The 138995-nt window shown below is 50.9% G+C and overlaps 3 protein-coding genes across 7 annotated transcripts; 2 read left to right on the top strand and 1 right to left on the bottom strand.

Moving 5' to 3' along the window:
* The first annotated feature begins 20583 nt into the window (after positions 1-20583).
* Positions 20584-114831, top strand: COL11A2 (collagen type XI alpha 2 chain). Of its 2 annotated transcripts, XM_061621505.1 has the most exons (66): positions 20584-20707; positions 27097-27307; positions 31900-32062; positions 32165-32302; positions 36726-37031; positions 37880-38026; positions 38539-38715; positions 41419-41478; positions 45141-45182; positions 45330-45392; positions 46294-46368; positions 47829-47915; positions 50401-50457; positions 51125-51178; positions 51409-51462; positions 51829-51882; positions 52182-52235; positions 53154-53207; positions 53468-53512; positions 62226-62279; positions 62381-62425; positions 63854-63907; positions 65686-65730; positions 65848-65901; positions 67426-67470; positions 72567-72620; positions 73513-73557; positions 76036-76089; positions 76186-76293; positions 76449-76502; positions 77485-77538; positions 78972-79016; positions 80627-80680; positions 81733-81777; positions 82721-82774; positions 82864-82917; positions 84400-84453; positions 84769-84876; positions 85922-86011; positions 87030-87083; positions 87653-87760; positions 88092-88199; positions 88294-88347; positions 88455-88508; positions 89007-89114; positions 89212-89265; positions 90854-90907; positions 91025-91078; positions 91741-91794; positions 92644-92751; positions 93472-93525; positions 93644-93697; positions 93976-94029; positions 95293-95346; positions 99628-99735; positions 101017-101070; positions 101204-101257; positions 101711-101818; positions 102634-102687; positions 102787-102822; positions 102914-102967; positions 104878-105160; positions 106416-106528; positions 108019-108087; positions 109522-109761; positions 112913-114831. In XM_061621505.1, exons 1-66 carry the CDS (start codon positions 20647-20649, stop codon positions 113057-113059), a joined length of 5418 nt encoding a protein of 1805 aa, XP_061477489.1. In that variant the 5' UTR covers positions 20584-20646; the 3' UTR covers positions 113060-114831. The 2 variants fall into 2 exon arrangements, with proteins under 2 accessions (XP_061477489.1, XP_061477490.1); XM_061621506.1 differs by lacking the exons at positions 89212-89265; positions 90854-90907.
* Positions 114832-117058: 2227 nt separating this feature from the next.
* VPS52 (VPS52 subunit of GARP complex) lies at positions 117059-132826 on the bottom strand. Of its 4 annotated transcripts, XM_061621517.1 has the most exons (20): positions 132555-132811; positions 131492-131573; positions 130617-130669; positions 130362-130437; positions 130089-130156; positions 129180-129355; positions 128595-128745; positions 127921-128021; positions 127466-127598; positions 127263-127320; positions 126878-127011; positions 122737-122892; positions 121917-122035; positions 121410-121533; positions 120732-120827; positions 120270-120377; positions 119524-119589; positions 118865-118976; positions 118645-118763; positions 117059-117381 (listed from the first exon to the last, which is right to left on the bottom strand). In XM_061621517.1, the coding sequence occupies exons 1-20, from the start codon at positions 132702-132704 to the stop codon at positions 117235-117237; spliced, it is 2229 nt and encodes a 742-aa protein (XP_061477501.1). In that variant the 5' UTR covers positions 132705-132811; the 3' UTR covers positions 117059-117234. The 4 variants fall into 4 exon arrangements, with proteins under 4 accessions (XP_061477501.1, XP_061477500.1, XP_061477503.1 ...); XM_061621516.1 differs by lacking the exon at positions 118645-118763 and having other exon boundaries at positions 132555-132822; XM_061621519.1 differs by lacking the exons at positions 126878-127011; positions 127263-127320 and having other exon boundaries at positions 132555-132816.
* A 386-nt stretch (positions 132827-133212) lies between these two features.
* On the top strand, positions 133213-137806 carry RPS18 (ribosomal protein S18). The gene is made up of 6 exons (XM_061621580.1): positions 133213-133421; positions 134853-134951; positions 136016-136102; positions 136613-136714; positions 137415-137506; positions 137694-137806. The coding sequence occupies exons 1-6, from the start codon at positions 133236-133238 to the stop codon at positions 137767-137769; spliced, it is 642 nt and encodes a 213-aa protein (XP_061477564.1). The 5' UTR covers positions 133213-133235; the 3' UTR covers positions 137770-137806.
* The last annotated feature ends 1189 nt before the right edge of the window (positions 137807-138995 follow it).

Raw genomic sequence — 138995 nt, 5'->3', positions numbered from 1 at the left:
AACTAACCTGAAGAACATAATCTAGGCCAGTGCTGTCTGTGTCACTGATGAAATGCCAGGAGGGTACCATCAAAGTGTGTATTTGTCCCCAGTATGTGGTAAGACACTGAGGTAAAATGGAAATGGACTGCCTTCAAGTCGATCCCGACTTATGGCGCCCCTACGAAGAGGGTTTTCATGGTAAGCGGCATTCAGAGGGGGTTTGCCATTGCCTCCCTCTGAGGCTGAGAGGCAGTGACTGGCCCAAGGTCACCCAGTGAGCTTCATGGCTGTGTGGGGATTCGAACCCTGGTCCCCCACAGAGTCCAATACTCTAACCACTAGATGACCTTTAAGCATGGAGGTCTCATTACAGCTAATAGACATTAATAAGCCTACCCTCCATATGGTTTTATTTCCTGATCCTTAAAGCCATCTAAGTATTTTTGCATCTTGTGGCAATGAGTTCCAGAGATTAATTGTGCAACATGTTTACTTTGTCCAGCCCCTCCACGCAGCTCTTCCGCCCCCATTACAGTGCAGTTTACTCTGATGTAAGTCCCACTCTCTTCACTTGGGCTTACTCCCTAGCAAGTGTGGATATGGACGGCAGCCTACTTCAGAATCAGTCATCATGACTCTTCCTTGGCTCGTCTAAGCAATTCTTCTTCTAATCTTGGGTGGTTGTTCTTGGTTGTCTTTTTAAAACCTTGTACGATTCTCTAAATGTGGATGCCAGAAAAAGTGTTTACGTGGAGACATGACTGAGATTTATGAAATCCTACGTAAAAAAGGGGGCTCTTAGGACTGATCTCCCCAGCATGGCTGACTAGCGTTTTTGCCAAGGGAATTTGCCCACAACAACCTTTTGTAAGACCTATAAACAGCCCTGGAGGTGGATCAGGGCCAAGGGGGCCCACCTAGTCCAGCATGTCCTGTCCTCACAGGGCCAGCCAGATGCCCCTTCTGCAAGCAGGCCTGAGCACAAGAGCAATCCTTCCCCTTCAATTTCAGGTGCCCCCAATCCTGGAGTCAGAGTGCAGCTTTCATGACCGGTAGCCATGGATGGCCTTATCATAGGGACTTAGGAAGCTGCCCTTGGCCCATGTAGCTCAGTATTGTCTACACTGATTGGCAGCAGCTCTCCAGGGTGCCAGGTCTTCCTTTCCCAGTCCTATGTGAAGATTTGAACCTGGGACCTTCTGCTCCACCACTGAGCTGCAACAGCCCTTCCAGAAGAGACACCTTGGGAGCTGCCTGGTACTTGAGTCAGCCCTAGGGGTCCATGTAGCTCAGTATTGTCCACACCGGCTGGCAGCAGCTCTCTTGGGGTGTCAGGCAGGGAAACATTCCCAGCCCTACCCGGAGATGACATTGGGGCTGAGTCTGAGGCCTCCTGCTACGGCCATCCCCACGGGCCTTTTCCAAACCACCCAGCGGCCTGTCCAGGAATCGGAGCTCCCTTGAGGTTACCGGAGCAGGCAGCTTTGCTGAGAGGACTTACCTGAGGAGTTAGGCGTGCAATTTCCCTCCCGCAGATACCATCGACAGGCGCTGGGCACATCAGCCCTGAGCAGCCAGGTTCTCTTCCTGGCCCTGCTTTTGATGTTGCTTGTAAAAAAGTGGGGTGAGGTGGTGGGGGAAGGAGAAGCGGGCTGAGAGAAGTTTGCCTCCTTCTGATCATATTTGAGCAGGCGGGGGGGGGATCTCCCGAGAACGTTTGGCAGGAGATTCAGGACTGGCTTTGAGAAAAGGACTTCTGCACAGCCTCCATTCTTGATGAGGTGACGGCCACCAACTTGGAGGGCTTTCAAGGGGATTAGGTAACTTCACGGAGGAGGAGGCTATCGATGGCTACGGGCCACAATGGCTACGTTTTCATCCACTGTTGGAGACAGTGTGCCTCTGCATGTCCCTTGCTGGGAATCGCAAGGGGGAAGAGTGTTGCTGCAGTTCTCAGGATAGTTTGTGGGCTTTTGTAGTGTTGGAGGAGAGCTTTGCGCATACCACGGACAGCAAAAAAGACAAATAATTGGGTGTTAGAGCAAATTAAACCAGAACTGTCACTAGAAGCTAAAATGATGAAACTGAAGTTATCATACTTTGGACACATCATGAGAAGACATGATTCACTAGAAAAGACAATAATGCTGGGAAAAACAGCAGGGAGTATAAAAAGAGGAAGGCCAAACAAGAGATGGATTGATTCCATAAAGGAAGCCGCAGACCTGATCTTACAAGATCTGAGCAGGGTGGTTCATGACAGATGCTCTTGGAGGTCACTGATTCATAGGGTCGCCTCTATTGCGTCTGCAGAGTGTTGTCCCAGGGGGTTGTTCCAAGTGGTCCGAAGCCTGGTCGGTCCAGTTGCCCAGGTACCCATGGAGCACTCTAAAGCCTCTTGTGACATATTTGCTAAACACTTTGCTGATAAAATTGAGTGCCTGAAGAACACGATTCCGTACGCCGTGGACACAGGAAGTGAGCCAGAGTCGGCCAGTTGCATTCCGGTCCGGTGGGATCGATTTCAGCCTCTTCCCTCTGAGGAAGTGGACAAGGTGCTCTCTACTGTGAAGCCAACCACCTGTCTATTGGACCCTTGCCCATCATGGCTCATTATGAGCTGTAAAGAGAGGCTGAACGAAAGGATCAAGGCAGTGGTAAATGCATCCTTGGAAGAGGGTGCATTGCCATCAGCCCTCAAGGAGGCAGTACTAAAGCCCATCTTGAAAAAGTCCTCCTTGGATCACCAAGAGTTGAATAACTTTCGCCCAGTCTCTAATTTACCATTCTTGGGCAAGGTGATTGAGCGAGTGGTGGCCAAACAGCTACAGACACACTTGGAGGAAGCAGATTATCTAGACCCATTCCAATCGGGCTTCAGGACTGGACATGGAACTGAAACAGCCTTGGTCGCCCTGGTGGATGATATGAGGAGGGCGTTGGATAGAGGAGAATATACCTTCCTCGTCCTCCTGGATCTCTCATCGGCTTTCGATACCGTCGACCACGGTATCCTTTTAGATTGCCTGGAGGGATTAGGAATAGGGGGCACTGTTTTACAGTGGCGCCCTTTCAGACAGGCATCAACGGGTGGCATTGGGGGACGAGGTTTCAGACCCTTGGCCTCTCAATTGTGGAGTGCCACAGGGTTCTATCCTCTCCCCCATGCTATTCAACATCTATGTGAAACCGCTGGGGGCCATCATCAGGAGATTTGGGCTGCAGTGTCACCAATATGCGGATGACACTCAGCTCTATCTCTCGTTTAAGTCCTCACCAGAGTTGGCTGTGGACACCATGTCCAAGTGCCTGGAGTCCATAAGTGGATGGATGGGAAGGAATAGGCTGAAGCTAAACCCCGACAAGACCGAGGTGTTGCTCGTGGGCAACAAGAGAAGGTTGGGAGATATAGACCTGGTGTTTAATGGGGTAAGATTGCCCCTGAAGGACCAGGTCCGCAGCCTCGGGGTCGTTCTTGACTCCCAGCTGTCCATGGAGGCTCAGGTTTCGGCAGTGAGCCGGGCGGCTTGGTATCAATTACATCTGATACGGAGGCTGCGACCCTACCTTCCTGCCCATCTTCTCCCACGGGTGACACATGCCCTGGTCTCCTCTCGCCTAGACTACTGTAATGCGCGCTACGTTGGGTTGCCCTTGAAAACGGTCCGGAAATTACAGCTGATACAGAATGCGGCGGCACGTTTGATTAAGAACGGCCGTCGCCGGGATCATATCACTCCGGTGTTAGTAGATCTACACTGGTTACCAGTTGTTTACCGGGCCCAATTCAAGGCGCTGGTGTTGACCTTTAAAGCCCTATACGGTTTCGGCCCAGTTTATCTGAAGGAGCGCCTCCAGCATCACCAATTATGCCGCCTGATGAGATCAGCCACACAAGACCTTCTCTCGGTCCCACCAGTTAAGATAGCGAGGCTGGTGCCGACCAGAGAGAGGGCATTTTCGATTGTAGCCCCCACCCTCTGGAATTCCCTTCCTTTTGAGCTTCGCCATGCCCCTTCCTTGATAGGTTTCTGCCAGGCCTTGAAGACCTGGCTGTTCAGGCAGGCCTATGGGATCTCTGGGGTGGGTTGCTTTTAATACTGGTATATTAATTATTGTTGTGTTTTTCATTGGTTTTTACTGTATTTTACCATGTAAGTGTATGTCGCCTAGAGTGGCCGTTAATTCGGCCAGATAGGCGACTCAAAAATAAAATTTTATTATTATTATTATTATAAGTTGTAATCGACTTGAAGGCACATAACAACAAAAATAAGGTTTTGTGGGTGCTCCTTCACTTACGTGGCTTGCTTTGATCTGTACTGGATTCTTGGCCGATGTTATGAGGGAACCGTCACACTGAGTTTTGATTACCAAGAGCCAGGAAGTGGAGAAATCCATTGTCAGGTGTTCTATTGATCAGGCCAAACAATTCTATTTGTCACAGAGGGACCGTAACCACTTCGGAACACCCATTTTCAGAGTTCTCTAGTAACCCGGGTATTTTGTGTTGGAATGTATGAGGTTCAACTCCAACTTGGTGGGTTGAGGCTGCATGGGGTTAATAAGGGTAGCTAGAGAGAGCTAGACCTCTTGCTGGTTGAGGCCATACCTATCCTTTTGATCCTGCCATCTCTTCCCTTCCTGCTAGACTGATAAGCAACAGGATGTTTGATCCCAGTTCCTTCCCGCCTTTCTCAGTGTTCTCTTTCTCTCGAGAGGGGAGCAGACATCTTCTCTTTCTCTCTCCTCTCAACCAGGATGAGGGCGAGTACTGGGACCAGTGCTCATAGCAAGTCTCTGTCTGACGAATTTGCAGGGAAGGTAGAATCTTAGCAAAGATTCAAACACACACACACACACACAGCTCGCTCAATACTCTCCCTTCCGCAGCGCATACACAACTTTGCTACGCATCTCAATAGAGAGCAAATACTGACATTTTGGACTATCCCAGCCATCTGACTGTTGCAGAAGGACCTTAACTGTTGTCGAGGGAAGTATATTTTGAAGACAAATCCACGGAGGAGGAGAAGGCTATCAAAGGCTACTAGCCACCATGGCTATGCAGGGGTGTGTGTGCTTCTGAATACCAGCTGCTGGGAACCACAGGCGGGGGAGAGTGCTCTTTGCGCTCGGTCCTGCTTGCCTTTGGGCTTCCTGTTGGGACATTCAGGGGGCCACTGTGAGCACAGGAGGCTGGCCTACGTGGGCCCCCATGGGCCTGATCCAGCTGTTGAAGGGCTCTCCTTGAGTTCTGATTAAGACATCAGACTGTTCTTACAGTGACCAGCCAAATGCAGAGATGCCCTGTTTGCATATGACCTTCCCTGTTTCAGATTTCTCTCTGGTATGGAAATGCCTTAAGATCTGTGACACACACACACACACCCAATCAGGAAGGCCCAGGAGCCTCTTTCATAGGCTTAGGGTTTCCTATCAGATTCCTGTGAGTAGGGCTTTCAAGTGTGGGTTGCCCTGAAGCCAAGACTGGGAGTCAACAGAAGTGTGTTGATGTAGCCTCTGAGGATCAGGTGACATGTCTGCAGGAGTCACCTGTCGGGGCTTGTTTTAACATGGTTTTCTGCACTGAGCAGGGGGTTGGGCTAGATGGCCTTTTAGACCCCTTCCAACTCTCCCCAACCAAATCATAGAATGGTAGATGACTCCTCTGGGCTCCCCCCTCTAATGGAAAGTGGGGGGGGCAATGTTTGAACAGGACAGGCTGCAGCTTGAGACTGTTGCTGTGTGTGTTTGTGTGCTAAATTTGTTTAAAGCAGCATAACAGCAGCAAAGAGTAACAGCAGATGTTGAAATGCGAGTGTGCCAGCGTGTGTGTGCATTTGCCTAAGAAAGCAGGCTTTTACCCTTCATCAGCATCACTGAGACTTGAGACTTAGTAAAATAAGAAAAGCTACTTTATTTATAGAAATACATAGTAGATTGAAAGGCATCCCTAGTTCTAACAACTGAGCTGGAGGTGCAACGCCCAGGCTTGGAAGTCGCCCTCATGGCTCAAGAGAGAGAGCAGAGACAAAGGGGTCTCCTCTCTCTCCGACAGTCAGAGAAGAGAGGAAAGGGCGGAAGGAGGAGGGGCAGGTAAGCTTCCCTAAAGGCATCACAGTCCAGCGACAGAAGGAAGTCAGTCAGAGCATCCCAGGGAAAAGGTAAACAGGCCTATCCATCTGGAGGACCCTCGCTCTATCTCCCTTCTGCAACATAGACAAAAGAACAAAACAGGAGTTGCCCCACTTCTAACAGAGACGGAGACTGAGGAAATAGACTCAGGGGTTACGTTTTGGGCTCCATAAAATTCTTGGGGTGCTGCTGGCTGACTCCCTGGAGAGCTGGCATGGGGATCACTTGGCGTTGGCCCTGTTAGGGGTGAGTTCAGCCGTCTTCCTCCACCTGTGCTCAACCTGTATGATTGTAAACAAACGCAAATACTACAATCAGCCTCCAGTGACCTCCGGGCAAAGGGCAAAGGCCGGCCCCTTGGAGCTGCTCCGCGCTACACGCCCATGCGCAGGGCAGCAGCAGCTAGCCCAGGATGACATCTTAAGTGTGCCTCAAAGTCTCTCAAGCCAAGCACGCCTGTCCTGTGGATGTGACCTCTTGCCCAGGCTTGCACCTTTGGCAGTGGGAGTGTGTGTGTGTGTGCATGTGAGAGAGACATCTGGCTCCCCACTTTCCTCCTTCCAGGGGTGGCTGCCCCCCTTTGGGGCCGGTGGGGCAGAAGGCAGAGACTGGAGGGGGAAATGGAGCCAGCACCCTCCTCCTCTTGTCCCCCCTTCCTCCTCCTCCTCCTCCTCCTTCCTGTTGCACTCTACAAGGGGGCAACACTGAGGCTGAAGAGGAGGAGGAAGCTGCCAGCCAGAGTCCCCCTTCCCCCCGGTTGGGCATCAGGGTCTGAGGTCTCGGGAGGTTAGACCCCTTACTTTTTGGGAGCAGGGTCCTAATGTCTTCCGCATCCCGCAGGTGCTTATTGGCTCCTAGGGATGTCTGTTGTGGGAGAAGGCATGAATCAGGACCGCATTCTCATCCCAGCAGCCAAAAAAGAGGGAGGGGCGTGGCTGTGACTATCATGAAGGGACCCTGCACTTCTGAATCGGCCACTACACTGCTGAGGGACACCCTTCATTTCCCCAGGATGACCCAGCTCTACGGGTCTGACTCGGGGGTTTGTGCCAAGATTCACTCCCCAGAACGTCTTCCTCCCCCGCCGGCCCCCTCGCTCTTCTGGATATAGAAGCACAACACGCGTTTTGGGTGCGCGTGTGAAAGTGCGAGCGGGGCCGGCGCGTGCATGGCCACGTGTATCCTGCGAGTACGGAGGTCGCGGAGCCGCAGTTCACACGAGCGCGCGCGGCCGGCGTCCCTGCGCTCTCCACGCCCCTCCTCGTGCGGCCTGCTAAACTCATCTTCGGCCGCTGCCTGGAAGAGGCGGCTTGTTTTTGCGATCTCCCCGGCGGGGGGAATCTTGGATGCGCCGTCGCCTCTGGCTGCCGGAGGAGGAGGCTCCTCGGGGCGGAGGGCCAGCGCCTCTCGCGGGCGCCCCCTCCCGCCCAGCCTTGCCCGCGTCTGAAATGCCCCCTCTGCAGGCCTTCCCCCCCGATGTTGCCCTGGACCCGCCCGGGCTCTGCCCCTCCCCGCCGCAAATGCCTCCGCCAGGCCTTGGCGGCGCCCCGAGGAAGGGGGCAGCGAGAGCCACACGGGCGCCCTCCCCCCCGCCAGTCTCCACCCGGCGCAATTGGGAACAGCTGCTCAATGCAGCAGGCGGAGCCCTGCCCCCCAACCCCAGTCCGGCCCCCACCGGCCTGTCAACCTACAGCCAGCCCAGGGGCCGTCTCTGGCCCTCAGCGGCCCCCTCCCCCTCCGGGCACCCCTTGGAGAACTCAACGGGGGGGGGGGGAGGAGGAGGAGGAGGGGGCGCTCTGCCGGCCAAGTCTCTCTGTCTCCATCTCCTGTTGGCCTCTTTGCCTTCTGCCCCAGCTGTCCCAAGGGGGCATCAGCCGCCTCACCAGCCTTGCAGCCTTTGCCAACAGGTGCCCTTCAGGCACTTTGGACTGCTACTCCCATCAGCCCGGAGAGCTGCACCATCATCCCTGGCAGGGATGTGGGTGGACTTGCAGAGCCCCCGGACCCCCCAAGGCCTTCTTGCTGAACAGCTCTTCACCCTTAGGAAGCCTCTCCCACTGTTCAGCCAAAATCTGCGCCCCTGCAGTTTCCATCCCTTTGGGTTGTTATTATTATTATTATTATTATTTATTAAACTTATATACCGCCTGACTAGCAATAGCTCTCTGGGCGGTGAACAACAAAAAATACAATAAAATTACACAGTAATACAACAGAGCATATAAAAAGTACAAAATCTAAAATCAGATTACAACACATTTAAAATTAAAATTAAATTAACTTAAATTAAAATGCCTCAGAGAAGAGGAAGGTTTTAACTTGGCGCCGGAAAGATAATAATGTCGGCGCCAAGCGCACCTCGGGGAGACTATTCCACAGTTCGGGGGCCACCACTGAGAAGGCCGTAGATCTTGTCGCCACCCTCCGGGCCTCCCTATGAGTCGGAACCCGGAGGAGGGCCTTCGTAGTAGACCGTAGTGTACGGGCCGGTTCATATCGGGAGAGGTGATCCAACAGGTATCATGGTCCCGCGCCGTATCTATGTACACCGCCCAGAGAGCCTTTTTGGCTTAGGGCCAAAAATAAATTATTTATTTAGGTATATAAATAAAATAAAATAAATAAATAAGGTTCCAGCCCTGCCTTCTGTGGAGCAACAGGGAGTGACTCTGCTTTATATTCCTGCCCTTCGGGTACACTGCCCTGTCTGCCCTTCATCTTCTCTTCTCCAGGCTAAACACTCCCAACTCTTTCAGCCGCTCCAAAAATGTGGTGCCCAGAATTGGACACAGGACTGCAGCAGAGGCCTGACCCACAAGAGGTTAGACCTACTGTTTCTTATTATTTATTTATTTATTTATTAATTCTATTTCTATGCCGCCGTTTGGCCAAAAGGCCCTCAAGGCGGCTCACAAGGTTGTGGCTCTGCAGGACACTACGGCTACTTGTTTCCCTGGCACTCCTCCAAAAAGCTTCTTAGAAGTGGTGCAAGTTAATTCCCTCCCATTGGAAGGGCAAAACAACAAACAACAAAACAAAAGAGAATAAACTACCAACCCCACCACTTCCTGCCCTGCTTGCCCCAGATCTCTGCCCCATCCCTTCTCCTCCAAGAAAGTGCTCTATGCTTTGCAATCCCCACTCCCTTTTTCTTATATACGCCACAAAATTTCTTCTGATCTGGACACTCTGTTTCTGTTAATGCAGCCAAAGATTGTATTGGCTTTTCTCACAGCTGCGTCACACGCCAGGCTCATCTTGAGCTTGCAGTCTGCTAAGACGTGCGGACCCTTTCTGCTTGTACAGGTGGCAAGCCAGGTCTCTCCCCCCCTCCCCCCTCCCCACTGATCTATCATGCTTCATTGCCTTTCCCTGTGTGACCTGGGAGGTGGCCCTGAGGCTCTTTGTAAAAGCCTGCCACTTAGGTAAACGCACGTGTGTGTTTACCTTGCGTTGAGATCACGGAGACTGGAGACTTAGTAAAATAAAAAAGCTACTTTATTTATAGAAATTCATAGTAGATAGAAAGGCAAACCAAGTTCTAACTATCTTAACTAAGTTGGAGGCATAACTCCCAGGTGCAGGAGTCAGCCCCATGCTCGGAGAGAGAGCAGAGACAAAGGGATGTCTCCTCTTTCCAGGTACTGGAAAGGGCGGAAGGAGGAGGGGCAGGTAAGCTGCCCTAAAGGTGTCACAGTCTAGTGACAGAAGGAAGTCAGTCAGAGCATCACATTTAAAGGTAATCCAGCCTAGCCATCTCGCTCTATCTCCCTTCTGCAACATAGACAAAAGAACTAAACAGTGGTTACTCTTGCTCCACTTCCAACACTTTGGAACCAAAAGGAAATGTCCACAGGGACGGGCTGTTAAGAATATGAGAAGTGCCTGGTTGCTGGGTCAGGTCTCTCTCTCTCTCTCTCTCTCTCTCTCTCTCCCCCCCCCCCCCGCAGCCTGCGAGATACCCCAGTAGAAAGCCCACAAGGACCTGAGTGCAACAGCATTATTCAGAGGGATCCTGCCTCTAATTGTGGAGGCACAACATAGCGATCGTAGCCTAATTATCCTCCATGAATTTGTCTAATCCCCTTTTAAAGCTAAACTCAGTCCAAGTTGGTGGCCCTCATTGCCTCTTGCGGGAGCAAATTCCATAGTTTTAACTATATGCTGTTACTCATTCTGGGGGGGGCTGATTTGTTCTGGGGCTCCGGGGAGAGAGAGGGGGGGGGTGAGCTGAAGTGCCAGAGGAGAGGGGGCCGTCGGGAGGGGGAGCAGGTGTCCCACTTGATACTTCATGGTTTTCCAGGCACTGAGATGGAATCAGCAATGTCCACGTGGGCAACTGCCTGAAAAATATGCCCCTCTGCAAGCCAAGCCACTCCTCTGCTGGCTGCAGGGTCGCCATTCCAGACCCCTCCCCAACATTTCTCAAAATAACACAGTGCGGATCTAGGGAGGTTGGTTGTACGAGTGCTGTGTGCTCCCTGCAGGAATGTGGCCAGCGCTGGGATTCCAGAGTGGAACCTTGGCTGCCAGAATAGGTCATACAATGTCTACTTGGTGTGCACGCTTTCTCTCGCTCCTTTTGCAAACTGGGTTATTAGGTGGGATTTCCCACAACACCCCTGCAAAGTAGGTCACTTAACGTCTCTAGTTTACAAATGGGTAACTGAGGCAGAGAGTGAGTAACTCATACAAAAAATTCCATGGTGTCTTGAGGCTGGCCACTACCTTTAGTTCCAACCCTCCCCCCCAACAAGGCTGATGACGGGGGTGGGTGGGCTCTGCTTTTTCTTATTTTTGTTAAGTGGTTTTTTTATGTTTGCCACCCCAGGTTCCTTCAGGAGGAAGGGCAGGATATACTTTCAATAAATAATCATAATCATAATAAATAATCACCCCATATATATGGTCTGCCTAGTAAACGTTAAGAACATAAGAACATAAGAAGAGCCTGCTGGATCAGGCCAGTGGCCCATCTAGTCCAGCATCCTGTTCTCACAGTGGCCAACCAGGTGCCTGGGGGAAGCCCGCAAGCAGGACCCAAGTGCAAGAACACTCTCCCCTCCTGAGGCTTCCGGCAACTGGTTTTCAGAAGCATGCTGCCTCTGACTAGGGTGGCAGAGCACAGCCATCATGGCTAGTAGCCATTGATAGCCCTGTCCTCCATGAATTTGTCCAATCTTCTTTTAAAGCCATCCAAGCTGGTGGCCATTACTGCACCTTGTGGGAGCAAATTCCATAGTTTAACTGTGCGCTGAGTAAAGAAGTACTTCCTTCTGTCTGTCCTGAATCTTCCAACATTCAGCTTCTTTGAATGTCCACGAGTTCTAGTATTATGAGAGAGGGAGATGAACTTTTCTCTATCCACTTTCTCAATGCCATGCATAATTTTATACACTTCTATCATGTCTCCTCTGACCCGCCTTTTCTCTACACTAAAAAGCCCCAAATGCTGCAACCTTTCCTCGTAAGGGAGTCGCTCCATCCCCTTGATCATTCTGGTTGCCCTCTTCTGAACCTTTTCCAACTCTATAATATCCTTTTTGAGATGAGGCGACCAGAACTGTACACAGTATTCCAAATGCGGCCGCACCATAGATTTATACAACGGCATTATGATATCGGCTGTTTTATTTTCAATACCTTTCCTAATTATCCCTAGCATGGAATTTGCCTTTTTCACAGCTGCCGCACACTGGGTCGACATTTTCATCGTGCTGTCCACTACAACCCCAAGGTCTCTCTCCTGGTCGGTCACCGCCAGTTCAGACCCCATGAGTGTATATGTGAAATTCAGATTTTTTGCTCCAATATGCATAATTTTACACTTGTTTATATTGAATTGCATTTGCCATTTTTCTGCCCATTCACTCAGTTTGGAGAGGTCTTTTTGGAGCTCTTCGCAATCCCTTTTTGTTTTAACAACCCTGAACAATTTAGTGTCGTCAGCAAACTTGGCCACTTCACTGCTCACTCCTAATTCTAGGTCATTAATGAACAAGTTGAAAAGTACAGGTCCCAATACCGATCCTTGAGGGACTCCACTTTCTACAGCCCTCCATTGGGAGAACTGTCCGTTTATTCCTACTCTCTGCTTTCTGCTTCTTAACCAATTCCTTATCCACAAGAGGACCTCTCCTCTTATTCCATGACTGCTAAGCTTCCTCAGAAGTCTTTGGTGAGGCACCTTGTCAAACGCTTTTTGAAAGTCTAAGTACACTATGTCCACTGGATCACCTCTATCTATATGCTTGTTGACACTCTCAAAGAATTCTAATAGGTTACTGAGACAGGACTTTCCCTTGCAGAAGCCATGCTGGCTCTGCTTCAGCAAGGCTTGTTCTTCTATGTGCTTAGTTAATCTAGCTTTAATCATACTTTCTACCAGTTTTCCAGGGACAGAAGTTAAGCTAACTGGCCTGTAATTTCCGGGATCCCCTCTGGATCCCTTTTTGAAGATTGGTGTTACATTTGCCACTTTCCAGTCCTCAGGCACGGAGGAGGACCCGAGGGACAAGTTACATATTTTAGTTAGCAGATCAGCAATTTCACCTTTGAGTTCTTTGAGAACTCTTGGGTGGATGCCATCCGGGCCCGGTGATTTGTCAGTTTTTATATTGTCCATTAAGCTTAGAACTTCCTCTCTCGTTACCACTATTTGTCTCAGTTCCTCAGAATCCCTTCCTGCAAATGTTAGTTCAGGTTCAGGGATCTGCCCTGTATCTTCCACTGTGAAGACAGATGCAAAGAATTCATTTAGCTTCTCTGCAATCTCCTTATCGTTCTTTAGGACACCTTTGACTCCCTTATCATCCAAGGGTCCAATTGTCTCCCTAGATGGTCTCCTGCTTTGAATGTATTTATAGAATTTTTTGTTGTTGGTTTTTATGTTCTTAGCAATGTGCTCCTCAAATTCTTTTTTAGCATCCCTTATTGTCTTCTTGCATTTCTTTTGCCAGAGTTTGTGTTCTTTTTTATTTTCTTCATTCGGACAAGACTTCCATTTTCTGAAGGAAGACTTTTTGCCTCTAAGAGCTTCCTTGACTTTGCTCGTTAACCATGCTGGCATCTTCTTGGCCCTGGCGGTACCTTTTCTGATCTGCAGTATGCACTCCAGTTGAGCTTCTAATATAGTGTTTTTAAACAACTTCCAAGCATTTTCGAGTGATGTGACCCTCTGGACTTTGTTTTTCAGCTTTCTTTTTACCAATCCCCTCATTTTTGTGAAGTTTCCTCTTTTGAAGTCAAATGTGACCGTGTTGGATTTTCTTGGCAATTGGCCAGTTACATGTATGTTTAATTTAATAGCACTGTGGTCACTGCTCCCAATCGGTTCAACAACACTTACATCTCGCACCAGGTCCCGGTCCCCACTGAGGATTAAGTCCAGGGTTGCTGTCCCTCTGGTCGGTTCCATGACCAACTGATCTAGGGAATAGTCATTTAGAATATCTAGAAACTTTGCTTCTTTGTCATGACTGGAACACATATGCAGCCAGTCTATGTCCGGGTAGTTGAAGTCACCCATTACTACCACATTTCCTAGTTTGGATGCTTCCTCAATTTCATATCTCATCTCAAGGTCTCCCTGAGCATTTTGATCAGGGGGACGATAGATCATTCCCAGTATTAAGTCCCTCCTGGGGCATGGTATCACCACCCACAATGATTCTGTGGAGGAGTCTGCCTCTTTTGGGGTTTCGAGCTTGCTGGATTCAATGCCTTCTTTCACCTACACTTCTATCTTTTCGGCGCCAGGTAAAGACCTTTTTATGCTCCCAGGCATTTTAAATTTTCTTAACGATTTTAATCTTTTAATCTGTATTTTTTAATTTTTGTCGTATTGTGTTTTTGTAGTGTTTTTTGTTGTTGTTTGTTTGTATATGTTTTTATGATTTTTATTATGATATATTGTATTTTATCTTGTTTGTTCACCGCCCTGAGAGCTATTTTGCTAAAGGCGGTATATAAATTGAAATAATAAATAAATAAATAAATAAATAAATTTTAAGTGCCAGCAGTCTGGTTCCATTCTGGTTCAAGTGGAGCCCGTCCCTTTTGTACAGGCCCGGCTTGTCCCAAAATGTTCCCCAGTGCCTAACAAATCCGAACCCTTCCACCCGACACCATCATCTCATCCACGCATTGAGACTGCGAAGCTGGGCCTGTCTGGCTGGTCCTGCGTGTGGAACCGGTAGCATTTCAGAGAAAGCCACCTTGGAGGTCCTGGCTTTCAGCATCCTACCTAGCAACCTAAATTTTGCTTCCAGGACCTCACAGTTGCATTTCCCCATGTCGTTGGTGCTAACGTGCACCACGACCACTGACTCCTCCCCAGCACTGTCTACCAAACTATCTAAACGACGGGTGATATCCGCAACCTTCGCACCAGGCAGGCAAAACACCTTGCGGTCTACACGCCCAGCACACACCCCACTGTCTTATGTTCCTAATGATCGAATCACCCACTACAAGGATCCCTCCACCCCCTGGAGATATATCCTCGCCACGAGAAGATAGCTGCTCATCCCCCAAGGAATGGGTCCCTTCTAAGGGATCGTTTCCCTCTTCCTCAGCTGGATGCTCTCCTTTCCCGAGACCATCGTTCTCCATGATTGCAGGAGAGCTATCATCCCTGGAGTGGGACACAGCTATAACGTCCCTGAAGGCCTCCTCCACACACCTCTCTGCCTCTCTCAGCTTTTCCAGGTCCGCCACCTTGGCCTCAAGGAAATGAAGTCGTTCCCGGAGAGCCAGGAGCTCATTGCACCGAGAGCACACCCACGACTGCTGTCCAACAGGCAGATAGTCGTACATGCTGCAGGCTGTGCAAAACACTGGAAAGCCCCCACACGCCTGCTGGCTTCTTACCTGCATAGTTTTGTTTGAGGTTTATTACGTCAATAGGTTGGAGACTGTGGTTTAGTTGAGGTCAGGGAACAGAAGGGCAGAGTGGGGGGCCCTGGCCTCCTTGCCCTGCTGCCAAACTCGCTCTGCTGCTTAACTCGCCTTGACGCTTTGTCAGCTGGGGCTCCCCAGATGCAAGACATCACCCTAAGAGTTGGAAACGACTCGCTGGGCTCGCACTACAAGTGCAGGGACACCTTTACCTTTTTTTACAACACAACCTAACCCTGAAGCCAGTCCTGGGACCGGCCAGCCAGGATCTCCCACTCTGCCACTTGCACCTGTCCCCTCCCCCATGGGGGTGTTTCTATTCGTCCCTCTTTTGGCAGTCAGAAGCAATGTTTTCCAAAAAAATACAGTAGAAATGGGCTTTCCCTGACTGTGTGTCTGTGTCTGTTCGGGAAGGGGTGGGGATTTCTTAATTCCCCCTCCCCAGCAGATTTTTTCCCCTGGGGTTACCCCGAACCTGCCAGGACTTTTCTCCTGTGTGGGGGTGCAGTTTTGGCTGGAATTGGTACTGGCCTGTCTGTGTCAATAAATATCCTAAAATATTAGCAATTCACACCCATTAAGAAAGGGGGGGACTGACAAGCGGGTGGGAGGGGGAAATGGCGCAGGAAAAAAAATCTGTCCCTCCCTCCCTTCTTCTCACTGATTGGTAACTTTCTGGTTCACACTGGGAAGCTCTTTTCTGTTGGAATGTATGAGATTCAGCTCCAACTTGTGGGTTGAGGCTGCATGGGGTTAAGAAGGGTAGCTAGAGAGGAGACCTCTTGGTTGCTAGGCTATACCTGTCCTTTGATCTCCTGCTGTCTCTTCCTTCCTGCTAGACTGATATGGCACCAAAGAACCCTCGGGGCTGCCCACCACTGGGATGTGCTTCTTCCCTGCATCCCAGGATCTGGACCCTCCCCTGCCTGCCAGGGTCACTGTGGTGCTGGGGTGTGGGCCACGCAGGCATGCATGGCAATGTCCATCCATCCTTTTTTTTAAAGAAACGTTTTTAAAGATGTTCTGTTTTGATGTGTTTTGAAGTTTGTTTTTATGATGTTTTAACGTTTTTAGTGCTTTTGTTTGCCGCCCTGGGCTCCTGCCAGGAGGAAGGGCGGGATATAAATCAAATAATAAATAAAATGAATACATAAGTGTGGGAAGAGCAGTTCTATTGCTTGCCAAAGGCCCTGGGCTCATCTCCAGGTGGGGCAGGGAGAGGACCCCGCCTGCAACTTTGGAGAGGCGCTGTCTGTCAGTGTCGACAATATTGAGCTACATGGGACCAATGTTCTTCTGTCTTGGTTTAAGGCAGCTTCACCCAGAATCTAGCTGGCCAGCCTTTGCCAACCGGACGTCCTCTGGATGTTTGGACTACAATTCGCGTCAGTCCCCAGACATCACAGACCTATGATGCTGAGGCTGATGAGAGCTGTAGTCCACCAACACTTGGAGGGCGCCAGGTTGGCATTCCTGGCCTACCAAATCCCTCCAGGGACTTTGTGAGCAAAGTGTGATGCTCTGCCTCCCGGCTGTTTTCCCGGAGCATGTGGTGCTTGGAGACAGACTGCCTTTAAACATGGAGGTTCCACGCAGTAGCCACAATGGCCATTGATGAACTTCTCCTCCTGCCGGAATTGGCCTAACTCTCCCTCTCCACACCCTGCATTTCAAGACATCTCTCCGCCACTGGCCAGGACCACATTTTGTGGCAGGAAACTGCATGCCTGAATTCTGCATTGTGTGGTTTGCACAGCTTGTGATGGGCCGGAAGGAAGAAGCTGTCATATTCTGAGTCAAAACAGTTGGCCCATCTAGCTCGGAATTATTGCCTGCTCTGGCTGGCAGCAGGGGTTCTCCGAGGACTCAGGCAGGCAGCGACGGGGCAATTCCACTGCTGCAGGGTCTGACTCCGTAGGAGGCAGCTCCCTCTCTTCGTGGTTCGTGTGCTGGACTAGAATGCGAGAGACCAGGGTTCAAATCCCCCACTCATCCATGAAGCTCACTGCTGGCCTTGGGCCAATCACTGCCTCTCAGCCAAAGCTACCTTGCAAGGTGGTTGTGATGATAAATTGGGGAGGAGGTGAATCCTGTATGCCACCCTGAGCTCCGTGCAGGAATGATGGGATAGAAAGTTATATTACTACCCCCACCCCCTTTTCTTCCCCAATCATCATCATCATCATCATCATCTCTCTCCTCCCAGTCCTGGAAGTGGCCCCTGGGGTGGGGCTTTTGAAGGCACCAGGAAGCTGCCTTACCGGGTCAGACCAACCTGGCCCATCTGGCATTATCTGCTCTGACTGGCAGCAACTCTCGCCCCTACCTGGAGATGCTCCCGTTGGGATTGAACCCGGAGCTTCTGCAGACAAGCAAGGCTCTGCCCCCGAGCTCCAGCCCCTCCCTCCGTCCCGCCCCCAAGACTCTTGTGCTCAGAGGCGAGAGGCAGGGCGAGGGGGTGCGCCGGTGCGTTTCGCTCGCCCCTGGCGCGGCAGCGGGCGCTCCCCCGACTCCCACCCCGCGCAACGGCGCACATCTCCCCTGCTGCGCCCGCTCGCGCCCAGCGCCCTCCCGCGGCCACTGGGCACCCAGAGGCGGCGGCGGCTCCGATTTCGCTCGCAACAAGAGCAAGTCTGGGGAAGGCATCAGGCCGCAGTGCGGCGGGGCGGGGGGCCAGGAGAGGAGGGGGGCCGGGCGGGGCGTCAGCGGCCTCTGGGCCAGCGCTGGAGCCAGGACCCCCCCATATCGAGTGGGCGATCTCTCGCGCAGCACGCTCCCCTGGACAGCACAGCGCTGGCTTTGTAGCCGAACCCCGCTGGCGGGTGCCCGGTTGGCAAAGGCTGCCCAGAGCAAGCCCTCCCTGTGGCTTTAGGGGGGAAGAGGAAGAGGAGAGTGTGGGCTCCCCACCTCCCTTGGAAAAGCCCTGTGCTCCTCAAGAATGGGCTGTGCCCCCCACATGCCCCCCTCTGGGTGGGATTCCCCATCTCTGCACCGGGTTGGCTGAGCATGTACAGAGTGCTAATCTGCTGCTGTGGGAGGAGCGCGCGAAAAAGCAGTTTTCCCACCTAGGAAGGCAGCAACACCAACCTGTTAAAGCCAACTTGGTTTGCTTGAGAGTAGGTATCATTGATCACAGTGGGGCTTGCTTATGAGTAAGCATGCAAATGATTGGGTTGCGTGACACTATAGCAGATCTATCTTGATAAAACAGGTTTGTTAAATTATTTCATGGGCTGGACTGTGTGACAAGATTAGAGACAAGAAGAACGATGGTTAAAAGAATGATAGTTACATAATTCACGTGAGTTATTCTAGGGTCATAACCTTGGGGTGGATAAGGCAGGGAGGATCTTTCAACAAATGAGCTCCTAAAATCACAATATGCTTTTTAAAAAATTCCTCGATGAAAGTAGGCTATAAATGGGGAAGCTCAGTGGCTGAGAGTCTCCTTTCCATGCAGAAGGTGATCCCAGGTGGAATTCCAGCATCTCCAGGCAGGGCCGGAAGAGACTCTTGCCTGAAATCCAGGGTTGCTGCTGCCAGTCCGTGCAGACACTACTGAGCAAGATGGACTCAGTAGAAGGCACTTTCCTGGCTTCCTCTCGATCTTCCCAGACTTGCTTAACTCCTTTCTTGACCATACTGAGAAAGCGTCGTCTCCCAAAGAAGAAAAATAAAAGTTCCCCGTGGTCGTCTCATCTGACAAGGGCCGGCCTGCCTATGAAGTCTGTGGCCAAAAAAGGCGGTCAGCCACGCAGGGTGGTTTGTCAGAGACTTGCCAAAACTCCGACTTGCTGTCTCTATGACATTCCAAAAATGCAAGTTGCGAAGCGCCTGCGGGCCCCAGTGCTTGGCTGGCGAATGTTGCTTGGGGGCGGGCGGAGGAGATGATGGTCGATCACGGCCGATGGGTAATTCGGGAGCTACGGGAGTGTGCAAGGGGCTGGCTGATCCGTGTGTGCGGGTGGACCCGGTGGGAAGGATCCGGCCACGCGGAGGGAGATGGGAGGGTGAAGCGTCCATAGGACACGATGGAGTTGTTTCTTTTATCGCTGCAGCTTCCCGAGTCAGTTGCGCCGGCTCCAAGCGTGTCAGTGGCACAACCTCAGAGGGTGGCCGTGGGAGCGTGGCATGACTCCCAAAGGGGCCCTGCGCTCCTCGGGTTGCCACCCGCCAGCGCCTGGTGTCGGGGAGCCTCCTGCCTGCGACGGGAGGGCGAGTGTAGCCATCGCGGCTGGTAGCCAGGGACGGCCTTGCCCTGGGCCACGTGTTTGTCTGCTCTGTTTGAAAGCCATCCCAGGACTGCGGCCCAAGCCTCCTGCAGATGGGCATGGGTGCGCCTTCACACTGTGCCAAGCCAGCCCCCCCCATGCTTGGGGGGGAGGGACCCTTTCTGTGACGTCGGGCCCCGGCTGCTGCCCCAAAGGCCTGCCCTGCTGGGGGCGCCGTCCTGCTCTCCTGCGGACGTGCGTCCCCCGCGGGGTGCTGCGCGTGCAGCTCCTGTCCGAGGGGCGCCTCTCTGACCCCCCCGGCCGGGATGTGCGCGCGTGCTTGAGCGCGCAAGCCGCCGCCGTGTGCCTGGGCCGAACAAAGGCGCTTTCATGGCCTCGCCGGAGAGCCGAGATTGGAATGCTGATCTTCGCGGGAGCACCTGAGACGAGGGGAGCCCCCCCAATCCAGGCGCTCCATCGCATCCCACTGAAATCCCAGCCCCCTCCCTCTCCTCTCCCCGGGGCTGCAACCCACTTTCGGGAGCCAGAATTCCTTCCCCAGGCCGGCCAGAGCCCACATTTTGAGGGGGGGCTCCCTGGTGGCCAGCGGGTCGGACGTTTGGAGCCGGGAAGTCCTGGGTTTGGAACGCCGCTGGGTGGGCAACTGCCCCCCCCGCCTCACTTGGCCCAACTGTACAAGGGGCGCAAAGGGTGATCTTCATCTGTTTGCTTCGCCCCCGACGGTGATTGTCGCCTGCTCATTTAACCGGGTTGCGGCTTCAGAAAACCAGCAGCTCCAGCGCTGGAAGTTGGCGACTCCCGGCAACCTTTTCAAACCGGCCCCGCTCCTGTGCAGAAAACGAGCCGACCTGCTTAGCCGCTGCGGAGTCCGTCCGCCATCTCTTAAGCGTTAAAGGCGCAGCAGCAGGGCCGGGGGAAAAGGGGGGCAACTTTAGGGTTCATTTTTGTGAAAAACGCACACCCCCCTCTCCTTCCCTCCTCCCTTGGGGTGTTAATGGGATGACGGGGGAGGGGGTTGCATGCGGCGCGGTTGGAGCGATGGGCCGGCTTGTAAGCCCCTCTCAGCCCCCTTCTTTTTCATCTTTCTCCCCCCAGCCGCTCCAGTGGACGTGCTAAAAGCGCTGCAGCTGCAGAAGCAGCCCGAGGGGGTCCGCAAGACGACGGGCTTCTGCCCCAAGAGGCGCGCGGGATCGGGGCCGGATGTCGCCTACCGGATATCGAGGCAGGCGCAACTCAGCGCCCCCACCAGGCAGCTTTTCCCAGGTAGACCGGGCGGGGGCGCAAGCGGGGGTCGGTGGGGAGAGGCCTTCCATTTCAAGCAGCGGGCAGGGGCTCGATCTAGTATTTCCTCTCCCCAACACTTAGCCCAGGTTGCCGCTTTTCTGGCCACACTCTCATGCTGCTGAAATGGACTGTCAGCTTTTCGTATGTGGCCCTGCCAAGAAAAGACTTTACCAGTTGAGTTTCTGCCTGCTTCTATCTCTTCCAAAATTGGAGGCACCAAGAATAAGGGGCGAGGGGTAGTGGTGTTACGGAATCTAAAGAGTGTGCAGAAAGGAAGGTGCTATTGGCCCAGCATGTTTTTCTCACAGGAGGGGCAGCCACACCAATTTCCCCTCCTTTTCTCTCCCTCTATGGCTGGCGCATGCACCATCCATTTAAAGCGCCTGGCTTCCCCCAAAAGAATCTTGGGAGCTGCAGTTTACCCCACGCAGAGCCACAATTACCAGCACCCTTAGCAAAACTACAGCTCCCAGGATTCTTTGGGGGAGGTCATGCACATTAAACGGTGTGTTTGCAGCCTGTGACTGTGTCCTCCACGTCCCCTGAGCTCCTCTGAGGGGTGCCTCTTTGTGAGGGGGATGTCCATTCTGGGCTGTTAGCAACCAGGCGTAGCCCATTTCATGACTGTGTGCACCACCTGATTTCTCTGTGTCTGTGTTGGAATTGCTTTTTAATATTTTTAAAGCTTTTTTCCTTTTTTTGGATGAATTTATTTAATATATATTATATCTATTATATTATTTAATATAGATAAAATATATTTAATATATATTTAATATAGTTTAAAGTTTGTTTTTATGATGCTTTAAAGTGTTTTTAGTGCTTTTGTTTGCCGCCCTGGACTCCTACTGGGAGGAAGGGCGGGATATAAATCATATAAAGCAAACATAATACATTTGCCTGGTGGGATTTTTGGGAAGGGGCTGTAGCTCACTGGCAGCACACCTGGTCTGCATGCAGAAGGCCCAGCTTCAAGCCACGGCAGAATCTCCAGTGGGGCAAGGAAGGCCTGCCAGTCAGTGCTGAGTGAGATGGAGGAAAGGGCCTGATTCGCTCTAAGGCAGCGTCCTCCGTGCCCATGTTTGTTCGGTCCCTCTCTGCTTCTGGGTGCCATAGGATCTGCTGTGCGATTTGTTCCAGCCACTGAGCAGGCAGTTCAGTGAAGGTCTTCCCTTGTTGAAGGCGAGGGCACGTTTGTGTTATGGAAATATTTATGCAGAGGTCCTCAGCAGTCTGAATTGTGTGTGTGCCAGTGTGTGTATTTACCTAAGTAGCAGGCTCTTACCCTCCATTGAGATCACGGAGACTCAAGACTTAGTAAAATAAGAAAAACTCCTTTATTTGTAGAAGTATATAGTGGATAGGAAAGGCATACCTAGTTCTAATTAACTAAGTTGGAGGCGCAACGCCCAGACTTGGGTCTTGCCCGCATGGCTCAGGAGAGAGCAATTCTTGGACAGTCGAAGAAGACAAAGGAAGGAAGGGCAGGTCAGCTTCCCTAAAGACGTCACAGTCTACAATGGAAGGAAGTCAGCAGAGCATGACAGGTAAAGGTAAACAAGCCTCTCCATCTGAAGGACCCTATTTCCCTTCTGGAGCACAAAAGAACAGACCAGGAGTTGCTCTGGCCCCACTTCCAACACCCCTTCTCAACGAGCATTTGGTTCAGCCCACGAGGTTCATCTTGTCTCGCAGCTTGCAATGTCTGACTTTGCCCAGCGCCTTCGTGAGAGCGTCTGCAGTCATGTCTTCTGTTGGACAATGCTGCATCTTGAGTAGTCCTCTGCAGTAGGTATCTCTAATGAAATGGTGCTTCATGTCTATGAGCTTGGTCTGTGAACTCACCCCTTCTGACTGCATGAGTCTGATGCATCCTTGGTTGTCCTCATGCATCACAACAGGCCCAGGTATAGAGATGCCTAAATCTTTGAAGAGTTCAAGCAGCCACATCAGCTGTCTGCTTGCTTCAGAAGCTGACACATACTCTGCTTCTGTGGGAGAGAGTGCTACAGTCTCGATCTGTAGTGTCTTCAGCCCAATCAGCATCTGCATATCCCTCTAGCCTGGGATCTCGGGTAGCTGTCAACTTTAGTTTCATGGCTGCAGTGCCCTTTAGACATCTCACCACTCTCTTTATTGATTCCCAGGCCTTTCTGGTTGGCGAGCTGGTTTTCCTGCACAAGTATCCCACTGCTGCCGCCACATCTGGCCTGCAGACAGTGCTGATATACAGAAGTTTTCCAATAGCTTGTCTGTAGCTCTCTTGGTCTTCCCATGGTTGTTCTGGTCTGGTCTGTTTCTGGTACCCTACTTCCATTGGAGTAGGTCCTGGATGTGCATCCTTCAGTCCTAGACTCTCGATAAGGTCTTGAATCTTTTGTTTTTGATTCAGCAAGAAGGATCCATCGCCCTCTCTTTCAATTTGCATTCCAAGGTAGTGAGTGACATCACCCAGGCACTTCGCTTCAAACTCCTTGTTGAGATGATTTACTACCTGTTGCTTGTCCATTGGATCTTGATAAGCCAACAGCAGATCATCAACATAAATCAGTAAGTAAGTCCATCTATTGTTCTTGAATCTGCTGTACAGGCATGGCTCTGCTCTGCCTTGTGCAAAGCCTTCCTTCAAGAGCATCTTGCTCAGTTTCTCATTCCAGGCTCTGGCAGCCTGTTTAAGTCCATAGGTGGATTTTTGAAGTTTACACACAAGCGTTTCCTTTCCTGGAACTTTAAAGCCTGGTGGTTGCTGCATGTAGATTTCCTCTTCTATTTCTCCAGGCAAGAATGCTGTTTTTATATCCATGTGCTCCACCTGCATTTTCCTGTTGGCAGCAGCACTCAGAAGAGTTCTGATAGTTGTGTATTTGACTACAGGAGCAAATGTTTCATGGTAGTCTTGTCCATAGTTTTGAGAGTATCCTTTGGCTACTAGTCTTGCCTTGTATCTCTCAATATTTCCTTCAGCATCTGACTTCTTTTTGAATACCCACTTGCAGCCTACAACTTTTCTTCCTTGAGGAAGCTTGGTCAGTGTCCAAGTTTTGTTCTTGTGTAGAGCTTCCAGCTGTTCCTTGGCTGCCTGCCTCCACCTCTCAGCTTCAGCTTTGGGTAAGGCTTCGATATTTTTCCAGGTCTCAGGCTCTGGAAGTTCATCTCTCACGAGGTAAGTCTGTCTGGTGATATACCTTTGCTGGTGCGTTCAGAGCATCTGGGTGCTGGTGCTTTGGCTGCCCTTTCTGGCTCTGATGCCTCTTCTGGCTCAGACTCCTCGTCTTCCTCTGCTGGTGTGTTATTGTGACCCGTTCTGTTGTGGAAGAATAGCTCAGTGTCTTCTTCCATTTTGCTGTCATCTGTGTAGTGTGGTGCCCCTTCTGGTCGGTATGCACACTGTCTTTCACCAAAATTTACAGCTCTGCATACTTCAACTTTGCCAGTTTTGGGATCCATGACTCAGTATCCCTTCTGCATTGAAGAATATCAAATGAATATTCCTTCCTTGGTGGTGGTGTCAAGTTTTGACCTCTTTTGTTTCAGGAATGTGTACAGCCAAATACACAAAGGTGAGACACACTTGGTGGCGATCACGCCATAGCTGAAAAGGTGTCTTGTTAATTGTAGTTGCCAGAAGTTTGTTCTGCAGATAGGTGGCAGTAACTGCTGCTTCTCCCCAGTACTTCTGTAGTAACTATGCATCTTCCAACAAGGAACGAATCATCTGTCCAAGAGTCCGGTTCATGTGCTCCACAACGCCATTTTGTTCTGGAGTATAAACAACAGTAGTCTGGTGCTATATGCCTTCCTCATGTAGGAAGTCTTGCATAGCCCTGGACACAAATTCTCATCCATTGTCAGATCTTATAATTTGTGGCTTTCTGCCAAATTTATTTGCTACAATTCTGACATAGTCCTTCTATTTTTGAAGTACTTGACTTTTCTCTCTCACTAGGTAAATTGTAGTTTCCCTCGAGTAATCATGTGTGAAAATTAGCAAGTATAAATTTTCTGCCCTGTGATGGCGTTCTGATGGGTCCACAAAGGTCTGTGTGAATTAATTCTAAAGGTTTTGTAGTTTTCCTTTCACTTTTCTTAAGAAATGTTGGTTTCACACTTTTTGTCTTTATACAACATTCACATTTTGTGTGAACTTACATTGTCCCATTTTGATGCCTCTAGCCCAATTTTCCTTCTCGAGAGCATTGATTCTGGCTAAGCTGGCATGTCCCATTCCTTGATGCCAAACATGTAAACATCCAGAATCTCAGGCTTCTTTGGCTGTATTTGCATGCATAGTTTCAAAATATTCCAAATGCAAAAGGTCATTTTTCAATCTTGCAAAATTTGTCTCTTATATAAAGTTGATCTCTAAGCTCCATACAGCAATGCCTTTGACTGTGCAGATCATGAAAAACTATGGAATGCTTTAAAAGAAATGGGGGTGCCACAGCATCTGATTGTCCTGATGTGCAACCTATACTCTGCACAAGAGGCTACTGTAAGGACAGAACATGGCGAAACCGATTCGTTCCCAATTGGAAAGGGTGTGAGACAAGGGTGTATTTTATCACCTTATTTGTTTAATCTATATGCAGAACATATCATACGGAAAGCAGGATTGGACCAAGATGAAGGAGGTGTGAAAATTGGAGGGAGAATTATCAAAAATTTTAAGATATGCAGATGATACCATACTACTAGCAGAAACCAGTAATGATTTGAAATGGATGCTTCCGGGCCAGATTCAAAGTGCTGGTATTGACTTATAAAGCCCTGTATGGTGCGGGACCACGATACTTGTCGGAACGCCTCTCCCGCTATGAACCGGCCCGTACACTACGTTCTGCTACGAAGGCCCTCCTCCGGGTTCCAACTCACACTGAGGCCCGGAGGGTTGTGACAAGATCTAGGGTCTTCTCAGTGGTGGCCCCCGAATTGTGGAATAGTCTCCCCGAGGAGGTCCGCTTGGCGCCGACATTGTCATCTTTTTGGCGTCAAGTTAAAACCTTCCTCTTTCCCAAAGCATTTTAATTGTACTTTTTAACTTAATATAACTTAATTGGATTTTTGCACTGTATAGTTTTTTCTTATTGTATTTATTGTATTGTTTTTGCTGTTCACCGCCCAGAGAGCTGTTGCTAGTCGGGCGGGATATAAGCCTAATAAATAAATAAATAATAAAATAAATAAATGCTGATGAAAGTTAAAGAGGAAAGCACAAATGCAGGACTACAGCTGAATGTCAAGATCACGAAAATAATGACAACAGAAGATTTATGTAACTTTAAAGTTGACAATGAGGACGTTGAAGTTGTCAAGGATTATCAACACCTCAGCACAGTCATTAACCAAAATGGAGACGATAGTCAAGAAATCAGAAGGCGGCTAGGACTGGGAAGGGCAGCTGTGAGAGAACTAGAAAAGATCCTCAAAGGCAAAGATGTATCACTGAACACCAAAGTCAGGATCATTCAGACCATGGCATTTCCGATCTCTATGTATGGATGTGAAAGTTGGACAGTGAAAAAAGAAGATAAGAGAAAAACCAACTCATTTGAAATGTGGTGCTGGAGGAGAGTTTTGCGCATACCATGGACTGCGAAAAAGACAAATAATTGGGTGTTAGAACAAATTAAACCACTAGAAGCAAAAATGATGAAACTGAGGTTATCATACTCTGGACACATCATGAGAAGACATGATTCACTAGAAAAGACAATGATGCTGGGAAAATCAGAAGGAAGTAGAAAAAGAGGAAGGCCAAACAAGAGATGGATTGATTCCATAAAGGAAGCCACAGACCTCAACTTGCAAGATCTGAGCAGGGTGGTTCATGACAGATGCTATTGGAGGTCGCTGATTCATAGGGTCGCCATAAGTCGTAGTCGGCTTGAAGTCACATAACAACAACTAAGCTCCATTATCTTAGTGGCACTTATTAAATTATCTTTAAATGGTGGAACAAATAGGCAATTTTTCAGTTCAAGCTCTCTGGCGCCCTCTGACCTTTTGCAAATTAGCTCCACAGTGCATATTCCTTGAGAACAGCAAACATCTCCTTATGCTGTAATTGCATTCTGTGTATGGGGGCTAAAGTTCTTAAACATTTTTTTATTATTTATTAAATGTGTGGTAGTCCCAGCATCGATTAAAAATCTGGTTTTATAATCATCATTCTTTCCATCAGATATATGGTAACTGGAATGCTTCACTTTAGTTTAGCTGTTTGATTTTGTGGAAAGTTGCTAGAGAAGGGATCCTGTTTTGGCGGAGGCTCCCTTTATGTCCAGGGGCTGTGGGAGGAGACACTGGGGCAACTCTCTTTCTCCCCTGACACACACCTGGGCATACCTTCCTGAGCATATGTGCCTTGGGTTCCTTCCTTGTGCCCAGAACGGAACAGTTGAGGTGATGCTTCTCCTGGCTTTGAGGCAGAGAGCTGGGCAGGGGAAGCTGTCCCTGTGGATCTCTGCCCCCTCTTGCCTGCATTGTGACGTGGCCCCCTGGGCCAGGGCCTTTGAGATAATCCCAGCCACCCCCACCCTCTCCCTCTCCCTCCCCCTTCCAGGTAAATTCCCAGAGGACTTCTCCATCATGGCCCTGGTAAAGCCCAAGTCCGGCCTGCAAGCCTTCCTGCTCTCCATCTACAACCACCACGGCATCCAACAGCTGGGCGTGGAGCTGGGCCGCTCCCCCATCTTCCTCTACGAGGACCAGAGCGGTCGCCCCGCCCCCGAGGACTACCCAATCTTCCGAGGGGTCAACCTGACGGACGGCAAGTGAGTGCCCTTCCGGACCTCTCCAGCGTCTTCCGTTGCCTACCCTGTGGAGATTGCTCTCTCGTGCTTTATTTCGTTTATTTATTTATTTATTTATTTATATACAGCGCTTGCTTTCCCCTTAACAGTGGACCCAAGCAGGCCGTGGGAGTCTGGTGAGGGTGTGAGGGAACTAGTTACTTATTACGCTTATATCCCACCCTTCCTCCCAAAGGAGCAAACACGTCAACAAAACAATTTAACAACAAAACAACAACAAAACGTTTTAAAAACAGCTGCAGATAAAAACATTATTTCATCCAGTGATTTCCGGGCTGCCAGGAAGAGTATCTTTCAGCCATGAAATGCCTGAGTGAACTGGAATGTTTTCAAATTCCTCCTGAAAGTCAATAATGAGGGAGACAGACACTCATCACTGGGGAGGGCATTCTATAAACAGGGAGTCACCACTGTAAAGGCCCTGTCATGGGCCAAGATCAGCCAGGTACTGGGCTTTGTATGCTAACACTGTGAGCTTAAATGTAGGCTGGCATCATATTGGCAACCAATTAGCAATTGCTTTACGAAAGGCGAAATGTGTTGGCGATAGGTCGCTCCGCAGAGCAACCCTGCAGCTGCATTTTGCATCACCAGCAGCTTCCAGACTAATCTTAAGGGCAGCCCCACAGAGAGTGCATCACAATAGTATTGCATAGTATTTATTTATTCAATTTACAGCTTTTCTTCCCAAAGGAGTTCAGGGCAGCAGACTTAACTTATCAAGTTAACAATGAGGGAGACAGGTGCACCTCACCCGGGAGGGCATTCCACAAACAGGGGCACCAACCAGGCAGCTCCCAGTGGGACTGCATTCGTACTGTGGATGGTATTTGCTTAGAGCAGAAATGAGTGGGCAGCAGAGGTTTCCTTGGATTAGGATTAAAAGACACTCTGAGGCTGGGGTGGTGATGGGGGCAGAGGGGTGTTGCTGCCGAACAGAGCCAGCAAAATGGAGAGGGAACCCGTGAAGCCCACCCTGACTGCTGTCAAGGACCCTCCACTTGCAGCCCTTCTAGAAAGAACTCAAATGTGAAATTGCTGATCTGCTAACTAAAATATGTAACTTGTCCCTTGGGTCCTCCTCCGTGCCTGAGGACTGGAAAGTGGCCAATGTAACGCCAATCTTCAAAAAGGGATCCAGAGGGGATCCCGGAAATTACAGGCCAGTTAGCTTAACTTCTGTCCCTGGAAAACTGGTAGAAAGTATGATTAAAGCTAGATTAACTAAGCACATAGAAGAACAAGCCTTGCTGAAGCAGAGCCAGCATGGCTTTTGCAAGGGAAAGTCCTGTCTCAGTAACCTATTAGAATTCTTTGAGAGTGTCAACAAGCATATAGATCGAGGTGATCCAGTGGACATAGTGTACTTAGACTTTCAAAAAGCGTTTGACAAGGTACCTCACCAAAGACTTCTGAGGAAGCTTAGCAGTCATGGAATAAGAGGAGAGGTCCTCTTGTGGATAAGAAATTGGTTAAGAAGCAGAAAGCAGAGAGTAGGAATCAACGGACAGTTCTCCCAATGGAGGGCTGTAAAAAGTGGAGTCCCTCAAGGATCGGTATTGGGACCTGTACTTTTCAACTTGTTCATTAATGACCTAGAATTAGGAGTGAGCAGTGAAGTGGCCAAGTTTGCTGACGACACTAAATTGTTCAGGGTTGTTAAAACAAAAAGGGATTGCGAAGAGCTCCAAAAAGACCTCTCCAAACTGAGTGAATGGGCAGAAAAATGGCAAATGCAATTCAATATAAACAAGTGTAAAATTATGCATATTGGAGCAAAAAATCTTAATTTCACATATACGCTCATGGGGTCTGAACTGGCGGTGACCGACCAGGAGAGAGACCTCGGGGTTGTAGTGGACAGCACGATGAAAATGTTGACCCAGTGTGCGGCAGCTGTGAAAAAGGCAAATTCCATGCTAGGGATAATTAGGAAAGGTATTGAAAATAAAACAGCCGCTATCATAATGCCATTGTATAAATCTATGGTGCGGCCGCATTTGGAATACTGTGTACAGTTCTGGTCGCCTCATCTCAAAAAGGATATTATAGAGTTGGAAAAGGTTCAGAAGAGGGCAACCAGAATGATCAAGGGGATGGAGCGACTCCCTTACGAGGAAAGGTTGCAGCATTTGGGGCTTTTTAGTTTAGAGAAAAGGCGGGTCAAAGGAGACATGATAGAAGTGTATAAAATTATGCATGGCATTGAGAAAGTGGATAGAGAAAAGTTCTTCTCCCTCTCTCATAATACTAGAACTCGTGGACATTCAAAGAAGCTGAATGTTGGAAGATTCAGGACAGACAGAAGGAAGTACTTCTTTACTCAGCGCATAGTTAAACTATGGAATTTGCTCCCACAAGATGCAGTAATGGCCACCAGCTTGGATGGCTTTAAAAGAAGATTAGACAAATTCATGGAGGACAGGGCTATCAATGGCTACTAGCCGTGATGGCTGTGCTCTGCCACCCTAGTCAGAGGCAGCATGCTTCTGAAAACCAGTTGCCGGAAGCCTCAGGAGGGGAGAGTGTTCTTGCACTCGGGTCCTGCTTGCGGGCTTCCCCCAGGCACCTGGTTGGCCACTGTGAGAACGGGATGCTGGACTAGATGGGCCACTGGCCTGATCCAGCAGGCTCTTCTTATGTTATTATGTTCTTACGGTGTTAGTGTGACTAAAACCTGGAGTGGATTCCACTGCCCCACCGACATAGAGCCACCAGCCGACTTTTCGGGGCCACCAACTTTTTTTTCAGCCAAGCTCCTGGGCTTTCAGCAATTGTGTGAGAACCCTTAGCCAAATATGGGCTGTGGGCACACCATAGATTTAAAGCACATGGCTTCCCACAAAAGAATCCTGAAGTTGTTTATTAAGGGTGCTGGGTAGCTTGGTGAGGGATAAACGACAGTTCCCAGAATTCTTTGGGGGAATCCATGTGCTTTAAACATGTGGTATATACGTTTCCTCTTTCAAAAAGTTTGTTTTTATGACGATTTAATGTTTTTAGTGCTTTTGTCTGCCACCCTGGGCTCCTGCTGGGAGGAAGGAAGGGAATATAAATCTATTATTATTATTATTATTATTATTATTATTATTATTATTATTATTATTATTATTATTATTATTAGGTGTCATGCGTTGGCACAGGGGGCATTATTTGGGCTTTCCCCCTGTGTACTGCTTGAAGTGCATTGAAGGGCGTTGTAATTTTTATTTATTTAAAATATGTATATCCTATGCGTACACGTCCTTCCCTCCCGGTATTATAAAGTGTTGGTCAGAGTGGCTTATATTACATTAAAGACAATTCAAACAACGTGGCCCTTGGGAAGGTCTCGGAGCCAGAGGAGCATTTGGCCTTGTGGACCTTTTGGGAGGAGTTGCAAATGTCTGTTCCGTAGAAGAGAAATCTTCTGAAATGGATCCATTTGGGCCCTCCTCCTTACAAAAGTCATAGTTGTTTGAGGTGCTGGAGGGATGTTCCTAGTTCTGGAAGGTGCCAAAAATGCCTTTTGGCAACTGTCCCACAGAATCTTTCTGAGCATATCTCCTTTCCTTTTTTAAATCAAACAACAAACAAACCCAAGATTGTAGTCCTTATGGTTGAAAAGATGCGAAGGGGAAAACGCTAAGGCCATTAGAATTCTGCTTTCATTGACTTCAATTTGGGATTTGTTGACTCCTTTAAAAAAAAATTTTTAGCCCAGTCCTAGGGAGTTCTTTCCCAATTAAATCGAGGAAGGCCAGATGCAAAAGAGGATAGCGGGGCTCCTGCACCTTTAGTAGTAGCTTGGAAGAGGGAATTTCAGCCAGTGGAGTTTGCATATAGCTTGCTGCCTATGTGACAATTAAAGGTCCAGGAGCCCCAGTGCCCTCCTTTGTGACCAGCTGCCCTAATTCAATCTGCCTCCCCTCTTGTGAAAGCTGTTCTTCCCTGCCTCTTTCTACGGAAAGCCAAGTCTCCACTACCTCTTGTTCACAGAAGTTTAGTTTCCAAATCCTGTGAAGTATTGCTTCGCCTCCATTTGGCACTGGTTAGGACTCAACTTGAGTACTGCTTCCAGTTCTAGACACCACACTTTAAGAAGGATGCAGACAAACTGGAACAGGTTCAGAGGGGAGAAACAAGGACGATCAGGGGACTGGAAACAAAGCCCTACGAGGAGAGACTGAAAGAACGGGGCATGTTTAGCCTGGAGAAGAGAAGACTGAGGGGAGATATGATAGCACTCTTCAAGTACATGAAAGGTTGTCACATAGAGGAGGGCCAGGATCTCTTCTCGATCGTCCCAGAGTGCAGGACATGGAATAATGGGCACAAGTTGTAGGAAGCCAGATTTCGACTGGACATCAGGAAAAACTTCCTAACTGTTAGAGCCATATGACAATGGAACCAATTACCTAGAGAGGTGGTGGGCTCTCCAACACTGGAGGCCTTCAAGAGGCAGCTGGACGGCCATCTGTCAGGAATGCTTTGATTTGGATTCCTGCATTGAGCAGGGGGTTGGTCTTGATGGCCTTATAGGCCCCTTCCAACTCTACAATTCTATGATCCAGGTGGCATCGGGTGGCGCTCAGTGTCAGCAAGAAGCAGGTGACCCTGATCCTGGACTGCAAGAAGAAAGTGACGCGGCCACTGCCCCGGGGGAACCAGCCAGTCATCGACACGCGTGGCATCACCACCTTTGGAACCCGCATCCTGGACGAGGAAGTCTTTGAGGTGTGTGGCCTCCTCTCTGCCTTCGCCTCTCTTCCACCTGTGCAGGTGCCCAGCTTGGCTCTGAACACCCCCCCAACAGAAACACTTCTTCTCTCCCCGCAGGGCGACATCCAGCAGCTGCTCATCTCCTCCAGCCCCCAAGCGGCCTACAACTTCTGCGAAGAGTTCAGCCCGGACTGTGGAGGAGTTGCTCAGAAGCCTCAAGCCCAGGAGGCCCAGCAGAGGCCCAGCAGGCCTGAGGTGAGACGAGGGGCACAGCAAGGGCAGCGGGGAGAGCCAGAGGGAAGAGGGAGCCTGAGATAGGGTTACCATCATTTTGTCATTTCAAAAAGAGTACATTTGGCTTCGATAAGGGAAAAGTAAGAGTATGCTGTTGCACCATCTCAAAAAGAGTACATGTACTTTTAAAAGAGTATGGTTGGTAACCCTAACCCTGCGAGGTGGTCCCTTGTTTGAAGTGTGTTTTGCTTAATGGCTGTCTTCCCGGGCCGAGGACAGACGGGAGCAGATATAAGAACAGACTTTGTAACTCTGGGCTGCTGCTGGGAGGAAGGGCGGGATATAAATCAAATAATAAATAAATCAAATAATAAATAAATAAACTCCCCAGGCCATAGAAAACCTCAGCCCGCAGTTTTGTAGCTTCAGCTTTCTCTACCAAGAGCCAGCCAAGAAGAGCTTCCCCACATGCTAGGATAGCCTTTGCTGGGGCTGATGGGAGTTGTAGTCCAACAACATCTGGAGGGCACCAGGTTGGCGAACGCTGTGCTAGCAAGAGAGATTATTTTGCAGGCAGCAATGACAAAAATGCCACGCTCGCCCCTTCTCCCTCGCCAGCTTTTAAAATCTAGTTGGAGCAAAAATCCACCTTTCCTTCAGAACCATCTCTGTCCTCCAGTCGTGGCAGTTTGTTGATTTATAGCATTTAATCTTGTAGATTCAAAATGTTTAGGCAATGGGCAGAGCAATCCATATGCTATGTTTTTTGTCAACCTAAAGATACTATTTTTTTTGTTATTGGAGGTCGCTGATTCATAGGGTCGCCATAAGTTGTAATCGACTTGAAGGCACACAAGAAGAACAGATACTTTAGGGTTACTTGCCATACTGTGTGAATCCACCTTGTACTGCTTCCTGAAGACCGGAAGATCTGGGGAGTATAGGGTTATGCCCACATTATGCCTGAATTGGAAGTAGCTTGCTAAACTGAGGCAATTATTAATTCCGCTAGAAAGAACATTTTTACACATTGAGATTTTGTAAACAGGTACTAGCAACGAGAGCCTCTTTCCACTTTTAGGGATGAAGGGGCAAACTCTGTTGCACACGAACTTGAGAACATTGTTGACTTTTGCAGCGTTTTGGCAGGCTTCAGATGTTTTGGGGCGGGAGGTGTTTAAATCCAGTGACTCCTAAGGCAGCCATTTTATTAAAGAAATCTTATTCAATTTAAGTGATTAAATCTTTATATGTATACAACATTCATTAAAAATAATTAACAATTTATTTACAAGTCCACTGTCAAATTAACTAGGTCAGCTTTTTTAATCTATCCAAATGTTTTTAGTAGACCAACCTTACTAATTAATTGATGGGTCATCTTGGGAGCCCCTGGTGCACACCGCTCGGGGGGGGGGGGAACTGGGTTTTCCTGAAACTGGTATGATAGTTTCTTAAATTTGGTGTGCATGTGGTTGCTTGCATGCATCTTTCCTCCCAGAGTTTGCACTGGAGAGGGGGAGGAGAAGAGCAGATCAATGCCACTGAATCTGCAAGAAAATGGGGTCACTTCCCTGCCCCAAATCTCCTGAATCAAAAGGAACTTCTCTCCAAAGGCAGCAACACCGCTATTGGCGTTTAGACAGGCAATGCACAGGAATCTGTTTGCCTAATGTTCCCAGCCCAACATTTTTTGAGTTAAAAGAGAGAGAGAGTTTCTTCAGGGAACTAACAGCTGCCTGCACCCATCATTTCTAGAAGGGCATGAAAGACCCAGCAACCCATTCGCTGGGTCTGTTGTTAATGCTGGCTGGCCTGGTGGCTGGGCCTGGTGAGGCTTTGCAGGAGTTTATAATTTGTTTTAATTCTTTTTAAAAACCCCACTTTTCTTGCTCTTCCTCAGCACAGTGATGAGGGTGTGGAGGAATACGGCACCTCTCCCTACTATCCCGGGCCTAGAAAGGCTGGGCTGGGCTCTCTGTCCTCCTCTGTGCCTCCGGGGGGAGCCAGTGAGCAGATAAAGGGAGGGGCACTCGGTGCTCCGCCCCCAAATATCTTGTCCTTCTGTCCTCGTGCCTGAGAGTCTTGTCTCTGTTATGTGGCTATGGAATCCACCTGTCTGTCCTGCCCGTGTCTGTCCATCCATCAACCCATCCGTGCCTGTCCATCTTAAGTTATCCTTAAGTCAGCGGCAAGGTGGGGGTTGGGGGGCACTGGAGAGTGGCAGAATTAGGACAGTCCTTCGGTGGATAATAGCCGAGCTCTGGGCAGTCCTTGCTTTTTGTTTTTAAATGCCATAAGTTGTGCACTCGTCCCCCTGACCCTAGAAGATGCAGGACACTTGTCCCCTCCTCTAGCAGGTGCCTTTTGGGGCTGATGTCGTGTCGTCCATCGTGCAGAAGTTCCTTGCAGTTGCACTGCAGCATATCCCATGTAGTCAGTTGCAAACTGCAGAACCCATGATGCAGTGTGGATGGGCTCAACCACACAGGAATATGTGAAGGCTGGCTCAGCTTTAATAGAGGTCAGCTGGTGACATGAATGTCAACAGCCAGAATATTATGGGCCAAATAATTTTCTGTGAAAATGTACAGAGCTGGAGAAGGTGAACTGAATTCATGGTGGCCCCTTTCTATAGCAAGTAGAATATAAAAATAAATAAATAAATCCCTTTTGTATTTTCATTAAGCTAATATTTGAGTTCTGTGAATATCGTCTTGCAAGTAAGCTTCACTGGGCTGGCTTGGGTGTAATGCTAAACTATAATTTAATATTATCAGCACGTGCTCTGGGATAGAGTTCAGAAGGTTTTTTTTTCTGGGCTTGATTAACCACACCTTGCTGTGTCATCCAAACCTAGGGAAAAAAGTGTTTTTCTTTACTATGCTTAGTAAAGCCAACTTCAAACCATAGTTTATGGTGTTTTCCCTAACCATAAATTTTGGACAACAGGCTAAAATGTGGTCAATCTAAAACCGAAGCAGAAGCTTCTGATCTCATTGCAGCCAGTCCAGAGGAAGAAGGGGGAGGGGCTAGAATGCAAGCCCAGGGGTCACCTTGCCTTGTTCTCGTAACCCTAAACTATGGTTTAGTGTTATGTCAGAACACAGCTAATATGTTCATTGGAACTTACTGCCGGGTAAGTACCCATAAGTCTGCAGCCTGATTTGCCATCCTTTGGAAGCCAGTGGAGGAGAGGCCACTACGGTGAAGGCCCTGCTCTGCAGCCTCCTCAGGCGCTTCTGGGGATGTGGCCTTGAACCGCAGGGATGCGTCTTGTTTGCCTGGAGAGAGAATGGAGAGGGGGTGCCCAGAGAAACCCCTGACCTCTGCCTGGCTGCAGTGTGGCTTGCCGTAGAACAGCAAGGGCCATATCCGCTGTGCCAGCCACTTTTTGCACCTGGCCCTGCCCACTGCTGGCATCTGGGCCCCAGGGGGGTGAGGACAGACGTATGTGTGTTTCCCCCAGTCCCCCTGGGGGGCAGGAGGTGGGCCTGTGCTTGCTGGTCACCCTCTGTGCACCCTTGGGCACAAAAGGGGACCCTCCGGAAGGGAGGGCATTCGTAGGGCATCCTGTGCTGTTGCTCCAGTGAGGTGGAGTTGCCTATAGTGTGTCAACATTGGCACCTGCTGGGCACAGGGTGAGCAGCTTGTTCAACACCTGTGCTCCACCATGTTGCAGGATGGCCGTTCTGGGGCCAGGGCATTTTTGCTGCTGTTCAGGGCAGGATTCACCAGGTGTCCTGCACTCCTTCTCCCCCCGGCTCTCTATCCCCACAGCTTACCACACTAAAGTGGCTGGGGGGAGGGGGTCTCATTCTTCCTGCACTAAATTAAGCCCCATCCTTTTGCCGCTGGTTGGCGATCTCGGGGTCTCATCCACACACCAGACGTGTGAAGCACTCTTGTAGCACTTTAACACTCATGGAGAATCCTGGGAAGTGCAGGTCTGTGAGGCCAGCACGCTGATTGAACTAGAGTCCTCAGGGTTCTTTGGGGGAAGCCATGACTATTAAAGTGGGATACGAGCGCTTTGGATGTATGGTGTGGCTATGAACCGCAAGCCTGCTCCTTGCAGCTGAGTAAGCTACTCTCTCTCTCTCTCTCTCTGCCCCCCAGCCCCGATTGAAGGCAGAGGCCCAGCATGGCAATTTTCCCAGTCAGCCGATGCATACTGTTGTGGGGAAGAGTGTTCTCTGCCTATGCTCGGGTGCCCCCGTTCCGCCCATGCAGTCTGGCTGCTCCAAGCATTACCTGGGGAGGTAGGAAGGGGCGGGGGGGGGCTTCTTCAAGGCCAAAGTGCCCCCCTGCCCAGGCCTCCTCCTCCTCCTGCTGTCGGATTCATGCTTCTCCTTTGTCTCTGCTCCCCATGCCTTCTCCATTGTCGCCTCTTCTTCTTCTTCATCACCACAACCTCCTTCGTCTTCTTCATCACCACCACTAGAAGCCAGCCAAGGGCAAGCCTCCTGCCAAGCCCAAACCCAAGCCGAAGCAGCAGCCCCAGAAGCGCCAGTTAATGGGCCCAGTGCCCACCAGTGTCAAGACGGGGGCCAAAACCGGAAAGCATCCCGGCAACGGAAAGTCCGCCTCGGCCAGCGGGAAGACCTACGGTGGGGGCAGTGGTGGTACCGGCGGCAAGGCGACGTCGGGGGGCAAATCCTCACCCACGAAAACCTCCCCGGGCAAATCGGGGGGCCAGGCCTATGCCGGCCCCGGTGGAGCCCGGAGGCCGGGAAACAGCTACCAGCAGGTAGAGCCAGAGGGAAGGGTGCAGGCCTGCGAGGCTCTGGCCGGGGACCCGAGGGGGCGGGCAAGGCTCCTGCTCCCCACTCCCAGACAACACCCCAGCCCCTTCCTCTCCCGCCTGTGCCTCTGTGTGTGTCTCTGTGCGTCACTGCGTCACACATCTGTCTTGCACGTTCTTCCATTGGGGAAGCCGTCCCAAGCAGCAAGAGAAACGAGCCCCCAAACTTGGGAAGCCCCTCCTCGGGAGGGGCCAGATTGGATTTGGCGCCCCCTCCCCCAAGGTGGGGAGGGAAAGCCCAATTTGCCAAGTGTTTGGCCCTGCGTTTCTCTTGAGCCTTCCCTTCCCCTGAATGGACCCTGCTCCCTCCCTCCCAAAAATAACTCCCAAGCCGTCCAGCTTGCAGGGAGAGGGTGTGGGCTGAGATTCTGCTCCCCGAGATCGATTTATCCCCCCGGAGGGAAAATGATCCAGGACGAGGAATCCTCCTCCCTCCCTTCGGGCTGCAAGAGGAGACGTTCGCGTTAACTAACAGTCCCTTCTTTTTTTCCTTGTTTCTCTTTGTCTTTCTCTCTTCCCTTTTTCATTTCACCGGCTGGTCTTTCCTGTTTTGAATTCACCCCTCCCTCTCCTCCCTCCCTGGCCCAATTGTGTGCCCATCCCTCCATGCCTCCCTCCTCCCATTTGGGCACCTCCCAATTTTCTCCCCTGCCCCCAAACAAACCCTCCCTCCACTCATTCCACTCTTGGGCACCCCTGTCCCCGGGTGCAACACTTTTACTCCCCTTCTCCTTGGCCCTTGGCCCCCTCCCTCCACTGCCACTTCCACCCCCCCGAATACCCCCTTTCCCAAGGATGTGGGTCTGCTCCCCACAGAAGAGCCCTGGGGGGCTCACGAATATCTTGACTACACCTTGCCTCCTGAGGCGGATGAGACGTACCGGGAAGAGAGCCCCACGGGGGAGGGGTTGCCTCCTGCCCCCTCTTCGCCACAGGGAGAGGTAAATGCGCCTTGCCCACGCCTCCCACATCCCACCATGATGACCTGGCAAGGAAGGGTGCTTGCTTGTCGCTGGTCCCCGGCTAGTTTTTTTTGAGGGGGGATGACACGATGGGGGGTTTGCAAGAGAGGGGAAAACTGGGCAAAGAGAGCCGTGAGCCAGGACTCCTGGGTTCTCTGGAAGAGGAGGGTGACCTGTCAGGCACGGAGAGCCCCTGCTTTGCATGCAGAAGGTCCCAGGCTCAATCCCAAGAGCGGCATCTCCTGTCCTGCCTGAAACTCTGATGAGCTGCTGCCAGTCAGTGCTGGCGGTACTGAGCCAGATGGACCAAGGGTCCAACGAGCTGTTATAAGGCAGCTTCTTCCCCTGTTCCTGCGACTGGGATCCTGAGCTGATTCTCCGGCAGGCAGGTGGTCGGGGTGGGAGTCCTCCAGGAAGGGGTGTGGGGATGGGTCTCAGCACTGCCCCCTCCTCTAATGCGTTGTCGGGTTCCCACCCTGCATGGGAGCCAGGAGGAGGTGCCCAGCCCACATCCTGCTGTTGCTGCAGAGGAGGAGGAGGCATTCACTGAAGAGGAGATCCCTGGCGTGGGGCTGGAGTATGAGTTCGCCTATAAGAACTATGGCGAGGGGTCGGAGCCGTCGGAGCTGGGCCCCGTGCTCTCAGCTGAGACGCCCCACAGTGAAGGCGTAAGTGGGGTGCTGCCCCCTTCCTAGGGGGGGAGCTCTGATGCTCTTGTGTCGTCTCTTCCTGTCCTGAGGACCCACTTCCTGTTGGTTGTGCTTGTCTGTGATGTCACTTCCTCTTGTCTGTGATCCACTTCCTGTTGGTTGTGCTTGTCTGTGATGTCACTTCCTCTTGTCTGTGATCCACTTCCTGTTGGTTGTGCTTGTCTGTGATGTCACTTCCTCTTGTCTGTGATCCGCTTCCTGTTGGTTGTGCTTGTCTGTGATGTCACTTCCTCTTGCCGTTGGTTGGCTTACTGATTGGCTTCTGCCTTGCTTTCCAATGTCGTATTTCAGCAATATGGTGTGTACTTGTTACCGTTTGCTATTTTCTCCTAATACGTTTGTTGCAGTTGGCTGCTGCAATTGTGACGACCTTTCCTTTGCAGTAACCTTTATTTGTGGTGCACGTTCATCTTTCTGTTTGGTGTCACGTGGCTGTTGACTACGGGTGATGTCGTCTCTCTCTGCTTGATATTGTTACTTGGCTGCTGGCTCTGCATCTCTCCCTGTTTTGAAGCTGGCATTTCCTCCTGTCTTGGCCACCGTTCGCCACTGTGTGGCAGTAGTGCTTCCTTTCCCATGTGGAAGCCTCCCATTTCTTATGACCTCACCTCTGTGCATCGTGACTTCATTTCCTGCTGTTGCCAGATGTTTGATGTTTTGTCATGCTGCCTGTTATGGTCGTCATCACCATTTCCCGCCATATTGTTTTATAGAATTCCTATTTTATTATTATTTTAAATTGTTCATCCATGTGGGCCTCCTTCCAGCGCTTCCTCTGATGTCATATCACTCTCTTTCTCTGCGGAGATGTCATTTCCTGGGATGTCATCCCCTGGCCTTCCTTCTTTGCTAAAGTTTCAACATTCACAATGGTTTGCTTAGAAATGGGCTGCCATCCCTTCGGTGTTGCATGGTAATGGCAGCAGGCAAGCCCATTGGATGCTTCCTCCCTGTTCCATGATGTCATCACCTGCCCTATGATGTCATTGTACTACAGGGCCATTTCTGCAGACAAGTCCCTTTCACTGGTATGATGCTAGCGCTGGCCTCAATTACTGATTTTGGGGGAAGGGCTGAAGCCCCCCAAATGGGACACAGCAATTTTTATTCCACGCTGCCATCTTGAAAGGGCATTTTCCTCACCCCCTCCCCAAACACCCTCTCCCTTTCCCCAAACCTCTCTTGACTTTCTCCTCCTCCATTTACAGTTGTTAGTATCACTTTTCAGGGGGATCCATAGCTTTAAATCCTTGGTGTGGAAGAGGAGGGTTTGTTGGTTAATTTGCTGCCCCCCCGAAAAGACTTGCATTCACCTCCATTGTTAGATGTAAATGAGTGACGTTTGTGCTATTATGGGCAGCATTTTCAGGTCTTCTAAAGATAGGATATAGTTTCGTGTGAAGTTTTATTTAAAATTAGAAGGAATCCTAGATGTTCTGTCCTATCTTTGATTCAGAATTGGAAAAGTATCTGAAATTGGACAGTAGCAAACTGATCAGTTAAGCCCTACTTGGAGTAGACCTATTGAAATGAATGTACCTGTTAGTCATGCCCATTAATTTCAGTGGGTCTACTCTGAGTAGGACTGACCTTCGATTCTACCTGCATACCTGAAAATGTTGCCCACAATAGCTCAGCTTTTACTCTTTCCAGTTTTACTCAGGCCCTACTTAGACCTTACTACAGATTTACTTGCTGCTTCCTCTTAGATGCCTTAAGGTGTTTTTGTTTTGATTTTGGCTGCCACAGACTACTTTGGCAACAAATCCCTTCTTGTTTCTTTCACCCAGTTCTATCCTGACGCTGCTCTGATCGTCCTCTAAGAAAACATGATTAAACTTGTCATGCAACACAACCACCCTAAGTGGATTGACTTGGAAACGTCCCACTGAGTTCAGGGGGCCTTACCTCTGAGTAAGGCTGCAAAGCAGTCCAGCCCCAAGCGGCAACCTGATGCGTATGCTCCCTGGGAGTGTGAGTTCCATTGAACTCAGTGGGGCCTGCACAGGGGTTTTACGGCTTATATTATTCCCACCACAATCTTAGGAACCTTTCAGGTTTGCTCCAAGCATTGTCTGCAGGAATGCTGGTTGAATTGTGAGCGGTGGCGATCCTAAGCCTTCGGATTGACTCCCAACTAAATGCAGTCAGGGCTCAGTTCAGCATTATGTCAAGTCTTCCCCCCTCCCCCCAAAAAATCATAGAGACATTACCCCAATCAAAAAAACACCCTAGAAGGAATTAGTTTGGATGCAAGCCTTTTAGCATGTGGTCAGCAACTTCTACTCGACTCAAGTTTGCATAACCAAATGGTGGTGGTTGTGGAGCTGTGCTTGTGGAGGTGAAGGGATCATGTGGCCACAACAACACCTCACACAAGCACTCCACAATGCACAGCCCTTACCTCGTGGACTGTGCCATTTTGTGGTGCCCAGTTGGCTTCCGCATGACGGAGTGATCACACAAACACAGTCCAGCCTCTCCCTGCCCAGACGGAGCCGGTTGCATGAATCGCACAGACACGCCACCACTGCTGTGATGTGCACGGAGGCCCTCCCTCCCTCCTGCATCCTGAACAAGAGGTGGGGAGGGGAGGGGAAGGCCGTGGCTGCACCATATTGACTGGCCCCCTCTGTGCGGCTACATGTGTGTTATCCACAGGCCGTGCGTGGAGCCAGGGGCTTCAAAGGAGAAAAAGGAGAGCCGGCCGTCTTCGAACCTGTAAGTTTCTGGGGTGTCCGGGGTGCAAGGTGGGATTTGGAGGAAGGGGTTTCATTTAAGGCTGGGCCGTGTGTGTGAGGTGGAGAGAGAGAGAGGATCTGCTATCTGGTGGGCTGCACAAGCTAAACGTTGTAAATAAAGCATCAAACATCAAAAAGGAGCTCAAAGGTCACCCAATGTCTGGAAGTTATATAACTTATTTGGATTTCCATAGCCTGTCATTCTGCAATTTTTTTCTTCCTTGCATAATTCTTGTGTTGTCGTATCAGTATCAGTATGACTGGACATATTTATAAGAGCATAAGAAGAGCCTGCTGGATCAGGCCAGTGGCCCATCTAGTCCAGCATCCTGTTCTCACAGTGGCCAACCAGGTGCCTGGGGGAAGCCCGCAAGCAGGACCCGAGTGCAAGAACACTCTCCCCTCCTGAGGCTTCCGGCAACTGGTTTTCAGAAGCATGCTGCCTCTGACTAGGGTGGCACAGCACAGCCATCACGGCTAGTAGCCATTGATAGCCCTGTCCTCCATGAATTGGTCTAATCTTCTTTTAAAGCCATCCAAGCTGGTGGCCATTACTGCATCTTGTGGGAGCAAATTCCATAGTTTAACTATGCGCTGAGTAAAGAAGTACACACACGGGGGCCATGATGGGCTGGTGCCCAAAGGTCCGCCACAGGCTGGTCCCAGCCCTGACTGTTTCCATGCACTGGTAACCTCCAGGCTGGATTACTGTAATGAGCTCTATGTGGGGCTGCCTTTGCGGTTCGTCCTGAAGCTGCAGCTGGTTCAAAATGCAGTGTCGAGACTGCTCACTGGGGCAGGGTATCGCCAGCATGTGACCCCGCTACTGAAAGAACTGCACTGGCTGCCCATTTGCTACCGGGCCAAGTTCAAGGTTTGCTGCCCTTTGGGCTCCTTCTGGGAAGAGGGGCGGGATATGAATTTAGTAATGATAAGTCTCCACGAGGTCTCCACATTGACATCATTTGCTTTGCAGCCACCATCCCATTGTAGAACTAGGAGAACTCTGGTGCACCCCATCACAATTATTAATGTCCCCTTCCCCCCCCCCATTTAGATACCGCCCCATAGCCAAAGCTTTCTGGGCAGTCTACAACAATTAAAAACATTAAAAAGAAATATACAAATTTAAAACCACATTTTAAAAAGCAATTTAAAAACACATGCTAAAATGCCTGGGAGAAGAGGAAAGTCTTGACCTGGCATTGAAAAGATGACAGTGTTGGTGCCAGGCGCACCTCGTCAGCAACATTATTCCATAATTTGGGGGCCACCACTGAGAAGGCCCTCTCCCTTGTTGCCACCCTCCCAGCTTCTCTTGGAGTAGGCACCCGGAGGAGGGCCTTTGATCTTGAACGTAGTGTACCAGTGGGTTCGTATCAGGAGAGGCATTCCATCAGGTATTGTGGTCCCAAGCCATGTAAGGCTTTATAGGTCAAAACCAGCGCCTTGAATTGAGCTCAGAAACATACACGCAGCCAATGCAAGCGGGCCAGAATTGGCTTTATATGTTCAAACCATCTGGTGCCTGTTACCAATCTGGCCGCTGCATTTTGCACAAGCTGCAGTTTCCGAACCGTCTTCAAAGGCAGCCCCACGTAGAGCGCATTGGAGTAATCTAATTTGAAGGTTACCAGAGCATGGACAACTGAAGCCAGGTTTTCCCTGTCCAGATAGGGACGTAGTTGGGCCACCAACCAAAGTTGGTAGAAGGCACTCCGTGCCACCGAGGCTACCTGAGCCTCAAGTGACAGAGATGGTTCTAGGAGAACCTCCAAGCTACAAACCTGTTCCTTCAGGGGGAGTGCAACCCCATCCAGGACAGGTTGGACATCCACCATCTGGTCAGAAGAACCACCCACTAGCAGCATCTCAGTCTTCTCTGGATTGAGCCTCAGTTTATTAGCCCTCATCCAGTCCATTGTTGCAGCCAGGCACCGGTTCAGCACATTGACAGCCTCACCTGAAGAAGATGAAAAGGAGAAATAGAGCTGCGTGTCATCAGCATACTGATGGCAACGCACTCCAAAGCTCTGGATGATTGCACTCAACAGTTTCATGTAGATGTTGAACAGCATGGGGGGCAGAACTGACCCCTGTGGAACCCCATACTGGAGAGTCCAGGGTGCCGAGCAATGTTCCCCAAGCACCACCTTCTGGAGGCGACCCACCAAGTAGGAGCGGAACCACCGCAATGCTGTACCTCCCACTCCCAACTCAGCCAGTCTCCCCAGAAGGATACCATGGTCGGTGGTATCGAAAGCCACTGAGAGATCAAGGAGAATCAACAGAATCACACTCCCCCTGTCTCTCTCCCGACAAAGGTCATCATACAGGGCAACCAAGGCTCTTTCCGTGCCAAAACCAGGCCTGAAACCCGACTGAAATGGATCCAGATAATCCAGATAAATGGATCAAGAGTGTTTGGAGCTGGCCTGCAACCACTCGTTCAAGGACCTTGCCCAGGAATGGAATATTTGCTACCGGCCTATAGTTATTAAGATTTTCTGGGTCCAGGGAGGGTCTCTTCAGGAGTGGTCTCACTACTGCCTCTTTCAGGCAGCCAGGGACCACCCCCTCTCGCAGAGAGGCATTAATCACCTCCCTGGCCCAGCCGGCTATTCCATCCCTGCTAGCTTTTATTAGCCAAGAAGGGCAAGGATCCAGCACAGAAGTGGTTGCACGAACCTGTCCAAGCACCTTGTCAACGTCCTCGAGCTGAACCAACTGAAACTCATCCAAGAAATCGGGACAAGGCTGTGCTCTGGATACCTCGCTTGATTCACCTGCTATAACTCGGGAGTCTAAGTCCTGGCAGATGCTTAAGATTTTATCCTGGAAGTGCAAGGCACTTTGAGGGTAAAGTTGCTCGTCTCCATAGCAGTCTTGGTGCCCCATCCACATCTACTGTGGTCCCCAATGAGGCGTCCAGTGCAACGTCTGCTGCAACTTCTTGGGAACGGTTTCAGTTGATGCGGCCTGATGACGTAGACAAGGTGCTTGCGATGATACGGCCGGCAACGAGTCCTCTCGACCCTTGGCTTATTAAAGCTTGTGGAGGGGGTTGGAATTGCTTTTTAATGTTTCTAAACTTTCCTTTTTTTTGAAGATGTCTTCAAAGCTTTTTTCAAAAATGTTTTTGAAGTTGTTTTAATGTATTTTAAAGCCTGTTTTATGATGTTTCAAAGTGTTTTTAGTGCTTTGCCGCCCTGGGCTCCTGCTGTGAGGAAGGGTGGGATATAAATCAAATAATAAATAAATAAATAAATAAATAAATAATCAATCCTGCCCCGGCTAGATTGCAGGCCCTCAAGGGGGAAATGAGAGTTGCCAGCTGCTGGCAGGATCCTTTGCTGTTTGGAATTCCCTGGAGAAACAGTGACCGGTGAGCGACCCGAAGATGCTCAGTAAACTGGTGGGACTACAACACCCTTGGATGTCTTGTCTTGGCATATCTTTGGAGTGGTTATCTCAAAATAGCCCATGAAATGAGCAGCTCTTCTCTCTTGGAGGTGTAAACAATGACCTCTTTCACGGGAGCGAGAGGGAAGGGAGAGCGGACATTCCTTTGGCAACGCTGCAGGACGGTGCGCCTGTGGCTGCTCTTTGTGTGTGTCCATCTCTTTCTCTCTTTCTCTGCAGGGGATGTTGGTGGAAGGTCCCCTTGGCCCAGAAGGACCTCCGGTAAGAGCCCGGGAGGGGTTCAAAGCCCGGGGTGGGGGGAGGTTGGGGGGCTGGCAAGGTGTAAATCCCATATCTCCTGCCCCCTCACTTGTTTGTGTGCATGGATCATGCCAGTGGAGATCTGCCACAGTTTCTCCTTCCCTGCAGGGCATCAGTGGGCCGCAAGGCACCTCAGGACCTCCCGGACCTCCTGGTGACTCTGGGGAGCGGGTGAGTGTGTGGAGGACTCTCGTGGGGAGAAGCACGATCTCGTCGCTTGAGAAGAACACGGAATTTGCGGGAGAGGGTGGGAAGGGAAGAGAAGTGGGTCGCAGCATTTCCCTCCAGGTGGAGGGTGAATGGGACAAGGAAGGGCGCCCGTAAAGGGGGATGAGTGCCCTTTGGGGAGAGGTTTCTGTGTGTTACAGACCCTCGCTCTATTGTGCGCGCACGCCTGTGTCTGTATGCCAGCAATTGACAAGGCGCAAGTTGCAGGCGTGTTGGATGCCCACCTGAGGCCAGTGGTTTAAGCCACCCTAACTCCTTTAAAAGAGAGTTCTAAGGCGCCAGCCTATGGGAACCACGCTTTTTGACCTGGACTCCCCCCACCCCCTCCATACGCAGGGGCAGGTTGTGGTAGCTCTGTGGCTGCAGGGGAAAGGGGCCCCTGAGCATTTACAAAGGCGCCATTTCCCCCACATCCTACATTCAGAGAATGAGCTTGGAGCAGCTCCTAGCAGGATTTGAAAAAGTACTTTTGCAACTGGGTGCTGTTGTGGCCAAAAATGTGGAGGAAGTTGGGGTGGTGGTAGGTGAGACTATAATTGAGGGTGTGTGTGTGTTGCATGTAGAAGCAGAAGGTCCCAAACCCTCCAGGCAAATGAACTGGGGAGGAAGAGCTTTCTCTGCCAGAGAGCCAGATAGAGAAGGCCTTCCTGGGCGGGATGGAGCCAGGGCATCTTTTCCATGTCCGGATTCCAAGACCGCAGATGCCACCAGCTCCTCAACCACTGAGTGTCTCTCAGATTTCTGTCAGATACTTTTGCGCATGATTCTACGCTGCTCACCAAGCCTTTTATGCATTTGCTTGCTTCATGCTGCTCTAACTCAGCCGTCTCCTTCTTTTCAACAGGGCCCCCCGGGACGCCCTGGTATGCCTGGGTCGGACGGTGCCCCCGGACCTCCGGGCACTTCCATGATGCTTCCGGTGAGTCAGGAGGAGGGGGAGGCAGGATGAGTGAATGTGACTGGCTAATGCCGGGGTCCTAAGCCAGAGAGGTTCACGCGGAGATCACGGCTGGGCCCACCGCTGAGTCTGCCTCCTGTGCTCCAGTTGCAGACGCCCTAAGGCCATCCCTGGGCCCGAAGGGAGAGCCATGGTCAGAGAGATGGGCACGAGGGTGACATCCTGCCCAGGCAGGAGAGAGAGAGAGAGGCCAGCTAGGGAGAAGGGAGGCTCGTGGCAGCAGGGCTTGTGAAGTTCCAGATCAGCTGAGAGGCCAACGGTGGGGTCAATCCAGGAGGAAGGGTGGGATATAAATCCAGTAAATAAATGAACCCTGTGCAGTGGAGGGGAGGGAGCCTGGGCGCTGGAGCCCAATCCTGTTCTGGCAGGCGTGGGGAATCTTTGTGGCTCCACGGACTAGATCCTTATCAGGATGAGCCTCACTGGCCAAATTTGACTAGTGGGCAGGACTTCAAAGCACTTTACACTTTTCAAGTCAAAAGCGAGGGTGCCTCTGCCGAATTTCTGGCAGAAGAATGTTCCATAGCACAGGACTGGTGACACCAAACGCCCAACATCTGGTTGAGGCCAGCTGGTCTCTGTGACACAGGGGACAACCACAGCCTGATTTGTGTCTTGCATGCGCGTGTTACACCCAGCAGGCTAACTAGACAGGGCTGTCAAAAGGTGAAAATGGCACACCCTGTTGTGACTTGTAATAGCCATCAGCCAGTCAGGGGCAGATGCATGCTGTACATAACTACAAGGTCCAGAGGAGGGTCCGACATAGATATTGAGGCCTCTGGTGGTTTCTTACTATGCAAATTAATTGTCCCACTTAAAGTGTTAATATTTTCTTTCTTCCTCTGCCAATTTACCCACTGATTGGGTAGTCATTGGTGCTTTTAACAGTGGAATCATAGAGTTGTGAGGGACCACAAAGGTCATACAATCCAACCCCTTGCAGATTGCAGAAATCTGTTGCCGCAGTGTCGCTAATTGGTGCTCATCCATCCTCTGCTGAAAAGCATCCAATGTGAAGGATAGTCCTCCACCTTCCAAGGCAGCCTCTTCCACGGTTCCATTCCTGTCCCTGCAATTTCTGCTCGTTGGGAACAACAACATCTTAAAATAAAACAAATATGTTCTGTCAGGAAAATTGACCCAAGGGAGATAGGTGGAGTGGTTATATCTCTTGACAGAGGGGACTAGAGAAGCTTGACTGAAGGGTCTGGAACGAATCCTGGAAGTCTTCTAGAATGGGCCATCCGCCTGCTGTCTCCTCTCATACCAAACAGCACCAGATTTGGGACTGAGGGAAATGGCCTCTTTCCAATGGGGGTGGGAGGAGGTGGATGGTGTGTGGATGTGGCGATGGTAAATTACCCCTATCAGGGGCAGGAAAAGGGTGGTATCTCAAATATTTCTCTTTTCTCCTTCAGTTCCGGTTTGGGAGCAGTGGAGGCGGCAAGGGGCCAGTTGTGGCGGCACAGGAAGCCCAGGCCCAGGCCATCTTGGAGCAAGCCCGTGTGAGTCTGGTTTGGGGTGGGACGATGGTGGGAAGACAGAGAGGAAGAAGCCCCCTTCCTTCCTTACTCTCTTTTTTGCTTCCTCAGTCAAAGTCCAGAAAATGTGGTCTTCCCTTCTGGGTGATGGTGGGTTTGGGGGCCCACCCAGGTTTTAAAGAGAGAGGCTCCCTGCGTTCCTGGAGCGCTTCAAGGTTTGCAGTTCCGCTGCTCTTCCAGGACCCTGAGAGAGGTGGAGCTCTTGGGGCAGTTCTGGATCCCTCACAAGGCCCTCAAATCTTATTTCTAGAAGAGCAAGTTCTGGGCTCCATCTGGGCGGAAGGGCTGGATACAAATTTAATAAATTAATTAATAAATAAAGTTCCCTTCTCTGGAGCGCCACTGGGGTCATGGCTCTTTGTTCAAGCATTTTCCAGCGAATCCTCTCAATCACAGTGTGATTCAGGCACAATTGCACCACAAAATTAATCCGGCCTGAAACTCATTTAGCACCCACAGACTATTATTTTATGATAATCTGTTAGGGACTTGTTATTAGCCACCTCATGAAAGGACAGCTCCTGGCCTAGGGAGATTGCAACATTTATCCAGAAATATTTGGAAGTAGTTTGAATTTGTACTACAAATGTGGTGCTTCCATTTACATTAAAAAAACAACCCTCCACAAGATTATTTTTGCAGTTACAGAGCACCAAGTCAGTTGTGTGTGATGCCTTTCCAGAATTCCACTGAGAAGGGAAATTCATAAGAAAGAAAGGCCAGCCTCCTGTCTGAAACAAAATCCCCAGGGCAACTGAACGTCACTCCTGCGAAGCCCTCCAGAAATGGCTTCTGTCTCTCACTGGGTCTAGAGCCACGGCGATATCCTAAGAAGGCTTGCCCCAGATTGCTCTGTACACACATGCCAATTAATTATCAACTCATTGCTGTCCCCTGGAACTCCCTTAATAGGCAGCTTGAGATGGGTGACCACATTGAACCCTTTTCTAAATCCTGGAAACGGATACGATGATACTTTTCTAGAAAAAACAATGTTTTTATTTTATTTCTAGGCCCACACCTGCATTATACATTTAAATAACTTTTATACCACTTGAAACATTCATGGCTTCCCTCTAATAGTCCTGGGAACGGTAGTTCATTAAAGGTGCTGAGAGTTGTTAGGAGACCCCCCATTCCCCCCATGGAGCTATAATTCCTACAGTGGTTTAACAATCCATCCCTCTTCCCAGGGAACTCTAGGAATGGTAATTCTGGGAGGGGAAGAGGGGTCTCCTAACATCTCTTAGCACCCACAACAAACTAAAGTTCCCAGGATTCTTTGGGGGAAGCCGTGACTGTTCAAAGTGGCATGATACTGTTTTAAAGGTACAGTATTGATGGGACCTAGGGCTTTGAAGTAGAAAGCCAATGTGCCCCTAACTCTGGATCATGGGGGCCTTGCCTAGAGCCCCACCCTCAAAAGTCCCCTGCCCTCTTTAAATCCACATTGAAACTCTTGTGTGCTGGGTCTGTTTCCTCAGCTGGATGCTGTCAATTATCTCCATCGTAATCGCTGTCACCAGTGGTCGCTGGGGGAGGCTGCATGCAGTTCAGGGGGTGGCCCCCAGGCTATGAGCTGTGGGGGGCTCACAGGAGAAGGAGGAAAAGGCTGAAGAAGAGGCTGAGGGGAGAAGAGACAGGGCAGGATGTGGGGTGGACGAAAGGCCCTTGCAGAGAATTAGAGGAGGGCCATTGAGAATGTTCCAAGTGAGGAGGAGGGGGAGGAAGAGGAGAGGAAGGACAGCTGATGCGTCTCTGGGGGGGAGAAGTGCACAAGTGGGGTCTTGGGAGGCAGTTCATGGGGGGTTTGAAGGGAGCTCTCAAGAGTGGGAGATAAAAAGGAATTACTGAGTTCAAAGGGGTTCCCTGGAGGCCATCTAGTCGAAGCCATGGCTTAATGCAGGACTCTTGCGACCACAGTATCCCTTCAGTCTCTGGGGTGAAGGAGAGCCCCCACCTGAGGCAGGATTGTCCCACTGACAAACACCTCTTGGCCCTAGGAAGCTCCCCCAATGTTGGTTCGAAATCCGCTTCCTTGCCGTTTTCCACCCGTTCCTTTCCTGTCCTGCCCCCCATTCCAGAGCAGCAGAAAGAGCCTTTTGGATATTCAGGCTGTGGTGGATCCAAGGGGTTAAGAGGCAAAGTGATTTCTTGTGCCCATTTAATCAGATGGATCCCTATGGAGAAGACTTCCCCAGAGAAGGCCACAGGGCTGCCCTCCTGCCCTCTTCCTGGTGCCTTTTTGGGGGAAGCATAGAATCCTAGAATAGGAGAGTTGGAAGGGGCCTCTTAAGGCCATCATGTCCAACCCCCTGCTCGATGCAGGAATCCAACTTAAAACCTTCCTGACAGGTGGCTGTCCAGCTGCCTCCTGGAGGTCTCCAGGGTTGGCAGGGTCTCCACTTTCTTTTGAGAATGCGTTAACCCCCTCCCCATTTCTTTGCAGTTGGCTTTGCGTGGCCCCCCAGGACCGATGGGCTACACGGGGCGTCCTGGGCCCTTGGTGAGTGTTTTGTCTTTGGGGAGCTCTCCAAGGGTGGGAGAGGGTTGGGGCGCTTGTGCCTGTTTTCTGGGGTTCAGAGCAGGAGGACATAGTTCTTCAGTGTGCTGGAAGATTTCACACGTGTGCTTGTGTCTATTTGTGTGGACGTTTGCACACACATTCCTCTTTGCTCTGCTCTGTTAATGAATTCACAAGTGCTTCCAGATGGTAACAAAACAAGTCTTGGCTTCTTAAAAACCAACTTAATGCCTGCCCTGCTCAGAGGCCATTGCAGAGAATGCTGCCCTTCAGAAGGAAGGCAGGAAGCCCCCCCCCCAGACATGCCCCTTGCTGGGTTTTTTTTTAATTAAATTGTGACACGGAGGGTGCTTCCAGAACGTGATTAGTTTTGAGTGGGATTCAATCGTGTACCAACAAATTCAGGTTGTGCAATTATGGCTGATCGGGTTCCAACAAGGAGAGCGACGGGGGAAATGCTCTGGACAGTGTGGGGTGTAACACTTGCTTTGATGCAATGCCACCAAACCACAAATCAGGATGAATGGCCAATTAAACATGCTGTCTGGAAGTGCCCCTCACGGGCCTTTGCCCTCCTCCACGCCGGGTGAAGACTGACAACGCCTCAGAGCCAAGATTACGTTTATTATGTTTTATTTTTCTCTTCCAGGGCCAACCCGGCAGTGCTGGCATGAAGGGGGAGCCTGGAGACTTTGGTCCTCAGGTAATGTGACCTTTGGCCTGAGCTGGGAGGCCACAGCCACCCACCGCCCCTCTCTCTTGAAGCTGAGCACTGGCTTAGAAACTTTTCTTGCAGCCGTCACGCATCCTTGTTCTGCTAATGCCTTCCTCTCTCCTGTCTCCTCTCCTTTCCCTTTCCATGGCAAATGTTGGGGGGGATCAGGGCCCTTACACATTGGGCACCCTAATGAGTCTCTCTCTCTCTCCATGCAGGGTCCGCGGGGGCCACAGGGGCTGACCGGCCCCCCCGGGAAGGCAGGCCGCCGAGTGAGTGTCTTCTTTGCTTCTTTCTCTTTTTGACCCACCTTTTTGTTCAAATGATTCCCTTGCGAAACGCAAGAGGCTCCATCAACATTGGCATCCCGCTGGCTCTTGAAAACATGCCTCTTTAGACGAGCACATTCCCCTGAAGCATTCTCCTGACCTGAAGCCTCCTGGTTTCATTGTAGCTCTGTTACGCTGTTTTAATGGGCTTGTGTATTATACATTTTAAGTAGGGGTGTTTTAATGTTTTGATGCAATTGTTTTCATCACACAGCTAAAATAAAAATTTGTTGAAAGTACGGTAGGAGGGTAAACAGGCCTGGGGTGAAGGGGGTGGGCTTAATCTCACCCTGTCTGTCTCTCCCACAGGGTCGTGCTGGTGCGGACGGGGCACGAGGAATGCCTGGGGAAACAGGAGTCAAGGTAAGGCAGTACCTCTGGGCAAAAGGCCCTTTTTAGTTGGATAACTGACCGCTTATATGTAAACAAATCTCTAAGTGGCTTACCATGTTGGCCGCAGGCTCCTTTGAAGGCTTCGCTTCTGGGAAATACTTGGCTAGGTCTTTGGCTAGCCCCTAGATAGGGGTAGCCATGGGCATGGAGTTTCATCAGGACTAGCACCTTGCGTGACTGCCTTGGGATATGCCATCATGTCCTTGTTGTGGGGCACCATGCCAGCAACCTGCTTCCAGAGCTCAGAGGTTCTCCTTGTCTCTCTGCAGGGTGACCGCGGGTTTGATGGGCTCCCTGGCCTTCCAGGCGACAAAGGACACAGGGTAAGCAAATTGGGCGGAGGGAGGACTAGCAGTGGGGCACAGAGAGGCTCCCACACCTCCAAAGCATCACAACTGTTGGAATATGCTGCGTGCATCTGTTGTGGCATTGCCCAAGGAATCCTGGGAGTCATTTACAGTTCACCAGTTCTTATCCTTCCGGCTTTCTCAGTGGCTCCTAGCCACCTTGGCTATATTCCACCTGCCCACTGTCGGAGGCAGTAAATGCCTCTGAATGCCAAGTGCTGGAATCGCAGGTGGGGAGAGAGTGTTGCTGTTGCAGCCGGGTCCTGCTTGTGAGCGAGTTTCCCATTGGGGCATCTGGCTGGCCACTGTGGGGCAGGCTGGTTCCTGGTGTCTGGGGGCCCTTGGGCACAGGGTATCAGTGGGCCCCCTCCCTTTGCTTCTCAAGCCATACCCTTCCCTCTTGACCCCGCCCATTTAAACGGAAACAAATTGCTATCTTGTCAAAGAACACAAACTCTCTCTCTCTCTCTCTCTCTCTCACACACACACACACACACACACACCCCTCCCTTTCTCTGTCTGTCTCTCACATATATGGTCCGTATACTTACTTATTGAATTTATATCCTGCCTTTCCTCCTAGAAGGAGCCCATCTCCTTTTCTCTCTCTGTCTCACACCCACCCACTTGCACGTACAACAGATGCGCCCCTCTCTCTCTCTCTCTGACAAAGTGGATCTCTTGCACATGCACTCCCCCCCCATGCTGAGGGACATCTCTCCCCCCCTTTAGAGGGTGAGCAAGGGCCTTTCTCCAGCAGCCTTTCAGAACCTCTGCAGCAGGTGGGCGTTTGAACTGGGCTGGCTTTTGCTGTGCAGAGGTGGTTGGGTCTGCCTTGTGTTTCCCTGCTAGGCTGGCCTGATCAGGGTGTTTCTGTCTTCCCTTCCGTCCCAGGGTGACACTGGCTCTCAGGGCGTCCCTGGTCCGCCCGGTGAAGATGGCGAGAGGGTAAGCACTCACGACTGGTGGAAAGAGGGGGGGACTTTGGGGTGTGATATGGTGGAGGCGCATCTAGAGTATTTCATTGGTCTTAAGGACTAGCAACTTGCTTTTTCAAAAAAAGTTGAGATTCTGCCTGCTGAGCAAAGAAATAAAAAAGAGTGCTTTTTGTGTGTGTGAAAAGTGGAGGAAACATCTGCTGAGATGAATCATTCCTCTCCATTCCCTGAGCTTCTGTGTGACGCCATTTCCCCTTCCTCTGCCTGCAGGGAGACGACGGTGAAGTTGGTACACGCGGTCTTCCTGGAGAAACAGTACGTACCCCACCCACGGGTGCTTCTGCAAGGGATTCTGGGAAAATATGGCACCTCTTGCAGTCTGGCAGAGTTTGGGGGCTGGGCGTGGATCCGCCAACATCTGAAAATCCCAAAGACGTGGGGCCAACAGACAAGACAACCAACAGACAAGGGGGAGGTAAAGCTGTGTGTGCCTTCCAAGGGCAGGCATGGTGGATTACTCCTTCTCAGAAAAAGAATTCTTCTGCACAGAGGAACAAAGCATGTGCAGTAGAAAAAGTGAACTTGGATCCTTCCCTCCAACCAGGTGACCCCCCCCAGCCTCCTTTCTTGAGTGGTAGGGTCCTAATGCAGGTCTATCGCCTCATTGGTTGCATGTGAGAATGAGACCTTTTAGGGTCCTCCCTCTTGCTTTGAAGTCCCCGCCCCCTTCTCAGCAGTACTCTGGTATATGATTAATATAAAGCCCTGATGACGTGTGCAAGTTGCTTGCGACAATGCAAGGGTTGTGCTCTGAACCCTTGCCATTCTTGGCTTGCCAAGGGGGTATGACCAAGTGGGTGGTGATCTGATTACTCCTGGAAAAAGCCCATCCTGGATGCATTGGTTTGTGACAACTACTGCCTGGTCGCAAATACCTACTTTTGGGGGAAGGTGATCGAGAGGGTTGTGGTGCAGAACTTGCAAGCACTCTTGGATGAAAAAGATTGTCTTGACCCATTCCAGTCTGGGTTCAGGCCTGGTTATGGGACTGAATCAGCCTTGGTTGCCCTCATGGATGATGACCTTAATCTGGAGAAGGACAGGGGGAGTGCGACCCTGTTACTCTTACATGATCTCTCAGTGATTTGAGGTGATGTGTCAGCAGTACGCTGATGATACCCAGCTCTATTTCTCTGTAACATCTGAATCGGGACAGGCCGTGCAAGCCCTGGACCACTGCCTGGACTCCGTGGTGGGCTGGATGAGGGCCAATAAACTGGGTCTGAATCCTAGCAAGACGGAGGTGCTGTGGGTTGGTGGTTCCTGAGTTCAGATAATTGGTCAGTTGCCTGCTTTGGGTGGGGTTGTACTCCCTCTGAAAGAGCAGGTCCATAGTCTGGGGATGCTCCTAGATCCATAAGAACATAAGAACATAAGAAGAACCTGCTGGATCAGGCCAGAGGCCCATCTAGTCCAGCATCCTGTTCTCACAGTGGCCAACCAGGGGCCTGGGGGAAGCCCGCAAGCAGGACCCCAGTGCAAGAACACTCTCCCCTCCTGAGGCTCCCGGCAACTGGTCTTCAGAAGCATGCTGCCTCTGATTAGGGTGGCAGAGCACAGCCATCATGGCTAGTAGCCATTGATAGCCCTGTCCTCCATGAATTTGTCTAATCTTCTTTTATTTTATTTTATTTATTTATTTAATTAAGCTTATATACTGCCCGACTAGCAACAGCTCTCTGGGCGGTGAACATTAAAAATAAAAATTTTAAAGCCGTCCAAGCTGGTGGCCATTACTGCATCTTGTGGGAGCAAATTCCATAGTTTAACTATGCGCTGAGTAAAGAAGTACTTCCTTTTGTGTGTCCTGAATCTTCCAACATTCAGCTTCTTTGAATGTCCATGAGTTCTAGTATTATGACAGAGGGAGAAGAACTTTTCTGTATCCACTTTCTCAATGCCATGCATAATTTTATACACTTCTATCATGTCTCCTCTGACCCGCCTTTTCTCTAAACTAAAAAGCCCCAAATGCTGCAACCTTTCCTCGTAAGGGAGTCGCTCCATCCCCTTGATCATTCTGGTTGCCCTCCTCTGAACCTTTTCCAACTCTATAATATCCTTTTTGAGATGAGGCGACCAGAACTGTACACAGTATTCCAAATGCGGCCACACCATAGATTTATACAACGGCATTATGATATCGGCTGTTTTATTTTCAGTACCTTTCCTAATTATCCCTGGCATGGAATTTGCCTTTTTCACAGCTGCCGCACACTGGGTCGACATTTTCATTGTGCTGTCCACTACAACCCCGAGGTCTCTCTCCTGGTCGGTCACCGCCAGTTCAGACCCCATGAGCGTATATGTGAAATTCAGATTTTTTGCTCCAATATGCATAATTTTACACTTGTTTATATTGAATTGCATTTGCCATTTTTCCGCCCATTCACTCAGTTTGGAGAGATCTTTTTGGAGCTCTTCACAATCCCTTTTTGTTTTAACAACCCTGAACAATTTAGTGTCGTCAGCAAACTTGGCCACTTCACTGCTCACTCCTAATTCTAGGTCATTAATGAACAAGTTGAAAAGTACAGGTCCCAATACCGATCCTTGAGGGACTCCACTTTCTACAGCCCTCCATTGGGAGAACTGTCCGTTTATTCCTACTCTCTGCTTTCTGCTTCTTAACCAATTCCTTATCCACAAGAGGACCTCTCCTCTTATTCCATGACTGCTAAGCTTCCTCAGAAGCCTTTGGTGAGGTACCTTGTCAAACGCTTTTTCAAACTCTAAGTACACTATGTCCACTGGATCACCTCTATCTATATGCTTGTTGACACTCTCAAAGAATTCTAATAGGTTACTGAGACAGGACTTTCCCTTGCAGAAGCCATGCTGGCTGTGCTTCAGCAAGGCTTGTTCTTCTATGTGCTTAGTTAATCTAGCTTTAATCATACTTTCTACTAGTTTTCCAGGGACAGAAGTTAAGCTAACTGGCCTGTAATTTCCGGGATCCCCTCTGGATCCCTTTTTGAAGATTGGCGTTACATTTGCCACTTTCCAGTCCTCAGGCACGGAGGAGGACCCGAGGGACAAGTCACATATTTTAGTTAGCAGATCAGCAATTTCACCTTTGAGTTCTTTGAGAACTCTCGGGTGGATGCCATCCGGGCCCGGTGATTTGTCAGTTTTTATATTGTCCATTAAGCCTAGAACTTCCTCTCTCGTTACCACTATTTGTCTCAGTTCCTCAGAATCTCTTCCTGCAAATGTTAGTTCAGGTTCAGGGATCTGCCCTATATCTTCCACTGTGAAGACAGATGCAAAGAATTCATTTAGCTTCTCTGCAATCTCCTTATCGTTCTTTAGTACACCTTTGACTCCCTTATCATCCAAGGGTCCAATCGCCTCCCTAGATGGTCTCCTGCTTTGAATGTATTTATAGAATTTTTTGTTGTTGGTTTTTATGTTCTTAGCAATGTGCTCCTCAAATTCTTTTTTAGCATCCCTTATTGTCTTCTTGCATTTCTTTTGCCAGAGTTTGTGTTCTTTTTTATTTTCTTCATTCGCACAAGACTTCCATTTTTTGAAGGAAGACTTTTTGCCTCTAAGAGCTTCCTTGACTTTGCTCGTTAACCATGCTGGCATCTTCTTGGCCCTGGCGGTACCTTTTCTGATCTGCGGTATGCACTCCAGTTGAGCTTCTAATATAGTGTTTTTAAACAACTTCCAAGCATTTTCAAGTGATATGACCCTCTGGACTTTGTTTTTCAGCTTTCTTTTTACCAATCCCCTCATTTTTGTGAAGTTTCCTCTTTTGAAGTCAAATGTGACCGTGTTGGATTTTCTTGGCAATTGGCCAGTTACATGTATGTTTAATTTAATAGCATTGTGGTCACTGCTCCCAATCGGTTCAACAACACTTACATCTCGCACCAGGTCCCGGTCCCCACTGAGGATTAAGTCCAGGGTTGCCGTCCCTCTGGTCGGTTCCATGACCAACTGGTCTAGGGAATAGTCATTTAGAATATTATCTTTGTTGCTAGAGGCCCAGGTGACCTCAGTGGCTAAGAGTGCCTTTTACCAGCTTTGGCTGGTAAGACAGCTGTGGCCGTTTCTGGACTGGGATAGCCTGACCATTGTTGTCCACGCACTGGTAACCTCCAGGCTGGATTACTATAATGCGCTCTATGTGGGGCTGCCCTTGAGGTTGATCCAGAGGCTGCAGCTGGTGCAAAATGTGGTGGTGCAACTGCTCACTGGGGCAGGGTATTGTCAACATGTCACCCGGCTGCTGAAATAATTGCACTGGCTACCTATTAGCTACCAGGCCAAGTTCAAGGTCCTGGTTTTGGTGTACAAAGCCCAATTCAGCTTGGGACCAGGATACCTGAATGACCATCTTACTCCTTTTGTTGTTGTTGTTGTTATGTGCCTCCAAGTTGACTACGACTTACGGCAACCCTATGAGTCAGTGACCTCCAACAGCATCTGTCATGAACCACCCTGATCAGATCTTGTAAGTTCAGGTCTGTGGCTTCCTTGATGGAATCAATCTATCTCTTGTTTGGCATTCCTCTTTTTCTACTCCCTTCTGTTTTTCCCAGCATTATTATATTTTCTAGTGAATCATGTCTTCTCATTATGTGTCCAAAGTATTATAATCTCAGCTTCATCATTTTAGCTTCTAGTGACAGTTCTGGTCTAATTTGTTCTAACACCCAATTATTTGTCTTTTTTGCAGTCCATGGTATCCGTAAAGCTCTTCTCCAGCACCACATTTCAAACGAGTTGATTTTTCTCTTACCAGCTTTTTTCACTGTCCAACTTTCACATCCATACATAGAGATTGGGAATACCATGGTCTGAATGATCCTGACTTTGGTGTTCAGTGATACATCTTTGCATTTGAGGACCTTTTCTAGTTCTCTTATAGCTGCCCTCCCCAGTACTAGCCTTCTTCTGATTTCTTGACTATTGTCTCCATTTTGGTTAATGACTGTGCCAAGATATTGATAATCCTTGACAAGTTCAATGTCCTCATTGTCAACTGTGAGGTTGCATAAATCTTCTGTTGTCATTACTTTAGTCTTTTTGACGTTCAGCTGTAGTCCTGCTTTTGTGCTTTCCTCTTTCACTTTCATCAGCCATCGTTTCAAATCATTACTGGTTTCTGCTAATAGTATGGTATCGTCTGCATGTCTTAATTTTTTGATATTTCTCCTTCCAATTTTCACACCTCCTTCATCTTGGTCCAATCCTGCTTTCCGTATGATATGTTCTGCGTATAGATTAAACAAATAGGGTGATAAAATACACCCCTGTCTCACACCCTTTCCGATGGCGAACCAATTGGTTTCTCCATATTCTGACCCTACAGTAGCCTCTTGTGCAGAGTATAGGTTGTGCATCAGAAAATCAGATGCTGTGGCACCCCCATTGCTTTTAAAGCATTCCATAGTTTTTCATAATCTACAGAGTCAAAGGCTTTGCTATAATCTATGAAGCACAGTGTGATTTCCTTCTGAAATTCCTTGGTCCGTTCCATTATCCAAAGTATGTTTGCGATATGATCTCTGGTGCCTCTTCCCTTTCGAAATCCAGCTTGGACATCTGGCATTTCTCGCTCCATATATGGCAAGAGCCTTTGTTGTAGAATCTTGAGCATTACTTTACTTGCATGGGATATTAAGGCAATCGTTCGATAATTACTGGATTCCCTGGGATCCCCTTTCTTTGGAATTGGGATGTATATGGAAATCTTCCAGTCTGTGGGCCATTGTTTAGTTTTCCATATTTCTTGACAGATTTTACTCAAATTTGGACAGATTCAGTCTCAGTAGCTTGTAGCAACTCTACTGGTATGCCGTCCATTCCTGGTGATTTGTTTCTTCCAAGTATTTTAAGAGCAGCTTTCACCTCACATTCTGAAATTTCTGGTTCTTCATCATATGGTTCCTCCGTGAATGAATCTGTCATCCTGTCATCTTTTTTATAGAGGTCTTCAGTGTATTGCTTCCATCTTCCTTTTATTTCATCTCAGTCAGTCAGTGTGTTCCACTGTTGATTATTCAACATCCCTACTTGTGGTTTAAATTTCCCTTTTGTTTCTCTAATCTTTTGGAATAGGGCTCTTGTTCTTCCCTTTTTGTTGTCCTCTTCTATTTCTATCTCCTTTTGCTTTTGCTTTCCTTCTCTCTTTAACCATTTGAAGAGTTTCTTCAGTCATCCATTGGGGTCTTCCTCTCTTTTTAGCTAGAGGTATAGTCTTTTTGCATTCTTTTCTGATAACGTCTCTGACTTCATTCCATAGTTCTTCTGGTTCTCTGTCAACTAAGTTTAAAGCCTCAAACTGGTTCCTGATTTGATCTTTATATGATTCTGGGATGTTATTTAAATTGTATTTTGGCATTATGAGTGCTTTGTTGGTCTTCTTTAGCTTTACTCTGATTTTCGATACGACCAGTTCATGACCTGTACCGCAATCTGCTCCTGGTCTTGTTTTTGCAGAAAGTATGGAACTTCTCCATCTTCTGCTACCAATTATATAATCCATTTGATTCCTATATTGGCCATTTGGTGATGTCCACGTGTACAGTCGTCTTTTCAGTAGTTCAAAAAATGTGTTTGCAAGGAACAAATCATTGGCTTCCCAGAATTCAATAAGTCTTTCTCCTGCTTCATTTCTGTCTCCTAAGCCCCATTTCCCCACAATTCCCAGTTCTTCTCTGTTCCGTACTTTTGCATCCCATTCCCCCTTGATTATCAACATATCTTGTTTTGGTGAGTGATCAATTTCTTCCTGTACTTCTGCGTAAAATCTCTCCAATTCTTCTTCTTCTGCATTTGACGATGGAGCGTAGATTTGGATGATGGTTACGTTAACAGGTTTCCCATTTAATCTCACTGATATCACTCACTCAGACCTTGCGTTGTAGCTCTTAATTGCTTTTGCTACAACACTTCTCACTATTAAAGCACCCCGTTTCTTCTTAATTTCTCATTTCCTGCATAAAATATTTTGTAGTTGCCTGATTGGAAATGTCCCATTCCCATTCATTTTAGTTCGCTCACACCAAGTATTGTAATGTTGATGTGTTCCATTTCTTGCTTGACAATTTCTAACTTTCCCTGGTTCATGCTTCTCATGTTCCATGTTCCTATTGTGTGCGTCGTACAACTCCAGACTCTCCTTTCGCATCTGTGCGCATCAGCCTCTGGGCTTCCTTTCAGCTTTGACCCAGTTGCGTCATTAATCACAGCGCTACTTGTGCTTGTCCATTATTCTTCCCCAGTAGCTCACTGAGTGTCTTCTGACGTGGGGGTCTCATCTTCCAGCACTATCTCGTGTTGCATTTTGGATACTCTGTTCTTAGGGTTTTCATGGTAAGAGATATTCAGAGGCGGTTTACCGTTGCCTTCCTCTGAGTTTGGATGCATCTTAGTGTGGTGTCTCAGCTTTGACCATTCTGCCTTGGGTGCCCCTGCTAGGAGTCTAGCCTCTTGGTCTAGACTCCTGACGGCATTGCTCTCAGCTTCTTCAACACTCTCAAACCCCCTCACCATGTTAAGGTGTGCATCCGAAGAGGAGGTTACTCCTTATATACCCAGTCAATCACTGCGCCCTGCAGGTGAGGGCCTCCTGCAGATACCATCTTATGGTACAAGGAGGTTCGTTCTGTACAATAAAGGAAACAGACCTTTAGTGTAGTGCCACCTACCCTTTGGAATTCCCTCCCCTTAAATATTAGACAGGCGCCATTTCTGTTATTTTTTCAGCACCTATTGAAGACTTTCCTCTTTCAACAAGCCTTTTAAATTGAGACCTTATCCCAGTCTGCATTTGTTTTGGAAATGCTTTTAAAGATGGTTTTAAATCTTTTTTAAAAAGATGATTTGTTTTAATACATTTTAAAGTCTGTTTTTAAGATGTTCTAGAGTTTTAGTCTTTTGTTTGCCACCCTGGGCTCCTCCTGGGAGGAAGGGTGTGATATAAATTAAAGAAAGAAAGAAACAGATTTCTGGATGTTATGTTAAGATTGTTCATACCTGCCATGTCTTGAGACTCTACGCTAGAGGAGGGGTACCCAAACGCCCTCCCCCGTGGACCACTTGAAAATTGCTGATGGTCTCCCCAACATAGCAGTTGCAATGCGCTGTGCTAAATGGTGCATGGTTTTTAACTGGAAACGTTTTTGCTCCTTTTATTTCTTATATACTGCATTTTAGGGTATTACAATTTGAGTTCAAATTGTAATAGGAAATAAAAGAAACAATTAAAATACAATTACAAATCAATTTGAATATTTAACGTGGACACGCCTCAGGCCACCTGAATGATGCTTGCGGATCCTCGGTACGCCACGGACCACAGTTTGGGATTATGTCATTTTAAAATTATTATTGTGCTTTCTGACTCCAGAACAAGGGTCCCTCCAGACTGTTTTTTTCCTCCTGGATATTTCCTGCAACATGTCACTGACACAATTACAGTGCGTTAGTGGTGGATTTATACTGGACCGTCCACACGTCATTCCACTTCAGGCATTGTTGTGCGATGCTTCTCCAGTGCTGCTGTGCTCTTGCTGCCTGGAGGGGGCGCTCTTGTGCTATAGCGTAACAAAAGCAGGCCAACCCCCTCCCCCGGATGATATGGAAGGTTACAGGATTTCAGCAGGGTACTATGGGACATGCACCGGTTAGAAATGAAGCAGCGTGTCTGCCCCAAAACTTTTGCCAGCACAGACGGTACTGCAAGTGGGAGCATGTTTAACTGTCACTGAAACCGTCATGACCGCAAATCATCCTAAATGCACAACCGAAAGGTGATCTTGATCAGTTTGCAGAGTTCTTCTGATGATCCGTTCGTTGCATCCAGATATGCCCCTGTGGCCTTTCCTGGCAGTTCCCTTGGGGGGCGGTCCAGTGCTGGCCCTCGAGAAGTGCACCCGCCCTCCAGCTTCACTGCCTCCGCTGCTGACCCACCTGTTTTTCTATCTTCCTCCCCCCCTGCCTCTTTCCACAGGGACCTAGAGGTCTGCTTGGCCCCAAAGGGCCCCCAGGGATCCCAGGCCCGCCGGTAAGTGCTGGGGAGGGGCCCCCTGCCACACAAAGATGCGCTTCCAGCCCCCTGTCACTAACCTGGTCTCTCGTCTGTCTGTCTGTCTGTGCTCCTGACAGGGTGTCCGTGGCATGGATGGACCACATGGGCCAAAGGGGAATCTGGTGAGTAGCCGCGGGGGTACCTTGGAGGGTCACAAGCCCCCCCATCATACCAATTGTTTTTAAAAAATATTTTAAATACGTTTACTTTTAATATGTTTTTAAAGATGTTTTAATAGGTTTCAAAGTCTTTTATTTTTAAGATGTTTTCAAGTGCTGTGAGTGTTTTAGCTCCTGTCCTGGGCTCCAAAGGGCGGGATATAAATTTTAATAAATAGATAAATAAACCACAGTTCTGCATTATTAGAAGAAGGTGTAACTGCCTGTCTTTTACCAGGATCACATTTGCTTCTTAGTCTAATTTTTTTTAATAAAGGCCTAGCCTCTTAAAGCAAGAGGGTCTGTATTGCTGCTTCACATTCTAGGGGTGATCTCCCGGCCTTATAAAACTCAGGACCAAAAGAGACCCACCAAAGCCCCTCTCTGGACACATTTATGGATCCACAAGGCCACTGGTTTCAAACGGGGCATTTTGCTGGCCCCTTAAACAACCTGCTTTTAGTCAAGCTTTGTGCATTTTATGTACTTTTTCTGTTTGATGTTTTCAGAATGGTCTTTATTTATGGTTGTGTTGTTTTAGTTAGTCTTTGGCATACAGGGCTAAGCATCTGTGCTTAATGACTGAGGACGTGCAGATTGTCTGCCTGTCTGTCCCCACAAAGAGACGTGCTTGTTTTATGTCTGTCTACTTCCACACATACATCTGTTTATTTATTTAAAAGCATTTCTAATATTAAGTATACAAAAATGCAAACCAAAACAGTAACATGAAAATGCACTTTTATTTTATTTAAAAGCATTTATAAGCAGCTTAATATTTTAAAAATTGCTAAGTGATAAGCAATATTAAAAAAACCCATCAAAACAAAAAATACAATCTAAAACAAATAAGACAGCAGTGTAAAAATATGTAAAAGCAAATGAAACAAAAATCCAGGGGATTCAAGCACATAAAACAAGGTCCAATTTTCCGGGTCAGGGCGAGCTTGAGCAAACCCTACAGATGTATATGTGGCATGTATCATATGCTGTATAAGTGCGTGTGTTTAGCATTTATTTAATTTTGAAGGCATTTCACATACATAATCTTTGTAATCCTACAATTGTCCTGTGAGGTTGGCCAATATTTAAGAGCCCCTTATTGGGAGGGGGGTCTGAGGCTGAGAAAGAGAGGGCGGTTAGTTTGCTTGCCTGAGAAAATCTTGTGTGTCCCCGTGGCTCAGTTGAACCTCATATTTCCAGCTTCTATCACGGCTCAGCCTCCTGGCTACCAGGCTAAAGCTGCCCTCACTTGCCCTCTCTTGTCCATCACTGTTCCCCTTGACTCTCATATGGATTGATGAGTGTCACTTTGGCCTATGGCTGGCCCTGTCCCCATGCCACACGTTAATGTGTTAATGACCTGACTCTTCCTCTTTTGTTTTGAAACAGGGACCTCAAGGGGAGCCGGGCCCCCCAGGTCAGCAGGGGATGCCAGGAACGCAGGTGAGTTAACACATCAGAGGAGCCTGGCTGGATCATCCTTGCCCAGGATCCTCCTTCCCACCACTGTGGCCAAGCAGATGCCTCTGGGCAGAGCGCAATCGTGGCATGAAGCGATTAACCCTATTTGGTTGTTGCTTTGCAGCAGATGGTATTTAGAGATAGACTGCCCCTGGACATGGAAGTCCACTATAGCTATTAGGACTGATAGATTTTATTTATTTATTTATTTGATTTCTTAGTCGCTCATCTGGCTGGCTACCCAGCCACTCTGAGTGACATACAAAGCAAAACATACATAAAACATCAAAGACACCCAAACACTATGCAATGTTGACCAACCTATTCTCTTCAAATTTTAAGTCAGCTTTCCTCAACTTGGTGCCCTCCAGATGTTTTGGACTACAATTCCTTTTAGCCTCAGTGAGCATGGCCATATGGCGCTGGGGCTGATGGGAGTTGTAGTCCGAGACGTTTGGAAGGCACCAGGTTGGGAAAAAACTGATCTAAGGAATAAATGCTACTACACAATTACTAGTAAACCGCCCAGAGAGCTTCGGCTATGGGGCGGTATGCAAATGCAATAAATAAACGAATAAATGCTACTAATAGTAAGTTGGTGCCATTATTACTGTGCTTGGTGTGGAGCCTTGCAGAAATGTTGACCACCTGGGGGAAAGTGTGTGCATATTCCTTAAAATCGTGTGTGTGTAATTAAAACGCTATTGTAGTGTTTTGTTATCAGTGGATGGAATCCTGTGGGAAATTTCCCCACACAAGCTATGTTGGAAATAGGAACTTGCTCGGATGAACATCTGAATGTGCATTGCACGGAAGGAACCCATGGCTTGCTGTGTGGTAAAGCAGAGAGTGGCTGTGCCAGGTCTGAGCGTAGCTGAATGGCCGGGGTTGAACTTGGGACCTTCTCTACGCAAAGCACATCCCCAGTGCCAAGCTACCCCTCCCGACACGAAGGAGAGCCTCCCTTACTTACATCTTGCATTACATCGGTAGATCAGGCCAGTGGCCCATCTAAGCAGTCCAACATTCAGTTTCACTGGATATCCACCAGTTCTCATAGCACTAGAAGCTGAATGCCGGGAGATTCAGGACATGCAAAAGAAAGTCCTTTGCGCAGCGCAGAGTTAAACTATGGAACTCACTCCCACAAGAGGCAGCAATGGCCACCAACGTGGATGGATTTAGAAGAGGATTAGGCCAATACATGATGTCAGTGGCTGCTGGCCATGATGGCTGTGCTCTGCCTTCATAGGCAAGAGGCAGTTGCTGGGATCGGCAGAAGGGGAGAGGGGTCCTCCTGCTGTGCTCAGGTCCTATGTGGGGGCTCTTTGGCCTGATCCAGCGGGCTCTTCTCCTGTTCTTATGTAGCCCAGCCTCCTCTTCTCACAGTGGCCAGCCAGATGCCCCAAAGGGAAGCCCTCAAGTGGGACCTGAGTACAGCAGCAACACTCTCCCCACTTTTGACTCCCAGCAACCGGGTCATCCTGCCTTTGGCAGTGGAGGGAGCACATAGCCATCATCATGGCTAGTAGCCACTGACAGCCTTCTCTCCCTCCTTGAATGTGCCCAATCCCCCTTTAAAGCCGTCCACGTTGGTGGCCATCACAACATCATGCCCTGATACCATCACTTCACACCTGTGCCAAAGGAATGACATTGAGGGGTTAAGAATGCAATGGGCAGTTGGAGATCCTAGGAGGCCGTCTACTGGGATCTGGCAAGGAGGGTCACTTCCACTAATGTTCTCCTCTGTTTTTCAGGGACTGCCAGGACCTCAAGGTGCAATGGGGCCCCCTGGGGAAAAGGTGAGCTAACCCGATTTGCCGCCTGGTGCGGTCAGTGATGCCTCATCCCAAAGCAGGGAGATATGTCTGGGTTGGGTTGACCTGTCACTCCGGGGCTAATGAGATGTTCTCTTTCAGGGCCCCAGAGGGAAGCCCGGACTCCCGGGGATGCCTGGCTCGGATGGCCCGCATGTAAGTACCTGCCCATCGGTCGCCCCCAACATTTGTGGCAGCCACAGTGAACAGGAGGTTGCTGGTCGCCATTTCCTACGTTCTTCCCAGAGTCCCCGTTTGAGAGAGAATCTTACACTGCAGAAGAAAAGTTCAGTGAGAAGAGGAGCCATCATCATAACTGGAATCCTGTTCACTTCTGAGGCCAGCGTGTTATTTCCAAGCCACAATTTCTGGTTCAAGAGGATGTTGGGCATTTGGTGGGCCCAAAAGCCAACAGGCAACACCCTCACCCCCACCCCCAGATGTGGCTGTTTTGACAAGAAGCTGTTAATTTGGTGTCCAGACTGCCCAACAGCACCAACAGCCTTGCAAATAAGAGTCACTTTCTATAGGCCTCTGACATCTGTAGGGCCTAAGGAGGTGGTGGGTTCTCCGACCCTGGAGGCCTTCAAGAGGCAGCTGGACAGCCTCCAATCGGGGATGCTTTAATTCTGGATTCCTGCATTGAGCAGGGGGTTGGACTTGATGGCCTTAGAGGCCCCTCCCAACGCTACCACTCCATGATTCCTGAATTCTGAAGCTGTTGTGTTGCCCTTTTCATAAAGGTCATAGTATGCACGAGCATCATAGATCACTATAAATCAATCGACCACCTGATAATGTGTGAAACATTGACAAGATGGCCCCGTTTGAGGCACCCAGGTGGCTGTTTTAAACAGGAAATGAGCTCTTGTCAAGGCCCCGATAGCCATATTAAACAGGAAGTGAGCCGATGTGGCAGCCACATTGAACAGGAAATGGGCTGTCGTCATGGCTCCGCTAATCATATTAAGCTGGAAGTAAGCTGATGTGGCTGCCATATTAAAGAGGAAATGGGCTGCTATCCTGTACCTGGTAGCCATACTAAACAGGAAATGAGCTGTTGCTGTCAAGGATGTGGCAGCCATATTAAACAGGAAGTGGGTTGCTCTTGTGGCCCTGGTAGCCATATTAAACAGGAAGTGAACTGGTTTGGCAGCCATATTAAATAAGAAGTGGGCTGCTGCCACATCTTTTATGTCTTCTTTGGATATTCTCCAGCTGAATTCCAGAGTCCATTTGTAAGGAACAAGCCAAAATGACTTCATCTTGCCACCCCAAGGGTGAAGTGGTGGCCCAAGTCGAACAGGAATTTGGTAGTTCTTTGGTGTAGTGGTTAGAGTATTGGACTATGACCTGGAAGACCAGGGTTCAAATCCCCACATAGCCATGAAGCTCACTGGGTGACCTTGGGCCAGTCATTGCCTCTCAGCCTCAGAGGAAGGCAATGGTAAACCCCCTCTGAATACCGCTTACCATGAAAACCCTCTTCATGGGGTCGCCATAAGTCGGGATCGACTTCAAGGCAGTCCATTTCCATTTTCCCATTTTGTAAATTGAACTTCACCCCTCATGATATAGCGGTATACAAATGTTGTATTTTTTATAAATAAATAAAGTAAATAAAACTACCTTCCTCTCTTGTTCCCTTTCCTGCCCACACTCTTCTCCCCCTTCTCTTAGGGCCACCCTGGCAAAGAGGGTCACCCAGGCACCAAAGGAAACCAGGTGAGTGGCAAGGGTTGGCGGCTACCATTGGAGGAGCAATGAGCCTTCTGCGTACATGCAGAGTGAAATCCTTACAGCTCCAGACAGGGTTGGCATATTAGGCATACTTAGTAGTGCCATGACTTTCCAGACAGCTCCCTTCCCCCCAAATTCCATGCACACAGGTATTTGGAAAGGCCCTTAGCACCCTATCCTTAAAGTAGGAATTGCAGTGGTCTAGCACAAAGGCTGTTGTAGGAAGGAAGGAAGGAAGGAGGCAAACACTGTGATGAGCAGTGCTGTTCACAGATCTATTAATGATTAAATCATAAAAAAAATAATATAATATTTATTTATTTATTATTTGATTTATATCCCGCCCTTCCTCCCATCAGGAGCCCAGGGCGGCATAATCATCTCTCAAAGTGGTTTAAATAAAAGTAAATATGGACATTCTCTGGTATTTTTGGATTTTTTAAAATTTAAAATGCCTTAATCTATATTGTGAACTGATTAGGTATTTAAATATAAATATGTTTCGTTGTTGTTGTTATGTGTCTTCAAGTCGATTACGACTTATGGCAACCCTATGAATCAGTGACCTCCAAGAGCATCTGTCATGAACCACTCTGTTCAGATCTTGTAAGTTCAAGTCTGTGGCTTCCTTGATGAAATCAATCCATCTCTTGTTTAGCCTTCCTCTTTTTCTACTCCCTTCTGTTTTTCCCAGCATTATTATCTTTTCTAGTGAATTGTGTCTTCTCATTATGTGTCCAAATTCCCATTCTCATTATGTGTCCAAAGTATGATAACCTCAGTTTCATCATTTTAGCTTCTAGTGATAGTTCTGGTTTAATTTGTTCTAACACACTATTATTTGTCTTTTTCGCAGTCTATGGTATGCGCAAAGCTCTCCTTCAACACCACATTTCAAAGGAGTTGATTTTTCTTTTCACTGTCCAACTTTCACATCCATACATAGAGATCGGGAATACCATGGTCTGAATGATCCTGACTTTGGTGTTCAGTGATACATCTTTGCATTTGAGGACCTTTTCTAGTTCTCTCACAGCTGCCCTCCCCAGTCCTAGCCTTCTTCTGATTTCTTGCCTTTTGTCTCCATTTTGGTCAAGGACTGTATTCTTGACAAGTTCAATGTCTTTGTTGTTAGCTTTAAAGTTACATAAATCTTCTGTTTTCATTACTTTAGTCTTTCTGACATTCAGGTGTAGTCCTGCTTTTGTGCTTTCCTCTTTAACTTTCATCAGCATTCATTTCAGATCATTACTGGTTTCTGCTAGTAGTATGGTATCGTCTCCATATCTTAAGGTATTGATATTTCTCCAATGTTCACACCTCCTTCATCTTGGTCCAATCCCGCTTTCCGTATGATATGTTCTGCGTACAGATTAAACAAATAGGGTGATAAAATACACCCCTGTCTCACACCATTTCTGACTGGGAATCAATTGGTTTCTCCATATTCTGTCCTTACAGTAGCCTCTTGAGCAGAGTATAGGTTGCGCATCAGGACAATCAGATGCTGTGGCACCCCCATTGCTTTTAAAGCATTCCACAGTTTTTCATGATCTACACAGTCAAAGGCTTTGCTGTAATCTATAAAGCACAGGGTGATTTTCTTCTGAAATTCCTTGGTCTGTTCCATTATCCAACGTATGTTTGCGATACGATCTGTGGTGCCTCTTCCCTTTCTAAATCCAGCTTGGACGTTTGGTATTTCTCGCTCCATATATGGTAAGAGCCTTTGTTGTAAAATCTTGAGCATTACTTTACTTGCATGGGATATTAAGGCAATCGTTTCAAAATTACTGCATTCCTTGGGATCCCCTTTCTTTGGAGTTGGGATGTATATTGAACAGTTCCAGTCTGTGGGCTATTGTTTAGTTTTCCATATTTGTTGACAGATTTTTGTCAAAATTTGGACAGAGTAGCTTGTAGCAACTCTGTTGGTATGCCATCTGTTCCTGGTGATTTGTTTCTTCGAAGTATTTTAAGAGCAGCTTTCACCACACATTCTAAAAATATGTAATTATGTATCTTAGATGTCTAATTATGTGGTATATAGTCCATATATATATGTATGAGATAAATAGAAAATGCAGCTGTATATCACAAATGAAAATGAGCAGTGTATAAAAAAAATGCAAGAGAGTCCAGGAAAGCGTGGGTAAACATATACATCTTAAAGAGGCATTTAAAGGTCATTACTGTCTCCACATCACTACTTTTCTAAGGGAGGAGGACATTGCAGAGGGTGGGAAGCCCACATGCTGCATTGTCACCAAGAGGCAATCTCCTGGTCATGCAATGATCAGCAGGGTCCCCTTGGGAGATCTTAAAAGATCGCCTTGGTCTGTAGTGGGGGAAGTGGTCTGCTAAAGACCTAGTTGATTAGGTCTCTAAATGTCAACAACAAAACCTTGAGGTTGGGAATAGCTAACAGGCAGCCAGTGCAGATCTTTCAGCACTGGTGGATTACGTGCAAAGTTGAATGTCCCCCTTAACACTGTGACAGCTGCAGCTTCTGAACCAGGCGGAAGGGTAGGCCCACTTACAGCACATTACAGTAGTCTAACCATAGGAATTACCATTGTATGTACCAACCTGGCAAGGCTATCCCTGTCCAGGAATGATCATAGGTGGTGAAGCAACTGGAGTTGGTAAGGGGTACTTGGAGCCACTGATGGATCTAGGAGCACCCCCAAACTGCACGCTAGCTCCTTCAGAGGGAGTACTCCACGCAGAGCTGGTACTGAGCCAGTCTGCAGACCTTGGAACTGCTCATAAGAACATAAGAACATAAGAAGAGCCTGCTGGATCAGGCCAGTGGCCCATCTAGCCCAGCATCCTGTTCTCACAGTGGCCAACCAGGTGCCTGGGGGAAGCCCGCAAGCAGGACCCGAGTGCAAGAACACTCTCCCCTCCTGAGGCTTCCGGCAACTGGTTTTCAGAAGCATGCTGCCTCTGACTAGGGTGGCAGAGCACAGCCATCACGGCTAGTAGCCATTGATAGCCCTGTCCTCCATGAATTTGTCCAATCTTCTTTTAAAGCCATCCAAGCTGGTGGCCATTACTGCATCTTGTGGGAGCAAATTCCATAGTTTAACTGTGCGCTGAGTAAAGAAGTACTTCCTTTTGTCTGTCCTGAATCTTCCAACATTCAGCTTCTTTGAATGTCCACGAGTTCTAGTATTATGAGAGAGGGAGAAGAACTTTTCTCTATCCACTTTCTCAATGCCATGCATAATTTTATACACTTCTATCATGTCTCCTCTGACCCGCCTTTTCTCTAAACTAAAAAGCCCCAAATGCTGCAACCTTTCCTCGTAAGGGAGTCGCTCCATCCCCTTGATCATTCTGGTTGCCCTCCTCTGAACCTTTTCCAACTCTATAATATCCTTTTTGAGATGAGGCGACCAGAACTGTACACAGTATTCCAAATGCGGCCGCACCATAGATTTATACAACGGCATTATGATATCGGCTGTTTTATTTTCAATACCTTTCCTAATTATCCCTAGCATGGAATTTGCCTTTTTCACAGCTGCCGTACACTGGGTCGACATTTTCATCGTGCTGTCCACTACAACCCCGAGGTCTCTCTCCTGGTCGGTCACCGCCAGTTCAGACCCCATGAGCGTATATGTGAAATTCAGATTTTTTGCTCCAATATGCATAATTTTACACTTGTTTATATTGAATTGCATTTGCCATTTTTCCGCCCATTCACTCAGTTTGGAGAGGTCTTTTTGGAGCTCTTCGCAATCCCTTTTTGTTTTAACAACCCTGAACAATTTAGTGTTGTCAGCAAACTTGGCCACTTCACTGCTCACTCCTAATTCTAGGTCATTAATGAACAAGTTGAAAAGTACAGGTCCCAATACCGATCCTTGAGGGACTCCACTTTCTACAGCCCTCCATTGGGAGAACTGTTTATTCCTACTCTCTGCTTTCTGCTTCTTAACCAATTCCTTATCCACAAAAGGACCTCTCCTCTGATTCCATGACTGCTAAGCTTCCTCAGAAGCCTTTGGTGAGGTACCTTGTCAAATGCTTTTTGAAAGTCTAAGTACACTATGTCCACTGGATCACCTCTATCTATATGCTTGTTGACACTCTCAAAGAATTCTAATAGGTTACTGAGACAGGACTTTCCCTTGCAGAAGCCATGCTGGCTCTGCTTCAGCAAGGCTTGTTCTTCTATGTGCTTAGTTAATCTAGCTTTAATGGGTGGGGAAACCTTCAAAGAGGAGCCCCAACAAACCAACTGATTCACCCCTTTTTTGGACATTCTCTCTTACACCTGCTTGCATGCTGTGCCCTTTCCGGACACCAGGTGACAGGAGAAATCAACACTCAAAGCACCTCCTTATTCCATCCACCAGGTGGCAGCACAGTCTCAAACAACACACAGGGAGGCAGGCACATAGTGCAAAACTCTTGCAGTAGGGGACATGCACACACACAATTTTGTTAAGTAGAAGAAATGGATTCAGAGGGTTATATCTCAAGCAGCTTGATATGGTCACCTTGCCTGAAGTCCAGAGATATGTAGGAAAAGTGAGGGAGTTGCAAAATGACCAAGGGGGTGGAGAAAGTGTGTGTGGGATGGTGATGGGGCGGCTGTCACATTTCTTTCCTGTCAAGGGTTCCTTTTGCCTCTTAACAGAAACACGACAGGCAGAAATCCAGCTTTTACTGGCATGGAGGAGAAGTGATGGGGGTGGAATGCTGCAGAAGTTGAATTTGTGCCTGCCATGGAGCTGTTAAAAATCACAGGAGTATTGGGGTGGCAAGGAGGAAAGCTGTCAATAGCCCTTATTGGGGAGAATGTTCCCACAGGCATTTATTATTTATTTATTCATTATTTGATTTATATCCCGCCCTTCCTCCAAGCAGGAGCCCAGGGCAGCAAACAGAAATGTTAAAAACACTTTAAAACATCATAAAAACAGACCTTAAAATACATTAAAACAAAACAATGTTAAAAACATTTTTTTAAAAGCTTTAAAAAAGCATTGAGGCATTCGTCCTTCTGATTCTGAATTCGCCTTCCTCCTCTGATTGGCTGCCTGTTTTTCTGTTCCACCTTCCAGGGCCCATCCGGTCCTCAAGGCCCTGTTGGCTATCCAGGCCCTCGCGGTGCAAAGGTAAGTGCGTGATTGGCTCCCGGGGCTTGCCATGGCTGGATTTGCCACCCTCCCTTGCCTGCGCTGCACAGGCCTTTCCATCTGGGAATATTTGTCTGGGCATGTTTGCAAGGGCAGCGGGAGACGTGTGTTGAAGGGGAGCTCAGGAGGGATGCTTGCGCCTTGGGGGATGGTCTTGGGAGCAGGCATGGGGAGACATTTGATTCAGTTCACACTGAAAGGCCAATCTACCAAATTTGCACTTTCCAAAGCAATTCGCAGACTGAAACACGGCCATCTTTCAAAATATGCACTTCTCTGAAGTTTGCAAAGCAGTTCTCAGGCCAAAAGACATGTACAGAAATGCAAACACTCTGGTAACGTGTGCATAAGTAACATGCAAAAATGCATTATATTAGGGGAAACCGCTTTGCAAAAATATGTATATTGGGCAAAATTGCATACAAAGATGTGTATAAGAAGAAATTTGCTCTAAGCCACGGGGACTGTTTGCTGACCCTGATGCATGCATGATGCTACAAAGTTCACGATACTGTAGAAAATTTAGGGATGTAATTCAATGAAGCAAACATCTTTTTGAAATCCACTGAACACCCAAACACCTTGAGCCTTTTTGCCTTTATAACACTGCACAAGAAGGACATTCAGCAGGTTGAGTTCCTTTCACCCCTGCAACTGCATGTTTGGGGAAACATTTCACCAGTTAAATTGTGGCGTGCTGTGCAGTGGTTTTAAAAGTGCAGGGGCTCTGCTAGCTAAAAAAGGTGGCAACCCTTTGTGCATTTGAGCCCTTTGGGGAAGTAGAGGATTGCACAGCCTTGCAGCGGAGGGAACAGAAGCCTTCCCTATTCCTAGAATGTAGATACTAACCTCTCTTTGTCACACCTCGCAGGGAGTTGATGGCGTCCGAGGCCTGAAGGGGCATAAAGGTGAGAAGGTGAGTGACCTAGAGGCCGTCGCTGGAAAGGAAACTGGTGGATCAAAAAATAAAAGAAAAACAAAACGCAAGACAAATGCTTGTCGGCAAGGGAACGACTTGTTTGCAAGAGACGTTGGCATGACTGCGTGCAGATTTCCCCCTATAATTAGGAGCTGGAGTAGAGGATTCTTATGATGGGAGCCTCCTCTGTCCACAAAATAATTCGCGGCTTGCTGACCCTCCATCAAATTCACTGTGACGTCAGGAGTTTTTCTAGTAAAACTATTTCAGCTTTCCCTAGATTGCAATCCCAGGATCATAAGAGTTGAAAGGGATCTTCACAGTCATCTAGTCTGACCCCATGCTCAGTGCGGGACCCATTGCCACAGTGTCCCCAACAGGCCTCTGCTTAAATATCTCTAGTAAAGCAACAATTTCCTGGCAACGTGTTCCATTGCTGAGCAGCTCTTCCCACTAGGAATTTCCTCCTAACGTTTTACATGACAAACCTTCAGATACGTCACTGTCTTGTATCTTTGTGTGGAAAAGGGAATTGAGCATGTGGAATTCTACACAACTGTTGTAGGTGCTGCCGGGCTTCGGTCCTTTCAGTGCAAAATGGGTCACCTTTTATAATGGCTCTTCTATCTGCTTCGTAAACATCTAATTATATTTGCATACTGCCTTTCAGCCAATGGTTTACAGGGCATTTCCTAACATAAAGCTCAAGTCAAACAGTACAGATGGCTTACCAACAGCTTATGAGAAGCGATTCATAAACTGTCAGATAAAGAACTAAATACATAATGAAACGGGACAATAGTATCGTTTAATAAATTATAAATTATATGAGAGCCAGTGTGGTGTAGTGGTCAGAGTGTTGGACTATGACCTGGGAGACCAGGGTTCAAATCCCCACACAGCCGTGAAGCTCACTGGGTGACCTTGGGTCGGTCACTGCCTCTCAGCCTCAGAGGAAGGCCATCAAGGGGCAAGCAGTTCCACCTGCCTTGCCCCACCCCTCTGCCTGGGCCTTATCAGGAGGAGCTGCCGGCTGAGACGTGCTGCTGCAGGGATGGGACTGTGCTGGGACCATCAAGGGGCACGCTTTTCCACCTGCTTTGCCCCCCACCCCTGTTCTGAGTGACATTTTTCTGGGGACTGCCCTTTACCAGGAAGATGAATGCTTTCGGTTTGCTGCTCCTGGTTTTTTTAGAGATGTGAGGACTTTGTTAGTTTGATTTATTTATTTTTTTGGTAAATTGTTTTGGGTTTTTTTGGTATTTTGTATTTGTATTTTTTTTGTGTGTAAGCTGCCTTGGGGGCCTATTTGGCCGAAAGGCGGCCTAGAAATAAAACGTAACGTAACAATGGGAAACCCCCTCTGAATACCGCTTACCATGAAAACCCTATTCATAGGGCGCCATAAGTTGGAATCAAAGCAGGCCATTTCCATTTTCAATAAATTTTATGAATGTTATAAATAAAAGTGAACCAATACTTAAAAAGCATCAGATTCAAACAAGCAATACTAAACATTTCAAAGTCTGGTGAGGATAAGGCATGCTTTACACGGGAGTAAACACCATTGGCTTTTGCAGGGCTTGCTTCCAAGTAAACGTGCCTAGAATTGCGTGGCACGAAGGCCTTTAAGATCTGGTGCTGGGAGGATCACCGGTCACCCAGTTGGTGGCTGGCAGCTCTCTCTGGAGAGGGAATTCCAGGATACCTGAAAGACCATCTTACCCCTTACGTACCCAGCCGATCACTGCGCTCTGCAGGTGAGGGCCTCCTGCAGATACCATCTTATCAGGAGGTCCGTTCTGCACAATATAGGAAGCGGACCTTTAGTGTGGCAGCACCTACCCTGTGGAATTTCCTCCCCTTAAATATTTGGCAGGCGGCATTTCTGCTATCTTTTTGGTGCCTTTTGAAGGCTTTCCTCTTTCAACAAGCCTTTTAGGTTGAGACCTATCCCAGTCTGTGTCTGTGTCGGAATTGCTTGTTAATATGTTTTTTTAAATAATGTTTTAACCCTTTTTTAAAGATGTTTTTCAAAATGTTTTTAACGTTCTGTTTTAATGAATTTTAAGATCTGTTTTTATGATGTTTTAAAATGTTTTTAGCCTTCTGTTTCCCGCCCTGGGCTCCTGCTGGGAAGAAGGGAGGGATATAAATTAAATAATAAATAAATAAATTCCGTCATGGGATCACCACCATCGAAAAGCAGGAGCCGGCTGCCAGCGTAAGCCTTTGTGTGAAGGAGGGTAGTTGTTGGCCTTGGGTCTTCAATGGGTGTCTCTAGAGGGAGAAGAACCCTCTTCTCTCCGGGGTGTCTCCACCCACTGCTCATCGCTTTGCAAGGCTTTGATCAGGCCCCGTTCCCAAGAGAGCAGTGATTGCTGGGTGATTGCCGGGGTATCCTTTGGGGGGTGAGGCTGGGAGTGCCTCCTCCTGGTTTCCCCCTTAATGCCGCCTTGCTTTTGCTTCCTGTAGGGAGAAGATGGATTTGCTGGCTTCAAGGGCGACATGGGCGTGAAAGGCGACCGGGTGAGCCGCCCCTCCTGCTTTTAAAGGCTCCCTTCCATCATCATTCCTGGAGCCTGTTTTATGCTCTCTCCCTCTCTGCTTCCTCTCCGTGCTCAGGGTGAAATTGGTGTCCCAGGATCCCGAGGTGAAGATGGCCCAGAAGGCTCCAAAGGTCGGAGTGGCCCCCCTGGAGATCCAGGCCCCCTCGGGCTTCTAGGAGAGAAGGTGCGGATTGCGGGGCGGCAGTGAGGGCAGGATGGCCCTTGGTCCCTTTGGGTTGGTTTCCCTTTCCTGAGTTGGCTGCCGTGGGGTTTCCGTAGGTGCTCCCTGGGTGAATGAGGCCCCCTTGCTCATATTTGTTATGTCTCTCTTTCTTGCAGGGAAAACTGGGCGTGCCAGGTCTGCCTGGGTATCCAGGGAGACAGGGACCCAAGGTCTGTAGAACTAGTAGTGGATTTGCTTGAAGGCTGTTTTGGTACTTGCATGTTAGCACCCTTTAGCTCAGCTGAGGCACTGCTTTTCCATAATGAACTGGAAGAGGAATTAAAAGAGAGGATCCACCTGTTTTAACCCTTCCCCCTGGCTAAGATCCCTCTAAAATGTTTTCTCACCAGTAAGGTACTCTGCAATGGTAATTAAAAGCTTCCTCCTTGCTCTGTTTCAAACTGTGTTTGTTGGAGTTAATTTCTGGAAAGCAAATGAGAGTAATTCCTTTCTAACTTTGGTGTGCTATACACACACAATCTGCAGAGGCAAGAAGGAAAGAGGAATGGAAAGGAAGGAAGGAACTCTGATAAGGTGGATGAATGGGGTAGCTTCAGGGATTCCATGCAATGAAGTCAGTTTGGAGGCAAAGTGACCAACAGGAAGCTTTTAATTAAAGGTTCATAAGTCATGTTTTGCAGTCCATACAAGTCAGGGTAGCCCTGCAATTTCATTTCACTGCAAAATAATTGCACAAATCAGCTGGGGGGGTGCAGGGAAAGAGAGAGCAACATGGAAAACACCAGAGTGCCAATGGGGACTCTCAGCAATATTGCCTGGATTCTCTGTGAAAAGTGAGTGAGCAAGGGGTGGCAATTTGAGGAGGGAAAAGGCCAAGCATGGAAGCAATTTTTGTTCATATGCAAAGGAGGAAGGATAAAGTTTACTTCTGTGGGTACATGTTGTGGTGACATTGTGCCTGAAAAGCGACGGGTGTGTGTGGGATCTCCCCATCTCCTTGTAGGGAGAAAAGCCATTTGTGAATCCCATTTATGAGTCCTGCTTGTTGTGCCTCCTGCGGGGCCCATCTGTGTGTGCCCCAGGAGGTCCTCCTGGCCTCTCAGCCCTCCTTCCTCTCCTCCATGTCCAGTCACACCATTTGTGCCGAGACCCCCTCCTGCCTTCCGCTGACGCCTTCCTCTTTCTCCTCAGGGCTCTCAAGGCTTCCCTGGATTCCCCGGGACGAATGGCGAGAAAGGGGGGCGGGTAAGTAGCCCTCTCTTCCAGGAGCTCCCTCTTCACCCCTCCCAAGCACCTTCACTTTCAGTGTGTCTTTTGGGGAAGGAAGTCTCCTACGAGCCTCCAGGAGAGAGGAGAGGGGGTGGGAAGAGTGCTGGGAACAGCAATAGTGTATGTGACCCTCACAGTCTGTGCAAATATGATGCGATGTGATGGGTTGGTCTTTCAGTGTGGTTCTCTTCTGCGGGGGAATTGGAGGTCCAAGCCTCCCTGCACACATCACACGCTCGGACACCTTTACACCGACGCTCTCTCCTGTCGCTCTGACAGAGGGGGAGCTGGCTATAGGGAGTTTTGGTCAAGGGTTGGGCAGGAAAAGTACTCTGTACGTTCTCTGTGTCACTTAAGAATGACTGAATCTGTCCAATTCAGTTTCTCATTTTTCCAGTTTTAAATTGATTTCTGCAGCTTTTCTTAAAAAAAAACTTGTGAAAATGTGTCAGCATTTTTGTGCAAATTTCTCCTGATGTACACATTTTTGCAAGCAGTTGTCCCTAATATAAGGCATTTTTGTCTGATATTTTCTCTAAATAAGCATTTTTCGCACCCTTTCCTCTATTATCCATTTTTATACACGTCGTTTGGTTGGAGGATTGTATTGCCAAATTCGGAGAAGTTTGCATGTAGAAGGATGATTGTTTCCTGGTTTGTGTATCGGATCTAGAAGTGCAAATGAAGGAGTTTCTCATTAAAATGCAAACAGGACGGAATTTCTCCCCATTTCCATGGCCGACTTCTGGGGACACAGAAATGTAGGGACAGAGGGAGAGGCTTTGGGCGGGGCTCTCTCCCAGCGAGGGAGTGGCCTTGGGACCTTCTGCATGCAAGGCAGATCTTCTACCCACCCAGCCGTAGTTCTTCCCCTGAATTTAATCTGAATTAAGTAAACTGGGAGGTGGTTTTTGTTACGTGAATATGCTTCTCTTTTATTCTTTTCACAAATAATTGGGATTCCCTGTGGAACTCCCTCCCCTTGAATATTAGGCAGTCGCCACCTCTGTCATCTTTTCATTGCCTATTGAAGACTTTCCTCGTTCAACAAGCCTTCTAAGTAGAGGCCTTATCCCAGTCTGCATCTGTGTTGGAATTGGTTTTTAATATGCTTTTAAAGCTTTTTTGTAAAACAATGTTTTTAAAGATGTTCTGTTTTAATGTGTTTTTAGTCCTTTTGTTTGCCGCCCTGGGCTCCTGCTGGGAGGAAGGGCGGGATACAAATCAAAGAATAAATCAATCAATCTTGTTCCAGGGCAGAATTGTAGATGCTCCTCTGTCCCCCCATCATCGTGTTTCTACATTTGCTGGCTCCAAAATTGGGGGAGAGGGTCAGGCACAGAGAAGGGGATCTGAGGGGGAGGGGATGTCTCTTGAGCTCATCTCCTTTCTCTCGCCCCCCCTTGCAGGGTGTCTACGGGAAGGCTGGACCCCGAGGCGAGCGGGGCCCCACGGTGAGTCATAGGGAAGGAAGGCTGGGGGGCTCATGCGTGTGTGTGTATGTTGGGGGAGGTACTTTGCCCTTCTTTCGTCCATGCCCATCTCCCTCCCCCCACTTCAAACATGGATTGTTTTATTGTGTGTGTGTGGGGGGCTGCAGTTGCTTCTTCTTTGCATCCCAGAACCCCAAACATTTGAATTCTTCTTAAGCTGCAGAAAAGTCAGGCAAAATTGGTCTTGCTGGGAGGGGTGGCCCCTTCTTTTCCCACACCCCATTTTGCTGGGCCAGTTTTCCCTGCAGGGAGAGACTTGGGGTGTCTTTGTAACCCCCTGTTCACAAACGCACAGGGATTGCTGAGGGCGCAGAAGCAAGCACACAGGCAGGCTGTGCAAGGCCTAGAGCAGCATCAGTCTGTCCCCACCCACCCTCCTACAATCCAAATCCGCTTGCCCCCTGCTCCTAGTTTCAGCCCCCAGCCCTGGCAGAAGGGTGTGACTGTCATCCCAAGGGCTTGGAACAGCCGCCTGGCTATCAATGCCCTTGTCTTCCCCTGTCAGTGATCAGGCCGTGCCGGAGCTTCAGGGTGGAGCAAATTCTCCCCTCTGCTTAATTCGCAACACAAATACTCCCAGAATAACCAGTGGCTGCTGGGCGCAACTGAGGATGTGGCAATGATTCTGACCAGGGCCACCCCCATGCCACGAGGCTTCAAGGGACGATCCCTGCAGATAGGAGGAGCAAGGTGGGTCGGGGGGTCTCTTCTGGTGAACTAGCTCAGGCTGGCGTAAAAGCATGGCGGCCCTGGAGTGTCCCCAAACTCCATCAGATGCATGTGGGCTGCTCGTAGGAGACACCAGCGTAGGAGTCCTGAACCCTCTGCAACTGTGTTTTCTGTGTAAAGTGTGAAGCCACATGTTCAAGCACGTCTTGTCCCCCGTGAGGTCTAGAAGCTTGCTTTTTTAAAACAAATGAAAGAGGACACCCTCTGGATGCTGAATCCTGCACCCAGCGTCAAATTAGACCCTTGTTCCTTCCATGAGAGCCAGTGTGGTGTAGTGGTTAAGGTGTTGGACTATGATCTGGGAGACCAGTGTTTGAATCCCCACACAGCCATGAAGCTCACTGGGTGACCGTGGGCCAATCACTGCCTCTCAGCCTCAGAGGAAGGCAATGGTAAACCTCCTCTGAATACCGCTTACCATGAAAACCCTATTCATGGCGTCGCCCATAAGTTGGAATTGACTTGAAGGCAGTCCATATCATATATATATCCTTACATGCAGCCCTGACCTTGATGGAGTCTGATTTTTAGGGCCACCAGAGAGAGGGAGATTTGCCTCTTCCTTCCGCCCCAATTCCCACATCATCAGAAGTGATCTCCCCTGAATCTGTCTCCTCCCTCCCCATCCCCAGATGCGAAGGCCAGGTGGGGGCACCTGCTTTTCCATGCTTGCAGTTGAGATGGTGGTGGCTCTCACACCACCAGGGATCAATATGGTCTTGCCCCCCCTTACAAACGGCAGAAAGGGGAGTGGGGAGGGGAAGGAGGGAGGCTACTGGGATGAGCTGCCTGTGGACCTCTTACCTATTCTCTCTCTCTCACCCCCCCACTTGTTCCTGTAGGGCCCCCGAGGGCAGCGAGGGCCACGAGGAGCCACAGGGAAGCCAGGAGCAAAGGTTGGTTGTGGGTTCAGGTGGGGGGGAGAAATGTGGGCTGTGCTCTCTCTCTCTCTCTCTCTCTCTCTCTCTCTCTCTCTCTCTCTCTCTGGGGCTTGTGGGTTGCCTTGGGGGCTGGTCTGGGCCTTTCCCTGTTTCCTACAGGCATAAATGTCTGGGGGTGTGAGTGAGCGTGACCGCTGGAGCGTGACCAAAGAGGCAAGTCTCTATCCCTCACAGGCCAGGTTTGACAGGTGGGCAGGGCCACCCACTTGTCACTTGCAGAGTCAGGTGACCAGTTTTTGCTCTGTTCTGGGCAGGGAAGGCCCAACAGTCAGCTGATTGTCAGCTCTTGAGAAGCACCTGCTCACAGGAGTCTGCAGGGTCCCCCAATCAGCTGATTGGCACTGCCTTCAAAACTCCCTTTCTGCAAAGCTCTGCCTTTGCCTGCCCCACAACTGACGTCCTATTTGAAAAACAGTTTGAAAGAAGTCACAGTCACAAGAATAGGGAGGGCCCTGGAAATATATATCTCAAGCGTGAAAGGCCCCAATGAAGACGTGTGTGTTCAGCGTGGAGAGCGGAATTAGGCCTGATTCGGAACTGTTTTGGAACTGGGTGCTTCTCCAAGGGCTGGATCCAGAACTCCTGCCCTTTTGCTTCCCAGCTGCCTCTCTCCCTTTCCCTTTCTTGATCAGGGCAGACTGTTTACATGCGTAGGAGGATGCCACATGTCCATTGGCCCATCTGGCTCAGTATTGATTGCACAAACTGGCAGCAGTGACTCTCCAAGGTTTCAGACGGGGTCTCTCCCAGACCTACCTGGAGATGCCGCCATTGGGGGTCCTCTGCAAGCAAAGCAAGGGCTCTACCCACTGGGCTACAGCCCTTCCCGTTGCTCTGAAGGCATTCGCAGCCTTATGTGTGTGTGTGTGATTCTCTCTGTGTGTATGTGTGTACATCTGTGGGCTAGTGAGTACACAAACCTTTGTATGTGTCCACAAATGATTGAGTGTGTCCCTCAAACACCTCAGTGACTCCCCTCCTCTTTCTTTATGCCCCCCCCCACGCAGGGCACCTCTGGCAGCGAAGGTCCAGCCGGACCCCCCGGGGAACGGGTGAGTGTGTGGACTGGGCTCCCCTCCCCAACCCCCAGCTGAATAAATAATATCTGTTTATTATTCCTTTAGCTTATAAAAATAACCAGATATGCCCCGAGGTTAATGGTGATAAAACGTAAACCTCCCAGGTTACAATCTAAGCAAAGAGATGTCTGAAGACAGAAGGTGGGTGGCAGCGGGGGGGTGTAAGGAAAAATGATTTAGGAGGAAGAGGAAGAGAGAACCCCAAGTTAGAAGCTCAGGGGATTAAAAGCAGGGGACAGATTTTTGAGGTGCTTCTTTGAAAATGGGAGGGGCCAGATTATGTGAATGTCTGGTGGTGGTGAGTTCCAATGGTAAGATGCTCCCAGACAAAAAACAGGCAGAGATGCGAGACCACAGAGGACGCCTTAGGCTAGGGATATGCTAGAATTCCATCCAGTTCGGATTTGGTACCAAATTTTTCATTAATTCATTTATTCTCAGTCGCAGGTGGATCTGATTTTAACATAGTGAATTCTCACAGCTATTTTTGAAAACAAACTTTTTTTAAAAAAAATCTGCCTCTAAAATGATTATAAGAACGATAATTTACCAATATTTCCTTTTGAAATATTGATACTTCCTTTAAAAGTATCAATATTAATATCAATATTTTTTCCAAGCAAAAAATCCCTGGATGGGTAAATGCAGCAGGTGGCAGACAGAGAACGAATTGAATCAATGCAGCTTCTTAGGTCAACGGACTGCTTTCGAACCAGCACCGGTGACAGATCCCATCCCTACCATGGGGCTACCCCAGATTTCACAGAAGCGTGAAGATCAGGGCTGGTGAAAAAGCCTTTATGGGGCACGCAGAAGGGGGCAGTGCCAGGTGGAGGGTCGGTGTGCCCCACAGAGCCACCTGAAGCCTTCCAGTTCTCTATTCAGGGGCTGCTCCTCAATTCTCCTTCCTCTGCAGGGGCTCCCAGGATCACAAGGACCGAATGGATTCCCTGGACCGAAGGGGCCTCCAGTGAGTAGCCAGCTCTCTGCCCCCCGCCTCCCACCCCCTGCCCGCTGCTGTCCCTCCCCACTGACTCTTTTCCCTTTCTCTGTCCACAGGGCCCTCCTGGGAAGGACGGGCTGCCCGGCCACCCTGGACAGCGAGGAGAAGTCGTGAGTCTGCCTCTGCTCCCTCTGCGTGGCCCGTCCTCTTCCCCTGTGGGGATCTCTCCCGCTGGGACTGGGCGGCTGAGGGCTCCTGCCCCCCGGCTACTCCACAGGCTCTGCTCTTGGCTTCTCCTCCCACTTTTTTAATCTTGTGATTTGGCCCCAGGAACTACTGAGGCCTGCTCCTTTTGCGTTTCCCTTTGGCCTTTCTCAAATCCTGACTGCCTGTGCAAAGTCCTCACGGCCACAAAGGCCCTTTGGTTGCTCCTGCGCTGTGTTTCTCCGGCGTTCCTCCCAGATTTACTCCTGGCCTACACGCTAGCTGAGGAGACATCCCCCCCCCCAATTCCCCCTCAGGCTCCTTTCCGTGGCCTTTTAAACTCTGCGTTTAAACGTTGCATGTTGCTTTTCTCCTTACGTGGGCTTCGCCAACTGGGACCTGGGGGTGCACACACAGCATTTTAAAGGGCATTTGGTACCCCCTGGTGTGCTTTTGTGTGTGCGTGCATGTTGTCCACACAACGTTGTCCTTACCCAAAGGGCATCCAGAAAGCTTTTCCCAATTTTAATGTGTTTCTTCTCCTGGTCTCCGATCTCAGAGGCGGCATGGTTTTATGTTACCCTTGTAGTCCCCTTTAGTACCACTCCCTATTTGTATTTTATGTATTTTAATTTATTTTAATGTTTTTGTGATTTTATTGTTTACAATTTTGTTATGTACGTGTTTGATTTTATTTTTGTAAGCCACCCTGAGTGCCCTATTATAGGGTAGAAGGGCGGGATAGACATATTTTAAATAAATAAATAAATAAAAATATCACACCCAATTTATACCTGCTCAGAATTAAACAGGGAATAAGTAAACATTGTTGACTAACACAGGAAGGGCCTGATTTGAGTCTTGTGTGGTCTTTTCCCAGCCCCCCCAAAACACACACACACATTCCCCCCCCCCCGGGTCTAACACTGTCTTAAGAACATCAGAAGAGCCTCCAGCTGGATCAGGCCTTCAAAGGGGGGGCATCTAGTCCACCCTCCTGTTCTCACAGCAGCCAACCAGACGCCCATAATGGGAAGACCTCAAGCAAGCAGGACCCGAGGGCAAGAGCACCGCTCGCCCCACTTGGCATCCCCAGCCAATGGTATTCAGAATCATGCTGCCCCTGGCTGTGGAGGAGAGCATAGCCATTGGGGCTAGTAGCCTTTGATACCCTCTTCTCAATTTGCAAAGCAAGACTTGCATACTCAGGATCTCCAAACGGTTAAGGCACCGCTGGCCTGCCTGAGTCTGCACCCTTGCTTGAGAAGCACCTGCTGGTCTCACAGGAAGCTGTCTCTCTCTCTGCCACCATCACCTTTGGCGCTTCTGAGGCCAGGTGGAATGGCCAGTTTAGGTCAGGCAGGCAGAAGGAATCCCACCCAGAGGGGGGGAAAGAGTTGTAACCTTCCCTTCTCTCCCTCCCCCTTTCTTTCTCCTCCGCCTCACAGGGATTCCAAGGCAAGACAGGGCCCCCTGGAGGTCCGGGGGTTGTGGGGCCTCAGGTAAGGAGATGCCAACCACTTCCCTCCCCCCCACCCCAGTGCCAGCAGCTGACCCTTGTAATTCTGGAACAAGTTAATCCAGAAGACAAGGGTGGGGGGGTATGTATTTGTTTGTGGGTGGGGGTCTGTAGAAGGGGCTCTCCTCATGTGTGGGGCAGTGGCTCCTGCAACTGGACTGGGGGCTTCCTTTGGGAGGGGCAGAGGGGCTGCAGGAAGCTGTGGGGGGAGAGTTTGGTGTTGTCATTCCGCTTGTGCGTCTGTGTGTTTGTGTGTATCTATAGCTTCTGAGAAGGACTTTATCTCTTTCGTTGACAGGGCTCAGCAGGAGAAACGGGCCAGATGGGGGAGAGAGGCCACCCGGGCCCACCTGGACCCCCGGGAGAGCAAGGCCTGCCTGGCCCAGCTGGCAAGGAAGGGACCAAGGTAGCCCGGCGGGGGGGCGGGGGCATCCAGGGTGGCAGCGGGTGCAAGGCGGGGGGCCAGTCGTGGGAGAGGGGCTCCTTGCAAGGGGAGGTGGGGCGCAGGGGGTCCAGCTGTGGGGCAGGTCCGCCTTGCAGCCTCAAAACCCTTTAAGGGCTCCCAGTCAGTCAAGGATTCCACCAATGGGTCCGGAAGCACGCAGTGGAGGGGGCCAGGAAATGCCCAAAGCGAAGCCGTGCCCTCTGCACCTCCTGCCAGCCCTGCGGCTAAGGCTTCAAACTGGTTTAAACATGTGCAGATGTGCCAGGACTTCACGCTTGGAGGGGGAGCTCCGAGGGGGTGAGACTGGACTTGTGTTTTAAGAAAGGCCGTGGCGCTGAGGTGCACAGCCACAGCGCATCCAGGCACCGCTAGGCTCTGCCTTTCACCCTCCAGGACCCGCCCCTAACGTTCCCTTAGTTCCGAGGCCCCACCCAGCACGTCTCGGAATAGCCCATCCTGGTTGAACATCCCATTTAGGGCCGTCTTCCACATGAAATAATAGATTCTCTCCCCCACCTTCCTCATAGGCCTACTTGCTGAGTTCCATACCCCTGACCGTCTTCAGCGCCCTCTTTTGAACGCATTCTGTTTTATCTACACCCTCTTTAAAAGTGTGGTTTGCACAGAACTGGCCACTGTACTGCAGCTGAAGTCTGATGAGTGCAGAATAAAGTGGAGCTATTGTCCCACCCCACTGTGGCTTGGAAACTATGCTCCTGTTAATTACATTAGCCTTTTTTGCAGCTGCTTCACGCTGCTGACTCCTATGTCCAGCTTGAGATCGACTCCCGTCCTGCCTCCTGTTCCGTGGTGATGGCAGACTGGGGGTGTGGGGGAGGGGATCCTTTTCCTGACACCCCCTCCTCTTTCGGGAAAGTGGCAGAATGGCAGTGCAACCAAGATGGAGGCTTTGCATGTGCTCAGTCCTGGAAAGGGGCTACTTACTTCCAGGTGTTCTCTGTGCTCCATTCAAAGGGGGCAACTTGGCTCTTCCCATGTGTTTCAGGGTGACCCCGGCACCACTGGAGGCCTGGGGAAGGACGGGCCGCCTGGATTGCGAGGTTTCCCTGGAGAGCGGGGCCTTCCTGGCACCCCTGCAAGTACCTTTTTGCTTTCCTCTCAGGAGATCCACAGTCCCTGGAAACATTGAGGCACGGGGGAGGATACGAAGTTTTGTGGGGAAACAGTTGTGTCCAACGTCTGCTCTGTGGGTTGGGCTGGAGCTAGAGAGAGATTAAGTGCTTCTTGAGAGCCAGAGAAGGTAAAGGGTGTTCATAGAATCATAGAATCGTAGAGTTGGAAGGGGCCTATAAGGCCATCAAGTCTAACCCCCTGCTCAACGCAGGAATCCAAACCAAAGCATTTGTTCTTTGTCTTGGGGTGTGTCTGCATCACTGCTGCCCCCCCCTTTTAAAGTGGGTCTTCACTTCTGGTTGTTTCCTACCCGCTTTGCACCTTTTCACATCCTCCATTTTTTGAAGAAAACATTCTCACCCTCTCTTTGCACAAATGCACACCATCTCCTCCAGACGAAAACTGTGTTGTGTGCTCTTGTGTGAGGGCTGCTTTTTGTGTGTGTTTGTGGGGAGGGGAATGGAACCCACACCAGAAGGTCTGCCACCCTCTGGCCATGCTGGGGCTCAGGGGGAAACCAGGAGAGTGTACTCATTCCCATGGCCACACGAGGGGGGTGTCGCTCACGAGGTCTCACGTTTGTGGCAAGACAGTGATTCGTGCCTGTTTTAAAGAAGAATGACAGAGTGTAAAAAAATGGACCTAGAGAAGAAGGGGTACTTGGGGAAAAACTTGCAGTCCCCTGTGGCTGATTGCACAGAAGGACAATCCCTGTTTTCCAGAATGGTAGAGTTGGAAGTGTCCTTAAAGGTCATCTAGTCCAACCTCTGCCTGAATGCAGGATCTGCCATGACAGCATCCTTGACAGAACTTCTTGGTGGCGGCCCCAGAACTGCAACAATTTTTTTGAAAATAGAACGGATTAGACAAGTGCTAAGAGGAGGGGGAGGAAAAGTGGAGTCTCCTCCCCCCCCCCAATTTCCTCTCTAACTCTTCTGGACTCTTTTAGCCTGGCTAAAACTGTTTTCTCCCCACTGCAGGGTGGCGCTGGGCTGAAAGGCAACGAGGGACCTGCTGGACCCCCAGGACCTGCCGTGAGTGTTTCTGGATTATTGTTATTTAGTATTTTAAAGTCTGTTTTTCTGATGTTTTAAAGTGTTTTTGGTGCTTTTGTTTGCTGCCCTGGGCTCCTGCTGGGAGGAAGGGCGGGATATGAATCAAATAATAACTAACTAACGAAATAAAACATATCATCATCATCATCCTGCCTTTCATTCCAAGGAGGACTCCCAAGGCACTTCACAAACAAAATCAGCAGCCGAATTACTATAGTAAAACCAATGCTGAAAATACAATTGCCCATTATTAAAATATGTAATAAGTAACAAGCAACCCCATGAAAAGAACACAACAGTTAAAACAACGGTCAGAGCAGGAGGTTCGTCAGGAAACGCTTGTCTAAAGAGCTGGTGTGTCTGCTCGGTGAGAGCCTGCACCGTGAGCATCCCACTGCGGAGAGGTAGTGCAGGCAGTCTCTCTGAGGCCGTTCGCTGCTAGTAGGGTTCTGGGGGATGAGCTGTTGGGGCAACACGGTCCGTTTTTCTTCTGCTGTCAGCCTCGTGGCAGGATCTGGCCCAAACACCTTCTTTCCTTTTTCTTCTAGGGATCCCTGGGGGAGAGGGGGACACCTGGGCCAGGAGGCCCCATCGGGCCCCCAGGAAGACCAGGGCCCCAAGGACAACCTGGGCCGGCTGGGGAGAAGGGCGTGCCTGTGAGTTTGGGGTAGGGGGCAGGACTCCTGGGTTCTCTTGGAGGGAAGGGGGACTACAGCAAAGGAGGAGAGGCAGGGGGTACCAAGTGTGACTGGAGGGAGTGGGGAGGTATGTGAACCACTCAGCACAGCAGGTGGGAGGGGAGAGGCCTGACAGCCCGGATTCCTGGGTTTTATAATAATATAGGCGGAACAGACCCAGAAACTGTAAGCTGTGTGTGTGGTCTTGAGATTCCGGGCACTGGGGGTGATGGCAGGAGGGGGTGTCTTGTGCGGGGGGGAGTGATAGCTGCCTGTGCCCTCAGCCTCACTTTCTCATCACTTCCCTCAGGGTGAAAAGGGCCCCATAGGCTCCGCTGGCCGTGACGGTGTCCAAGGTCCCGTTGGGCTGCCCGGCCCTGCAGGAACCCCGGGGGGCCCAGGTGAGGATGGCGACAAGGTAAGAGCCCAGCACGGGGGCCCTCTGCGTATCCCTGCCCATCCCCCTGGCATCTGGACTGAGCCTCCTTCCGTGTCTTTCTCTCTCTGTCCAGGGCGAAGTGGGTGATGCGGGGCAGAAGGGCGGCAAAGGCAGCAAAGGGGAGCACGTAAGTCTCAGCTGGAACTGGGGGGGAGGCCAGAAAGTGGGGGGTGGGGCTCTTGCCTCCCCCTCTTCCCCGTTGGCATCTCTTACATCGTTCCTTCCCCCCTGCAGGGGCCACCAGGGCCACCTGGCCCACTGGGTCCTGTCGGGCAACCAGGAGCTGCGGTAAGTATTTTATTTTATTTTGTTAGTAGAAGTTTCGTACTCGGCATTGCTCGGGAAACCTGAGAACAAAAAAGATGAGTGCAGTTTTGAAAAGTTCAAATTGGCATCCAGTTGTATCCAAACATAGTACACAAACCTGCTTCTTATCTCGGGCACCGCCCTGCAAGGTTCCGGGAGGGAGTCTTGTGTCCAAGCGCCTCCTGCCTCATCTGTTTAGCCTCGTTGAATGCACCACGGCTTACAGCAGGACTCTTCCAAGTTGTTGGAACAGAGCAGGGTACGGCATAAGTGGGGAAGTGTGATGGAATCTGCTGCGTTGGTATATTTATTTGTTAATTTGTATTAAGTATGAGTGTATTTGCATTATGGCTTCATTGTGTACTTTCTATAATACTTCTTGTGTTCTTTTTTTCTTGTACACCGCTTAGAGATATTTTTATATATTAAGCGGTATAGAAATTAATTAATTAATTATTAAACATTTATTTCCCCTTTCAGGGTGCAGATGGAGAGCCTGGAGCAAGGGGCCTCCAAGGCCACTTTGGGGCAAAAGGCGACGAGGGGACACGAGGGTTCAATGGGCCCCCGGGGCCCATTGGCCTGCAGGTAAGCAAAAACCAGCCTGAACAGAGAGTCGCCCCCCTCCCGTCAGGCTACCCACCACAGAGACCTCATCACCTGCCGGTGTCCTCTCTCTTGACAGGGTCTGCCTGGACCAGGTGGCGAAAAGGGGGAGACGGGAGACGGGGGACCCCTGGTAAGTGCCAGCCCTGCAGTCCCTCTTATCATAGAATCATAGAATAGTAGAGTTGGAAGGGGCCTATAAGGCCATCCAGTCCCACCCCCTGCTCAATGCAGGAATCCAAATCAAAGCATTCCCGAGAGATGGCTGTCCAGCTGCCTCTTGAATGCCTCCAGTGTTGGCGAGCCCACTAACTCTCTAGGTAATTGATTAAGGTTAAGGGTGGCATTCTTGGATTCCTGATTTTAACTGTGTGTGTTTCTACCGGATGATTCGTTGTCTGCCTTAAGCAAAAGTGGCTATTCTGTGGCCTGCTGGCCAGAGACAGCTCCCCAAGCCCTGGGAAATGGTCTGCTGGCCAGAGATGACCCACAAAACCCTGGGAAATGGCCCGCTGCATCGTCTTCAGATTGAGTTGAGGCATAAAAGATTCCTCTGCCTGCTCTTTAGATACATCCTTTCTGAAGAGCAGGCAGAGGGATCTTTTGTCTCTGGTCTTGGCACTAAGATCAAGCCCTCTGCCTGCTCTTCAGGAGGAAAAGGCTGCATTTTCATCCAGTCCAGTGCTAGGGTGAGGAGGGCTGGAAATGCCAGAGGGCGTGCGGGTGGATGTGTCAGTGTCTGCACATGTGTGTGTGAGAGCGCATGTTTGTATGTAGTGGCACCTGCCCTTTGGAATTCCCTCCCCTTAAATATCAGACAGGCACCATCTCTGTTATCTCTTTGGCGCCTGCTGACGACCTTCCTCTTCCAACAAGCCTTTTAAGTAGACACCTTATCCCAGCCTGCGTCTGTGTTGGAATTGCTTAATACGTTTTTAAAGCTTTATTTTTTAAAAAGATGGTTTTAAAGATATTTTGTTTTAATATATTTGTATTTATTTATTTATTGTATTCATATACTGCCCTATAGCCGAAGCTCTCTGGGCGGTTTACAGTAACTAAAAACATTAAAACAAATATACAAATTTAAAACACATCTTTTAAAAACAATTTAAAACACAGTTTAAAAATTTAAAACGATTTAAAAAGACATGCTAAAATGCCTGGGAGAAGAGGAAAGTCTTGACCTGGCACGGGAAAGATAACAGCGTCTGCTCTGATGATGTTTTAGAGTGTTTTACTTTGTTTAGTTTGCTGCCTTTGGCTCATCCTGGGAGGAAGGGCAGGATATAAATGTAGTAACTAATCATCATCATCGGCCTGAGTGTGACTGCGTGCACATGTGTCTGTAAGAGGAAGAGCTGTCTGAGTGCCATGTGTGCTGTACATGTGGGAAGTGTGTGTGTGTGGTCTGTGTGTGTGCTATATGTGTGGTGTGTGTGTGTTTGCATTTACATATTGGCCATGCCCACCACTGGCCCTTGGAGGCGATGGCTGACTGTCAATGCGGCCCTTGGGGCTGGGAAAAGTTTCGCCCCCCTGACCTTAAGCATCAGTAACATAAAGTCTGCAATCTGCATTGGGACTGTTTTTAAGATGTTGTTTTATCATTTGTTGATTTCTGCCCTGGGCTCCTTTTGGGAGGAGGGCAGGATATACATTTAGTGACTTGTTTAATAAAGGGGGCACAGCTGCCAATCATGAATATTCTGCCCCCACAGGGACCCCCTGGACCCCCAGGACCACGAGGCCCAGCGGGGCTGTCCGGAGCTGACGTGAGTGTGCCTTTACCCCCCCGCCCGCTTTGCCACACCTCCCCTCCCCATGAACTGATTTCCAGGTTTGACTTTTGTTGTAACAAAGTTGGTTCCCTTCTTTTTCGCCCCATGCAGGGTCCACAAGGCCCACCAGGGGGCATAGGAAACCTTGGCCCCCCAGGACAGAAGGCAAGTGGCTGGCAGCTAGGACTCCTGGGTTCTCTGTGAAGGGGGCCCAGGCAAAAACATGGGGTGCTTCCTGCTTTCTCTGGGGGTGTGCCTCTTAGGAGAGTTGCTCCCCAGTCTTTGACACATTGTAGGTGCCGCTCCAAGACTGCTTTGCCTGTGCCCAGTTTCCTCTCTCACCTTCTTTCTTCTGCTTGCGCTTTTGTAGGTTGTCTTGTTGGGGTTGATTTGTGGTGAATCAGATTTCAAGGACTGTAAACAGCCACTTCGGCTGCTTAAGATGGATACTGTTTAAAACAGACGGGGGGCCTTTTTCTGCCTGAGGGCCACGTTCCCTTCTGGGGCCCCTTCCAGGAGGTGTGGAGGGAAAAGTGGAAAGAGCAAAAGGCATGTTTTACTTTTCTGCGGTGCGCTCGGTTCCTGCTGTGTGAAACCCAGAGATTCCTTCACACACACGTGCACCTCCGTCCGTGCAAGCAAGCAAATAAGTGGTGATCCCAATGGGCACCTTCCAGGAGCACCTCAAGGGCCAGAGAGAGACGCCTGCAGGGCCACATTCTGCCCCTGGCTGTGATGTTGCCCGCTACTGGGAAATAACGTAAATAAGGAAGAGCTTGCTTTGGGACCCAGACCCGTCCCCCAATCTCCTCCTTCTTTTACTCCAGGGTGACCCAGGAGAACAAGGGGGTCCCGGCGTCCCCGGAGAGCCAGGGGGTAAGGTAAGAGCCTCCCTGCCCCATTTCCCCTCCTCTTCTGCCTGCTCCTCCGCTACCTCCACCCCGGCTGCACCTGCCCGGCTAGGATCGAGAGGGGCAAGACCTGTATCCTGGCTATGGATGTGGGGCGGGGAGTGTGATTCAGCTTGCATCTGAAGGCAAACTTACTTAATTCCAACTTTCGGGAACAACAGGGGAACGGTAACGCAGCCAGCCTTCGCAATTCACATTTATCCAAATTTTGCCAACCAAACACTGTTTACAAAAGTGCACATACCAGGTGAAAGTATCAGTGCTTGTGTTACTGAAAACACCAGCAGCAGCAACAAAAAGGCATTACATTTGGGGAAATCGCTGTGCAAGAAATGTGCATATTAGGAATTTTTACTAAAATGCTGAAGAGTATCTGGCAATGCAGAGAACTGAGCTTAAGACTGGAAGAATGCCGCCCTGGGCTCCTGCTGGGAGGAAGGGCCGGATGTAAATTAAATAATAAATAAATAAGAATGAGGAACTGGAGAGGAACCAAAATTGGCATATTTGCCCTAACCCTGATCCTGGTTCTGTGTGCAACATTTCACAGCCCCGCTTTATGTCTGTCACCACAGGCTCTTCCTCCCCCCCAGTGCAAACAACTCACCCAGCCCCAGTGTGATCCCCCCGTCCTGTCGCTCCCTGTGGCCAGCCGGATGCTCCAGTGAGACCCTCACAAGCAGGGGGCACAGGAAGAACCCGGGATTTGCTTCTCCCACCCCATGCCCATCCCAGCAACTGCCATTCACAGGTAGACTGCCACTGAGGCTGGAGGTCCCATCTGGCCATTTTGGCTCATAGTCGTTGCTCTCCCTTCAGGGCCCGCGGGGCGAGAGAGGAGAGACAGGTGAAACAGGAGTTCCTGGCACAGCTGGACCCCCCGGCGGGAAGGGCCCCCCTGGAGATGACGGGCCCAAGGGCAACCCTGTAAGTGACGCAGCAGAGTTTGGGTCGGCATGGGGGGTGGGGGCTCCAAAAGAGGGGCTCAGAGAGGAGAAAGCTGCACCAGTCCCCCTTCCTCAGGGCTGCAGGTGGAGAGAAATCATCTGCCCCCCCCCAGTGAGCTGACAGAGGCATCACATGTTTTTAATGTCTGCTAAACAGGTTCAGCAGGGCGTTTCCTGCCCTTTCGAAAACATGCGAAACCTGTTTGACCCTGAGAAGGGCAAAATAAATTAGGCCCGTCCAGCATGGGAAGGAGAGAGGCTCTGGGAGTCACATCCAGCTCTCTTAGAAACCTCCTCTCTCTCTGGTCGAACTCAGGAATTCTCTCTAGCCTAGAGCTCTAAAGACATCACATGTCTGTGCATGTGTATATATATAAATAAAGGAAACAATAAGATTTTCTTTGTTATACTCGGATTGCATTGATTTCGTTTAAGGTGCAACCAGAAGGCGACAACTATATTTTAATATAACTCTGTTTACGTGTGTGTGAGTTTCATCTCCATCTCCTGTCCTAGCAAGCATTTTGCATCAGGCTCTCCACTTGGTTTCATTTCCTCCTTGGGAAAAAAACACTGTCTAAAAATTGGTCGGGGGGCTGATCTGGTGGGTTAGAAGTGGGAGGATGAAGATGGGCCGTATGTGGGGGCAGGGTCCTCTTTCCCTGCAGGAGTTAATCGCCCTCCCCTTTCTCTTTCCGAGGGCCCAGTCGGTTTCCCTGGAGATCCAGGACCCCCCGGCGTAATGGGACCCCGGGTGAGCACCGTCCCCACTCTCCTCCCTCCCTCTTGGCTGGCCCCTTCCCCAAGAGCCCACCCTGGAGGCCCCGGGATGGGGCCAAGGGCCAGCGGTGACTTTATCCCTCCTCCATTAGGGCCAAGATGGAGCCAAAGGTGATCGTGGCGAAGATGGCGAGCCAGGAGAGGCGGTAGGTGTTCTAGGTCTGACTGGAGACGGGTTCTAGGCTGTCTTTTCTTTCTGCTTGGCACTAGACGGGATCGCTCTTAGGCCTCCTGAAGTAGCCCCCGAATGCCATCCCCCTCCCACCCTCCCCTGACCTGCACACGGTCTCCACTGTCCCTCCCTTTGCTCCTAAGCGACTTCCTTCTGACCTGGCCAAAATGTCCCCCCCCCTCCTCCCAGCCCAACAGTCCCCACTTGGGTTCTGCATTGACCTGTATCCCGTTGCCTTTCTCTCCTTTCCAGGGTTCCCCGGGGCCAACCGGTGAGAACGGCCCTCCCGGCCCGCTAGGGAAGAGGGTAAGTTGTGGGGCCAGGGAGAGCTCCCTCTTAGGACCCCCATATTGCCTGCTCTAACTGGCAGCAGGTCTCTCTGGACCTCTGGGAAGTGCCTGTGGGGTTCTGCCCTCCGTCTCCCACTTGGGGGGCTCACTGGCTGCATGTCCTGCCTGGAGAGGCCCCCTTGGGGATTGATCTGGGGGGCCCCTGCGTGCCAAAGAGCTGCAGCCTCTTGAAGTCAATACTGCGATGCCTCAGAGAGGAAGGAAGGAGCTTGGGCGGGGAGCCGACAGGAGGCCTGTCCCAGACACGGGGGGGCTGGAGTGGAGGAAGACCCCCGCCTGAAACGCTGGGGAGCCATGGCTGCCGATCAGTGTGGCCAGTACTGAGCAGGACAGGCCCAGAGTGCATCAGGTGTACTCTAAAGACTGTGCATCTTTGCGTGGCTCAGCCTCGATGCCCTCAGCCGCGGCTGGGCTCCCATCTCCCACCATTGTCCCCTCGTGGCTGTGCGGGCTGCTGGGAGGTGTAGTCAGCGACATCTGGAGGGCCCCAGAATGGGCTCCCAGGGACTTTGCGGGGCGCACCGAAAGCAAGAGTTCCTGCTGCTGGACGCCAGGCCCTGTGAGATACGCAGAGGCAGCCCTGAGCCCCCCAGACCCAGCTGTGGTGACCCCGACCGGCTCCAGCTCTGCAGATTCCCAGGCAGGCAGCTCTTCGCCAAAGTCCTGCTTGCTTGAAGAGGCTGGGGACTGAACCCCAAGACCCCCCTGGGTGCCAAAGTGTTGTATTTTGTTCCTTCGCCTGAACTTACTGCGTTCCTTACCTGCCTTTCAACAGAAGGTCCCAGGGCGGCTCACAGCATATGAAAACCCACTTAAAACAGTATAAAGCAAACCCACATATCCACCTGCAAATCAGTAATCCAAACGCTCTGTCTGCAAGGAGCTTGATTCTGCCTCACTTTCAAGCACCATCTTGAGGCCCACAGCAAGCCCTGGAGGTTTCAGCCCAAGGACTCCCCCGCAAGTCCTGCTCCCTGAGAGAGCTGGGATTGAATCAGGGGGGCTCCTGGGTGATCCAAATGAAGAATGAAGAAGCCCCCCCAGATCCAATGCCCTGCCAAGCCTGGCTTAGAGGGGAGAGCCCCCCTAAGTACCCAGACTTCCTGCCCCTTCCGTGTTGCAGCTGGCAGTTATGGGGCAGTGGGGAGGAGGGAGGGAGGAACTGAGACTGGGTGCCCCCAGTCCCTGGAGCCCACGGTGTCTCCTCTTCTCTCTGCAGGGCCCGGCCGGTGCTGTAGGCCCCGAAGGACGGCAAGGGGAGAAAGGGGCCAAGGTGAGTCTCCCCCCAGGCGAAAGGAAGGAGGGTTGGCCACGTGCAGCAAGAGACTCTGGGCGGGGGGGGGGCAGGAACATTAGGTCAGTCCAGCGGCCGGTATCTAAGAGGAGTCAAGCAGGCCTCTCCCCCCCCCGAGTGGATCTTTAGTTTATTCCTCAGGTGCTCCTTTGATGTAACGGGTTCGCCCAGGCATGATGCCGCTTCCCTCTGAGACTGGCTGCTGCCGCCGCCACCACCTTTCAGCCCCTGCCCAGCCTTTCTCCCTCTCCACTCCTCCTTGACCCAGGAGCCAGAAGAGACTTGCTGCCTCTGTCCAGCTCAGGATGTGGGGGGCCTTTCTCAGATGTCCCTGGACTCCAACCCCCACCATCCCTCTCTGGTGCAGGGGCTGCTGGGAGTTGGAGTCTGGCATCCTCAAGGGCAGACATAGAATCACTGAGTTAGAAGGGACCCTGGAGGCCATCCAGCTTCACCCTTGCTCAGAAGAGGATCCGTAGTACAGGCATCCCTGGCTGCTGCGACAGCTCCCTTGGCCGGTGTCGGCCATCCAACCTCAGTGCCCCCAGTGAAAACAGGCTCCCCACTTCCTGAGGCAGCCTTTCCACTGTTGAGGAGATTGTTTTTCTCCTCACATCCAGCCATCCTCAGCATGGCAGACCTGCAGGTGAAGACCACTATCAGGTCACACAGACACCTCCCTTAGTCTCTACAGCCCCTTGAATCCGGAGCAGATTCACTGCCCCACTGACATCGGAGCCGCCAGCTTCCCTTCCCTTCCACACCCCCTTAATCTTCTCTCTTTGCCAGGCTAAGTATATTTTAAAAAATGTGCTGCCTTCAAGTCAATTTCGACTTACGGCAACCCTCTGAAGAGGGTTTTCATGAGGCTGAGAGGCAGTGACTGGCCCAAGGTCACCCAGTGCAATTCATGGCTGTGTGGGGATTCGAACCCTGGTCTCCCAGGTCGTAGTCCAACACCTTAACCACTACACCACTATTTATTTATTATTATTTATTATCTTGACCCATCCCAGTCTGGGTTCAGGCCTGGTTATGGGACTGAATCGGCCTTGGTCCCCCTGATGGATGACCTTTATTGGAAGGACAGGGGGAGTGCGACCCTGTTGTTCTTTCTTGATCTCTCAGTGGCTTTTGATACCATTGACCATGGTATCCTTCTGGGCCGACTTGGTGAGATGGGTATTGGAGGAACTGTTTTACAGTGGTTCCGATCGTATCTCCAGGGTCGTTCTCAGAGAATAGCATTGGGTGACTGTCTTTTGGCCACCTGGCAGCTGTGCTGTGGGGTGCCACAGGGTACCATCTTGTCCCCCATGCTGTTTAACATCTATATGAAGCCTTTGGGAGAGGTCATCAGGAGATTTGGGGTGAGGGGTCACCAGTATGCTGATGATACCCAGCTCTATTTTTCCATAACATTTGAATCGGGAGAGGCTGTGCAAGCCCTAGACCGCTGCCTGGACTCAGTGGTGGGCTGGATGAGGGCCAGTCAACTGAGTCTGAATCCTAGCAAGACAGAGGCACTGTGGGTTGGTGGTTCCTGACTTTTGATAATTGGTCAGTTGCCTGCTTTGGATGGAGTCGTACTCCCTCTGAAAGAGCAGGTCCATAGTCTGTGGGTGCTCCTAGATCCATCTTTGTCACTAGAGGCCCAGGTGACCTCAGTGGCTAGGAGTGCCTTTTACCAGCTTTGGCTGGTAAGACAGCTGCGGCTGTTTCTGGAGCGGGATAGCCTGACCACTGTTGTCCTAGAACTGGTAACTTCCAGGCTGGATTACTGTAATGCGCTCTATGTGGGGCTGCCCTTGAGGTTGGTCCGGAAGCTGCAGCTGGTGCAAAATGTGGTGGTGAAACTGCTCACTGGGGCAGGGTATTGGCAACATGTCACCCCGCTGCTGAAAGAATTGCACTGGCTGCCCATTTGCTACCGGGCCAAGTTCAAGGTTCTAGTCTTGGTGTTCAAAGCCCTATGCAGCTCAGGACCAGGATACCTGAAAGACCGTCTTACCCGTTATATGCCCAGACGATCAGTGCACTCTGCAGATGATGGCCTCCTGCAGATACCGTCTTATCAGGAGGTCCGTTCTGCACAACATAGGAAGCGGACCTTTAGGGTGGCGGCACCTACCCTGTGGAATTCCCTCCCTTTGAATATTAGGCAGGCTCCATCTCTGTTCCTCTTTCAACAAGCCTTTTAAGTTGAGACCTTATCCCAGTCTGCATCTGTGTTGGAATTGCTTTTAATGTTTTAACTTTTTTTTTTAAAAAAAAGATGTCTTGAAAACTTTTTAAAAAGATGTTTTGTTTTAATGTATTTTAAAGTCTGTTTTATGTTATTTTAAAGTGTTTTCAGTGCTTTTGTTGGCCGCCCTGGGCTACTCCTGGGAGGAAGGATGGGATATAAATCAAATAATAAATAGAAATAAATGAATTACTTATTTATTAGATTTATATCTAATAAATTTAAAAACAATTTTAAAAATGTTTATTGTATTGTTGATTGTATTTTAATATTATTTTGTTATTCATTGTATTTTTATACTATTTTATGTTCACCGCCCAGAGAGCTATCGCTAGTCGGGCGGTATATAAATTTGATAAATAAATAAATAAATAAAATAAATATCCCGTCCTTTGTCCCAGGAGGAGCCCAGGGTGGCAAACCTATCCAACCCTTTCAACCCTCCCTCATAGGCCCTGTTTTCCCCCCATGGCCTCCCTGCCTCCCGGCCGCCCTGCTCTGGACATGCTTGTTCATGTTTACTCAGGAGTAAGTCCCACAGAGAGTAGTCCAAGGCGACTTCCTCCCTCGCCAGTAATTATGCAGCAGGGCTGCGGTGTGAGGCTGATGCTCCCTCTCCACCCTGGGATTTGTAGATACCGTAGCTTAGGTCAGACTCTCTCTCTGAACTGTAATTAAAACAACAACAGAACCCCGAACTGTAATTGGAAAAATTACAGTGGTTGTTGCAAACCACTTTGGTTTCTTTTTAATAACAAGAACGGCATAAAGTGCAATAAAATAAAAATAAAATTCAGCACCAAGTTGGAGGGAATTACAGCTCTCGGTTTGCTAGATGAGCTTTTAAGCTGTCTTGATTATACATTTTACGGAAATGCAGGCTCTGCATTCTTGAAATCAATAAACAATAAAACAGGGAACCATAATGAGATGTTCCGTTTTGAAATAGAACGGCAGTTTCCATATAATTATCCAGAGTATCATGTTCAAATGGGATCTCTTGGGACAACAGTGCAAACACACTCCCCTGGTCCAAGGCCACGCCTGGGAACTGCTGCGGGGTGGCGGTGTTGCCTGTTGTGCTCTTGAATAACAATACAGGCCCCCAAAGTCCCGCGTGGTGGCAGCAGCTTCGTGTGTTCCCCTGTGGGGTGAAATCCAGAAGGGGAATGCAGCGATCTCTCTGGATGCCTCCTCCCTGATGTATGCTTCAATAATGGATAAATGGAAAGGTGGAGAGCAAAGGGGCAAACGTGGCATTTGTTTACAAATGCAACTGTATGTCTCCAGAGAAATCAGTAGTGATTCGTAGGGCACTGCAGGGGGATGCATTGGAAGGTGTGCAGCGAACAGCCAGCAAATACTCATCATCATAATTACTCCTGTTGCTATTAGCATTGTGTGAAAATTGGAGGGAGAAATATCAATGACTGAAGATACGCAGACGATACCATACTGCTAGCAGAAACCAGAAACGATTTGAAACGAATGCTGATGAAAGTTAAAGAGGAAAGCCCAAAAAGCAGTTTGGGATGGGTCCTTGGAGGGAGCTCAGCTGAAGATGCCAATCACTGATCTAGGAAGAGCTGGTGGACCTGATTTCCCCCCTGAATCCTTCCTCCCACCCAGCCTCTGACCAGGCAGGAGACTCGCCATCCAAATGTGAATGCAAGGCTGGGTGGCTGAGTTGTGTTTGGGAAATCCCCCGATGCCTCATTAGAATAATTTCCTCAAGAGAAGATTTTAGGATCTGCTCTTCAGAAATGCAGCCAGCACATGGGAGGGGGGCACAGCCAGTGGGGAGCAATTAGCTCTTCACAGGCGGATTTTTGTATTTTCACTTTTTTTACATCAGAATTCATATTGTGTGTGTGGTATACCAATGTAACAAATAAGAAAAAGCACTTGGGTGTGTATCATGACTGCAAAAATATTCTGAAACTAAAGGGGTCTCTGTGTGTGTGTGAGAGAGAATGAGTTTGGCTGCCATTTCACCTTAACTCTGCTTTCTCCAGGGAGAGGCAGGAGCCCTTGGACCCCCTGGGAGTACAGGGCCAGTGGGCCCTCAGGGGACCCCTGGGAAGCCAGGAACGGATGGATTGAGGGGCCTGCCTGGATCAGTGGTAAGGAAATGAACTCGGATGCCTGGGTTCCCTGGGGGGGTCAGGGCCAGAGGAGGGGAAGTCAGACCCTTCTGTGGGGTACAGGTGGGGCCAGGTGGGGGAGAGCATAGGAAGAGCCTGCTGCATTAGGCCAAAGGAGTCCAGCATCCCACAGTAGCAAACCAGAGACCCCCATGGGACGTCCCCACACAGGACCTGAGTGCAAGAGGAGTTGCCCCCCTGTGATCTCCAGCAAGCGGTATTGAGGACCATGCCACCTCCGACTGTGGAGGCAGACCACGGCCATTGTGGCTGGCAGCCATGAATTTGTCTAGTCCTCTTTTAAAGCCCTCCTAGTTGGTGGCCGGCACTGCCTCTTGTGGGAGCAGATGCCACAATTGAACTGTGCGCTGCGTGAAGATGCACTTCCTTTTGTCTGTCCTGAATCTTCCAACATTCAGCTTCTTTGAATGTCCACGAGTTCTAGTATTATGAGAGAGGGAGAAGAACTTTTCTCTATCCACTTTCTCAATGCCATGCATAATTTTTGTCCACTGCAGTCGTGTCACCTCTTACTTTCCTTTTCTCTAAACAAAAAAGCCCCAAATGCTGCAACCTTTCCTCGTAAGGGAGTCACTCCATCCCCTTGATCATTCTGGTTGCCCTTTTCTGAACCTTTTCCAGCTCCGCAATATCCCTTTTGAGATGAGGCGACCAGAACTGTACACAGTATTCCAAACTCGGCTGCCCCATAGATTTACCCAAAGGCATTAGTATGGTATCAGCTCAAGGACAGCCACGCTGCAGAACTCTGGAGCTGGAATAGCCTATGGGGCGTATGTGTGGGGTGATGCAGCAGGGAGGTGGGTCTCTCCCCTGCTATGGCTGTATTTGGAGGTGCTGGCTAGAGGGGGGGCAGCCGCTGGCAGGCGGAGGAGTGAGTCTTGATAGTCCTTGAGGAAGCCAGGGTGGGCAGAGCCAGAGGCAGAAGTGGGCGGAGCAATGGGTGTGACTCTCTTACCCTTTCTACAATGAGGTGCACTGCAGCCATGCCAGAGTCCCTGGGGATCCCGCGCCCCCCTCTTGCCCCCTCGCCTGCATCTCTCTGACCAGCCAGGCAAGAGGCCTCGTCACACCTCAGCCAGGCAAATGCAACCTAGGAAGAAGGCATAGGGCAGGGATGCTGGCCTGGAGAGAGTCTCAGGCGCCAACGGGGGAGGCTTGGAGGGCCACATTTGCCCCACCCGGGACCTGAGCTCCCCCACCCCTCACTTGAATCCCTTTGTCCCCCTTCTTTTCCAGGGTGCACAAGGCAAGCCAGGACCCTCCGGCCAGGCTGGGCCTCCCGGACCAGTGGTGAGTCATCTCCGGAGCCTACAGGGTGGTGGTCAAGGGGGAGCCTGCTCTGGGCATGTGGGGGTGGGGAGGCCATCGTGCCAGCCCGTAGGGGGAAAGGTGACGTCACCCATGGTTATCTCTCTTTGTGCAGGCCCCCCCCGGCTTGCCTGGGCTGCAGGGCGACTCTGGACCCAAAGGAGAGAAGGTAAGGCAAGGTCTCCCTCTCCACTTACGGGGACAGCGACACGCGGCAGAAGCGGGGCTGCTTCTCCAGAACGGTGCAAAGGGCAGACCAGAGTCCTGTTCATCTGTTCAGTGTGACAATTTAAATACCATTTCACTACAAGTGTCTTTTAAGAGTCGCACATCAAGCTCAGCAAATACAAAATTCATGAGTACTTGCAAGCTCTTTGTGTCTGTGCTGTTGGGTATGTTTCCTCTGGCTGAGAAACGATGTTAGATGGACCTTTAAAAAAAATTTTTTTAAGCTAAATGAGTATATAGTTTACTCTGTGAACAAATGAGCGTACCATCTCCTTTTCAGTTTCCTTTTAGGACTGAAATTGACTAGGCCACAAGGTGCTTGTCATCTGGCCTAGTCAATTTCTCAAGCCCTCTGGCAGCCTGCTCAAGTGCACTAACCCCGCTCTCTCCACAGGGACACCCCGGTCTCATTGGCCTGATCGGACCCCCGGGAGAGCAAGGGGAGAAGGGGGACCGAGGCCTGCCTGGCCCACAAGGCAGCGGGGGCCAGAAAGGAGAGCCTGTGAGTGGGGTCTTTGGGGAGGGGGGAGCGACAGAAGGAACAGCATCTGCAACCAGAATTGCTTTTTAATATGTTTGTAAAGATGTTTTGTTTTAATATATTTTAAGGTCTGCTTTTATGATCTTTTGGTGTTTCTTGTGCTTTTGTTTGCCGCCCTGGGCTCCTGCTGGGAGGAAGGGCAAGATATAAATCAAATAATAAAAACCAGATAAGTGCAGGATGAAGAACTGGGGCCTCCACTGAGCCTTAAACAGGAAATGCTTTTCTTAATGCAGGATAAAGAAAGGATGAGAATTTGTGGCCAAGTCGAGTCTCAGCAATTCCTCCCCGCCCCCTTAACTTAAAATATTTTAAGTTGTAAAACAGAACAGAACAGGACCAGAACTTAAAATAAAACCAAATCCATAAGCTGTGTTCTGATGAGCAAGGAAAAAGCACATTGTACCAACGCTTGGATGACTGTAGTTATGTAGGAATAGCTCACCGTATAATCGATGAACAGCAGTTTGAGTCTTCCTGTGCACACCCAGATGCAACCCTGCTTTTTTTTAAATGTGGATTGGTTATTTCCTCTTGTGGATTTTATTGCCTTGTTCACTATTATGGGAAGATGAGGCTTAAATGTAACGACAAATCGTTAATGATAAGTCATGCCTCCCAGGGAGGATTCCTGGCGGGTGATTCTGGCCGCTGTGAAACAGGGAGAGTGTAGCAGTGGGGGCGGAGGGGGGGATGTCTGGAGGGGCTTCTGGGCCTGTGTGGACTTCTGGCTTTGCCGAGATTGGCCATTTCTCCCTCTGCTTTTTTCCCCACAGGGGATCCCTGGTCCGACCGGCCCCATTGGCCCTGGTGGGCCCCCTGGAGTTCCTGTGAGTGACCTGCTGACCCCCTCCCCCCTTTTGCTCCTCTGTTGCCCTTTCCTTCCTCCTTGAGTGGCCCCTCCCAACTTCTTCTTTTTCCTTTTTCAGGGTCCACACGGCCTCCCAGGCCCCAAAGGAGCCATGGTAAGCGTCCCCCCATGCCCCCACACATCCTACTGTTCAAAGACACCCCCCTCCCTTGAGGGCTAATCATATCTCTGGCTTCCGTTTCTAGGGTCAAGCTGGACCCAAAGGTCAGCGTGGAGTGCCTGGTCCCCCCGGACACCCGGTGAGGATCCTCAGCCCCCTCTCCCCCCAGCCCCCCATGCCTGCCTGCCCCAGCTGCTAGCGCCACATCTGGGGAAGAAGGAGTCCGTGTAGTCTGCTTGCAAATGTTTTAGCTTTGTATTGATGCCCATTTGGGATCATTGACAACATTCCCAACTATGGTGGAGTTGGGCCTTCTTTAGAAGAGCAATCTCACTCTCTCCTCTCCCACCCCCACTGTCTGTGGCTGACTTTAGGAACCGTGTCGCTTTAAAAATTCAGCTTCTTCAGGTTTAGGTTTTATAACGTGATTAAGAAAGTCAGTTTCCAAATGAAGCTTGCAAATTATGGGGTTTCAGTTTTGAAACAAGGTCCCATAACGTTTTGAATTTTGTACTAAGTGTTGCTAAATCTCTAGTCGTGGTATCACTTAACAGGTATTCAGGCTGGATTAAAATATATTTATTTTTTGCTAACTCGCTGCCAGCAGTTGATCCATTAATTAATTAGGTGAAGCAGTTTGAGCAGTTGAGCAAAAGGGTTCTATGAATGCAATTTAGACTGGCCTTTCCCATTAGAGGTCTTTAATCTCAGTTTTCTTACGACTGTCCTGTAAGGTAGGCCATTATGATGATCAATGTACTGCAGATGGACTAGGGTGGGGCTGGGGCTGCGGTGAGGTAGGGAGAGCATCAGTAATATATTTTGAATCCTGGGTTTCTTTGTTTTTACAAAAAAAACATATTAAAAATGACGTTTAGAACAAACATTTGAATATCGTGTATTACATAGAAATGAAATTTAGAACATTCAATCAAAAGATTTTTTAGGGTTGTCAGCCATTCTCAGAGCAGGTCCATTTGAATCAGTGGGCGTGACTCGCTTGGTTCCGTTTACTTCAATCTGTCTACTCTGAGTAGAGCTTAGCTGGACATGAACTTTAACCTCAGTGTACTTGCACAGGAATCTTACAGCAGCTTGAAAGGAGGCAGGATCTGAGAGCGGGTTGTCAGTCCGTGCATGCAGCACTTTATGCAAAGTAGAGAGCCTCCCACCCAGCGCCCACATGCCCGCCCGCCCACACCTTGCAGTCTAAATCCTGACTGATGGGAGGAACATGGGGGAGGAGCCGGGGGTGGGTCTGGGTCAAGGTCTTTATCCCCTTAAACAGAGGAAGCGCCTTCTCCAGAGTGGAACCCTGGGCCGGGAGGATGGCCTTGTGACCACAGGCAGAGCAATGGCCCTCCAAGGATTTGGGGAGAGTTTTTTCCAGCTCTGCTTAACTCAGATTCCCCCTTTTTAAGATGGAGTTGCTGGGGATTGGGGTCTTCTGCATGCCACTTGCGCTCTCAGCCGCCACGTTCCTCTGTCAGCTCAGCTGCCATTTCTCCCATTCTTGCTCCCATTTTATGCAATAAGGAACTGAGGCTGAATAGGGACGCTTTGCCCAAAGCTGCGCAGAGACGCGTTTATTTTATTTATTTATTTATTTATTTATTAAATTTATATACCACCCGACTAGCAATAGCTCTCTGGGCGGTGAACATAAAATAGGATAAAAATACAATGAATAACAAAATAATACTAAAATACAATCAACAATCCAATACAATAAACATTTTTAAAATTAAATCAGTGTAACTTAAAATGCTTCAGACAATAGGAAGGTTTTGACCTGGCGCTGGAAGGAGAGCAGAGTCGGCGCCAGGCGTACTTCCTCGGGGAGACTGTTCCATAGTTCGGGGGCCACCACTGAGAAGGCCCTAGATCTTGTCATCACCCTCCGGGCCTCCCTGTGAGTTGGAACCCGGAGGAGGGCGTTGGCTGAGCTGACACTTCTGGCCCTCGCCTGGCCCTGGCTTTTGTGCCTGCCTCCCCCTCCCAGCCTCACGATTGCCCTCTTGCCCCCAACCTCCCCTCTCCACCCACCAGGGCCCCCCTGGCGAAGTGATGCAGCCGCTGCCCATCCAGAGGCCCAAGAGGTGGAAGCGCTTCGTGGACGGCAGCCAGCTCGTGCCCAAGGAGGAGGAGGGGGGGGCAGCGATGGCCTCGGACGCAGCTGGCCACAAGCCCTCCAAGGGGATGGAGGAGATCTACGGCTCCCTCGACTCCCTCCGGCAGGAGATTGAGCAGATGAGGAAGCCCCTGGGCACCCAGGACAGCCCCGCCCGCACCTGCCAGGACCTCCAGCTCTGCCACCCGCACCTGCCCGACGGTGGGTGCAGCAGGCAGGCGGCTGAGCGGCCGGGAGAGGGAGGCTGGGTGGGGATGGGTTGGGCTACAGCGCCTACCAGCCCCAACAGGGGGCTGCCTTATATCGAGTCAGGCCTTTGGTCCATCCAGCTCAGTGTTGCCTGCACCGACTGGCAGCAGCTTCTCCAGGGTTTCAGATGGGGAAGTCTCCCAGCCTTACCCTGGAGACGCCGCCATTGGGGCCTGGAGCCTTCTGCATGCAAACCAGGTGCCCTGACCTCTGCTGAAAAAGGAAGCGGCCCTTCCATCACGTCAGACCATTGGTCTTGGAATCATAGAATAGTAGAGTTGGACGGGGCGTATAAGGCCATCCAGTCCAACCCCCTGCTCGATGCAGGAATCCCAATCAAAGCATTGCCGACAGATGGCTGCCCAGCTGCCTCTTGAAGGCCTCCAGTGTCGGAGAGCCCACCACCTCCCTAGGTCATTGGTTCATTGTCGTAGGGCTCTAACAGTTAGGAAAGTTTAGTCCCTCTTTCTCAGTACTGCCTGCACTGACCGGCAGCAGCTCTTCAGGGTTCCAGGCAGGGGACGTTCCCATCCCTACCTGGAGATGCTGCCATTGGGGACTGAACCCCGGGAGCTGCCCTGCCACGGAGGCCACGGCCCTTTCCCTTGCACGGGGCTGGGGCTGGTGGGCGTTGGAGCCCAGCACACCTGGAGGGAGGGAGGCTGGGAGGAGTAGGCCGTCGCAGAAGAATCACCTGCGGCCGAGCGAAGGGTCCCGGCAAGGGGGTCCCCCGACGTGACCCTTGGCCAGGTTGGCCACAGGGAGTGGGCAGGAAAGATCCCCGGAGAACGGCCCGCGTCGGCGAGCCCGTCTGCATCCGTTGCAGTGGTTGCGTAGCCTCCCATATGGGCGACTAATAAATCCAATAAGTAAATAAATTAAAGGCAAAGCAGAATTTCTAGCCTGTTTAACCTGCAGAAAAATGTCTTTCTTGTCCCAAATAAGGGCAACGAGTGGCTCTGAGGCAGACCTCAGGAGCTGCCCTTATAGCACCTCCATCTGACTGGCAGCAGCGCTCCAGGCTCTGAGGAGAAGGGAGAGATGGGTGGGGGGGACTCCCCAGCACCTGCCCCCAAATTACTTCTCAGGCCAGACAGCGCCCAGGGCAGTTGTGTCGGGCTGCTGTTTGTCAGGTCTGGAGGCTGTGTGTGTGTGTCTGGGGGGGGGTCACATTCGTTTATTTGTGGTCTTCCCCCCCGCAATCCAGGCAACTACTGGATTGATCCAAATCAAGGCTGCTCTCGGGATTCCTTCAAGGTCTTCTGCAACTTCACAGCGGGGGGTGAGACGTGCATCTTCCCCAGCCAAGAGATTCGAGAGGTGAGAGCGCTTAGCAGAGAACAAAAGGTTGGGGAGGGGGCTGGGGGGAGGAAGAGAAGGGAAGGCCCAGAGTTCTCAGCCAGTCGGCTTCCTCGCCGTGGTCTGAGGAGGCTCAAGAAGGGGAAGGGGGCATGTGTGGGTGCACGCGCATGCGCTGAACTCCACACCACATCTTTCTCTTTGGAGGGGCGACTTTGGCTCTGAGCAGAGAGGGAGGGCAGACACCTGTCAGGGGTGTGCTGTAGCCCTGCCTTTCCCCCTTTGCTTTGCTTTGGATCCCTGCATTGAGCAAGGGGTTGGACTCAATGGCCTTATAGGCCCCTTCCAACTCTACTACTCTATGACAACCCAAGCAGCTTGCACAGCCCAGTGGCCCGGGGAGGTGGGGACGAGTCCAGCAACATCTGAAGGGCCACAGATTCCCCATCCCTAGATTAGATGACCATTTTTTAAAAAACCATCTAGCCAATCTGGTCCAGGAATGAAGTGGAAGGTGGGCTTGTGATGGCATGGGCACTAGACAGTCAGGGCTGTGCACGGTAGAGTTCTGCAAATGCCTTTGATTAGGACATGGTGAACTGGCCTCCAGAATTGGCCCCTTGGGCACCTGATTGGCTGCTCACTGTGAAAACAGGATGATGGCTCGAGCCCCTTTTGGCTCTTCTTACCGTTTGTTTGTTTAAGACATTTATATACCGCTTAAATCGTTTGCATTTCTAAGCAGTGTACATAAAAACAAACCACAAAGAAAACGGAACAACAGAACCATAAAGGTTTTATCATAAATCCAAACGATACCTTGAAGTGCCCACTAGAAGAGGAAGGTCAACGGCAAGGAGGACCCCTCTGTAATGTCACTTAGGAGGGAGTTCCACAGGCTTTTTTTTTTTTTAAATGTTTTAAACACTGTTTTGTTTTAATGTATTTTAAGATCTGTTTTTATGATGTCTTAAAGTGTTTCTAGAGCTCTGTTTGCCGCCCTGGGCTCCTGCTGGGAGGAAGAGTGGGATACAAATTAAATAATAAATAAATGCTGACTGTGCCACACTTCGGCCCTCAGGTCCTTAGAGGGGCCACATCAGTCACGTGACTCTGTGGCTCTTCCCACCTGAAGTGCACACCCCCCCTCCAGCAGGCAGAGGGGAGGAGCATCTCTGTACCCCACCAGGAACATTTTTTGGGGGAGGGGGGAGCCAAGGAGGCTGAAGGATCTGAGGACCAAGCCCTGTGAGGAACTGCAAGAGCTGAGAGGGGGGTTTGGGGTCTGTTTAGCCTGGAGGCATGAGAGCCACCATCGCTGTCCAGTATCCGATGAGCTGCGGCCACGCAGACCATGGAGGAGACTCCGGCCTCCCTGCGGCTCCAGAAAGCGATGCATGGAGGGGGCGGGGAAGCAGTCGCAGGCTGGACGTTGCTGGCTGTCTTTATTATTATTTTTTAAAAAATAAACATTATATTTAAGAGTATTTCTCTTTCCTTCCTTTTCCCAGGTGAGGATGTCCGCGTGGGAGAAAGAGAAGCCACAGAGCTGGTTCAGCCAGTTCCAGAGAGGCAGGAAGGTGAGGACGCAGCTCTCTTTCATGGAGCCAACGGCCATTGTTAACTGGAAGGGAGGGGAGAGCGTGGCCCTGCTGCTGCGCTCGGGTGGGAAGAGCACCAGACGAGCCCCCTGTAGCAGCAGCCGCTGGGCCAGAGCGAAGGATCCTCTTCTCACAGCGACCAAACATAGAATCATAGAATAGTAGAGTTGGAAGGGGCCTGTAAGGCCATCAAGACCAACCCCCTGCTCAACGCAGGAATCCAAATCAAAGCATTCCCCACAGATGGCTGCCCAGCTGCCTCTTGAAGGCCTCCGGTGTCGGACAGCCCACCTCCTCTCTAGGTCTTCGGGCTGTGGGCGGTATATAAATTGAACAAAATAAATAAAATAAATAAATTCCATTGTCGTACCGCTCTAACAGTTAGGAAGTTTTTCCTGATGTCCAGTCGAAATCTGGCTTCCTGCAACTTGAGCCCATAATTCTGTGTCCTGCACTCTGGGACGATCGAGAAGAGATCCCTGCCCTTCTCTGTGTGACAACCTTTCATGTACTTGTAGACTGCTATCATATCTCCCCCCAGTCTTCTCTTCTCCAGGCTAAACATGCCCAGTTCTTTCAGTCTCTCCTCATAGGGCTTTGTTTCCAGTCCCCTGATCATCCTCCTTGTCGTCCTCTGAACCCGTTCCAGTTTGCCCATGTGGTTCTGCTTGGGGGCTTTCTGTGGAGCATCTGGTTGGCACTATGAGAATAGGCCTTCCCTCCAAACCACACCCACCTGTCAATCAGCAGGTGTCACAGGTGATGTCAGATGATGGGCAGGGGGATGGGGTTCAGCTCTGGTGTCTGTGCAGGTCCTATCCACAGAGGGAGCTGGTGCGGGCGGCCATTACAGCAGGATTTAGCCACCAATCATCAGCTGACGGGCAGAGATTAAATCCTGCTCAGTTCGGCAGGATTCAATGCAAACCTCTTCCTGAATCACGAAGGGGCTTACGTTGAAACCCCGGCTGAAACAAAGGTTCTTTCCCCTTGCTGCCTGTGAGGTGCTTGGAAGTCTCAACTTCGGGATTTCAAAGCACCAAATCACCTGAAGTCATTGTGATATTGGGTGATTGACAGGTAGGTGGCCTGCCCACTTGCCAAATTTGGCCTGCAAGGCTGATCCTGGTGAGGATCTGACTACTGGAGCCAAAAATGTTCTGCATCCCTGGAACATAGAGAGGACCCAAAGTATTTAGGGCTTCAAAGGTAAAACCACCACTTTGAGCTCAGCCCAGAAACAAAACTGGCATCCAATGCGGATCAAATGAAATTGTTTTAATGTGTTCAAAATGCCTAACCTCGGTCAAGGCTGTGGGAGCAGCTTGCAGTTTCCAACAAAGGGCAGCCCCACGTGGAGCGCCTTGCAGTAGTCCAGCCTTGCCTCTCTTTCTTTCCTTCTGCCCTTCCCAGTTCTCCTACGCGGACGCAGACGGTAACCCCCTGGGTGTGGTCCAGCTCACTTTCCTGCGCCTGCTGAGTGTCTCAGCCCGGCAAAATTTCACCTACCACTGCCAGCATTCGGCAGCGTGGCACAGCCGCGACTCCCCCCCTGGGGGCTATCAACGTGCCCTGCGTTTCCAGGGGGCCAACGAGGAGGACATGAGCTACGACAACAGCCCCTACATCAAAGCCCTGGTGGACGGCTGCGCGGTGAGTGTGGAGGGGGAGCGAGTGGGGCTGGGGGGGTCGCTACAGGGAAGGCAGGTGAATGTGTGGTGGGGCTGATGGGAGTTGTAGTTCAGCAACATCTGGAGGGCCCAAGGTTCCCCACTCCTGATGTAGAGGGAGGATCTGTGGGGTGTTTATTGAGCATTCGTCTTCACGCTCTTGCACAAACCTTGTGCGGAGTTTTATTGAGCATCCATCCTGATTTGCTTGTGGGGTGCTTTTCTTCCCCTCATTCATCTTATCATCCCACAATTTTTCGGACACTTTCCTAACGGCAAAAAGTCTGGTGTTTTTTTTAAGTGGATCTGTTCTGCAGAGCCCTTCAACACCAATTTAAATGCACAAACCTCCATTTTTAGCGAGCACTTGAAGTCTTCCTGTAAAAAACCTCTCAGACCAGCCTTTCCCCAGCGTGGCACCCTCCAAGAAGATGGCCGGCACATCACCCTCAGCTCAGGGCTTCCACTTTCCATCAGTGCCCCCCTCACCCATTTCAAACTATGTTTGTGGGAGCACTGGGGGGCTTCCTTAGTAAGATGAGTGATGGTGGGCAGGTTTCCCCTAAAAAGCAGCTCCCAGGCAGACTGAGGCTCTTCCCCTCCAATGCACAGGCGTTGCGGAGCGAGCAGTGGGTCTTTTCTCAAGCACAGCCTCTGTTTGGAGGAGGAGGCAATGGGGTAGCCTCAAAGGCTTGCCTTGCGTGGATCAAGTGTGTGCCCTAGAACATGCCCCCCAACATGGCATCATAGAATAGTAGAGTTGGACGGGGCCTATAAGGCCATCAACTCCAACCCCCTGATCAAAGCATTTCAATCGGGCTTCAGGCCTGGACATGGGACTGAAACAGCCTTGGTCGCCTTGGTAGATGATATGAGGGCGTGGGATAGGGGCGAATGCACCTTCCTTGTCCTTCTCGATCTCTCAGCGGCTTTCGATACCGTTGACCACGTTATCCTCCTGGACCGCCTGAAGAGGTTAGGCATGGGGGGCACTGTATTGCAGTGGTTCCGTTCCTTCCTCCAAGGTAGGCACCAGAGAGTGGCGTTGGGGGATGAGGTTTCGGATCCTTGGCCTCTCACTTGTGGGGTGCCACAGGGCTCCATCCTCTCCCCGATGCTGTTCAACATCTATATAAAGCCGCTGGGGGCAATCATCAGGAGATTTGGGCTGCAATGTCATCAGTATGCGGATGACACGCAGCTCTATCATTTAAATCTGCACCGAGGTTGGCTGTAGAAACCCTGTCCAAGTGCCTGGAGTCGGTGAGTGGCTGGATGGGAAGGAATAAGCTGAAGCTGAACCCTGACAAAACCGAGGTACTGTTTGTGGGAGACAAGGGAAGGCTGGGGGATGTGGACCTGGTGCTCAATGGGGTACGTTTGCCCCTGAAAGACCAGGCCCGCAGCCTGGGGGTCATTCTTGACTCCCAGCTGACCATGGAGGCTCAAGTCTCGGCTGTGAGCCGGGCGGTGCTGTATCAACTCCATCTGACACGGAGGCTGCACCCCTACCTTCCCAACCATCTGCTCCCACCGGTAGTACATGCCCTGGTCACCTCTCGCCTAGACTACTGTAATGCGCTCTACGTGGGGTTACCCTTGAAAACGGTCCGGAAGCTGCAACTGGTACAGAATGCGGCGGCTCGTCTGATTAAAGGCAGCCGCCGGCAAGATCACATCACTCCAGTGCTGAAGGAGTTGCACTGGCTACCGGTTGTTTACCGGGCCCAATTCAAGGTGTTGGTTTTGACCTTTAAAACCCTATACAGTTTTAGCCCAGTCTATCTGAAGGAGCGCCTCCAGCATCGTCAGGGATGCCGCTCAACAAGATCAGCCTCAGAAGACCTTCTCTCGATCCCACCGGTTAAAACAGCTAGACTGGTGAGGACTAGAGAGAGGGCTTTTTCAATAGTGGCCCCCACCCTGTGGAACTCTCTCCCAAATGATCTCCGCCAGGCCCCTTCTATGATAAGCTTCCGCCGGGCCTTGAAGACCTGGCTCTTCAGGCAGGCTTTTGGGGTGGGTTAGGTTTCTTACTGTTATGGTTTTAAATTTTAATGTTTTAATGTATTGTTTTATCTTGTACGTTGCCCAGAGTGGCTGGACAACCAGCCAGATGGGCGACTAATCAATAAAATCAATCAATAAATAAAATAAAATTCCCAACAGGTGGCTGTCCAGCTGCCCCTTGAATGCCTCCAGTATTGGAGAGCCCACTACCTCTCTAGTAATTGGTTTCATTGTCGTACCGCTCTAACTGTTAGGAGGTTTTTCCTGATGTCCAGTCGAAATCTGGCTTCCTGCAACTTGAGCCCATTATTTCGTGTCCTGCACTCTGGGACGACTGAGAAGAGATCCCGGCCCTCCTCTATGTGACAACCTTTCATGTACTTGTAGACTGCTATCGTATCTCCCCCCAGTCTTCTCTTCTCCAGGCTAAACATGCCCAGTTCTTTCAGTCTCTCCTCATAGGGCTTGGTTTCCAGTCCCCTGATCATCCTTGTTGCCCTCCTCTGAACTTGTTCCAGTTTGTCTGCATCCTTCTTGAAGTGCGGAGACCAGAACTGGATGCAGTACTCAGTGCGCAAGGGTTATATCATGGGCACAATGGATAGGGCATATTCAACTACCTTTTACTTGGAGCAGGCCCATTCAGATTAACACACCTAAGTTAGTCATGGCCATTAATTCCAGTGGGACTTCTCTGAGTAAACATTAGTTGACTATAAGGGCTATAATAGCTAGGAACCATTTCAGCACCTGGGGCAAGGAGTTCCACAGGCTGGTCCTTGCTTTTCTGTTGTCCTGGGTCCTGAGAATGAAAAACCTCTCCCCCCCGCCCCCGGAGTGTCTCACTCTTGACCTTAGCTAGAGAGATCACTCATCACACTCCTAAACCAAAATAAGCAGCTATTTTAAACATTCTTCATCCAGAAGATAATCAAGACCTGCAGTTTTCAGGCGAGAGTCTTACCAAGGCTGTGCAACATGTTCATTGTGCATTCTTTACTCTTGGTTTGCAGAGGTTGAATCTAGAAGCAAGGGGGGTTTCCAGCCCCCAGAGGACCCCCCAGCTCAGATATGGACATCCTGCAACCCCAGTATCTCTCTCTTTTTCTCTCCCCGCCCCCCAGATGCGGAAAGGGTCAGACAAAACTGTTCTGGAGGTGAACACGCCTGAGGTGGCGCAGCTCCCTTTGATGGACGTGCTCGTGATGGACTTTGGAGAGCCCAGCCAGAGGTTCGGGTTTGAGGTGGGCCCGGCCTGTTTCCGAGGATAGAACGGAACCCCTCAGTGTATGGAGCTCCCCCTCTCCCAGGTCGGTCGGTCTCCAGTGGCTCAGCCCCCCCCTTCTTCCACCACCACCACCAGCGACTGAGCGGGATCCATCCTGCCCTCCCCCCATCGCCAATCTGCAGCCAGGGGGTTGACAGCACAGAGACCGAGGGGAGTTCCAGGCAGAATTGGTTGCGGAGGGGGGAGCACTTGACAGAACAAAGAGATTTGGATATTTTGGAACAAATCCATCTATATTTTATTGTGTGCTTATTTATTATTCCAATGGAAACATCCCCCCCTTTAAAATAGACACTTCCCCCCCCACATGCACACAATTTCCCAAATGGGGTCCCCCCTTCTCCCCTCCTCCCCTCCCCCCACTACACCTCCAATCTTTTATGGTGCGCTGACCCCTCGACTGTAGCCCTCTGGTGCCTGATCTCGTAGCTGCCTCCTCCCCAGCACTACAGCAGTGCCCCCCCCCAGGTTCATTCCAGCGCAAACAATCTGCTCAACTTCTTGGAGTTGTGACCTTTCAGCCCCATAGGTATCACCGCAGATCCCAAATCCAAGTGAAAATTTCCCGAAATTCCGACCTTTCCAGGGAGGCCCTTGTTGCCTCCAAAACAGGACCCCCCTCAACCCTCTGCAGAGCTGAGGAAGGGTCCCTGTGCCCAGCCAGAGACCCCCTCCCATGATAACCTCATTAGACTTCCTCCTTCTCTTGCTGTGCCTGCATGGGAGGGAGACAAGGTTCTAATTACCCTCCTGTAATCGCAGGTGGGGGGGAATGACTAGTCCTGCTCCGTTGACCACCCTAGCTCAGATGGGCAGGGGTCTTGGGTTTTGCAAAAGGGAAGCCACGAACCTCTTCCTGGCCCTCTAGGAGGACCCTGTAAGCCACGTGAACCACCCCTCCTAAGTGTTAAGCCATCAGAGACAAACGTCCGGTAGCATTTCATGAAGGGCTAAAATGGCCCTGGACTGGGCAAATGAGGCTACCTCAGAGAGTGAGAGAGCAGGGAGAGGCCTCTGGATCCCCTCCCTGCCCTGCTTAATTATCCCTTCCCTTCCTGGTGCTGTCCCCAGCCACGGCTGATGTTTTGGTGCGCGATTCCCATCAGCCCTGAACAGCAGTCCAAATCACCTGGAGTGCACCAAGTTGGGGACACCTTAGGGTTAACCCACTCATGCTGGAGCTGGTGGGACATTCTGTCTTTAGACAGTCTGTAAAAACTTGGCCCTGCACCGGCAGGGGATTGTGTGTGCCTTTTGCACAAATGGGTCCCACCCCTGAGCCCTCTCCCCTCAATGCAGCCAGTCCACAGCCCCTCCCCTGTCCACCCTCTCCGAATTTGCAGGCCCTGAAAGTGCTCTCCTTAAAGGCTGCCACAGATCCTTTTGCCCCCCCCCCAAACCCCAGAGCAGTCCCAAAGATTAAAAAAAAGGAACCTCTGTGTTTTTGTTTTGCTTTTTATGAAAAATTAAATTAATTATATTATTTAAAGGAGTGGATATAAAAGAGAGACTATTTTCATCTCCTGCTGTGTATTTTCAGTCTTTTTTATTTTTAAAGGGAACAAAAGTGAGTTTCATATCGTTTCTGGTGCTTGGGAAGTTTAAAAATAAATTTATTTTCTCTTGGCCGCCTGCAAATTCAAAGTTGTTTTTTTTAAGGGGTGCCCATACAAAGGCTTTTTTGTTCTCTAAAAAGCGGTGCGAGCGCCCCCTGGTGCTGGATGCAGGCGACCCAAACCGTGTAATGTTTTGTAAGTGTGGAAATTGTATTGTGTAATAGATAATCTATAATTTTGCTGCTTTCCTTGGGTCTGTTATTTTTTATTTCCGTACTTCACCTAACCTCTCACAGGTGCTTTGAGCTTTCATACCCTTTGCAAACAATAGGCTCTCTGAGCAGAGGAGAAGTCTTCTGTGGGTCCTGGGCAAGGGCCCTGGCAGTGGGGCTGAGGCAAAGGACTCGGTACCGGAGCAGTTGCTCAGCCCTCAGCCTCTGGTTCATTTGCACGATTAGTTACCTTTACACCCCACCCTTCCTCACAAAGGAGCCCATCCAGTGATCTCCAGGCTGCCCGGAGCCCTCTCGTTCAGCCATCATGTGCCTGGGCCAACAGGGAAGCTTCCAGCTTTCCTCCCAAGTGTCACTAGTGACAGAGAGAGATGCATCTCACCGATTAATAGTCAGTCCCTTGCAGAGATGCAGCGTTTCTACCCATCTCCAACGCAGACGTTACACGCTTGTCAAATTTCCCATGCAGTAACAGGGCCAAGGGAGAGACATTTTGTTTTGCCCGTAACTAAAAGTTGGGTTTTAATACTGCTTCGAGGAAAGCAGATCCATAGCCGGAGGGGAGAGCCTCAAGATTGATCGATTGATTGCATTTGTCCAATTGGGACATTCACGGGCCAAGACTTCCCAGGTCTCAATGCTCATGGTACATTTTTTAAGATTATTTTTAAGAACATCTTTAAACCTCTTTTGCTGTCCACCAATATTCCATTTTCCAGGTGCTCAACAGGGGAACGGGGGACTGACTCTTTTTCTGTGGGGAGAGGAGGGAAGAGGTGGGGACAGGGTGGGACTGCAGACGAAGCAGCCAGTGTGGAATGAGGCTCCCAGGGAGCGCCCCCCCATCTCCCCCAACAGGCTGCGTTGGGCTCAGGTCAAGGCACCAGTGGCCAGTGGGTCCAGCTCCGTGCTCCTGAGAGAGCTGTCCCTGTGAGATGTGGGCATGGCAGCCAATCTGCCTTTAACAGAGGAATGGGCTAATTCGAGGAGGCAGTGGCGCCATTCTGCCTCTGAAGAATGCCCGTTGCTGGGAATCACAGGTGGGGCACATGCTGCCGTTGCTGAATCAGGCTAAAGGGGCCCCACCTAGTCCAGCCCAGTCTGTTCTCATGGTGGCCACCCAGGTGATTTGACGGGGAGCCCGTAAGGAAATGGCCCGAGTGCCAAGAGCACCCTCCCCTCCTGCACATCCCGGTATCCAGGGGAGAGCAGGGTGCGCAACGAGATGGATCCTCTCGCACCTGATCCACTGTTATGTCCACAACTAGGGCATCAACTAACTCTCCCCCCCCCGCCCATTGTTTGCAGGGCTCGGAGGTGGCAGCTCTGTCCCCTCCCCTCTGGAGCTATTCCAGCAAGAGAAGAGACAGAGCTTTCAAAATGTGTCTCGGGGACCACAGCGGGAGCAGAGAAGACACCTTGGGAACACAGGGCCGGCTTTCGAAATGCACCCCTGACCAGCGGGGCGGGGGGCAGCTCCCTCTCTGCTCAGGGAAGGAGAGGGGAGCCCTTTGAAAGGACGGGGCCGGCTGGATCTGCACGTTCCGAAAGCATCCCCTTTATAAATGGAACACAGGAGGGGCGTCTGCACTGACCGGCAGCCGCACTCCAGAGTTAGAGGCAGGGGCCCTTTTTCCAAGGTGCTGCAGATTGAACCTGGAAATCTGCAGGCAAAGCAGATTCTTGGCCCTTTAGGAGTCATGATTTCCAGTGGGGGCTCAGGAGACATACCAGAGGCTATAGCTCAGTAGGAAAGGAGATATATAAATACACCCCCCCCCCAACAAGGTTCCGCTTTAAGTGTCACAGCAAACAGGCGCTGACGAGAGACTTCTCTATGAATCTCCCCAACCTCCTTTCAAAGCATCCCACCCTGTGGCCATCACTACAGCTTGGGGGTGTCTGGGTGGGGATTCCACGCGTTTTTTTGGTTACACCAGGTGTGGGGAACCGTCGGCCCTCCAGATGTTGCTGAATTACAACTCCCATCACCCCTGCAGCAAGCATGGCCCCAACGGCAAACATCACCAGCAACATCTGGAGGGCCGACGGTGCTCCTCACCCGCCCTCCGTGAAGGATTTGGTTCAAGATCAACAGGAACAAGTTGTGCTCTGCCTTTTCCTACCTTGAGTCACCACCACGTCCGTCCCTCCCCACCCCAAAAACCAGGGCCAAGGCCAGGAACTGCAAACTGCGTTGCTAGATTATTTATTGCCACTGTACAAAGCAAAACATAAGAGACAGTCAAGCAGCACAGCGCTGGCCTCTGCGTTCCCCTCCCCACCACAAAGAGCTAGGAATGATAAGCGGGGCTGGGAGGAGCACAAAGGCCTCCCCCCACCTCCCCAAAGAAGGCACCCCTCCCCCGTCAGAAGTTGGGCTTGTGTTTCTTCACTTCGACCATCAGGTGGTGGATGTTGATGAGCTCCGAGCGGACCGGCAGGGCCTTGAGGGGGGCCAGCGCCAGGACCTTGTGGAAGCGGTGGTAGTACTGGATGAGCTGCGTCAGCGCCCCCTGCGGGCAGAGGTGGGGATGGGGGGTGAGAGGCAGGGCGGTGGAGGAGGGGGGAGGGGGTGGCAGAAGGCAATAAGCGCACGCAAGAGCAAGCGCACATGGAGGCACGCCAGACCCCAGCAAGACCCCCAGCACAGCTGCCCACGGGCCCCATTGGTAAGTGGGGAAGAAGAGTGCAAGTGGACTTTGAACCCCAAGGGAAGCAGATTTCGGTGATGCAGAACCCAGCCAACTCCCACCACAAGTGCCGTTGTGCCTGCCCCAGAAGCTGGCTCTGAGGAAGCCAAGCCCTTTGCTGCCTGCCTGCCACCTCTTCAAGAGGCTGGAGGGGAAGAGGAAGGCGCCAAACGAAGGGGGTTTGTGGTGAGCGTCTCCCCACAGCAGGCTCCCAGCAAGGACCCTGGAGGGCAGGAGGGCCAGAAGGCCTCATCTCCAGCGCTTCCACTGTGAACTGCCCAGCCCAGGACTTGGCCCCGACAAAGCTACCCCATCACAAGCGAGAGCGCAGGCCCTGCTGGCGGCAGAGAGGGAGGGGCGCTCCCCTCACCACTCCTGGGGCTGCCAGGCCTGGCTCTGTCTGCAGGGGTCTCCCAGCGGGGCAACAGCCCTTCCCACCTGCTGCGAGGCCCCCCTGAGCGCTGGGTGTTCCCTTGACCCCTGCAAGCGCCCGGGGGCCGGAAGCATTCCCGGCTGGAGGGCCCAGCCCAGCCCCTCACCTTCTGCAGCTGCTGTTGGCAACTGGGCCTCAGGAGGCTGAGTGGGGGGGAGAATTTTGGGAGTATGGGACTCCCCCCCAAAGTCCTCTCCCCAATATCCGGGGGTGGGGGGGAGAAGTGACTGACAAACTTTAAAAAGTTGGATGTGTTTTCTAGCTTAATGAGACTAGTTACCTACATACATACATATATGCGTATATATATATGTGCACATGCTTATTTCAAAGGCAGGAAGGAGAGGTTCCGGCCGGAATCCGGCACCAAAGGGGGGGAAGGGCCCGTTCTGCTTGGGGCAAGGCACTCTGGGGGGCAGGCAGAGAGGGTTGGCAGCCACCTCCTCTTCCCAACCCAAAGTTCCCCTGACATGCAACTGGAGAGCGGAGGGATGTTTTAAACAGGAGGAAACTCCTGCCTTTCCCGGCTTTCACTCCGGCCGTGTCTGCTCTGGCCCTCTTGCGGTGTCTCCTCCCTCCCTCCCTGGGGGTGCAAATGGGCGCAGCTGGGGCCGTCCACCCTCCCTTCCCCACCTCCCCCTCCCGCCCCCAACCTGGATGATGGTGGTGCCGTTCTTGAAGTTGGTGAAGGAGCGCATCACGTCCTGGCTCAGGGACTCCACGGCCGTCTTCCAGGTGCCGGCAAAGCCGCGCACCAGCTGTGTCACCCGGGCTGCGGGTGGGGCGGGAACAGGGAGCAAGAGAGTTGAGGGTGTCTCTGGGGGGAGGCGGGGCAAAGGCAGCCCCCGTCCCACCAGCCCACCTGCCACTCACCTTCCTCCCCCCGCAGCCGCTCCAGCTGGCCACGCTCCGCCAGGGTCTCTGCCTCCTTCACAAACGCAATCATACCCCCAAAGCCAGGTGCCAAAAGTTCCTCAATGAACTCCTGGAAAGCAGCCGGGGGGGGGGGGAGAGAGAACATGCTCTGCTCAGAGGAGCTTCCCCAATCTGGCCCCCTCCAGACCTGTCCCTGGACCCCAAGCTCCAGATGCCCCACATCTGGAGGGCGCCAGGTTGGGGAAGGCTGGTCTGTAGCACCGCTGCAATTGTATCAGCTGCTGCCACTTCAGGAAAGCTGAAATGTCCTCAGGGCCCAAAAGATGCCAGTGGCCAAACCTGGGGTGTGTGTCTCTGTGCCCAGCTCTCTCCACCGTGCCGCTCACAAGCTCACACTTAACAGGCTGCCAGCCTGCATCAGTCTCAAGTTACTAGCCCTCATGTTCAAATGAGGCACATCAAACCCTCAAAGAGGGGAGGGAGGAAACTGCAAGGATGTTTGCATCCCACCTGGAACCTGACATGCTGTGGCCACTAGGAAAGGGTCTCCCTCCACTAGCCTAGGTCTCCACCCGCTCACCCCCGAAGCAGACAAGGGAGGGGTGGTGTGAGAGGGCCCTGAAGGTGCAATCTCTCTCCCCCCCGCCTTCGCCTACCTGCGTCCGAGCACTCAATAGCTGCTGGAAGCCTTCCACCTCTTTGCTCTCCTCCACCGCTCGCTCCTGGGGAGGGGGAGAAGGTGGGCTGTCAAACGGGGGCGGGGGGTAGTGGGGAAGAGGAGGGACTTGCTCTACCCCACCACCACCACCACCCTGGCCACTTCCTCTCCCCTGGGGTTAGAGTGGGGGCAGACTTCTGGCTTTCTGGGATATCCCCACTTCTCAGCGGGACCCCCGCGGATCCGCCAATGGGCGCCAGGGGCAGCACGGTGGCTCTGGACGGCAGGCAGGGAACTGTGGGTGAAAGCGCCTCCGAAGACAAGCTCAGAAATTTGGTTTTCTTTTTACTAAATGTATGTATTTAATCTGAATTGTTATAAACCACCCCCCTTCCATATAAAATATCACGAGGTGCCATACAGGCAAAGGAGGCAGAGTCACCAGAAGCTGGATCGGGTCAAAGGGGCCCCGGTGTAGCCAGTTCTCCCAGTGGCCAACCAGGAGCCCCAGATGGGAGGAAGCCCCCAAGCATGACCCAAACCCTTTTGCACAAATCTGTTCCTGTGCAGCCCCCCCTCCCAGCTGCCTGATTTAGGAGAGAGGAAAACAACGCTTTGCTGTCCCTGTTGTCCAACGGTTGGGAAATCCTGGCCAGTCTACTGGAACCCAGCCGGAAATCTTCTAGAGGAGACCCCGCCCACCCTCGGCCGGCCCCTGCTGTAGGGGGCTCGGCCCCCGCTTACCATGAGGACACCCAGCATCATGTCGTAATTGTTGATGAGGAAGATGAGCTGCTCTTTGCGGGACGAAAACTCGGCTGCCACACGCAGAACAAAATTCTCCACCTCGGTCTGGCGGGGAGGGAGGGAGGGAGGGAGGGAGGGAGGGGGACAAAGGCCACCTCAGAGGAGAAGGCAGGCAAAGGGTCCCTGACGGAGCCCCCGCCTTCTTTAACCGGACATGCCAGGGATTGATCTCAGCACCTCGTGTGTGCAGGCGAGGGGCTCTGCCGCAGTCCCCCACCCCTGCTTGCCTTCTCTGTCAGCAGCAGAGAGGCCAAGTCCTCCTTCCAGGTTGTCTCCCTCCCCAGTGCAGCCGGGTGCACCCCACTCCCTCCGCAGCAGACCCCCAGGCACCACAGAATCGCTTCTCCCTCTCGAGAACCAGCCCAGTCGCCATCCTGGGGAAGGCTGCGGGGGCCCTACCTGAAGCTGCCCCAGCAGGGCCAAGGTCCGGTCGTGCGGGAAGGTCTGGTTGATGCTGACGATGGCCGAGGAGAACTCTGCATAACGGCGGGTGATCTGGGGGGGCAAGGCAGGAGTAAGAGACGCTGCACCGGCACAGGAGGCCACACTCCAGCTCCGTCAGGCCCCTCCCTCCCTCCACTGGGCCCCCCAACTCTCAGGAGCAGATTTTGAGCAGGGAGGGGCAGCTGCAGGGAGAAGAGAGGGAAGTTCTATGGCGCAAGCCAAACCACAACCCTGTAGAGTGGCACTGAATCCTTGTCCTGCCCAGAGTAGACCCCCCACTAAAGTCAATGGACATGGCTAACTTGGGTCCATTCATTTCAGTGGATCTACTCTGAGTTAGCTGAATAGAACCCCAGGTTTTTATTTACGTACCTTGACCCACCGCATGCAAATATTTGAAATGAATGATGAATGACTGGGGGGGGTTGACATGAAGAAGCCGCCATGAGGATCCCATCCGGCCCTTCTGTGCCAAGCTCTAGGGAAGCCAGTGCCCTCCCCCCACATCTTGGAGGAATGAGTTCCGTCAGGGGGCCCCAGGAAGAAGCAGCCGGGCCCTCCAGTGAAGCCTGGAAGAGGAGATGCCTCCGTTCCTCCAAGAGATCCAGATCCCCCTCCTCCTCTGGGACTTACGTAGTGGGGCCGCGTGTCCAGGAACCCCAGCTTCTGGGGGTCAGTGTTCTGGATGCTTTGGATGTTCAGCTCCAAGATGTGCTCGAAACGGGGCCACAACATCTCCAGCAACGTGTCCCAATATCTACATGTGGCAGCCAGAGGCGGGGGGGGGGGGGAGAGAGAAAGGGGGCGGACAGGACACTTGAGATCCAACGGCTCAGGCCCCAGCGAGCCACAGCAAGGGGGCAGCAACCCTCGGCTGACGAGTGGGCCGCCCCCTTCGTCCAGCAGAAGAGGGCGGCTGGGAACCTGCTCCTGAAGAAACCCAGGTGCTGTCACCAGTAGGGCCCTGAGTGGACGCCTCTCTTCTGGGACGGCAGCGGGTTAAAGCTCCCCCAACTTTACGACCAAGCGGGGTGTCGGGGGCAGAAGAGAGGCTCTGGTTAGGGCTCCCCCCTGGAGGAAATTAGGGTGTTTTGTGGGGGGGGGAAGAGAGAGAGAGAGAGAGGCCCAGGCCTCACCCACTTGTCAATGGCCGGGATGTTGCGCTTGGCCATGATGGCTCTGAAGCGCAGGACGATGTGGATGCAGAGGAAGACGGCAATGCTGTCGTAGCAGTCGCTCACGTAGGAGTCCATGTGCTTCTGTTGTGGGGGGGGTGAGAGAAGAGACAGGGGAGGGAGGGAGGGGCAAGCGGTCAGGTGGTTTGCTGGCTGGCATGACTTTGGGGACCACCCACACGTGGCCCATCTCAATCCGTCTCATATTATGAAGCCCTCCTCTTCACTTAACAGTGCCCCTTCCCCCTCCCCTCCCCTCCCTGCAACCCCAAATTCTGTGCTCTGTATTCAGACGAAAGAGAAGAAGGTCCTGGGGTGCAGAACGGAGTCTGAGGCGGCCCCCAAGGCCCAATTAAACCTCATGAACCGCACCTGAATGGATCCATTTCCCAAGAAGTGTTCCCTGCCTGCCCCCCCCCTCCAGCTTCCAAGGAGCTGGCTGGGCCTGGCTGGCTTCAACACGAGTGGGGCAAGGTCCTCAGCTCAGTGGGGTGCTGTGCAGGCCGGAGGGCCCAGACTGCACCCTGACGGCGGCATCTCCAGGAACGCCACCACCAGCCGATGAGGGCGGCATTGAGCTGGCGGGAGCAAGGCTTTGACTCCACACCAGGGAGCCTCCTGGGAGCAGAGCTCATGCTTCCGGACAAAGCTCGGCTTGAGGGCGTTCCGTTTCCATTTTCCCTCAAAAAGATCCATTTCAGAGAGGCAGGAAGACACAAGATCAAGACCGCCCCGTTTTTCTGAGTCCCTGGGAAGAGTTGTGCCCAGCCCTCTCCCCGACTCACGAAGAACATGGTCAGCGTCTTCCCCATGACGGCGTTGAAGAGGTCCAGGGCGGGGGTCCCCGACACAAGGAAGAAGTCGCAGAGGAAGAGGTATTCCCGGCAGCTGTTGTCCAGCAGGGCAAAGTGCTGGCTGCGGAAGAGCGACTCAAAGGGGTACTGCAAGCAGCAGGGAGGGAGAGAGAGAGAGAGAGAGAGTCACAGAATAGTGTAGCTGGAAGAGGCCTGTAAGGCCATCAAGTCCAACCCCCTGCACAATGCAGGGATCCAAATCAAAGCATGTCCGGATGCCTCTTGAATGCCTCCAGGGTCATAAGAACATAAGAACATAAGAAGAGCCTGCTGGATCAGGCCAGTGGCCCATCTAGTCCAGCATCCTGTTCTCACAGTGGCCAACCAGGTGCCTGGGGGAAGCCCGCAAGCAGGACCCGAGTGCAAGAACACTCTCCCCTCCTGAGGCTTCCGGCAACTGGTTTTCAGAAGCATGCTGCCTCTGACTAGGGTGGCACAGCACAGCCATCACGGCTAGTAGCCATTGATAGCCCTGTCCTCCATGAATTCGTCTAATCTTCTTTTAAAGCCGTCCAAGCTGGTGGCCATTACTGCATCTTGTGGGAGCAAATTCCATCGTTTAACTATGCGCTGAGTAAAGAAGTTCTTCCTTTTGTCTGTCCTGAATCTTCCAACATTCAGCTTCTTTGAATGTCCACGAGTTCTAGTATTATGAGAGAGGGAGAAGAACTTTTCTCTATCCACTTTCTCAATGCCATGCATAATTTTATACACTTCTATCATGTCTTCTCTGACCCGCCTCTTCTCCAAACTAAAAAGCCCCAAATGCTGCAACCTTTCCTCGTAAGGGAGTCGCTCCATCCCCTTGATCATTCTGGTTGCCCTCTTCTGAACCTTTTCCAACTCTATAATATCCTTTTTGAGATGAGGCGACCAGAACTGTACACAGTATTCCAAATGTGGCCGCACCATAGATTTATGCAACGGCATTATGATATCGGCTGTTTTATTTTCAATACCTTTCCTAATTATCGCTAGCATGGAATTTGCCTTTTTCACAGCTGCCGCACACTGGGTCGACATTTTCATTGTGCTGTCCACTACAACCCCGAGGTCTCTCTCCTGGTCGGTCACTGCCAGTTCAGACCCCATGAGCGTATATGTGAAATTAAGATTTTTTGCTCCAATATGCATAATTTTACACTTGTTTATATTGAATTGCATTTGCCATTTTTCTGCCCATTCACTCAGTTTGGAGAGGTCTTTTTGGAGCTCTTCGCAATCCCTTTTTGTTTTAACAACCCTGAACAATTTAGTGTCATCAGCAAACTTGGCCACTTCACTGCTCACTCCTAATTCTAGGTCATTAATGAACAAGTTGAAAAGTACAGGTCCCAGTACTGATCCTTGAGGGACTCCACTTTCTACAGCCCTCCACTGGGAGAACTGTCCGTTTATTCCTACTCTCTGCTTTCTGCTTCTTAACCAATTTTTTATCCACAAGAGGACCTCTCCTCTTATTCCATGACTGCTAAGCTTCCTCAGAAGCCTTTGGTGAGGTACCTTGTCAAACGCTTTTTGAAAGTCTAAGTACACTATGTCCACTGGATCACCTCTGTCTATATGCTTGTTGACACTCTCAAAGAATTCTAATAGGTTACTGAGACAGGACTTTCCCTTGCAGAAGCCATGCTGGCTCTGCTTCAGCAAGGCTTGTTCTTCTATGTGCTTAGTTAATCTAGCTTTAATCATACTTTCTACCAGTTTTCCAGGGACAGAAGTTAAGCTAACTGGCCTGTAATTTCCGGGATCCCCTCTGGATCCCTTTTTGAAGATTGGCGTTACATTTGCCACTTTCCAGTCCTCAGGCACGGAGGAGGACCCGAGGGACAAGTTACATATTTTAGTTAGCAGATCAGCAATTTCACCTTTGAGTTCTTTGAGAACTCTCGGGTGGATGCCATCCGGGCCCGATGATTTGTCAGTTTTTATAATGTCCATTAAGCCTAGAACTTCCTCTCTCGTTACCACTATTTGTCTCAGTTCCTCAGAATCCCTTCCTGCAAATGTTAGTTCAGGTTCAGGGATCTGCCCTATATCTTCCACTGTGAAGACAGATGCAAAGAATTCATTTAGCTTCTCTGCAATCTCCTTATCGTTCTTTAGTACACCTTTGACTCCCTTATCATCCAAGGGTCCAATCGTCTCCCTAGATGGTCTCCTGCTTTGAATGTATTGATAGAATTTTTTGTTGTTGGTTTTTATGTTCTTAGCAATGTGCTCCTCAAATTCTTTTTTAACATCCCTTATTGTCTTCTTGCATTTCTTTTGCCAGAGTTTGTGTTCTTTTTTATTTTCTTCATTCGGACAAGACTTCCATTTTCTGAAGGAAGACTTTTTGCCTCTAAGAGCTTCCTTGACTGTGCTCGTTAACCATGCTGGCATCTTCTTGGCCCTAGCGGTACCTTTTCTGATCTGCGGTATGCACTCCAGTTGAGCTTCTAATATAGTGTTTTTAAACAACTTCCAAGCATTTTCGAGTGATGTGACCCTCTGGACTTTGTTTTTCAGCTTTCTTTTTACCAATCCCCTCATTTTTGTGAAGTTTCCTCTTTTGAAGTCAAATGTGACCGTGTTGGATTTTCTTGGCAATTGGCCAGTTACATGTATGTTTAATTTAATAGCACTGTGGTCACTGCTCCCAATCGGTTCAACAACACTTACATCTCGCACCAGGTCCCGGTCCCCACTGAGGATTAAGTCCAGGGTTGCCGTCCCTCTGGTCGGTTCCATGACCAACTGGTCTAGGGCATAGTCATTTAGAATATCTAGAAACTTTGCTTCTTTGTCATGACTGGAACACATATGCAGCCAGTCTATGTCCGGGTAGTTGAAGTCACCCATTACTACCACATTTCCTAGTTTGGATGCTTCCTCAATTTCATATCTCATCTCAAGGTCTCCCTGAGCATTTTGATCAGGGGGAAGATAGATCGTTCCCAGTATTAAATCCCTCCTGGGGCATGGTATCACCACCCACAACGATTCTGTGGAGGAATCCACCTCTTTTGGGGTTTCAAGCTTGCTGGATTCAACGCCTTCTTTCACGTATAGAGCGACTCCGCCACCAATACGTCCTTCCCTGTGCTTCTGATATAGTTTATATCCAGGGATAACCGTATCCCACTGGTTTTCTCCATTCCACCAGGTCTCCGTTATGCTCACTATATCAATGCTCTTCTCTAAGACCAAGGACTCCAGTTCTCCCATCTTGGTTCGGAGGCTCCTAGCATTAGCGTACAGGCACTTGTAAGCAGTGTCTCTCTTTAAGTGTCTTTGGCACTTGTGGTTTGGTCTGTGGTAATTTTGCCCTTCTGAATTGATATCCTGGGCCTCTGCTCTCACAATGCCTACTTCTAGGCCTACCCCTTTTAAAATTTCATCATTTCTTTGGTCTTTATCCCAGGGGGGAGGTTTATTCCGAACCAGACCTTTCTCAGCTCCTGTCGGGTTTCACCCCTCAGTCAGTTTAAAAGCTGCTCTGCCACCTTTTTAATTTTAAGTGCCAGCAGTCTGGTTCCATTCTGGTTCAAGTGGAGCCCGTCCCTTTTGTACAGGCCCGGCTTGTCCCAAAATGTTCCCCAGTGCCTAACAAATCCGAACCCTTCCACTACCTACTCCAGAGAGCCCACTACCTCTCTAGGTCATTGGAGAGGAGGGGCCGGGCCAGGATCGGGGCCAGAGCCACAGATAAACCCTCCGCCAATCATCCAGAAGAAGGAGGGGGCGGGCAAGGGGGGGTCTGGCTTGCCAGTCCATTCCTCTACCCCCCTCCCTCATCTGTCACCATAAAAGGGCAGGTGAATCCCAGTTAAGAGGACAATGTGTCTCAAAACTGAACAAAATTTACATGGTATGTTTATTTATTACGTATTTCGATTGCTTAATATAATAAAAAATATCTAAGCAGTTTAACATAAAAACACAGCACAAACAATTTTTTTTAAAAATCCATAAAATAATAGTCTCTGTGAAGCAAGGAAGAACAACTCCCCCCCCCACATTACGACCCAAAGAGAAAAGGAGGTTAAGAGTACAGTTGGGGGGGGGGGAGCTTCAGGCAGCGACTTACACGAACGTCGCTCTTCTGGGCGGAGTGGGGGACGAGGATGGGGCCCTCCAGTTCGGCCCCCCCAATCACAGCCCCGCGGTTCCCCAGGGTGAAAACGGTGTTGCGGTTCCGGAGGGAGGGCTTCGAGAAGAAGCGTGGGCGGGAGACGGAGTCAAGGGCAAGGCGGGGAAGTGGCCCCTGCTCCCCCCACCCCCACTCACGTCCTTGCCCCAGATCCAAGCCCCCCCCCCGGACGGTAGACGCAGGTCAGGCCCCAAAGCCCCCTTCTGGCAGCCACGGACTTGGAAGGCAGCTCAGGGGGGGATGCGCAGGGTGAGGCAGAGACCTGACCCCTCCCGCCACCCATGCCCCCCCCCCGGTCCCCACAGAGGAGAGGAAAGGATATCCTTCTTGGCCGTGTCCTCCACCCCCATGAGGTCGTCCTTCTCAGCCACTTCCTCGTACTGCACGGGGGGGGGGGGGAGGAGAGAGACACAGACATAAACAACATTTGCTGAAATGACAGAATGGGCCGGTCGAAAGGGGGGGGGCGAAGCGCAGCCCTGAAAGGCCCCCAAGGCTGCCCCCCTGCAGCTGCAGTGCCCTCACCTGCACTTTCATGAGGCGGCTGGTGTAGGACTTGAAGTAGCTGAGGAAGACCTTGCTCATCGTATCCACGTAGTCGTCCCGGACCTCCTTGGCGACCGCCCGCTCGTGCCCCAGCAGGAACTGGTAGAAAAACCTGCCCCAGGGAGAAGGGTGAGAGGCAATGGGGGGGGGGAGAGACCCCTCCCCAAAGTGCAGGAGTAGGGAGACAGAGCCCCAAAGAAGGGGAGGGGGCTGTCTGTGGGGCTGCAACGGTCTCCTTCCAGCCTAGCACTTGGCAATGCATGCTGGGAAACCCCACAGCAAGGATGATGCCGCTGCAGGCAACGCTCCGGGTTCTATTCTGACCGCCTCCATCGAACACTTGCAAAATTTTACAAACGAATCCAAGGCTGCTCTCCTATTGGCACAGAGCCAGCAGAGTGCAGTCTGGGAGACTCCCTGGCCCAGCCTCCTACCTGTGCTTGAGCAGTGCATTCTGGGGGATCTGGTAGTTGGTCATCGCCTTGCGGAAGGAGTAGATTTTCTGCAGGATGAAATCCCGGATCTTGGCCACTGCCTGGGGGGGGCAGGAGAAATGCTTGCGTGGGCACATTAGGCAGTGGGCCAGGTGGGTCCCTTCTACCTGACCGGCCCCACCCACCAGCCTCCTCTCTCTCCCTCCCTCCTGCAGGACTCCTGAGAAGCTGAAAGAGTCTGCCGCAGGGACCTGTCCCCCCTCCCTCAAATTCACTCCGGAATCTGCACCACAGCATCAAACAGATGCAGAAAGGGCCCCACGGCATTTGGCTCCCAAGGAAATGGGGAAAGCCCCAGAGGAATTTACGTAGGAAGCAGAGAGATTCTCCCAAAGCAGCCGTTGGGCTTCCAGAGCGATAGGAGCCCAAAGGCCACTGAGTGGCCGGGCCCTCCAGAGGGAGACCTCGACCCACAGCGCCCCACGCCTCCACAGTGTTCACATCTCTCCCCCCCAAACAACCTCCAAGAAGGGGGAAGAGCCAAGGGGACGAGGAGGAGGGAGTTGGCAGAGCTGCATTTGGCAAGACCTCCTTCCACCAGAGCTCCGGCTGGCCCGGCTCCAAACTGGCCCCGAGGGGGGGCACGCAGCCGGGGGCCCCTGCGGCCTCCTCACCTTGGCTTTCAGCTTGTCCAAGACGTCGGTGACATCGCTGCAGGCCATGGTCTCGCGGAAGGCCTGCTCTTTCACGGCCGTGATCTTGTTGTTCAGCTCATGTAGCTGCTCCAGGAAGGCCTGCTCCGTCACCGGCGTTTCCAGGATGGTGCTGGGGAGGGGAGGGGGGTGAGTGGGTCTGGGGGGGCAGGAGTGCCTCGCCATCAAGTCCCACCCACAAGGCTTGCCTTATAACCAGCCCAGGATGCTGCCTATTTGGCGCCTGCACTCTTTACTTATTGCATTTCTATCGCACCTTTTCTCCAAGGAGCTCAAGATGGTGCAGATGATTCTGTCCCCTTGTGATTTAATCCCCACAACAACCCTGTGAGGTACGTTAGCCTGAGAGGCAGTGACTGGCCCAAGGTCACCCAGTGAGCTTCATGGCTGAGTGGGGATTCGAACCCTGGTCTCCCAGGTCCTAGCCCAGCACTCTAACCACTACACCACACTGGACTAAATGAAGCGACCCAACATCCGGTCTTAATTTTCACCCTGCGCTGCCCTGGACCCCGCTTCTCCAAAACCAAAGAGGAACAGGCTGACCTGATCATCGCTTCGGGCACGTCCAGCTCCTCGACCAGCTGGGAGAGGCGTCCCCGGACAGCCTGGCGGTTGCGCAGACGGACGTTCATGGCCACCGACTGCTCCTGCAGCGTCTGGATCTCGCAGCTGATGCTGCTCAGGTCGGACTGGAAGGAGCTCAGCATGGCCTCCATGCGCTGCACACAGGGCGGGGGGAGGGAGGAGGGGGTGAGGAGCCCCCACCTGTAAAATGGTCCCAACCCCCCTCCCCAATCCTATGACAAGGGGCCAGGGGGATTCATCCAGGCAGGCAGACAGGTGGCTGGTGGAGAGAGGAGCATCTCCAGAATAAATGATTCCTGGGAAGGAGGAGGCTGTCAGAACAGGCCAGTGATGCCACTCTGGGGCAGCCCCACACACACAAGTGGGCCAGAGGCAGCTGGCTTGGTAGGAGAGACTCCCAGCAGGAGGGAGAAGGCTTAACAGAGGACGGGGAGAGTCTGCCCGAGCCTTTGGGGACCTTGAGCCCCACTTCATAGGAAGCCAGACCACACATCCCATATAGCTCAATACTGTTTACACTGACTGGCAGCGGCTCTTGGGGTTCCAGGCAGGGGTCCCTCCCAGCCCTCCCTGGAGATGCCGCCCTCGGGGACCCTCTGCGCTTCGACCAGACACGCAAGAGCCACCCAGGGTGGGGTGGGGAAGGGCAGAGGACTCAGCTGGTGGGACGCAACCCCTCCCCATCCCGAGGGGGAGAAAGGAGCCCCACTGCGACTCAGCCAGGGCAGCGCAGGCCCTGCTCCCACCGAGGGATCGCGGAGGGGGACAGCAGCACCCCCCCACAGAGATCTCTCTCACACGCGCACAGGGGGGCTAAGCAGCCTTCGAATGCACCCACCGACCGGCCAGCCGAGGGACCCTCCTCACCTGCAGGACAGCGTCACAGGCCGTAATCTGCGTATGGAGAGAGGCAATGTTCTTGCTCTCCTTGATGTCTGGAGGCGGCCATTAAGAAGAAGTGCATGCTGGGAGCAGCCTCAGGAGGAGACGCCCGAGGACAGCCCCGCGCCGCTCCCCCCAGCCCCCACGCAGGGCACAGAAACCCAGGCCAAGGCTGCTCCTTAAGGGGGCAGGGGGAAGTGATCTGTGCCAGGCCAGCCTTCCCTCCAGCCCTCCGCTCCCTTCCATAGCCGAGGATACAGTCCTTGATGGAGGCATTCTCGATCTGCTGCAGCTCCACCTCCACCTGCTTGGAATATTGCCTCAGGTCCACCCCCTGGCAAGACGAAAGCGGGAGATGGGAGGGGAAAAAGGTTTTTATTTATTTTATTTGGTATCCCTAAATGCACATCCCGCCCCTCCTCCCAAAGGCAGCCCAGGTGGCTGATCTCCCTTCCCCATATCCCAACAAGCTCCGCCCTGTCAGCCTCCAGCCCAGCCGGCAGCCTCCCTCACCGTTTTCAAGGCCTCCTGCACCAGTGCATCTTCCAAGTTGGCCTGGATGTGAACTGGGAGAGAGAAAGGGCACAAGGTCATTCAAGAGGCCAGCGCTGGTCTCTCTCTCTCTCTTTCCCTCTCCCCCCCCCCCCGGCAAGAATGTGATGGGGGAAGAGCCACTGGGACGATAAGAAGAAATTCTGCAACCAGCTGAGCTTGGAAAAGTTACTTTTTTGAACTACAACTCCCATCAGCCCAATCCAGTGGCCATGCTGGCTGAGGCTGATGAGAGTTGTAGTTCAAAAAAGTAACTTTTCCAAGCTCTGAGCTTGGCCCTCTCAAGCAGGCCATTTTCCGGAGAGGACAGCAGAGGCACAAAGCCTTGCTGTGTTTTCAAGTTAGGGCAGCCGTCCCCAACTGGTGCCCTCCGAATGTTGCCGGACTCCAGCTCCTAGCAGCCCCAGAATATTGCACAGACACTGGCCAATGATGATGGGAGATGGGGGAGAAGGGTGCACTGGTGGGAATTCCCCTCCTCTGAGGCAGGGAGCTGCTGTGCCAATTTGGGAAAGGTCCTTTCGGGATGCCAGGGGCGGGGTGGGGGACCTGGGCAAAGCCACAAGCAGCTTCGGAGGGAGCAAGAAGAGGAGGCAGAGGCTGCTCTGTGTGTGTCTGCAGGCAAGAGAGTCCTTCAGGAAGAGGATGGCCCCTTGTGAGAAAAGGCATTTCTGGAGCTCCGGCTGCTGAGGAAATCAGGCCCTCCTCTCCAGGGGGAAGTGGAAATGTTTTGTTGCTGTTTGCTGAGTTACAGTCAGTCTCCTCCTGATGACTGGAAACCACCAAAACCAAGCAGACCTCCAGAGCTCGGAAGAAGGCTGCATGAGAGCACTCACTGTCCACTTCGTCCAAGATGAACTCATCAGAAGTCAGGTCCAGCTCCCCCAGATTCAGCTGCAGGGCCTCCTCACTCTGACCCTAGAGAGCAGGCAGGGGAAGGGTAAATTAGTACACAGGAAGTTGGACCTGTCTCTTTGCCACACTTAAGTCTGACACTCTTACCCACTTCCCCCAAATTGGCTCTTCTGGCTAACACCACCACTGGCAGGCTCCTTCTCCGCCTCCTTCACAGGGCCAGTGTGCCGCTGGGGATTAAGAGTACTGGATTCAAATCCCTTTACGGCCATGAAGCTCCCTGGGTGACATTGGGACAGTTACTATTCCTCACGGTTGTTGTGAGGACAAAAGGGTGAGTGAGCAAGAAGGAGAATCAGCAGCTCCTTGGGGGAAAGCAGGATGGAAGTGTAATTAAGTTAATTTATAATAAGCTCTATCTAAGCCCCTACTAAAGTCATGTAAAGCAGCAACCTAACATTGACAGATCTGGACAGGGTGGCTCATGACAGATGCTCTTGGAGGTCGCTGATTCATAGGGTCGCCATAAGTCATAATCGATTTGAAGGCACATGACAACAACAGCACAGACAGGCAGAAATTCATCAAGTTCGCACCGCCCTTATAAAACCTATCAGTTTATTTAATTCGTTACAATTATTTATATCCCATTTTTCAGAATATAAGCCACCTATTGCTTGCTAAGTGGCATATAGATCCTTCTTTCCCCTCCTTGGAGCTGCTGCTCAAAGCAACGGCTTGGCAGTGGCAGGCAGAAATCCAACGGGTGCATCCCCCCCCCAAAAAAGCTGAAGCCCAGCTTAGGCAGGGGCACAGGGACCCTCTTCTCCCACGCATGCGCACAAAGATTGCATGCCTGAAAAGTGACGTAGAAAAGGTCTTAGGCTAAACGGGGGGCGGGCAAAGGTCAACGAAGACCCCCTCCAACACCAGCACGCAGTGAATTTTGTAGCTGGGACCGGAGAAGGAGGGAGAACAGAGAGAGATAGAAACATGGACCGGAAACGGGGACCGGTCAGTGGCCCTAACTGGTCCGGCCCCCACCTCTTCTTCATCCATGTCCCCCGGCCGGAGTCGCTGCTGCTCCTGCTGCCGCCGCCTCCACTCCTCCTGCTGGTCAGGCCCCAGAGCGGCTGCCGCCATCGACCTCCGCCCGGCGCCCCTCTCTTCCCTCTTCTCCTTGCTCGGCCACATCCGGGGATCCCATAGGAGCCACTTCCGGTCTTCTAAGCCTCGAACTACACGCCCCAGAATGCCTGGCGGAGACGTTGCGGAAGTGGCCCGTGGCGGCCTCTTCCTACCCAGCAAGGGTTGGGGCGGCTAACGTTTCGTACTGAGATGACCCCCACCCCACCCCCACGAACAAAAAAAAGAGGCACAGGCGGCCACCTGCTCGTGCCTTTCTCTGACACAAAGGGAGAGACTCCTGACGGAACCTTTTGCTCTGCCTCCTTGTTTCCTAGTCGGGCATTGCAGGACAAAGCACAGCACTCAGAGAAACGGGTCACCTGCCTATAGAGATAGAAAATTAGACTGACACGAAATCCGTCCTTTTAGAACAAAGCGAGAACTTCCCATGGACCTCGATTGGCTCTGAGCCAATGATACTTTCCACCCAGTGATACTTTACACTGAAGAGGGAACTCAGTTCACCATGAGAGTGTGGAAGGTCCAATAAACTTTATTGAATAAAGCGTGTGGGTCTCATATTCTACGGTGGCTCAGATGTTCCTATCTCTATATTCCTGCCAAGCTAAACCGGAAGAGGGCTTGCCCTTACCTTCTCTTGGGACTTCAGCCTCCGCCGGAAGTCTCCTTCGCTTAGTGGGAGGGCTTATATCGGGTCTCTCGCGCCGGGCCGACTTCCTTTTCCGGCCGAAGCAGGACCGAGAACTGGGCGCCGCAGCCATGGTGGGTCCGGGAGAGGGGAGGCCGGGAATCCGCCGCCATCCGCCTCGGGGGCGTCGCTAATAGGGGTGCGGGGGGGCTCCGCGTGAAGGGCACCGCCTGGGCTCCGGCTTCGGGGGGGATCCTTTCGAGAGAGAGAGAAACCTCTCCCTGGGCCTTTATATGGGGCAAAGCGGCTTCCAAATATGGGAATGGGTGGGGAGCTTCACCTGGTGAATACCGGCCTGGTAGCTGTTTTACGTGCTGGCGGGTCCCTTCCGCACCCCCTGTGAGGTGGCATCCCTCCCTGTGTGCCTGCAGAGGGAGATGGGGAGGGGGGTGCTTACGATGAGCATCCCTGCGGCCCTTGCGGGGGTTCGGGACACCCTGCCTTGAACCATATTTCTTGTGGTTCTTACGACAAGTCTGCAAGGTAGACCAGTTCTGTGTATCGCCCTGTTTGGGAAGGGGACGGGCGCTGAGCCTTGGAAAGGGCTTTGCAGGGGCGACCTAGAAGGGACCCGAGAAGTCCTCGGGTTGGACATCTGAACCTTCAGTGTCTCTTACTCTTTTGAAAGTGCATTTGGGACTGGAGCAAAGATCTCTGCGTGTCTACTTGGGAGTTGGCCTCATTGGGCCTGGGGGGGGGCTTGCCTCTTGGGGAACCACAGCTGGGTTGCTGTTTTAAGCCTCTTCACCACCATGCTGAGAATAAACGGCTTTCAAGAGTTCAACCTGCTTTGCAACGTCCGTGTGGTGTCTCGCATGTTTCTTGCAACAACCATGTGGGGTAGGACAGGCTGTTGCTCTTATGACCGCAGTTCTGCATAGAGTTGCTTGGCTTGCCTGAGGCCAGGTCCCTGAATGGGGGGGGGGAGCGTGTGTGTAGACACAGAAATGGGCTTGATTTGGGGCCAAACCCTCCTTGGACTTTGAGGGCCGCTTGGTTTGCCCCTTGGGCCATTTACACCCATGCACCCTTTCTCAGCTTAGCCTTCCTCCCAGGGCGGCTGTGAAGCTAAAAATAGTACAAATTCCTTAATGCTGCACGTCTTTGATTTCTTTTATTTGTTGCATTTGACATGTCGTGGGCTGTTTTGGGATTTTAAGTTGAAATTCTCTATATACATTTTCTTAGTGAGGGAGGAATAATGTTATTCCGGCTGATGGGGTAAGGAAATGGCCTTTAGTAGGTCCCATCTCCCCCGCCCTTGGCAGGTCAGCTCAGAAAATCCAGGCTTGCCTGAACGTCTCACATCGGAGCTGCCTGCAGGGAGTTTTGGGCCAAAGAATCCAAGCAAGGGGTCCTGGCTGCATCTCGTATTTTTCTGCTGGTGTCACGCCACACTCTCACCATGCATTTATTCTGCTATTATTCTGCTAGTACATGCGTTGCCCTTCCCGGATTCTCACTAAATCTATACTCTCTCCCCCACCTCTCTTCTTCTCCTAAAGTCTCTTGTGATTCCAGAGAAGTTCCAGCACATCCTGCGTGTTCTCAACACCAACATCGATGGGCGGCGGAAGATCGCTTTTGCCATCACCGCCATCAAGGTCTGCGAGGCGGAGGGGAGGGGTGGGGCGGGTGGCCGTGGGACCCTCTTCTCTCGCGTCCTGGTTGCAAATTAAAACTGAATAAACGCAGAGCGGCTGCAGGTGCATGTGTGGCCCTTATTATTTAGTTATTTTATTTATTTTATTTTATTTATAGACCGCCCATAGCGAATAGCTCTCTGGGCGGTGAACAGCAGAGTTAAAAGACAAAGTTACAATAAAACATACAAGGTCACAACAAGGTAGAGTAAAAACATTGAATATAAAACATGAACGTTAAAATGCCTGGGAGTATAACCAGGTCTTAACCTGGCGCCTAAAAGAAAGAACCGTAGGCGTCAGGCGTGTCTCCTCAGGTAAGCTGTTCCATAGTTCGGGGGCCTCAACAATGGCCTTGTTTAGGAGCATGTAAGCCCTGCGGAACTCCATGGGACCAGGCTGCCCCTTTCTGAATGCCCAGCTCCAAAGTATAAGCTGGGCAGGATGCTGAAGCGAGCCTGTGGATCACCCGGGCAGCTCTCCTCCTGCCCTTGTAATACCACGCATCTGTTTAGCCCTACTCCAAAGGCAACTCCTCCATGCAGCATCTGCCACGGTCTGGCACCTCCTGCTCTGTTGCTGAGCCGGTTCCCCGCATGCCTTGATTGGCAGGATTCCTGAGTGCTCATGCCGGGTCCTCAGGTGCCACCATCCCAAAAGCCCCCCGGAATCTGTGGGCTTCTAAGCCCTGCTGGGTGTTTTGGAGGGAGCCTCTCTGTCATCTGTTCTGCCAAGCCGATGGGCAGAGTTAAGGACGGAGGGCGCTGCTGCAATGGACAGCCATCTGTTGGGAATGCTTTGATATGGATTCCTGCGTTGAGCAGGGGGTTGGACTTGATGGCCTTAGAGGCCCCTTCCGACTCTACTATTCCATGAGTGCCGACAGCCGTTCCTGGCGATGGCGTCTGGTGATCTTGGTGTTTCTGGCCGTGTTGGGGCTCGAAAGGTCTCCTGTGAGCTGACTGTGGTTTCTGCACCCCCCGTTTCCTTCTCCCTAAATCTCCCCCTCCTCTTTCTTGCTGCAGGGTGTCGGCAGGCGCTATGCCCATGTGGTGCTGAGGAAAGCGGACATCGACCTCACCAAGAGGGCCGGGGAGCTCACGGAAGATGAGGTGAGACGTGACGAGGCCACGTGGGTGGCGAAGGGGGGTGTCTCCACTTTGCTCTTCCTTAACTGGACTTTGGGTGCGTTCACACCTTTCTGGGGGAGGTGCCATCTTGGGTCTACCTGCAAGGGCAGGTGGGTGCACTATCACCCGGCCGTGGGTGGGCACCGGCTTGGTGAAGGCTGAACTGCACAAATTAGGGTGCGCCTCCCTTTTTCGGATGCAAGGGAGGAGGAGAGGGCTTGGGCAGCCAGTTGGGGGTGTCTCACGCCCAGTGCTTTCAAGGCCTCAGCTGCCAGCCAGGGTGGGTGATGGTGGCGATGCTGCTGCCGCTGCCTTGGGCCTGGCCCACGGAGACTTGTGGGGCCTCCAAGCGGGGCCCTCTCCAGGTTGCAGCGTCTTGGGTTCCCTCTCCTTCCTTGACTGACTTGGTGGCTCCGTCTTAGAGCCGGACTTTCCATTATTGCCGTTTGGGTGAGAGCCCCTCTGTGTGTCACTCACGGCGCTCTCCCGTAGGTGGAGCGTGTCATCACCATCATGCAGAACCCGCGTCAGTACAAGATCCCCGACTGGTTCCTGAACAGGCAGAAGGACGTGAAGGACGGCAAGTACAGCCAGGTGAGAGCCGCGAGGTGGAGAGAGGCTCCTCTGTGTGAGGGCGCTGGCGGGCGCCGCAGGGCTCGCGGCAGACCTGAAACGTGGGCATTGGAGACAGCGCAGGGGTGTTGGCAGTGGCCGGGCTTGCCAGCCAAACAGACAGCGGAGGGAGAGCAGAGCGCTCAGATAGAGGGAGGCAGCGTGACCTTGGCCTTCGTAACTTATTTAGTTATTAAAAGTATTAGTCGCCCATCTGGCTGGTTATCCAGCCACTCTGGGCGACGTACAACATAAAAACGTACAAATTGCATTAGAGCGTTAAAGATCTCAAACAATAATAATAATCTACGGAAGAACATCCAGAAGGGAAGTGGGCTCAGTTTGTCTCTGGAGGTTAGGGCCACATCGTCCATTTAAAGCACAATTATACTGACAGGCATGGCTTCCCCAAAGAATCCTGGGAAGTGTAGTTCACCCCTCAGTGCTACGATTCCCAGCACCTTTAACAAGCTACCGTTCCCAGGATTCTTTGGGGGAAGGCATGTGCTTTAAATGCACGCTGGTGTTGGGGAAAGGCCCCCAAGACAAAGGTGGGTGGGCCTCCGGCTCAGGCCAGAGGGTTGGACATGTGGCTGTGGATCCAGCCGTCCATTCAGAGAAGGGCTGCCCGGTTGCTGCCGAAGGCACCTTCAACACTGCCGCTCTCTCTGCTCCCCTGCAGGTCCTGGCCAACGGGCTGGACAACAAGCTGCGTGAGGACCTGGAGCGCCTGAAGAAGATCCGGGCGCATCGGGGCCTGCGCCACTTCTGGGGGTGAGTGGGGGGGCGGGTGGAGCTGCAGTTGGTGTGGGCAGTGGGGGGGGGAGGTGGGCCAGACAAGGCTGCATCGAAGAATCAGGTCTCGACAGCTGAGATGGCAGCTAGGAGGGCGCAAAGGGGGGGCGTGGGGCAGCCGTCTCCCTCCTTTCTGATCTGGCACGTTCTTCTTCTTCCCCCGCAGCCTGCGTGTCCGTGGCCAGCACACCAAGACCACCGGCCGCCGCGGCAGAACCGTGGGTGTTTCAAAGAAGAAGTAAATGTTTTATGTGTGCAAATAAAGTGCTGTTTTCAGTCCCCCTGCCTTTTCATTCCTCTTTGGGGTGGGGTGGGGGTGGGGGTGGGGGTTCCTACCCCTGCAAATCCCCGTCCGGAGAGGGGTCTTGCAGACCTGTTGGGCTCAGGAGGGTGGGCTGCAGAACGTCAAAGGTCAGGGGCGTAACAGCAAAATTTGGGTGGATGAAAATCCAAGCACCGAAGTGGGCGGTGAGGATCGCTGTAAGCCAGTGTGAAGCGATGCATGCTGGGGCGAGGTGTTCTAACTCCACGTGGGCCCTGATTGGGGGGGGGGTCTTGAGCTGTGATGTGTGGTTTGATGAATGTTTCAGGTCACCCTGTGGAGCTCATCCCCTGTGAGGAAAGGCTACAGCAGTTGCTGCTTTTTCATTAGTAAAAAAAAGGTTGAGGGGAAGTTATAAGCTCACATTCACACCATAGATTTCTCTCCCCCCCCAAAGAATCATGGGAGTTGTAGTTTGTGCCTCACAGCTATAGTTCCCAGCACCCTTAACAAGCTACATCTTCCATGATTCTTTGAGTGGGGCAAACCATGTGCTTTAAATGTATGGTTTGGTGTGAGCTAAACTGAACGTTTAGTGTTTGTACATTCCCCCCCCCCCCCAAAAAAAACAGGCCGTGAATACTTCTAACCCCAAATGTGCTCCATTTCCCCCCTCCCTCCCTCCCTCCCTCCTTCCAGCTACTCCTACTTGAGGGTCATCCAGTGCAAGTGATTGGCAGGAGGCATTGCCCAAGGGAGGGGGGGGCTGTGGTGGAGAAAATAATCCTTGAACAAAGACCAAATAAAGAAAAGCAAATAAAGTCAAGGCCTAATTGGACATGATATTCTAAAAAATATATAAAAATGAATAGTGGAAAATACAGTCTTGGCTAATAGCCGACAGAATTCACAATAATGGGCTCCTGCTGGGAGGAAGGGTGGGATATAAATCAAATAATAAACAAATAATGCCCAGTTTCAAAAGCACTTCGCTACACATGGTGTGATATGAACTCTTAACTCTGTAGGCAGATTATACAGACGCTCCCAATGTCAACACAGCAGATAAAATGCAGAGGAGTAGAAATCCAGAAAGAGAAAATGCGCCACAAATCTCCATATGCAAAATGTGCCAAATGCGTTTCGACTTGAATCGGGTCTTCATCAGCGGCATCTATTCTGAGAGCTGCTCTTTTGCCAAAAATA

This window comes from Rhineura floridana, chromosome 3 (genome assembly GCF_030035675.1).
Source record: "Rhineura floridana isolate rRhiFlo1 chromosome 3, rRhiFlo1.hap2, whole genome shotgun sequence".
In the NCBI taxonomy this organism is placed as follows: Eukaryota; Metazoa; Chordata; class Lepidosauria; order Squamata; family Rhineuridae; genus Rhineura; species Rhineura floridana.
This window is presented reverse-complemented; position numbering and strand designations above follow the sequence as displayed.

Coding starts and splice junctions, on each gene's coding strand:
- COL11A2 (XM_061621505.1), top strand. CDS start 20,647: ATGCTGCTGAAATGGACTGTCAGCTTTTCGTATGTGGCCCTGCCAAGA. Junction 27,308..31,899: donor GTCAACCTGACGGACGGCAA/GTGAGTGCCCTT, acceptor TCTATGATCCAG/GTGGCATCGGGTGGCGCTCA. Junction 47,916..50,400: donor CCATCTTGGAGCAAGCCCGT/GTGAGTCTGGTT, acceptor ATTTCTTTGCAG/TTGGCTTTGCGTGGCCCCCC.
- VPS52 (XM_061621516.1), bottom strand. CDS start 132,704: ATGTGGCCGAGCAAGGAGAAGAGGGAAGAGAGGGGCGCCGGGCGGAGG. Junction 127,321..127,465: donor GCCGCCTCATGAAAGTGCAG/GTGAGGGCACTG, acceptor CCCCCCGTGCAG/TACGAGGAAGTGGCTGAGAA. Junction 122,893..126,877: donor CCCAGAAGAGCGACGTTCGT/GTAAGTCGCTGC, acceptor TGCTGCTTGCAG/TACCCCTTTGAGTCGCTCTT.
- RPS18 (XM_061621580.1), top strand. CDS start 133,236: ATGTTCCTATCTCTATATTCCTGCCAAGCTAAACCGGAAGAGGGCTTG. Junction 133,422..134,852: donor AACTGGGCGCCGCAGCCATG/GTGGGTCCGGGA, acceptor CTTCTCCTAAAG/TCTCTTGTGATTCCAGAGAA. Junction 134,952..136,015: donor TTGCCATCACCGCCATCAAG/GTCTGCGAGGCG, acceptor TTCTTGCTGCAG/GGTGTCGGCAGGCGCTATGC.